The 144,179-nt window shown below is 44.9% G+C and overlaps 4 protein-coding genes across 5 annotated transcripts in view; 1 reads left to right on the top strand and 3 right to left on the bottom strand.

Annotated features, from left to right (window-relative positions):
• fgf13a (fibroblast growth factor 13a) overlaps nt 1–7,260 on the bottom strand; it is a 119,753-nt gene extending 112,493 nt beyond the window's left edge. For both annotated transcript variants that reach the window (XM_080008318.1, XM_080008319.1), the window contains exons 1-2: nt 7,141–7,260; nt 5,700–5,868 (exon numbers count right to left, since the gene is read on the bottom strand). In XM_080008318.1, coding sequence (XP_079864444.1) covers nt 5,700–5,748 — 49 coding nt within the window. In that variant the 5' untranslated portion in view covers nt 5,749–5,868; nt 7,141–7,260. The remainder of the gene's footprint in view (nt 1–5,699; nt 5,869–7,140) is intronic.
• A 17,030-nt stretch (nt 7,261–24,290) lies between these two features.
• Nucleotides 24,291–32,675, top strand: f9a (coagulation factor IXa; the record flags this gene model as incomplete). The annotated part of the gene is made up of 10 exons (XM_080008219.1): nt 24,291–24,734; nt 26,901–27,017; nt 27,099–27,234; nt 28,916–29,097; nt 29,192–29,216; nt 30,493–30,606; nt 31,187–31,321; nt 31,422–31,735; nt 31,854–31,977; nt 32,083–32,675. 10 exons carry the CDS (start codon nt 24,291–24,293, stop codon nt 32,673–32,675), a joined length of 2,184 nt encoding a protein of 727 aa, XP_079864345.1.
• Nucleotides 32,676–35,252: 2,577 nt separating this feature from the next.
• Nucleotides 35,253–64,283, bottom strand: mcf2a (MCF.2 cell line derived transforming sequence a; the record flags this gene model as incomplete). Its single annotated transcript, XM_080008557.1, has 30 exons — nt 35,253–35,293; nt 35,388–35,491; nt 35,744–35,856; nt 36,157–36,272; nt 36,734–36,834; nt 38,590–38,653; nt 38,759–38,837; nt 39,199–39,291; nt 39,669–39,890; nt 40,585–40,710; nt 41,035–41,127; nt 41,409–41,501; nt 41,617–41,686; nt 42,198–42,313; nt 42,875–42,941; nt 43,118–43,203; nt 43,321–43,397; nt 45,284–45,455; nt 45,647–45,838; nt 45,940–46,131; nt 46,476–46,595; nt 46,687–46,801; nt 47,563–47,678; nt 47,796–47,945; nt 50,785–50,901; nt 51,222–51,341; nt 54,988–55,078; nt 55,759–55,873; nt 55,973–56,041; nt 64,169–64,283. 30 exons carry the CDS (start codon nt 64,281–64,283, stop codon nt 35,253–35,255), a joined length of 3,345 nt encoding a protein of 1,114 aa, XP_079864683.1.
• Nucleotides 64,284–71,877: 7,594 nt separating this feature from the next.
• atp11c (ATPase phospholipid transporting 11C (ATP11C blood group)) lies at nt 71,878–117,514 on the bottom strand (the record flags this gene model as incomplete). Its single annotated transcript, XM_080008556.1, has 29 exons — nt 71,878–71,967; nt 72,735–72,891; nt 72,986–73,089; nt 73,238–73,303; nt 73,396–73,531; nt 73,925–74,052; nt 74,474–74,533; nt 74,820–74,965; nt 75,077–75,175; nt 75,254–75,435; nt 75,633–75,899; nt 75,980–76,161; nt 76,342–76,445; nt 76,540–76,613; nt 76,715–76,786; nt 77,297–77,505; nt 79,737–79,907; nt 80,360–80,557; nt 80,917–81,067; nt 81,176–81,257; nt 81,366–81,430; nt 81,820–81,870; nt 83,393–83,481; nt 83,807–83,935; nt 84,426–84,533; nt 85,451–85,531; nt 94,198–94,287; nt 97,374–97,493; nt 117,488–117,514. 29 exons carry the CDS (start codon nt 117,512–117,514, stop codon nt 71,878–71,880), a joined length of 3,438 nt encoding a protein of 1,145 aa, XP_079864682.1.
• Nucleotides 117,515–144,179: the final 26,665 nt, after the last annotated feature.

Below are 144,179 nucleotides of genomic sequence, written 5' to 3'. Positions count from 1 at the left end.
GTGTATGAATATGAAGGTCTGTCCGTGAGTCAAATTTGTACGTAAGTCGGAACAGTTCTGTATGGTTCAGAGTAGTGCCAATTAGACAAAATTTTGTCTAATTGGCACTAGATGGATTTAATAAATAATTTAATAAATACATTTTAATAAATTTAATAATACAGCAATGAAAATAAATGTAACTATAGCACAGTATTTATAATTGAGAGCAAGCGCGAGAGACGAGGGCGTGGCCGGCGAGCCGCTGAAATTGCGTGGCGTTTTGAGCGTCGCGCAAAGTGGTCGGCCCGTTCCTTCATAAAAACTAGATTTATTTTTTTTTAAACAATAGTCTTGACGGAGGTGGGTAGGCAAATAACCCGGGCACTGCCTGTATTATGACGGCGGCGCTCAAGAAGAAGCCCAGTATCGTTCTCGGAAAGACGTGCATACATGCGGGCAGCCTGACCGCCGGTGGTCCATGCCGCTGACTAAAACTGGAACCGCTCGGCTGCCGCTCAGATCGACACTGTTCTCCTGCCCTACATTGCCTCCGCATACAAGTACGCACCGCGCAGGAGTGCCTCGGCGGCGAAACGGCCGCGGCCGCGCACCTGCGGTACAAATCCATCCCCACGCCGGCTGAGCCAGAACTAAGTAGTAAAAACATTGGCAAACAAGTCAATTTTTTGTGTGTGTGTGTGTGTGAGTGTGTGTGTGTCTGGCGGGAGCTAGAATGAACCCAGTTCACTCCGCCGACCGCCTTGTTTGTTCCTCGGTCTTCTCTTTGTCAATAGCCTGTGAGCGCGCCGCATGACAATGCCGCAGAAAAGTGACCGTGAAAGCCCGGCCGCTCACTCCAAACGCTGGCGCCAGCCAACGGGAGGGAGATGCAAAATACGCCCTAATGATATGGATCACCCTGGCGGAAACAGACTGAGCTACAAAGCCATCCCCCCGCCGCACACTCCCAACCTCAAATACTCATAGATGGAGGTAGGTAAATGAGTGAAGTTTCCCTTTAATGAAGCGCTTCCAAAACCTCCCTGGGAAGCTGTTGATCCAGCTCTACGGCCGACTCCGTGTCCGTGTTCATCCGCAACCCGCCAGACGGATGATCTCCGGCTCCGCTCGGTGCTGCCACTGCGGGCGATCATGAATCCACATGACGGTCACTCAGCTCCCCCGGAAGGCCGGGCACCTCATCCATCCGACGGGAAGAAGGGTGAAGTCGGAGTGGAGACTCGTAGAGGCGCTTTTAAGACGAGCTTCATTCCGTTATGTCGCGTCCGGGCGTACGTCCCAAAGGTGGAGCCCGGCAGGTGGAGGCGGGGGAAGGTGAAGTGACGACCGGGTGGGTTTGGCTGCTTAAACGAGCCGGCCTGGCGTCAGGCCGCGGAAGCGCGCAGCGCCGCCGCCGCCCGGGTTGCCCCGCGCCAAACCAACTACGTCAGCTACGCGTCGTTAAAGCATCAGACAAGAGAACTGGATCCGGGCTTATATTTCACACCCGGGCGTATTTGGGGCGAGGGGTTTCGTCTGGTGGAGTTCGGATGTTCTAGGCTTGCCGCGCGGCCGGAAGGGAGAGGATGTCACGCTCTGATGCGTCACTTAGTCTGGACGGCTCAGCCTCACGAGGACAAGGGCAAACTTACGCAAACTGATTCGCTGGCGTTGATGTTGAAGCACCGCGCTCTCTCTCTCTCTCTCTCTCTCTCTCTCTCTCTCTCCATCCATCCATCCATCCCATTATTGGGCTTTCTCATGCTCACACACATTGTTTGTTCTCGTGTACAGCTGCAGGATGAACATATATCAGTCGGAGGAGCAACCCACGGACACACACCCGAGAACATGTTTCCATCGAGGGCTTCCGCGGTCATCGCGCTCACCTCCGCGGCTCGGCAGGGAAAGCCGCTTTTACATCGGCGGAGGTTTTGTCGCGGTAATCCACAGGGATGCGTAGATTAAAGATTAAAAAATATGCATCGAAAATAATTTCAGTACAAACAGTGAGGGCTTTGTCAGGGCTTTATGCGAACTGTACGCTTTCATTGTGAATTTGATGCGACATAATCTGCAGAACACTAATTTGGGCCTAGGGCGTGGATGTTTTTTCCGGGGGAGGGGAGAGGGTGGCGGTGGTGGAAGGTATATAAAATAAAAATAAACTCGAAAATCGAATGAAGAATAACTGTCAGTGTGTCAGGTGAATCTGGCGTTAATTTGACTGGACGCTCCCTAAAAGCAATTTGGGGAACAGGTGGTTTTCCTGCGTTGACGGCGTCAGCGGCGCTTTCCCCGCTCGCGTTTCCGCTCCGGCGCCATTTGAATCCTTGACAGAGGACGTCTGGCAGCCAGAAAGTACATTGCCGACGCTACACCAAGTGACACGACGGGCGGCACTTTCCACGACTTACTTGAAGCACTTTAACGACTTAAATGCACAATTATCCGAAATGACACAATGTCATCCCTGGACGGAGTGAGCGACGCAGAGTGTTCAGATCTTTAGCGGAGACATAAACTTTGCCTTCGCTCAAGATGTCTGCCAAGTGCATCGTTTAACGTGCCATCGACGTGCGCCATTAAGGCTCCTGACTTTGCCGCAAAGAAACACCGGAACATCGAACGCCAAAGAGTCCGACAAGATCCATGCACATGAATCGAACAGAAAACTAGACTCTGTTACTGTAGAACAGGCTCCATACATTTGTGGCATCTCATTTAAGCCGCAGCCTGCGTACGTCAGGGCTCGGTTACGCTCCAGACCTGACAGCCAACGTGTCCCACCGTGATCGGATCACAAAAGACGCCCTGTCCGGGGGCATTTCAAGTTTTTTCCAATGGACATTTTGACAAAACACTGTAGTCATAATCCCTCGCATTCGTTAGCCTCTAATGCCCTTAAAGGGAAAGAAAAGAGCTGGTTTGGTAGACCAGTGAGTTCGGGGGAGTAATGTTGGGAAAATGAGGCTTCTGCTGGGCAGCATTGTACAGCATAAATATAAATATTATGTACTGTACAATGAAGTACGTTGGTGAGTATTTCAGTTTCCCACCATATGTCTGTTGCTCTGAAATTTGCTTTTAAAATAACCTTGCGTGGCACATGACTGATCATGCCAGCTCTGGAGGACAACGGGAATGCCTTCATGACGCCATGCAGCCATGCAAGATGATGACGCGCCCCTCCGGCTCCAGAGTGAGTGTGACAAGTCTAAATATAATGGAATTTCATTATTTCGTTGAATAAATTGCCGAGCCCATTGAGCATTTAATTTATCTGTTAAAGATTGTTCATTTCACTGACCAATACAGCCCATCCACGTTTGACCTCGAGGTTAGCGATTTTGGCAAAAACCTCATTGCTGTCCGGCTCGAAAGGGGAATTCCACCCTAAAATGTTTAAGCATTATCCTTACATGTGTATCTCTGATGTTCAGTACTCACAACGTTGTCTGATTTTGCTTCAGTTTGTGACCCTATATTACCCATAAGCACGTTCTACACCTCACATTAACCCCAAACTTTTTGTAAAAAAATAGCTTGACGGTGTTTTTTGCACGTGTCTGTGGTTTAAATTCATCAATTGAAAACTAGAGTTACTTTAACCCAAGACAGAGAGAAAAAGAAATGTCAACGGAGCTTGTTCCGCTTACGGGAGGGCGGCTATAGAAGGGGGAAGATATTTGACTCTCACTGAAGTCTGATCCCCAAATATGTGATACGTGTCTAGTTGGGATGAAAAAAAAAAGAAATGTACTGTGACAATAGAACAGTTGTGAGTAGTCGGCACTTTGGCCCCGAGGATTATTATCCGTATGAAAGCAGGTCTCACTGGTGAACGTCCGCAGAGGGAACGGTCTGGCTAACAGCGAACAATAGAGAGCAATGGCTCAGGAGGTACAGCGGGTCGTCTAGTAATTGGAAGATTGCCGGTTTGATCCCCGGCTCCTCCCGGTAGCGTGCTGATGTGTCCTTGAGCAAGACACTTAACCCCCTAACTGCTCCCCGGGCGCCGCTACATGGCAGCCCGCTGCTCCTAGATACGTCACTTACTAGGATGGTGAAACGCAGAGAAATGCATTCCTTTGCCTCAGTACTTGTACTCATAACATGTTTTATTCCATATAATTTAAGAAAGGATCAGCAGTCACCACAGAAAATCTGATAATTGAATGATCCATTTTTCTCTTCCTCATCGTTGTGTCCAGGTACAAGACAAATAATCTATAACAACAAGCCCTTAGTCTTTAATCCTGAGAGACTTTCACAGAAACATTTCCATGTGAAAGCTTGCATATATAGATATATATATCTATATATATTTATATATATTTATTTATTTGTTTGTTTGTTTATTTGTTTGTTTGTTTATTTATTTATTTATTTATTTATTTTCATGTAAAATCCCAGCGTAGCTACACCTGGAATACGCCACGATGACATCACTGATAGTTTGGCTATACCTGTCCACTACAACCATGCAGATCACGAGACAAAAATACAATTTGGGCCTGCTATTGACCTTACATCTCCAATGAGCATGGATGAACGGCTGACTGCTCTCGTGGAAATAAAGAACTGTGGATCCAAGAGGAATATCCTTTGTGCGCAGTTGCATGAAAGTGAAACCATGCATACTGGGAAAAGAATCAAGAATTAACCACGTGTCCGTTTTCTCTGAAGCAATAAATATTATTAGAGTGGTTACCATAACAATCATTGCAGAACAAAATTGGGGATTGTAGTGTGCAGTGACAGGATATGTGCCATACTGTTGACAACTGACAGAAAAACAAAAATAGCGTGTGTGTGTGTGTGCGCGTGTGTGTGTGTGTGTGTGTATAATGTAATAACATAATAGGGCCTGTGTAAATAATAATACAAAAAACTATTAATGTGGTTTAAACGGCCCATTCAAATATATATTTATAAAAAGTGCAAAACGAATGAATTGATATAAGATTTTATGACATTCCTTGCGCATGCCGTCGGAATATTTCTGATTTCACGTCTGGGATGGAACGTGCCGCCGAACAAAGACGCAGTAAAGTGCCAGCGTCGTGCGCATCCCTGTTTCGGTGGAGCGACCCGCCACGTTCCTCTGGCAACCGTCTGCGCTCTGTCTCCATGGCGACGGAGAGGCGCTTTGCATCCCGCGCGGCCTCCCTCCGAGGAGGAAGCCGAGGCTCATTTTACGCAACGCATCATCGTGAGATCGAGACGCGCTCGGATAATAAACGGCGGCCACGACACGTCACGACGCCAGGAGAGAAAGAGAAAAACAAACAAACAAAAAAAAAAAACCACATCAATATGATTAAAGTAATTTGATATAAATATTCCACTCGCTGCCTCTCGGATTTTTTTTTTTTTTTTTTTTTTTTAAAGAGACAGAACGACTCCACCAATACATAAAATCACATTTTCCTCCACAGACAAATATTTCCACCGCGTTTGTTTTTCGTTTTCCTGAATGAATAGGCCCCGATATGATCTGGTCCATGGAGACCGAACAAAGAAACGCCTGAGGAACGTCCACTGTTATTCCCAACATCTGGGATTTTCCAATGGGAACATCAGCCTCTGGTGTCGGGCATGCATGGTGGTGGTGGTGGTGGCGGCGGCGGTGGAGGTGGGGGTGGATGGATGGGTGCAGGTCGCTGTAAACCAGTGTGCATATGGGGGGGGGGCGGCAGGCTCCGAGCTCTTACCCTTGGAAGCATCCTTTTCTTCTTTAGGCTTCGCCACTTTTCCGCTCATAGATCCCAGTTTGGATGTGTAATTCCCGATTGAGACACGGATGGAAGCCCCTTCAGCCGCGCGCGGTCCTCGACGCGATCCTCATCCAATTCTCCAGGTGCCGATCGGGAGATAAGGGTTCTGGGGGGGGGGGGATCCGGGAGAAGGGACTTACATTTTCTATACAGTTGTGAGGATAGTGTGCGTGTGTGCGTGCGTGCGTGTGTGGTCCGGACACGGCAGCAAAACGAGACAATAGAAGGTGATTGTGTGTGTGTGTGTGTGTGTGTGTGTGTGTGTGGGGGGGGGGGGGGGGACACAAGAAAACACGCAACTAGAGAGGCGCTCTTCTTTGCGCCGCGACCACCGGGCCATCACAAAGCGTACGACTTCACGTGGGGCTGCAACAACAACAACTAAAAAAAACAAACAAAACACACACACACACACACACACACACACACACCACCGGTGAAATGGAAGCACAACACCGTGCTCTCCGATGGATCAACCCACCTTATCTCTCCCGCGTCTTCCGCCACATCAATGCACATTGATGAAATAAGACGCTCCCTCCGCGAATATCCCGTTGTGTTGCGCGAGCGCAAAAAAAAAAACCAAAAAAAACCAAAAAAAAAAAAAAACCCAAAACAAACGAACAAACAAATAAATAAACCACGACCTGCTCTGCGGCGACAAAGGAGCGAAAGAGCCGCCAAACCAAACGGAGCGCCGGGTTGTTGTTTTTTTTTTTTTCCCTCTCTCCCCCAGCGGTTCCAGCGGAGGAGGAAAAAGGAGGGGGGTTAAAAAATGGAGGGGGGGTTTTTTTTTGGGGGGGGGGGGGGGTTGGAGGGGTGTAAATAAATGAAAGATACGCAAGCCCTCCGATGCAGAATTTTTTTTTTGTTTTTGTTTTTTTGTTGTTGTTTTTTTTGTTAAAAGGGGAGCCGACACGAGGAGACGCGGACGGAGGAGCAGCCGCTCTTGCCCGCTCGCAGGTTCCCACTGTGTGAGCGCAGGATCAACAGATTGAAAGTGAGGCAGAGCTCCACCGGCGGCGGCGGGGAGGGGGGGGGGGTTTCATAGGGTTTTGGAGAGCGGTCCCTGCTCTGCACAGATGTGCGACGGATCTCTCCGTTCCACGTCACGATTCGGTCGAGGCCGTGCGCGCATAATTGAACAGATAAATCACACTATCGCGGTGTTGCTGTGGATTTTTATTGCGCGGTGCAGCCGATGCCCGGGTGCTGCATGGACCGTTATCTAATACACGCGTTTAAGTGGCGGACATAATAAACTGTGTCGGCTGTATAATGCTGCGTTTGAAAATAATTTCCGTTTATGAAAAACAAAACCACAAAGCCAGAGTGTGTCTGCGAGTGTGATCTGAACGTGCTGCAGGATTGGACTCACCTTGATGAGGCACAACTAAGTGTCGAGGTTAGAAAATAAAAAAAATAAAAAAAAGTGTGTCTGTCAGGGTTACGGTGTTTGAAATAGTCCATCCAGTCACCATCGTCCTCTCTCTCGCTCTCCCTCGCTCCCTCTCTCCCTCCCTCCCTCCCTCTCTCCCTCTCTCTCTCTCTCTCTCCCTCTCCCCTCGTGATGTGACACTTCTTGCAAAGTTTCCTCCTCCTCTCTGTTGTTTCGAGGTCTGCACTTTGACCGGCAGCTGTCCGCTCGAACAACAGATGCACCATTGCAGACATTGCATCCGTGCAAGACCGCCGTGCAGTTATACCCTCTTTGCCGGGGTGGGGGGCCATCGTCCCTGCGACGGCGGCCCTTCATATCACGCAATAGCTCTCACCTCCAAACACTCCGGCAGTGGGATGAGCACTAACCATTGCGCCGACCAGGCCTCGGTCTGAAAACACGACCCCGCGCCTGTCGCACCTTCGTCCTGGGGTACTCCGGGACTTACCTTTTTGCGTTCTGAGGGAATTGCTTCACGGGGGCGGTGGCAGGGGGGGGGGGGGGGGGTGACCAAACTAATCCCTGCGGGAGAAAAAATACAATTCGGTCTTAAAACCCTCGCCGCCGGACCCTCGATGTTAAACGAGCAACATCAAGGTCGAAGATCCAAAAGCGCGAGGAGGGTTCGGGGGGGGGATTTCAGGGTGTCTCCGGTTGCCCCCTGTGTCATGTCCCTTGACCGCGGCAGGACTGGAGAGCTCGGTGGCAGCGGAGGTGCGAGACCTCTGGCTGGGGGGGGGGGGGGGGAGGCGGGTTACAAGATCCCTGGCCGCTATTTTTAGAGGAAACTGGACTCTGGAGCTTTTCAAGCTTTTTTTTTCCACATGCTCAAGTTTTCCCGAGACGTCTCGGAAACCGACTGCGTCCCGTTTCGACGAGGGCTCAGCTTTGAGGCTGTGGGGAGTGGGGAAGAACGATCGACTTGAATATTATTATTTACTCTACGGAAACCAATAGTTACGTTTAACCCCCCCCACACACACACACACACACACACACAGTGGGATGTTTACTTGCTAAACTTAATACTTCTACATACGCGTCAATACAAATGGAAATGGATACATGAAAATGTTGTACACGCGTTGTTTTTCAAAGTATTGAAAACGAGATGTGATCGGGTTTTCACAGCTGCACGGTTGCCAGAACGCGATTCCAAGTGGGCCGCGGCGATCAGCCCCAAAAGTCACTTCCACCTTTCATTCATCATACTCCCAGCTCTGGGTATCTTTGACAAGGGAGGATTATAATATAATACAATTTATTTTAAAAAATCCACACTGGAAACCTCCGCTCTTCCATTGTCGTCCGTGCATAACATTGCAAAGCTGTGTCAGCGGGCCTTTCCCCCGCCAAGGAGGGAGAATGTCCCTGATTCTAACAAAACGTACGCCTCCCCTTCCTCGCTCGCCATGAATACTGGTGAGCGAGGAAGGTGCCTTGTTGCTCTCCCGGCGTGGGGGGTGGGGGGTTGTCTTAGCATCATCACCGACTGGAGGAGACTGAGGATCAATACAAGGTGACCCACAGGAGCTACGGGTCGCAGAGGTTACAACGTCCACGATCAATGAGAGATGAGGTCAGCGAGTACTGGACACACCCCACATATCTGTTTTCTTGACCTCCCAAAATGGGGGGGGTGGTATTTAAAGACATTCCAGACTCATCGCGGTAAGAGCTTGAATCCACCCGCCGTGCGCACCTGTGTACGTTGTTATGCATTTTATATTGACGTGATCTTCAGGGGGATGGAGCGATTTAAAGGTGTTGTCCAGGAGTCAAGGTTAATTGACTCATTTATTGCTTTGTGGGGTCCAGTTAATTAAGTGTATGTCAAATTACCAAAACAGCTCAATCTTTTGAGATCACATTTTTAACCAGTTACGAGTCTTCTTACCTTGAGCACATGGGTTTTGACAAAATATTTTATACCGAAGTGATCTTATGGATGACTATAGGTGATGTCCAATGTCTATCACGTCAAGGGGGATAATTGGGATTATTATATGTGAAATTATCCATTATATAATCCTTTATCACAAGCATGTCTCAAATCAGCGTTCCATCCCACTTCACCAACCCACACTCATGAGATTGGCTTCAAAATATACTGCACATGCAAAAAATTATTTATTTGTCGACAATTGGAGGAATGGATCATTTCCGCTTCTACGCTGATGTAACTGACGAGAAGGACTTGACAAGTTATTCATGGGTTTTGTTGAAAACGGTTTGACTGTACTAAATGGAAATTCATTATCAGTGTTGTTATAATGCAATGCATCCACGAGTGACGCGCCAAAATTTATATTATTGGCCAAGGTCACGACTCGACGACTCGGGATACACTGGTCTGAGTAAGAAATACACATATTTTTAATTTATTCGTTTTTATGTTCGACCTCCTCATGGCAGCAGGTCTAGAACAAGAAAACATAATAATAATAAGACTAATCACCTGGGACTGGGTTACTCAGGGTAATCCTGGTCCAGATTTGTAGCTTTTTAGGTATGGTCGGTACATGCTACTGCTGTGTGTGTATGTGTGTAAAAATCTATAATATTGCATATTTCCCACCGGACACTGGTGTTATCATAGTGGAGCCCATGTGATTAGGCGACCGGGCCGGAGATCTTTTGAATGAATAATAATGTCATAATATTAGGATATAAAATATGTATTTTGAAACAGCTCTTATTTCTATTTTGCGTGCGATCCCGAAAAATCGAGCATGATGAATTGCTGCTGTGAATTGCTCGCTAGGCCGAAAGCCCGACGCTGTAAAACAATAAAGGGTTGACATTTTTAAATAAAAGGCTAGTCGTCGCACCGAAAGCAACCGTGGCACGGGAGTCACTGCGTCTACAGTTTGTGGCGTTTGCGCTGAAACGTGGGAGTCGTAGAACGGAGGGAGAGAAAGGGGAGTGAGAAGAAAAGAGGGAAAACAACCGAGTGTCGTTCGTTTTGCACTTGAACGGCCGGGGGAATATTGTACGCAGAACCACGATGCCGATAGAGCTCGTTGGAATGAACCGTACGTGAGCGAGAGAGAGCGAGAGAGAGAGAGAGAGAGAGAGAGAGAGAGAGAGAGAGAATGCCAGCTGGTTGTGCCCCTGCGGCGCTCGCGGCCTGTAGCTTCCACTGACCTTTCCGACAGGGAACCATAGAATAGAGATGAGAGTCCCCCCCCCGTTCCCCCACTCCTCTGCGACCGGAGCCGGGGCTCCGCCGGGAAGCCCGATTAGCGCCGATCACAGAATCTCCTGACTCGCCATTATACCCCGGGTCATCTTGGTGTCATATCAGAGGCTTTATCCATCAACAGCACGGTGTAATCCCTAAAAAGCTTTTGTAGGTACTCGGGCAAATCGGTCGATTTTTTTTTTTTCCCGCTTTTTAGAAATTGCGCACACGGCCGTCCGTTGAAAACACAGACGGCTTAGCACAATGTGAAGTCACTTTTAAGTTCTAGCAGACATTTGATTTAGGGTAGAATGGAATGGTAAACCATGACATTCTTCACAATTTAAGAGAGGAGAGGCTCTCTGTGTAATAAACAAGAAACCATAAAATAATTTAATGAGGAAACAATCTTAAATGACTTGATATTTGTTATTTTTTGACATTTATTTCAAACAGTAGTGTCAGATGAAGTGTCAAACTCGGTCTAGTCTTAGATACATATCCAGAATATATATACCTAGATCGATTTCTGCATGGTTTTCGGGGCTTTCCAGCATTTTCCAGGGAACAAAGACAGAATACACAACAGCGATGAGGGAAACTGCGTTTTTCTATCCTTCAACCAACCACAGACTAATCTTTGTTACATCACACTTCACGTACGTACCCCAAGTATCACTCGCTGTTTTGCCGAAATATTTAGAGCATTACAGTTTTTGAGTACATTACATTATGTCCTTTAAGAGACGCTTCTGTCCAAAGCGACTTACAATAAGAACATGTGTCGCAGTATCAAACCAACTGTACGTCACAGTCACTGCCAGCTAAACATTCTCTGGAAACAAGCAGTGCTCCTAGAGTTAGGGTCTGTTTTTTTTGTTTTTTTGTAACAAAAGTTTGTTGAAACAGTAAAGGGAAAAGAGGTGCTCATGGGGAGGACAGGTCAGTGCGAACAGGGTCCAGGTGTGGTCCGAAGCGACGGCTCTTTAGTCGGCGTCGGAAGACGGGGAGTGATTCTGCCGCCGGGGGAAGAGAAGGGTGGCGGCCGAGATGAGCGACCCCCGAGACCACGAGGCGGCCCGGCGAGGGCGGAGGCGTGAAGCAAGACGAGCCGGCGTCCGGAGCCCGACGAGCCATTGGCAATACGGAGGAGCGGTTCGATGGCCGGCCTCGTAACTTTAACAAGACGCAGTAGTTTGAGTATTTGGGCAAAAAGATGCTTCGTAAAAATACGTAATTCAACACACAGGTTGGAACACAGCAACGCGTCAGATTTAAGGGTCACAGAGTCACAGCTTTACAGTTTTGGAGCAGATTATCTCTATCGTCTATGGGGAGTGGAGCCCCAGCTCCTCCTGCCCGAAAGCACTTATTCAGCACGGCGATCAATTCCAAATCGATTCCAGCACCTTATGGACGATGGCTCCGCAGCTCGTTTGTTCATGGCTCTGGGTCGTAAATCAGGTAGATTGGACCCCTAGCGGATGGGAGGCCGGACGCCTTGATTTGCAACTTGGCTGAACTGGAAATCACACAAGATGATGTTTTGGGTGCACTCGAGCAGGCTCGGCGGAGGATTAGGTCCTAAAATATTTTTTTTCCGGGACAGACATACCCTCAGAAAAGCTGCGGACGGTGATTTATGCTCGGATATTGTTCTGGAGGTTTTAATCCTCTTGCCTTTGAATGTTGGTGACCTGAGCTCTGGGAGAGGCTGATGAGGGACAAAAAAAAAAAAACTACCAACTGAGGGCTTGTGATGGTGTACTAGTATATATTTGTACGCGCTGGACAAATGATTTGGGGTTCATATCGCTATCGCTTACTTTTCCGAAATACGCAGAATCCATATTTCAGGACATCTAGTGATATTTTCTGAGTTTGAGGTTCTTGACCTGATTTTAATTGTAAACTGATTTTGTTTGTGATACTGAAATATATTATTTACCTTCATATAATTTGTGGGCTACAATGTTAAATGGAGCCAAAATTAAGTTATTAGGATGAAAATCTTATTTTTTTATTAATCAAAAGAGTAGAGCCTGGACAAATATGATCCAAGAAATTAAACACCGTAGAGGCACCAGCATGACAAATATAGGCCATTTTGAAGATGTTAGCACAAAACCTAAATGGGTTTTTGTCCCATTAGGCCCCTTATTTATGTGTATGGCGCGGTAATGTTTGCATGCACTGACCTGACGGGGTCACATCCACCACCGTCAGGCCGGTTCCACCTGCCCATTTATCTCCGAGCCTCTGGCCCCGAAACAGGACTTCAGTCCCCGAGGTCAGTGGCGGGCCAGCTAGCTGCTTCCATAGCGGAGTTAGGGGTCATGGGGCATGGCGTGATTTGGTATTTCTGCCACTTGGGCCTATCGCATGCCGTATAATTGACTTGGCAGGCCACCGCCGTTGATTGCATTTTCATACCTCCCGTGTCAGAGGCGGGGGGTGTAGTTTATCCGAGTGATATACGACCTACAAGCACCGCTGCAGAGAAATCACAGCGCCCCGAAGCTCACTCTTTGGCTTTGGTTATGATGCGTATATCAGCCCGTTGACAGCGCGGCAGAGTTATGGCCACCTGTGCCGCACTTCTTTTACTTGACAAGGCGGCCTCACGGGCTTTGGATTTGAGAGCATTCACTGCAGCCCCTGCTGTTCGGTCCGCACCCTCAATGTCACCTCTGTGGTACAACCATCATAGGCCGCAACATTTGAAGAGAGGTCATTGAAATAGCCCCCGCTGGTGAAGCGGGGGCTATTTATAAGTCTCTTAAAAGTAAAGTAAACGGCAAAAAAAAAAAAGAAAAAAGAAAACGTGAGAACAAAATGTGCCCTAATCCTCAGAGGTTTCGGATAAATCTGGCTGAATTTCAAAGTGACACCTCAACAACAACAGCACAAATAAATGTTATCCACTTCACAGGCGTTCTCTCTCTCTCTCTCTCTCTCTCTCTCTCTCCCTCCCTCTCTGGTGGAAGCTCGGAATCGACTCCAGTTTGACATTCAAAAGGCAAACAGCGAGTTCTGCGGGTACTTCTGCCCAGGAGGTAGTGGAGCTGCACTTTCAGTCCATCAGTCCGGCTGCATCACGGGCACCAGAGAAAAGAGCAAACCATCCCGGTTTGATGCGGGTTTCACAGGGGGCATTTTGACGACAGAAAAAAATAAACAGAGGGAAGTTGCACTACCTTTCCCGGAGTCGAATTTTGATTAAACTTTTACTTGTGATAGATTTATGAAAGAAGTGATTTTCTATCAAGAGTTGTTGCGTTGAACCTTGTTTAAATTTTTGATGCAGCGTTTCATGAAGAAGGCGCTTATAGGGAGGGGTCGCGTTTCGCCAGGTTATATTTCTAAAACCTTCAGTGCTGTTCTACGTATGAATAAAAAGTGATATTGGACGGTCTGACAGATGCAAAGGAGCACACATTCCTTTTTGGCTCCAGCAAAATTTCAGTCTGATTGTTGAAATGTAAGAGCGGCAGCATGTAGGCTGCGGGGGCAAATCGTTAGGCTTTCCGAGTACAGGAATGATTGGATTAATTAGCAGAGGCAGAGCTCAAATATCACATTAATGTCAGTGACTGCATCTTGGGGGTAGGGTGGTGGGAGTGGCCTGCGGCCTGCGGCCTGCCTGTGACATTAGGGAAGATCCCTTTGGATATTATTGGATGCGGGAAGAGGAACTCGGTGACATCAGCCTGAACTCAGTTTGCATAAATGCTTATTTACCACCACGTTGACTGTCCAAACCCAATAAAATCCAGTCACAACAGACCAATTATGACCAATGCAGTAAAAGAGTTTCCCATATGTCGATGACCAATTGGTGGATTCCCAAGAGGCAACATCAGGCTCACACAAAACGGTGTATATTTCCATTTTGTTTCAGAAAGATGAGTCACTTTTTGTCAGAAAAAAAAAAAAAAGACTGTGCATCAGTCTATCCTCCTTCCAAGGTCGTTCCAAGGTTACTTCCTGGATTGGTTAGTAAAATCGGTTTGTTCTAGTAAGTTTCATGTATTTCACTTGGAAAAGTCACTTTAAACTACCTTAAATTAATGGTTAATGGTGTAGGGTGAAGCATGTAATTATGTATAGGGTCTCCTCACATCTTTTTTTTTTTATTTTTTATTTTTTCCCCCCTTCTGCTGGTTTAAAAGACAGTAGCACTCACTGGATTGGTGGCATTGCAGGACGGACTATAAATGAATAGAGAAGCTGCTCTTTCAGAACTCATTCTGCTTAATGTACAGTGACATCATCATTATCATCATCACCATCATCTTCGTTGTCGTCAGACGGCCATCAGGTTGATTATGTAAAATCTGGCTTAGAGGGCAAAGGTAAGCCCCGGCTAACCTAGATACTCAGAGTACTGAGGGGTTAACCCGAGGAAGGGTGGTGCGAGGAGCTACTTCATGCATGTGCTTCTCCGTGGTGTTTAGGGATGGGAAGAAAGAGGGCGGAGTTTGTGATTGAAGTGCTAAAGGTTCAGTGCAACTAGAGCTGTAACAATTATTACATAACCGCCTGATCGACATTAACTGAGTTGACTGAGACCATTTTGCTAAATCGCTTGATTCCATAATTCATAATTAAGAAATTATTTTTATTCAATTAGGCATGGGAATTTTAGGGCGAATTTAAGAAAAGCTGCAATAAATGCAATGTGAATTAAGATATTGTGTTTAGTTAAGTTGAGTTGTGGAAGATTAACTGTCATCCCAAAAGTTATGTTTAGATCCCTAGTGCAAATAAATGGCTAAGTTGGATGTGAATTATCTCACTATCATAGGCCTTCAATGTATTGGCATCAAACGGATAAAAACAACTAAAAAATAAATCCAAGTTGGGAATTATAAAGTGTAAAAATCACAATCACAATTCACTGTCTTTCGAGTGAAAAATGAGCTATTAATAAATTTGCATTAATAATTTGTGATTCTATTTTGAGGATCAGTGCACAATGCTTTCAACCAAGGTGCAGTCAGAAGGTGTGACAAAACCAAGCGAAAGGAATATTAATGTCATTCTCAAATCTGTCAATCAGCTGAGATGTTTGAAAAACTAGAATATTAGGTTCAGCTTTTGTCTGGTATGGAGGTATGCGATCACCATTGAATCTTGATGGTCTATATTTATTGGGTCTTATATTTATTAATTTTAACTTTAATTGGATTCTTTAACATGGGGTGGGCTATATACCATATATTGATATTGTAATTCTCTATGATTATTATGATAATCTTTTCCGAATCATGCAGCACTAGTCCAATGAAGTGACTGACCGGGACTTGTAACTCACACGGTCCGTAAATAAACTGCTATATAAAGTGCTTGGTAAGTGGCTAGATGTCATTTTATTTATGTTCATACAGTGTGATTGCACAACAGAGCACCTGATAGAGCACAAGCACGTGTACTCCCCCAATGGAGTACTTTCAGTAATAACAAAAATCCAATTGATATCGATTTTTAACAAGAAAGTCTGCAATACAGAAATTAAAAATTGCAATGCGGAAACATAAACTTTGCTCTTTTTCTATTTTCCCTTTCCTTGTGCTGTATAACTTTTGAATACCCGAGAGCACTTTCATATTTTGTTTATTTTTTCTCAAAGTTGGCCTTGTGTTAACATGCGCAACAGTCAATGACGCAGCGAGGAGCGAGCTGCTTAATCAATATTCATTTTCAGTAAACTAAGTGCAAAATGTTTAACACTCTATGGTCATAAATATGTAATTTAAATAAAAACATAAAAGAGAGGTCCCCATTAAAGTTCTGAGGAACTGGTGAACTGGCGACAGGGCCATGGGTGCCCAAGGCTCATTGATGTGCGTGGGGAGCGAAGTCTAGCCCGCCTGGGGAAGATGGGAACCAGGATGCACTATGAGAAGAAGGCAAGCTGGCGGAGGCAGTGTGATGCTCTGGGCAATGTTCTGCTGGAAACCCTTGGGTACTGCCATTCATGTGGATGTTACTTTGACACGTACCACCTACCTAAACATGTTGCAGACCAAGTACACACCTTCATGGCAACGGTATTCCCTGATGGCAGTGGCCTCTTTCAGCAGGATAATACACCCTGCCACACTGCAAAGTTTGTTCAGGAATGGTTTGAGGAACATAAGAAAGCATTCAAGGTGTTGACTTGGCCTCCAAACTCCCCAGATCTCAATCCGATCGAGCATCTGTGGGATGTGCTGGAATAACAAGCCTGATCCATCCGGGCCTCACAACTTCCAGGACTTAAAGGATCTGCTGCTTATGTCTGTCCACAGGACACCTTCGGAGGTCTTGTGGAGTCCATGCCTCGGCGGGTCAGAGCTGTTTTGGCAGCAGAAGAGGGACCTACATAATATTAAGCAGGTGGTTTTAATGTTGTGGCTGATCTGTGTAGACCGTAACCGAATAACTTTTCAGGCTCACAACAGGATTTTGTACATATGGGTCATGCAGATCATTTCCACAAGGTGGCAGGCAATGCATATATGCCTCATGAGTTTTAAACCCTCACATTTTCAGTTCTAGAACTGCAACTGAATGGCTCCACATCCAAGGAAATGTAATTTATTTAGTGAGAGTCAAATAAGAGGAGAAGTATATTTAATATACTTGCATTAATATTTTTAATAAAAAGAAAAACTGGGCTTCCATAGTTTTTGTGGTAACAACATGCTGCAGATGGCACATGAGGTGACATCATTTGTAAGACAGTCTGTGATCTAGTAAGGAGTCAAATCATTTAGTTGGCTTAAAAACATCCAGAGTGACTTGTGAAAAAATATTCTTTAAGACACAGGGAACTAGTGTAATTTACAGAAAACATTGCATTGCAGTGGTACAGACAGCAATGTATGAAAGCGTACACAAGCTTAATTAAATGTCTTAAAGCAGTGTTGTGAAATGTTTGTTTGGTCAGATTCAAATTAACTTTGGGTGGTGCAGTGGGTAACCTTGCAGCATCCTCGAATCTCATATAGGGTTCTGCATGTCTGCATGGAGTTTGCTTGCTCCCTCTGTGTATGCCTTCAAACTAACTACTATTCAGTTCAGTAGAATTACATTCCGCATGCAAAGTAATGAAAGCTCACACAGTGTTTGCATGTATCAGGGAGTGAAATCCAATAATTGACATTTACGATTTTTGACAAATCAAATATCTTGTTCAATTAAGTATAAAGGTAAGCATAAAGGTAAGTACCGCATACTTGGTACAGGGCAGAGGTAAGTATTGGGTAGAAACCAGCTTGGCTATGAAATAGATGACTAGAAATAAAACGGTTTCCTTTAGGTTCAGATATAAACGTCAAAATAATTAATTAAATAAGTAATTAACCATTTATTTTTTCCCCCCAACCAAACTTCGGACGGGTAAAAAGATAAAATCTAAAAGAAAAAGGAGACAAAATGTTTGTGAAATCAAGACCCCATGATTTAAAATTTTATATTAAATGTTAATTCTACTTAATCATTTAATGACTTCTAGGCATAATATGTCAAACGGAATTCAAGACATTTTAAGACTTTCAGCAGCTGCAGACACCTTGGTACTAAAATAATATACTGCCCCCACCCCCCAGAAAGAAGAAATGGTTGTAGGCCTGAGTTGTTTTAGTGGCCTTGAAAGTGATGTAGTTACTTAAGGTAAATGTAAAAAATAAAGTAAACAAATAAGTAAACAAGTAAAAAAACATGTGTGCACAGGGGCGTTCTTAGAATTTGAAAACATCTGTGGCTCAGCTCAAAACATCTGGGGCTCTCCTCAGACCTCGCAGAGCAGTCCGGGGGTATCCTCCCCTGGCAGAATTATTTTTACACTTAAACATCTCAAAGCACCACTTTGAAGCATTTGGAAACACACGCTGGGAACCGAGATCAAGTCTTCTTCATTTACAAATAACACGGTCTTATTCATCAGTACCTCTCCCACCTCGCAACCCTTCGCCGTCCTCTCTTCTCTCTGTGTGGTCCAGCCCCGTCAGTGAAAAGTGGAAGAGGAAAGAGTAGACGTCAGTCCGTCTCGGACACAGACACACCCAGTTCTGACACAGGCTCGATTGACGCTGGTCCGTGTCTGAAGCAAGACGCGTCGCTGTGTGTCGCGTGTATCTCGTTTTCTCTGGTGTGTCTCTTTATCTACTTTTAACTCCTTTTTTTGTTTCGTCCTTGTTATGTCCTCTCTTGTTGCTGTCATTTTGATGTGTCTGTCCTCCTCAATTTTAGCTTTTTGTGCCTTGTCCACATTCTCTTTTCTGCCTCTCGCCTCCTTTCTGTTTAAATCGAATATTTCTGACAGTCTCCTCCTTTTGTCTACGTGTTTTTTTTTATTTTTATACTTCGCTCGTCTCTCCCTGCGACCCATTGACTCGCTCCTCTACTGGCCCACTGCTTGACGTTTCTCTATTTCTTTGAAGGCGGAAGAGGGTCGTTGGGGTGTACCTGCTTAACTTGGCTGTAGCGAACCGGTCGATGACCATGTTAGAAGCTATACCAGAGAATCTCTTTTTCTTTTGACGGATGATTTGAGTCTGTCCTGACCCATTGTTCGCTGTAGTCATTGGTGTAGAGACGCAGTGCGCAAAAGGATTGCTCATCATTTACGGATTAATGGGTAGATCAACAAGTCTCTCCCTCTCTCTCTCTCTCTCCCGCCCTCTCTCGTCTCCGCCCCTCTCTCCGTGTACCCTCTGAAATAACGCTTAAATAAATACGCCACAGCGTGCGATTTTAATGACAGTGGTTATTTTTAGAAGCGTCAAAATAACCACCATTCATGAGGAGCTGTGCTAGCTTGCTAACATTAATGCACCCGCGTTGTCCGCCACGTGGGGAAAACAGAACGTCTTTCTCGTGGCTTTTGGGATATAGTTTCACAAACTGTTGTTCTGTATCTTGGTTACCTTTTGCCCTCCTCTGGAAAAACACCAGCGGACCTTTTGGACTCGCCACGCCGCTGTACCACACCCGCTCGCGCTCTTGTCAACAACACAGGTCGTTTCTCAATACCAAGTATGCAAAGTCCGGACTTGCGGACTTGGTAGTTCAGACTTGGCAAGTTCGACTCGGGAGTGCAGACTCCCGGGGACCGTTGCCATTACCACCGCTTGGTGCGAAATGCATTCTGGGGTACTTGGCTGTCCCAAGTCCACACAAGTCACCACCGACGCATCCTCCATAAAATGGGCAGAGCAAGTCCACATCCGGGCATTTGGACTGGACTTGCCTTGATGCGGACTTTGAATTGGAACAGTGCTTGGGCTGCGACTGATGACGTTCCACAAGAGCACAAGAACACAAGTACAGACAAGAACGCAGATTGAGAAAGGCCTACAGAGCGGGCGGGGTGTGTGCAGCGCTTTATTACGTCCCTTGAGATCAGAATCTCCAACTAAAGTTCCGCTCTGCAACAGTTCTGAGCAACGGCTGTGCAGAGAAACGCACTTGTCTGACGAAAAACATTCCGGGCTGAAGGCTGCATTTTGTGTGCGTGTGTGTGTGTGTGTGTGTGTGTGTGTGTGTGTGTGTGTGTGTGTGTGTGTGTGTGAATGTGTGTGTGTGTGTGTGTGTGTGTGTGTGTGTGTGTGTGTGTGTGTGTGTTTTCAGTACAGTACTCACAAATGGATGACTGTAGTCATAAAAGTTCGATGTGCAAAAGGATGAGACGAACCGGTCGCCTCCTCACATCCGGCGCCAGCAGACGTTGACGTTCGAAAACCCAAAGTTCAATGACGTTGGCCTTGTGTTTATACAATAATGTATGTACCTCCAGAGTTATCACCAAGTCATTAAATGAACACAATGCAAACCGACAGAGAGAATGGTTAATTGAAAAAAAAGTGAGTAACAAAGGCAAGTGCTGTATGCCAGTTAGTTTGTTATGGCAAAAAAAATTAATTTATGAGGGAAAAATCCCCCAAAACGCATTGTACCTGAACATTTTTCAAACAAGTCCATAAAAATTGGCACGTGTCCTTGCACTACAGTGGGGTTTTTTCTGATGCAAACAAACCAATTCAGTTTTGGACACTTATCTATTTATAAGCTTTTGGGTGGACGAAAAAATAAAAATAAAACGGTCAACCCCTGCACCCCTTCAAAAAAACCAAATCACTCAAACTGAAATGATTAAATCAATAAATAATTAATGAAAAAGTTCCAATTATTACTTTAGATATTTCATGAAAGCCATTCACTTAATTCATTTAATTAGTTAGGGTTTTTTTTTCTAATATATAAATCTCAGAATTTCCAGCATAATTAAGACACGTTTCACAAATGTCCATCAACAGCAATGGGGCAGTATTTGGCACTGAATGGCTAAGTGGCCTACTATACTGTCATGTGCCTACTTGTTGGTAATCTTTGGTCATGTATAGTTTGCATTTATTTTACAACAATTATATTGCTGTAAATAAATTGCCCTTAACAAAATACAATCTAAGGGAGCTGTGGAGTCTATAAAGGCCTCAGAGTGCCTAATGGCTCTTCAAGACTGTGCAGATCCTGTATCAATCGATAGCACGAAGTGGAGATCAGAGTATAACACCCGTCTTGATCGCGTCTTGCGGTCACTCGTTTCATTTGAGCCAAGAATGATGTCATCTGTGTATTGCTGCCAGAGGGTGGGAGGAAGAGAGAGGGCGGTGTGATATTGTGAATGATATTCGTTCACAAATGTGTGCGTCCATCCATAACTGTTTTGACAGCGGTCGTCCAAGACATTTTGCTCTGCTGCCAGGGAGATGCATGGATCAATATGAGCCGATACGCAGTGTTTGATTCTATCTAGTTACATGTAGCCCACAGCAGTGTTTTATCGAGGGGAGTTTAGAAGTAAGTCCAAACAGTTTAAATATAGGTAACAGACAGCCTTGGATTAAGAAATCTGACTTTTGATTAATGCTTGTGAAAATAACGTACAATTCAGTACAGGCAGTTTTTAAGCCAGGCTTTTATTACAATATCTGCAAAGATGGTTAAAATGAGGAAAGCATCTCTGTGACTAATAATAGCCCGGTAAGGGAAATGATTGAGAGGCTCTTGTATTGAGCAGGTAGTGTTATTTATCCATGTATGAATTATTTAGTATTTTAATGACCCAATGAAATATAAATGCCCCCGGTCGATGGTTGCCTCCATCCGAGCAGCCTGGCGACTCCCCTCGGAATCAGCGAAGGCTTGAATTCTTTGGGCCCCAAAGTGACACTGCAGTTTAGCCGTAGACACTGATCTTTCAAGAGCAACACGCTGACACAACCCCACTCTCCAAAATCAAATCAAATATTCAAAGACACAACATATTTTTCTTCCAAAATTGTGAAGGGAGTAAATGTATACAGTATATCTGTTCAAAGGACTTAGGTTGATGATAATGGACACCGTAAACTCATTCGATTTGAAATGGAGAGGAGTCACAGAGAATCTTGCCTTAAGGCTGACCCACACTAACAGATTTTAGATGTTGACATTGTGAGAGACCCCACACATGACGACATGAACAGTTTTGTTCCTACAGTATAGTGTGTGGAGAGCAACAATTTGGCCCAAACAGCACACCACACATTAACAGATCTCACAAAACAGGATAATCTGGCAGGATAATCTTTAGAACCATCAGAAAATCGTGACTTTGCTCACGATTGCCCCAAAATCGGCTTGATTATCTTTTAGCTTGTACCCCGCTTCAGATGAAAGGGAAAGTTTCGCCCAAAAGAAGGAGAAAATATTGTGTGAATAGACAATGCCTTCTTGAAAGCCATTTCTGCAGCCTCGACATCTAATTAAGATGTCAATTAAAAATGTATATTGTGTCACATTCTGCCTCGTTTGTTTTTTTTTTATAAATAATCCGAAATTTCACAAAATAAAGAATTAACACATTTTAATTTAACTCCGGGAAATCTTCTCACTCTCACTAGGTTCTTCCAGTCTTTTCAAGGTTAAACTCAATTTTCTTTTGGGGATCAACAGAGAAGATTTGGGCAGAACTTTGTGGGTTTGTGATGGATGCTACCATTGAAAAACACCAAGCAAGTTATTTTTCCCAATGTGGTTTTCATTTCCGCACACATTCTTTGACTCAGGCTTTTCGTACATCAGGAAGGGTATTGCTGGAGCAAAGCCTGTCATCTCCTCCTGCATGTGTCTGCTGTTAGGGTCGCCATCAACCTTAACTCACTGACCAGGGAATATGTCATGAGAAAACGGAGGGCGTTTAGAATTAAGCAGATTTATTTTGGATCCATCTGCCAGCAGATCCTTTGGCCAATTCTGTGCTGTGGGTCTGTAGATGTTTTGAAGTGATTGACAGATCCAGTGACCCCATTTATTGCCTGTTTGGCTTAACTCCCAATACGGTCTTTCTGACTTGGAAGTTTGTTAAAAGTTTGCCAAGTTTTCCATGTCTGAATGCTCTAGTTATTTTCATCCATTTTCAACTATCCCTTTCTGTAAGGTTTCAAAATACTCTGCCACTGTCCTGATTGACACAACGGTGGTACCGATTGCTGTGGTTTATGAATACAGGTGGTTTGGTGGCGTATGGTTAGAACAGTCGGCTCACAGCAAGATGGCTGGGGGCCGGCTGGGAGCCGGCTGGGGGCCGGCTGGGGGCCGGCTGGGGGCTTTTTGACAAAAAATTGCATGGTATCTTGGTGGGATTCCCACCACACCTAAAAGACAATCCTGCATTTGCTCTTCACCAAGGCAATGGCTCTAGAACTGGAGTTTGGACCTTGATCACTAGGCTGAACCTCCTGTTTTTGAATAGCAGATTTCCCTGCATTTAAGCATGATTGGAAGCTATAATTATTGTTATTATTATTACTAGTACATGCCCATTCAAAATGTAAGACTTTCTAAGACATTTTAATGTCACAGTTCAACAAATTACCGATGATTCAGTCCTGTGTCCTGCATGGCCGTTTAAAATGGCACCGTTAAACAAAACGGCGCTCCGCTCTCGCTCCTCGCGTTGGAGGTCACGCCGCGTACCCGGCACTGAGCTCTGATCTCCAGCACCTCCTCTCGTGCGTCACATATTGGATGATGATGTCACAAATTTTCTCCGCTTAGTGGAATTGGATGATGTCACAAAGCGCCCGGGCTGCACAGAGTGGCTTGCTGTTTGCTTGTTTATTCAACGTTTATTAATATCGGACGGGTCACGTGTCCAAATTGCATCGTATCCAACACTGCATGTCATCAGGGATACACGCACCAAGTGGGAAGTAGATCGGCTGAACGGTTGTAGAGATAATCTAAGGACATTCATACATACAGACAGACAGAGAGATTCCTAGAATTATAGATTGTATTTTTGTTAATCATTTTGAAATGATAATATTAGGAAAATACCACTTCCCTTAGTTTATTTATGTAAAGCCTTTATTTAACCAGGTACTAATTAGGTTGTATGAAAATCAATCGAGCCACGTGCTGATGTTGAGATTGAGATTGAGACTCTGATTCTGAAAAGGACAAACTTCAGATTCACAGCAAACTCAGCCCTCAGTAATCACTGATCACCTGTTTTCAATTAACAGTGGATGGAACAACTGCTCAAAAGGAAACTTCCTTGCTAATTGAGGGTTTTTTTTGTATTAAGACTGTAGTGAGGTATATGCTTAACGGTTTTGCGGCTTCAGTTGCTCAGCTATAGCTGAAGCCATGGCTCTTTGGCTGAAGTGAGTTATGTTCACCTGCTTGATTGTGACAGCCATTTAACAGTAACAAATATAATTTCTAAAATGTTCTAATTCTTAATTTATTTTCTAGAGTGCTGCTTTTGTCTCTACTTTTGGTTGGAGGACATCGAGTTAATTGTAGGTGGTCTATTGGCCAACTCCAGCAGAAGCTGCAGTGGCCTCAAGTGCAGGAGCATACTCGGATGGTCCAGCAACTTGGTCAACCACCTCAGGTGCTGCAGCACCAGGTGCCCCAAAGGCCTACCAACTCACCCCAGCAGCAGCACCAGATGTTCCAGCAGCGCCTGGTGTCTGAGTGGCCTAGCCAGCAGCTTCAGGTGCCCCTGGGAACGCAGCATCAGATGTTCCGGCGGCGCCTGATGTCTGAGTGGCCTAGCCAGCAGCTTCAGGTGTCTGGGCAGTCTAGTGACCAGCACCAGGGTCCCGTGCAGCACCAGGGTCCCGTGCAGCACCAGGGTCCCGAGAAGCCTTATAACTCACCCCAGCAGCAGCAGCAGCAGCAGCGCCGGCTGCCCCAGGTGTTCCAGCAGCGCCGGCTGCCCCAGGTGTTCCAGCAGCGCCGGCTGCCCCAGGTGTTCCAGCAGCGCCGGCTGCCCCAGGTGTTCCAGCAGCGCCGGCTGCCCCAGGTGTTCCAGCAGCAGCAGCGGCCCGCCGATCCGCAGCAGCGGCCCGCCGATCCGCAGCAGCAGCAGCTGCTGCAGCAGCGGCCCGCCGATCCGCAGCAGCTGCTGCAGCAGCGGCCCGCCGATCCGCAGCAGCGGCCCGCCGATCCGCAGCAGCGGCCCGCCGATCCGCAGCAGCGGCCTGCCGATCCGCAGCAGCAGCTGCTGCAGCAGCGGCCCGCCGATCCGCAGCAGCAGCAGCAGCGGCCCGCCGATCCGCAGCAGCAGCAGCGGCCCGCCGATCCGCAGCAGCAGCTGCAGTGGCTGCAGTGGCTGCTGCAGCAGCAGCTGCAGCGGCCCGCCGATCCGCAGCTGCAGCGGCCCGCCGATCCGCAGCTGCAGCGGCCCGCCGATCCGCAGCTGCAGCGGCCCGCCGATCCGCAGCTGCAGCGGCCCGCCGATCCGCAGCTGCAGCGGCCCGCCGATCCGCAGCTGCAGCGGCCCGCCGATCCGCAGCTGCAGCGGCCCGCCGATCCGCAGCTGCAGCAGCTCGCCGATCCGCAGCAGCAGCTGCTGCAGCAGCGGCCCGCCGATCCGCAGCAGCGGCCCGCCGATCCACAGCAGCAGCTGCAGTGGCTGCAGCAGCAGCAGCGGCCCGCCGATCCGCAGCAGCAGCTGCAGTGGCTGCAGTGGCTGCAGCAGCAGCAGCGGCCCGCCGATCCGCAGCAGCAGCAGCGGCCCGCCGATCCGCAGCAGCAGCGGCCCGGCGATCCGCAGCTGCAGTGGCTCGCCGATCCGCAGCGGCCCGCCAATCCGCAGCAGCAGCGGCCCGCCGATCCACCGCAGCAGCTGCAGTGGCAGCAGCAGCAGCAGCGGCCCGCCGATCCGCAGCGGCCCGCCGATCCACCCCAGCAGCAGCGGCTGCAGCGGCCCGCCGATCCACCCCAGCAGCAGCGGCTGCAGCGGCCCGCCGATCCACCCCAGCAGCAGCGGCTGCAGCGGCCCGCCGATCCACCGCAGCAGCAGCAGCAGCGGCCCGCCGATCCACCCCAGCAGCAGCAGCAGCGGCTGCAGCGGCCCGCCGATCCACCCCAGCAGCAGCAGCAGCAGCAGCTGCAGCAGCGGCCCGCCGATCCACCCCAGCAGCAGCAGCAGCAGCAGCTGCAGCAGCGGCCCGCCGATCCACCCCAGCAGCAGCAGCAGCAGCAGCTGCAGCAGCGGCCCGCCGATCCACCCCAGCAGCAGCAGCAGCAGCTGCAGCAGCGGCCCGCCGATCCACCCCAGCAGCAGCAGCAGCAGCTGCAGCAGCGGCCCGCCGATCCACCCCAGCAGCAGCAGCAGCAGCTGCAGCAGCGGCCCACCGATCCACCCCAGCAGCAGCAGCAGCTGCAGCAGCGGCCCGCCGATCCACCCCAGCAGCAGCAGCAGCAGCAGCTGCAGCAGCGGCCCGCCGATCCACCCCAGCAGCTGCAGCAGCGGCCCGCCGATCCACCGCAGCAGCAGCGGCCCGCCGATCCACCCCAGCAGCAGCAGCAGCAGCAGCTGCAGCAGCGGCCCGCCGATCCACCCCAGCAGCAGCAGCAGCAGCAGCAGCTGCAGCAGCGGCCCGCCGATCCACCCCAGCAGCAGCAGCAGCAGCAGCAGCTGCAGCAGCGGCCCGCCGATCCACCCCAGCAGCAGCAGCAGCGGCTGCAGCGGCCCGCCGATCCACCCCAGCAGCAGCAGCGGCTGCAGCGGCCCGCCGATCCACCCCAGCAGCAGCAGCAGCTGCAGCAGCGGCCCGCCGATCCACCCCAGCAGCAGCAGCAGCAGCTGCAGCAGCGGCCCGCCGATCCACCCCAGCAGCAGCAGCAGCAGCTGCAGCAGCGGCCCGCCGATCCACCCCAGCAGCAGCAGCAGCGGCTGCAGCGGCCCGCCGATCCACCCCAGCAGCAGCAGCTGCAGCAACGGCCCGCCGATCCACCCCAGCAGCTGCAGCAGCGGCCCGCCGATCCGCCCCAGCAGCACCAGTGGGTTCAGGTGTTACAATGGCCAGGCTACCTGCTGCAGCAGCCTGGTGGCCCTACAGCAGAGAAGCAGCATAGTGACCCACCCAAAACCCCACCACAGGTGGACCACCTGGTGCCACAAGCGCGCCCTGTCTTTGACTATGAAAGTGACATAGTCTATCTTGTGCCCCAATGGCTTCAGGGGCTTGAATGGCCCATCTACACACTTCACCGGCCTGGTGGCCCCATGGAGGAGGAGCAGCCTGGTGGCCCCATGGAGGAGGAACGGCCTAGTGACCCACCCAAAACCCTACCACAGGTAGAGCACCTGCTGCCACAAGTGCTCCCTGTCTTTGACCATGAAAGTGGCATAGTCTATCATGTGCCCCAGTGGTTTCAGGGGCTCGACTGGCCTGTCTACACACTTCACCAGCCCGGCGGCCCCACGGAGGAGGAGCAGCCTAGTGACCCACCCAAAATCCTGCCACAAGTGGACCACCAGCTGCCGCAAGTGCTCCCTGTCTTTGACCATGAAAGTGGCATAGTCTATCATGTGCCTTTAAATTGGTAAGATCTTTTTCCTGAACCTTTGACAAATATCTTTGTGGCTTTAAAAGTTATGTGACTGTCAATTTTTTTTCCTTCAACGATTACCATGCTTAAAGAAACTTAGTGTACAACCCATGGACCAAGTGATAATGAGATTCAGATACATCAGAGGGTATGACAGTTGAGTGTGCTAACCTCATTTGTTTTTCCTTAGGCCATATGTTGCAGATCCCTCAACCTGAACTGACTTAAAACAATGTACAACTGAAAATAAATCCTTCAGTTTTACCCTCCGACTTTCATTATCCAACCTCCTTTTAGTGCTGTGAATTGACAAGGATCTAATTCACTAAGATTGGTACACAACCCTGGTCGCTCAATCTCCAGGAAGGAATAACGCCGCTGCAGTGATGTTGATACACTGATTAGTCACCTACAGCAGTGTTGCCAGGTGCCAAAAACAAATAATAGTGTACAAAGCATTAAATCACCATATAATTATATTTTACATCTGGCAACACTGGTCACCCGTCTCTGAAGTTTATAACCGTTGTATTTGGGGTTTTAGTTGCGTAGTCCTACAAACCTCATGCAGTTTATCAAAGGCTCCCATGTGTCTGCATGTTCCTGTTACTCAAAGTACAAGGAAACCTCTCTTGTCTTAATAAGTAAGGCTTTTATCCTTCTGTATTGTAACAGCTGGGTAAAGGATGCACTGTATGTAGCGCCAATGTGCTACATACATTATTGCTTTATTTAAAATGATCTGACAAGGCAACACACAAATTGTTTAAATGGCAAAGTAAAAATGAGCTGCTGAGGCGAAGGCCTTGGGCTGGTCCCTCTTCTCAACTGCCCGTACTGGTCGGCAAAAAACCCTGCAGGTTTTACTTCAGGTCTCTTATGAAATTACTCAGTTCGTCTCTGACTTGGATGACTCGGAAGGCGGTCTCAAGATTCAAGCACTTGATTCCGAAAATAACGTTTCTCAAAAGAAACCATATGCTACAGTGAAGCCACTTAATGAGTCCCTCTAATGCAAAATACATGCAGACAAACCATCACTGTAATGGAAAAATGAACTTCCATCTGGAGATGGAATCCAGTCACGTGTTTAAATTTGTTTTAAGTGAACAGCAATCTGAGTAGTTCTACTGAACATCCGCTCCATGATTTTGGCACAAAGATGTAAATAAGGGCCCACTATCAGTCTCAGAGGATCAATCCACAGAGAAGAGCTTTGAGGTGCAGGTCTGCCATCATGTGGTGAACATCACAAGGTGCACATTTTGTTGCTCTTTTGGCCTTGCCTCAATATTTAGCTGTTTGTGAAGTTGCAGTGGACATACAGCTGCTGTTTGTGAAGCTAAGCTGTACTCTCAAACCAAAGAAAATACACTTCAAATACTCTTGATTTTAAAGATGCTGCCATACTAGCTTAGTGGGGACCTTTGTGCACATTTACTTCTTTGGAGCAGTGGTCCAAAGTGTAGGATGGCTCCAGTCTTTCTGTCTTTATGCTGGTTGCTGCTGTTGGACCATCAGCTGGGCTCTGGAGGTATAGTATTATCCAGTTTATTCTTGATTCTGCCGTTTATTGGCATCAAATGTCCCGTACCAGCTATTTGAACATAGAGCTGGTGACTGTTTCCCATGGGTCATTTCTAGCCCCGACCCCAGGCCCGGTGTTCCTGTCTGGCCAGGCAGCGGACAGTGTCCTGCGGAGACAGAAACGCCACAACTCCGGAGTGTTTGAGGAGTTCATGGAAGGAAACCTGGAGAGAGAGTGTCTGGAGGAGATGTGCGACCTGGAGGAGGCCAGGGAGGTGTTTGAGAATGACGACAAGACTGTGCGTTAGTGTTTATTCTTTGTGTATAAACGCACGGTGTTGTGATCGCCGTTCACATCGCAGAAATGTGAGGCTTTTACTCTTTGTATTTCAGATGGAGTTCTGGGCACGGTATGTAGGTAAGAGTGAGTTTAATCATTCACTTGTGGTAAAACAAATGGAAAATGGCACAAGTGAGTCAGTGTGTGTGTGTGTGTGTGTGTGGGGCATTAGTGGAAAGTAACAGTACAAGTACTTTGCTGCTCTACTTAAGTGCAATTTTCAAGTATCTGTACTTATATATTATTATATTCAGTTTACATTTCTAACACCTACCTTACTTTTTATCTGGATTAATACTTATGTAACTGATGATTTAGGATTACTCATCAATGATTCATTATGTCCAGATTTCTGTGAATTACTATAATAGCGAGAACAGAGAGACTGAGACTGAGTTTTTTCCCGCAAGCCATTAGAATTGTCAATGCTGACCTCATCAGGGGTCCTCACTGAGCCACACACACAGGCTCCACTACCTTACTGTACTATATGTAGCATACTGTACCGCATACTGTCACTGTTCAGGGTTGTTCGTGATGTATTGCTGCGCCGTACTGTTGTATACTGTGCTGTATTATCCCAAACACTACCTCACTTTATTCACATGCACCTTTAATTCACATGCCACTTTAATGCACATATCTGTATATACATAATTGCTTATTCCATATACATAAGCATATTCCCTCTATCTATTCCATTTTATTTTATTGTATTTTATTTTATTCTATATAGTTTTATTCTATAAGTATTCAACTTACTGTATTACGTTTTAGGAGTCGGTTAGTTGGTCTATTAGAAAGAAATTTTTCCTAGGACATATTGTGTGTTATCACCGGGTGCGTTGCATTACATTTCACTGCATATATGTTTGAAAGTGTGTGACGAATAAACCTCTTGAATCTAATTGCGGCGCCGCCCCTTGCGGCCGCCTGCGCGAGCGCCTCATGTCGGTTACGCACGTTTTGGTATCTTTAGAGCTTATTGTGCGTAATCACCGGGTGTCATGACATTTCACTGCATATATTTATGTCCGTATGTACTGTATATGTATGTGACAAATAACCTCTTGAATGTTGAACTACCATTTATTTGAAAAATGTATTCAGGATCTGCAGATAAAAAGCTACAGTCGCACTCCATACCATATTATAGGCTCTGTTTTACAGGGCACTTAATGACAAGTACCTTTACTTTAAGTACATTAAAGTGCACTCCTTTTTTAACACTTAGTACTTAAAAGTACACTTTTCTTCGTCTGAGTATTTCTTCTCCACTGCGCTTCCTGACATATCGTGTGTGTGTGTGTGTGTGTGTGTGTGTGTGTGTGTGTGTGTGTGTGTGTGTCTTCAGATGGGGACCAGTGTATCTCAAACCCATGTCAGAACCAGGGGACGTGTAAAGATCACCACGGATCATACACCTGCACGTGTGTCCCCGGCTCCACCGGCAGGAACTGTGAGATCGGTGAGAGGAATGGGCAAATCTGGTGAAACATGGAGGATTTAAACTATGACATTTACTGTATACAGTCTCCAGCAATGAGGGAGGTCTTGGATATTTTCGGCCTTTTCTGGCAACTAAGATGATTGAAAATACTCCAGCCAATTGGGGACCGTTTGTGACTTGGTTATTTCGGAGGAAACGTTACGTAGAAACCGAATAGCCCATTTTTTTGTTGTTTTTGACACAATTTATAAAGACTTCGGGATATTTTTAATCCTCTGCAGAATAGCGGATTAATTGTACACACTCAGTGATAAGCCATCCCAAAAATTTGAAAATTAAGTCAAATGGTGTGTGCAGTGGAAGCAGATCTGCCTGCATTTTCACTTAGAAACACATGCACAAATATGAGGATTTGTTTGGACACCGCTGAGTGTTCGACATGGTATACACAACACACCACATAACATGGTGAACTGGTATGGCAGATAAAGCAAAAAGCATGTAATAGATAGGGTGACCTTGTTTTTTTTTTTTTTTTTTTCCCCTATTATGCAGTAAATGATATACAATTTAGATAAGAATGGATTTCCTTCCTCAGTGACGTCCAGACGGTGTGATTTAAACAACGGAGGCTGCACACACTTCTGTGAACCGCTGGCAACCTTCGGGGCGACGTGCTCCTGCGCTGACGGATACAGGCTTGCGCCGGACGGGATGGACTGCGAGCCAAGTTGTAGGAAATCCAGTTTATGGCATTAGCAGGGTACCACTTATTCATCTACTGGGGCTAAAATAAGTATCTGTATGTCATTACGTGCCTCTCACTTTTACAGCTGAATTCGCTTGCGGCAGAGACATATTGACGCCGGTGATCAGCGGACTGTCCACGAGGTCTCTACTTGCCAATGAAACTACAATCGCGGAAAACGAGACCTCACCGAGGGACAACAGCACCGCGGCCTCTCCCGTCACATCTCCAGCCGGCACCACAGCGCCGCCTCTGCGCCAAAACGACCTCTTAGCAGCCAGTTTACAGACGCGCCTGTGGGCGCGCGGGGACATCGACGGCCTGACAAAGCACAACATCAAAGATCTAAAACGTATCGTTGGAGGGCAAGATGTCATTCCTGGAGAGATCCCGTGGCAGGTAAAGAACACAGTGAAAGTATCGTATTCTCGGTCCTGTAAGTTTCTTCATATGAGTGAGTTTTTTTTTTTTTGCTCCTTCCTTCCACTGCACACATCTATCCTCTTCCTTTGACCAGGTCGCTTTGATCGCCCGTCCCAGCGGCCATTTTTTCTGTGGAGGTTCGATTCTCAGCCCGCTGTGGGTCATCACCGCCGCCCACTGCCTGGTGGAAGGACAGGGCTCCTTCTTCATCAGAGTAGGTGAGAATCAATGAGACTCATGTAAATGACCCCAAACCTCACTTAAGGCAGCCTGGGTACAAATGAGGTGTAGATCAGTGACGACAGTGCTCCATTCACCCACAGGGGACTACAACATCAACACTAGAGAGGACACTGAGCAGAACCTGGAGGTGCTGACGGAGTACGTCCACCCTCGCTACGACGCCGCCCTCAGCCTGTACAACCACGACATCGCCCTCCTGCGTCTCCAGAACCCCATCAACTTCTCCTCCACGGCGCGCCCCATCTGCCTGGGCCCCAAGGCCTTCATCGAGGCCCTGGTGAAGGAGGCCTCCCCGGCCACGGTCAGCGGCTGGGGCCGGACGCGCTTCCAGGGCGCCACCGCGAGCACCTTGCAGAAGGTGGAGGTGCCCTTCACGGAGCGCACAGAGTGCAAGGACAGCAGCAGCGCCCGGATCACGCGCTACATGTTCTGCGCCGGGTACAGCGACGTGGCCAAGGACTCGTGCCAGGGGGACAGCGGGGGTCCCCACACAAACCGTTTCCACGGCACCTGGTTCCTGACGGGCATCGTGAGCTGGGGGGAGGAATGTGCCAAGGAAGGGAAGTATGGGGTTTACACCCGGCTGTCCCACTACAACCGATGGATACGCCACGTGTTGGGGACGACCCATCACAAGGCGGAAGAACCCAACGTGGATGAACCCGATGCTTAACAAAGGATATTAAAAGTATTCAAATCAAATATATGAAGATAAAACCACAGTGGAAATCTGCAGCCTGGGAAAAAAAATCATTCCTTACCAGCTGTTGTTTGACAATTAGAACACTTAAATAAAACCAATGGTATACATGCATTTCTCATTTGTTTTAAATTATAACTCGATATGTCACGGTTGAGTTGGGGTGTTTCCTATAGGGCTAGGAGAACTGGAAATTGCCAAACTCCAAAATGCACCAAAAAAACCCTCTCTCCCTCTGAGGCATGTAATGTAAGAGGGATTCAAGAAACACAACACGGGGAAAAAAACATCACTGCCACCTGCTGGCATAGAACTAGACAGACCTGTAATAATTAATAATACGGATATGAAGACCATGTAGATAAAAGCTAGTTGATGCTGGACAGAACCAACTAAAAAGGAAAACAGCATATTTTATCACACATTTTAGGCTCAATGGGAAATATTTCAGCCACAGGAAATCCAGCATCCAGGCAACGTGACTTTCATTGCATTCAAATTTTAATGATACTAGCTCTTGTGCTTAGTCAAGTATTAGTTTTAAATGTTAAATTAAAATATTCAAGAATGGAAAACACTTTCATGTGATGAAATCAAACCCTGTAACTATTTCAATAAATACTTTATTTATACATGATATGCTGGACAAACATGAGCCACCCGAGAACAGAGCTTCAACTTAAACTTTCGGAACGTGCCCGATTTCATGTTTCCATGCTTTTTTTTTAATTTATTTTTTTTAATGCAGAAACATTCGGCAACAAGCAAACAAGGTTTGTCAGGGTACACACACACACACGTTTCAAGCAATCATTTCTCTGCATAAAGGTAAATTCAGTGCAAAATCTGCAGCATTTTTTGGGGGGTTGAAGTTTACCCCTAACAAAAACATCCAACCGTGTCATATAAATCCCTCTCCACACCCCCCAAAACCCCCTTTGAGCGAGTCGGGGGAGCCGATGCATCACGGTGCAGTTAAGCGCAGTGCCTGTAACTGCATGGAAACATCATTTCGGCGGGCCTCGGCAGATACCTCACACTGTGAAGAGACATGACAGCAAAAGAAATAAATAGACAACAACCGGGTGTGCGGTGCAGTGCGGCTCCCAGTAGTTCGCAGGCTCATTTCCACTTCAAACGCCGAATATCAAAGACGGGCCGCCGACTGGGGGCTTGATTTGATGTGGTAAATCCAGTAAGTCCGTAATCAATATTTAATTAAGCGTTCGACACACTGGGTATATTTCATGTTTGCAGTATGATCCCTTTTAGTGTGTGTGTGTGTGTGGGGGGGGGGGGGGGGGGTATGATGCTGACTATGGCCCTCTTTAGATTGTTTCCTCTTCTCCTTTACACCACGGTTAACCCCCCCCACACGCACACACACACACACACAGTATAGCTGTGACTGACAGCCAGAACCCAAAAGGGAGCAGCTGGGTTCCTGCCTGGTGCTCTGAGCCTCCCAAAATCCCTTCAAGACGCGCACAGACAAACACACGCACAGTCCTAAAAAATCTCCATCATCATCTGAGACCGCGGCTAAGATTACAATCGCTGACACGTCAACCAGGGGGACCACGTCTCACCTCGTCTTCACCGCTGACACAGAACATATCCGAGTGGGGGCGCCACCAAAACGCCCAAACAAACGGCAACAAACCCCGACGGCGCAGGGGGCGGTACAGTACGGTGCGCTCTTGGGTCTGCAACCGGAGAGGAGCTCGGCATGAGTGAGGACAAGTCCCCAACCCACGTCCTACACCAGGAGACCACACGCTGGTATAAAAAGGCATTATGGCACGGCACGATTTGGCATTCAAACTCTCAGAGTACGGAGGAAAAAGTAGATGCCATGAGGAAAAACTTGTAAGAGAACAATGGAAAACACCAACCAACCACACGAATGAACGAATACAAATGTTTAAAAAAAGAATGTTACTGCGTATGTACGTCATGTACATATTTCAGGTTAAGCCTTGGTTGTAACCATATGACACATGTACACATGCCCCGCCCACACGCCCACGTACGCACACACACACACACACACACACACACACACACACACACACACACACGTCTCAATTGGAAGAATAATTGATTGCATTTGTCTTCTGTCTCAGACTCTACAATGAGTAGGGTCCAACATCAACATTCATTTTAGCGTCACAACAGATGACGTACGAATCCAGATGAAGCTGCTGATTGTCCACGAGGGCTATTAGCCTTCAGTTCACAAAGTTCAGTCTGTGCCATTATGTGCTGGTGCCACGTTCCACTGTCCGTACATTGTCCAAACACATTCGATGAGAACGTGAGGGCGAAAAAAATAATAATACTTTTCATCCTGAAGATTGTCAACTTAAGTGAGTTGAAGGAAAGTTGATCCCTGGACTCTTTACGTCGCCAAATGGTTCAACAGATTTGAGGAGAGCCGACATCAGAAGCACAAATCTCGTCGCTTTTTCCATTCACGGGATGGCGAATGGCTCCATGTGCGCTCCGTGGGATGATTATCAGCTCCACGCTCTGTGCTTTATCCTTCTCCTACGGTGAGCTGAGCTTCCTCGCCTTGAGGTTGCCGGGGCCTACGAGGGGGAATAGAGGCACTTTACAAACGTAAACATGAGCGATAATGCGCCAGCCGCTGAAACGCGTTCGTGTGTGTGACGCTTCTTTTACCCCCGAGTCTGGAGGAGCTCCCTTGACTGCTCCCACCCAAAACCAAGTGGAGGCTGGCGGACGGAACCAGACCCTCCTGGCGCCAGCTCAAGTTTTTCACCAGCCTCAAGGGTTAGGAATCGTAGTGGAAAAGGATAACATTTTAATAGAAAAACATATTCTACATACGATTCAATCCTCTCAATTTTGTTTGTCAATCAACAGGAAAATCTTTTATTTAATTTTTTACTCCCATTTTGAACAAAAAACTGAATTTCTGATCGACCAATTGTGGAGTGGGTCAAGGCTCGGTTTCTTGACATTTGGATCAGGTTATGTCTGCTGAAGCAATGTTTGCTCACAGGCCGGGGACTCACCACAGGCCTTGGCCGTTGCCATGCTGCAGCTGGATGATGTCCCCGCATCTAATAGAAATGGAGTCTGGTCCGTTCCTGGGACAGTCAGCCAGAGCCCTGTATCTGCCAGGAGACTGGCATGAATTTAAGAAGCCCAGTAAATCGACAATTATAAAAAAAAAATAAGCATAAACTGGATCAAGCACCCTTGAGCCCTTGAGACATACAAAACACATCCACATCATGCCTTTTTTTCTACACTTGCTATATGTGACCTTTAATCTATGGGGTAGTACAAATAATACATTCTGTTTATCACTATAAGCAAAAATACATAGTGTGAACTGATAAGATTTTTTTTTTCAAAATTTTTATATAATTTCCAGCTCTTCTAAATATCTGGTGTTTCTCAGGTTAACGAACTCTTATCTCACCGGCTGTGTGAGGACTCCCTCTTCGGTGTCTGACAGGTTGGCGTGGTCCAGGCCTGCAGACCAACACTCCTCCAAACCCTCACAGAGGTCGACCGAGTGAGGGGCGCCGGGCCAGCCTGCCAGACACAACACACACACACACACACACACACACACACACACACACACACACACACACACACACACACACACACACACACACACACACACACACACACACACACACACACACAAAATAAAATTCCAACTCTTAAAGTGTATGGAACGGTGTTAAAAAGGGTATTTTCAGAAAGACTGTGGAAGAATGACACAGATGAAAGAGCAAAATTAAACACTTCTATTATACATACACAACGACGTAATACATTAAGGTGTAAACGCACACATGCTGCTCCGTGACAAGATACATCTGAACTGCTGAGGGAGACAGTTTTATTTTGCAACAACTGTGCGTGTCAGGAACAATTATTAAATGAACTCATCTTCATTAATCTTCACAAGCCATGAGGCAGGCTCAAAGTATCTGGTTATGGATGAATTTAGAATAACAGACTGTCTGCATATATGTTGTACTCACTCCTACGGTTCAGCTGGTGTTGATGGGAGCGCGGCTGGGGGTCTGGACTGCTCCGCCCCGACTCCGTGTCCTCGGAGCTCACTGACGCCCTCTGCTGTTTGCTAACGGAATGAAAAAACACAACAAAAAACACAAACGAGGCTCGGTGCACAGCTCCAGACACTCAACGCACTGTACAAACCCCCCCACACACACTCAGGACGGAGCTCGACCACAGCCACACAGATGGGGATCAGCCGAGAAATTACACCAATTCAAGGATGGAACACACAATGCTGATCCCAGATCTGTGTTCATGAGCAGCTCTGACCCACAGCATCCAACATCCACCAGCCAGACAGGCTGGGTGGAGCACGGAGCAGCCGCGCGCACGCTCCTCTGCAGCAGCTGGACAGTGGTGTTGACGGCTGGTCGACAGAATATTGGTAGATGTCAGCGGACGGCAAGATCCGGCCTCGGTTTGTCAAGATCCACATTTAAAGAGAATATTAAGCTTCTTTCCAAAAGGTTTGGATGAAATATTACATTATTTGAAGGACCATATCGGTGTAAAATTGAGTTTTATCCAATTAAGTTTTTTATTTTTCATGACATCATATTGATCATTTTCCTGATGACAGCTTTTTTTAAAACGTTGATATTCTCTCCATTTTCTGCAAAATTCTAATGACATGCTGAGAAAGCCACCTTAATTTAATTTCCAGGCCCCATAGAAAATCACTGTTACTTACCAACTTACTAACTTACTAACTTGTTAATTACTAACATGTTTTTTTTTTCTTTTGTAAATTAAGTTACGTAATTTGGCCATATTTTGTTTTTTGCATAAAACAAAATTAAGTAACTTTGACAAAAAATGTCATTGGCAGGTCATTAGCAGTGGGGCCAGATGCTAACTTTAAGGCAGGTTTCTCACCATATTGTTCGAATTTTTCCAAAACCCAAAAACTAGAGACAATTTGACACCGGTACGGTCCTTAAGAACTTCTTAGCGTTTAATTAGATCTTAAAAAAGCGAGCCCCATCCCAAAAAACAAATGGATATGAAAAAAAGAAATAGAGAATACCATGGAATCAAACCGTGTCATTGCATCATAGTATTTTGTTCTGGCATTGATATTGCATCACATGACAAATAACAAACGTCAGATGCAGAGATGACTGCATTCACTCATGATACCGTGTCAGAGTATCAAGAGCTGCAGAAACACGTTCCTCTTGATGTGACTGATGAAGGGTGTGTGACTGACAACATTGGAGTCGGTGCGGCGCCAGAATGGAGATTATAAAAACGGGGGTGCAGATGACGGTCAGTACGCAAACACAGCAGCCCAGGTTTTTTTTTTTTGGGGGGGGGGGCTCCCAAGCCAGGCCAAGATGGGGCCATGCCGGGGAGAGGCGGGCTGAGTTTACCACTGAGCATCGGGGCGGGGGTCAGTGGCGCTGGGGGAGGCGGCTGGGGCATGGCTGGGGCCGGTGCCGGGGACTTCGGGGGCAGGGGCTCCGGGACCGGAGGCACACAAAGACGTCGGCCGACAGCGAGACAAAGTCCAGCCCCGGCAGACAGCCCCGAGGCAGGACTCTGGAGGGCCGCACGCCCCTGCAGGGGAGGGACGAGGGACGAGGGGAGATAGGCAACCAGACACCAGAGGAGGGGGAGGAGCCCGGGACCTCACTACCGGCATGCACACATCCGCTATCAAGGCTCCTTCGGGTGATGAAGCGAATCTACCGGAAATTACACAAATAACAGCTGTACCGGTCAAGATGTGTCTGTGTTGGTAAGTGCGCGCGCGTTCGCGTGTTTTTATCTAACCACGGACGCCGTAACCAGCTTCGCGTCTGCAGGCACTGACCTCTCGGGAAGCGGGGGAGAAAGCTGCATGGGTTCCATCAGTTGGCCGTGTTGATACGCCTCGTCTATAAGTCGGAGGGGGGAAAAAAAGAAAAAATTGTTTTTGTCAAATTCATGTTATCGTCTCAGTTTGTTCAAAATCTGATTTGGGCGGCAGTGAAAGTCAAGACCTTTCAGCAGTTTCTGTTGGTTGGTGAGGATTCTACGCAGCTCATTAAGCCAGGTCATCTTCACTTCCACGGTAGGAGCCTGGGAAAGGATGGGAAGAGCACAAAAACAGATGGTGAATTGTTGGCTTTTGAGCTTGCAAATTGTCTTTTTGTTTGTTTCTCATTCCAAAGGCATCTTTTTGCTTCATTATGAATATAATGGCACATTTAATGGTCCAACCATAGATTGGTGGACAGACCTAGCAGTACAATAGTCACTGAATCAGGACCATAAATACTACCAATCCGAAGATCCAAAATAATGCTATAAATGTTATAAAATCATTCGGTGGGTCTTTGCACTGCGACCTTCAGACCTTCAAGTACAGCATTTGCGGTATAAAGAGATGAGTGATCTAAATGAACGAAAGGAAAATGTTGTGCTATGGATGTGACCTCACCTGAATAACGTACACCTCCTCTCTGCCGCTGTACCAGATTTCAAATTTCTTCACATCCCCCTTCACATTTTCTGTGATTCCCACTGCAGTCATCTGCCGAGACGTACCGTGGTGACGCGCGCGCGCACGCACGCACGCACGCACGCACGCACGCACGCACACACACACACACACACACACAGCATTAAGAAAACAATAAACACAGAGGAAAACAAATACGCACATCAAACAATACTCTCTTGCATCACGAAAAAATAAACATCTGTCTTGTCAGAACACACGCTTGTAAACACACGCACACACACCTCCTCTGCGCGCCTGTTTCCTCCCCAAAACCTCAATAATAAATCAAGCGTCTGCAACGCCCCCGCCGACACGGGACACAACAAAGCCCGTCATTTTTTGCGCATCCAGACGCGGACGCAGACCCAAGCCCCCCCCGCCCCCCACTTTGGGACCCGGACCCCCACCTTGAGACAGTGCTTGAAGCTGTAGCACGGCGCCTTGTCGCCGCCCTCCGCGCTCTCCTCCCTGCGCTTGCAGAACAGCAGCGCCCTCTCGTAGAGGAACAGGTGCCGCTGCATGGGCTTGAAGCGGGCCAGCTCCTTCATGCGCGTGGGGCCTCGCTTGTGGCTGATCCACACGCTGAAGGAGCCCTGCATCAGCACGCGGCCCAGATCGCACAGCTCCCCCTGGGGAACAGCACGAGGACACACCCCAGGACCAGCTTATCCTTTTTGAATATTGTTTTAGATCATGACTTGATAGAGGGAATATGTTTTCCTTCATGAATTATGCATTAGAAAAATTTGGAAGCGTTCACAGGATTGACCAGCAAGGGGGAAAATGGTTGTACGGGGCTGGGACATGCTGGACACGAGGCAAACTAGGAAAACACATCTTAAAATAAAAACAAAAAGACCAGTTCTGCTTTTACCAATTCTATCATATATATATATTTTTTATGAGTTAATAAAGTGGAAAATGGGTAAAAAAAAGTGAGCCTAACGAGGCTTTGTGAGCTAATATTCTGAAATGTCATGAAATGTCACTTTGCTGAACGTTTTGGGGGTGTGAATAATCTGGAAATACAGAAACAAATTTAACAATGTCAAGATGTGGACTTTTGGAATTATTTTCATCAACGGTAGTAAACCACGGTGTCCTACAACTGGGCATAATTTCAAATATTAAAGGTGTTTTTACCTCATTAAGCTACATTCAATTTCTACTAATATGACATAAATAACCATATCTGCTCAAAATCCAATCTTTATCAAATTACACACCACAAAATGAAGTTGTCTAATTTCATCATGATATGATATCCCAGCAAGATAACACCTCAAATGATCATCCGGTGATGGCAAACAGGGTCTACTGTACCTCGTAGCCTGTGATTGCGATCTGATGCATGGAGTCGTTTACTGATTTGAGGAGATCCAGCATGGCCGCCAGCGCCCCCTCCAGGTCAGACGTACCTTCACAGCCTGCACTGTATTTGAGTAACTCCTTGATTTGAAAAAGTAAAAATAAACAAACTATATTTTTCATGGATCATTCATTTAGATTCCTATTGCGAGTTACAAAGGCAAAGCATATTATGAATTTACAGTATGTATATGTACTTGTGTGTGTGTGTGTGTGTGTGTGTGTGTGTGTGTGTGTGTGTGTGTGTGTGTGTGTGTGTGTGTGTGTGTGTGTGTGTGTGTGTGTGTGTGTGTGTGTGCGTGCGTGCGTGGGTGTGTAGGTGCGTGCGTGCGTGTGTGTGTAACATGTAGGTTTGGATGGAAGTCTTGGGGTTTCTTGTAGCGTTGGTGCATGCCCATATCACACCTTCAGAAGGAGCTGGTATTTGGTGAGGCGTTGGACGGGTTTCAACAGATATGAGTCCAAGCGCAGTTTGTGCTCCAGCTTCTTTTGACACTCCTAGCCAAGAGAGGGAGGGAAAACGCCAAAAACCAACCATCACAGCTTGCAAATGGAAAATTAATTGCAAAGGACATCCCTTAAATTCACTACATGTGTGAAAAAAGGCCTTTATCATTAAAAGATCTGCCATCTTTGTGAGGGTATATCATTTACTATAGAAAAAACACAAAGGAATGAAAATCAGCTGTTTTAAAATACTTAATGATGGAGGTACAATCGTGACAAACAATAGTGAAATGTGAAAATGTGAAAGTAAAGCAATAGCAAAAAAAACCAACCTGGAAGAAGTCGCAGTCTGAGAACTGTCGCCATAGAGCCTCAGATCGGGGCTTATTTTGACAGTAGCATTCATACATCTGTAAACTCTCTTTCTAACAAGATAAAAGATAGTACGTATGTTATGTACTAAACGTCTAAATGATCTGAGAAAAAAAACAAACAAAAACAAAAAACATACTTTATCAAAATCAAAAGGCACCATCTCACCCGCTCCAGAAAACAAGCTCCCACCCCCTCCGGAGTTTCCAGGCAGCCTTCAAGGTCCTGGAGAAACACCCTGGATTCACCACAAAAAAATAAATAAATAAATAAATAAAAGGTCAAAGGCCAAGATTCAAGTTAAATAGACAAATCAATGAAACGCTGTCTTGCCACGGCGGGGCGGGCCCCGTGCCGCCGATTTCCTGGCTCAGCCTGTTACTCAGACTCGTGTTACCGTAACTGGCACTCAGCTCCCGTTAGGAGCGTGTTGTCGTCTCGACTCATCAGACTGAGCAGTTTAGCTCAGCGGGAAGTCAGGCGGGCGAGAACACAAACACGAGTAAACTCTACCAGACAAAGTGGGATTGCTGTGAGAAATAGTAGTAGTACACAGAGAACAGAAGTCGGCGACGGCAGGGAGGGAATGGTGGTTTTGTCATTTCCACGGCAGTAGAGCGGCTTACACGTCCATAAAAAGGTTCATAAAGCGATAAAAAAGTGGCAGGAACGTGGTGAGAAATCACAATAACCGATTGTGTTCATTATCGCAATGTGGGTTTCGGTGTGCGACTCCAGTGCGTCCTTGCCTGCTGTGGAAGTTGTAGATCTCGGGCATGTTTCCGAAGAGGATGTCCTTCTTGCTCCGGAGCAGCGGGGGCAGCAGGCCCGACAGGGACGGGTTGTCCATCTCCGCTCGGTAACCCTGTCATGTTCAGCCACGACAGGATATAGTCATTTATTAGAGCTGCAGGCGGGACAGGGAGGGCACCCACACTCACACTGGTGTTGGATATGGGTCCCATAGCAAAGAAAAGGTTCATCAGTTCTAATGACCTCAAAGTTAAACTGTCCAAATTCACGCTTGTTTGGTAAAAGTAATTAATCAGACCGGCACTTTGTCCTTGGCTGAACCTAAAATGATTATGGCCCATAATCATGGGCAGTGGCTCAGGAGGTAGAGCGGGTCGCCTATTAATCGCAACATTTCCGGTTCGATCACGGCTCCTCCCGGTAGCGGGCTGATGTGTCCTTGAGCAACGCACTTCACCCCCTAATTGCTCCCCGGGCGCCGCTACATGGCAGCCCACTGCTCCTAGATACGTCACTTACTAGGATGGTAAAATGCAAAGAGAAATGCATTTCGTTGCCTCAGTACTTGTACTCTGTGCAATGACAATTAGATGAAACTAATTTAATGGAATCGCTACCGGCAGTGAAAAAGTGACATTGGTGGAAAAAAAAGGGAAAAAGGAAAATTTCTCACCAGTAGCACAGACAACATCTCTTCCACATAGATCCTCTCCGTCTCTATGAGCTCCCTCATGACATGACTGTAACACACACACACACACACACACACACACACACACACACACACACACACACACACACAGAGTTTAAATGACGGGCAGCCAGGGGGCGTCATTAGAACCGAACAAAGGGAATCAGAAAGTGAACGGTATCCGTGAGGAGTGACAGATGGGGGATAAACACGGCGGCTCCTCACCGCTTGAGGAGGTGGGGGCTGTCCTCGCCCTCCAGGCTGTAGGACACGCAGCTCCGGTTCTCATGGTAGTCGTGCATCACCTCGATCTGCGCCCAAAACACAACGCCGATTCCCCGTTTGGAGGAAAAACCCGCACGGTTAATGACAATATCCCCAGGTGACTATGACATTCCAACCGTCGATACAGTATTCGTAGGCCCCACCTTTCGAGAGTTGGGACTTTTCCGGGACGTCCTCTTCCCGGGCAGCGACAGGTCAAAGGTGAACTTCAATCCATCACCTGTAGAGAAGCGGAGCCGTCCGCAGGAGATCAGATCGGATGAGGCACGGTAGAAACAGTGAGACGAGCTTTGATGGGGCGACCTTCAGCTCCATCTCAGGGGCGGAGGCTCATTCATAAACCAGACCCCCGCACATAAAAGAGAATTTTCTCCTCCCAGGTTACGTGCACAGATGAAAGGCCGACGGCCTCGACAGGATTAATTTGCACCCACCACTGCACTGTTTGGATCTGGTTCCAGGTGATAAATTGTGCGTTTATGTCGTCTTTCGGAATTGAAGATGGCGCTGCCCCAGCGTCTGTTCCACCACACAGTGCATACATGGTCTACTGTATGTGTGTGAATGTATAAGAATCATCTCAATCAAAGCTCAAATGTTTCCCTTCATCTCCACCACCCGCCTTGGATGGCCATTCCCCCGTGCATTGGGGGGCATGACGATTAGTTGGGGGGGTCTGGGGAAAGTTCGTAATCAATTGCACTCATTATTACTCTCATTTCCCCAGTGTCTAATCACAGAACATTGCACGCTGGCAGAGAACCAAACAAAAGAACAGACGACTATCATTTCCTTTAAATAGGAAGGTTATTGTACACACCGACAGGCAAAATGATGAAGGCCTCAAACACAGGGCGGAACACACAGATGCGCACCCCATAATACACACAGCGGGTCCCACATATCACACTCGCGTTAATTGAATACAGCACAGCCCGCTTTCTGTGGCCTCCCCCAGGGTCCGGAGGGGATGAAAGCTCCTTTAATGTATATGAATCACATATGGCTGGAGCACAGCAAGCGCTAATAGGCGGTGGGACGGAGGGACGGGGGGACGGGGAGGGGTGTCCCAGTGGACTGATTAAAGCAGCTCCTCGGCCTCCTTTGCAAAGGTAAGCAGATAAGCACAGGTTCGATAACGGGAACACCTTGGGCCATTCCACTGGAACGCTGTGATGTGGAAATGTGGCCGCGGAGCCGGTGGGGGTCTTCGGGGGACGGCGACGTGACGAGTATGCCGGGTCTCAGAAACGGCGGACCCAGATGGAGGTGTGCCGTCGGACGCGGAATTCTGGCCGAGCGATGCAAGAAAGGCGTGCCGGCCACTAACTAGGCCGTCTAATTAAAGGCTCACAGAGGCTCACGGCTTGTGATACTGTAAAAAGAGATGACTGTGTGGAATGGTTTTGGTTTTTTTTCTCTCTGGGTGCCTGTTCGGGTCATGCCATGATTAAGTGTTAAGGCCTGTTTTGAATCACACTTCGACGTCTATCTGTTTTTAGCTTTTTATATCTATGCCTTTATTCGTCTTTGGTTCAATCTGGTGTCTTATGCCTTATGTAAAGGACTTTGAATTGTCCTCGTGTGGGAAATGTATGCTTTGCGGGACATTTGTGTTATTTGCATCTCTTATTCTGTTATTTGTTAAACTGTTGGGCTGACATGTCCTTTCTGCTGTCTTTTAAGGAAAGGAGCTGAAAGAGGAATTGAACCAACGAAAAGGAGACAAGGAGCCTGAAAAGCTGGAAACTGCAAATTCCCTCTCCCTATTCTGATAGACATAGTGCTACGAAGAACACAAAGGGGCATCTCTTACCTATTCAGCAAACTTCCCACAAGAACCTCAAAGACTTTATTATTATGATTATCATCATCATCATCATTATTATTATTTATATTATTATTATTATTTATTATTATTAATATTATAGACTTGTTATTTTTTTGTCATCATTGGTCTTCAACTGACTTTTGAAGAAATAACTCAAAACAATAACATAATGTGAAAAATGGCAAGTTGTTAGAGTCTTCCGAACTTTTCCGAACTAAATATTGTCGCTTGAGCTGTGTGTGTGTCCGCTATTCCGCTATAGATGTGTGTTTTACCGTGTTTCGGGGAGAAGAGGGGGGACTTGGAGCGTGGGGGGTTCTCGGGTCTGGGAGCCACCAGTTGGACCGGACGGACGTGTTTATCCGCCAGCTTCCTCAGACACGCCTGTCTGTTCTGGATCATCTGCTGCACCGCTCCATGCTTTTCAAATGTCTTCCCCATCTGAGCCTGATTACCAGAAAAAAATATAATAATAGGAGGTGGGGGGGGTTTATTAAGATTCTCAGCTTGCTATTACATTAATTTTGATCAAAGCCCTCTGAGGCTGAATCACCGGCGATCCCACGTTTAATCCGACAGTTACGCTTCTGCTTCTCGTTTTTTGTTTTTTTTTCCCCGTGTTCTTCCTGGTAGCTGACCTGTAGTTGTGGCGTGATGATGGCCTCGTACTCCATCACCAGGAGGTCCAGCCCCGAGCTCAGCATGGACGGCGCCCCCTCAAGGAACTTCTCAATGTCCCTCAAAGAGGCCTGCGCCCCCTCCTTGGACTGGAACCTATCCACCAGCTGGTTGGCCAACAGGTAGGCCCCGTCATCACACCAAGCTTGGGCCTGGAGGCACACAATATACACTAAGTGAATCTTGAATGGGTGTTTTTATAACTTTTTTCACTGTGTGTGTGTGTGTGTGTGTGCGTGTGTGTTGCTATTACCTGTCCGAGACACAGGAGCAGCTGGTGTGTGTGTGCCAGGCGCGCTTGCTTGGCTTTCAGAGCGGCGCTGAGCGTGTCACAGTGGTGGCGCAGTTCGTTGCAGCGCTGCACGATGAGCGCCATGGCGTAATGGTGACTCGCTGCGAGCTGATGCCCGTGGAGGATGACGATCTGAGCACGAGCCATCACCTCCTGAAGGCGAGGAAAACATTTGTTCATCAGGAGTCCGTGTGTGGTGGAGACCTCAGGGAGAACAGTTCCTTTCTTACAAAAAGCCATCTTGACATCTGCTTACTACTGTATAGTTGGGGAGATAACAGAAACTAGGATCGAAAAAGTCATTATTGGACATTACAGTATCTAACGGTGCTAACATCTTGATGGTTAAATTTGATAATTAACCTCTTGATGGACCCCTGGGGGTCCCCGGACCCCAAGGGGAGAGCCGCGCAATTTAGAGAGCCACCGATCTTTCACAAATTCATCTCATGTCATGTGAGTTCCAGTGATATTTGAGTCTACCAGGAAGCGCTGACCTGTGCGTGTGAATCCAGACTCTCCAGGTCTCTGAGAGCCTGTTCGGCCTGAGCCACGGTGTCTGGTGAGCCGGACACATCCCTCTCCTGAGCCAGCAAGCGGCCCAGGCACGACTCCAACTATCGCACAGTCACATACAAACACACAAATATATACACAGGTGAGCATGGAAACAGACGGGGGAAAGCTGAATGTCAAAGAGGCTCTCACCTCTCGGAAGCTCTGCTCGTATTTGAGTAGCTGTAGATACTGAAGGAGTTTGAGATGATGCTTCTCAAAGAAGCCGTCGAAGGCAGACTCCATGTCTCTCAGCTGAGCAAGGAGCCTAAAGAGCCACAGGAATATTCTAGTGATGTGGGGCGTAGAGCTGGGAAGTCTTAGCTCCTTTTGTTCCTATTGGTTGGTGCCATGTTTTTATGGTGATACTTTAAAAGCAATGCACCACAGGGCTTAATTCCTGAAACAGTAATCTACCTCCTACATCCCCCCAGGGGGGTACATGGCGGTCCGAAATAGGATGCACAAAAACATCTGTAATATTAAACATTGTTCGTTTTACATAGCATAGGAGGTCATATATTTTACTGTTGATATAATGTGCAATATGACAGGCATGACATGAAAACAGGCACAACTGACCTATATTACAAATGTAATCTATTTTATTTTTATTTTTTTTATGTTTTAAACTGCAATCAATATACAGTACATATTTGATATGTCCATTGAGTGTTTCGTTTGTTTGTTGTTTTCATTACTTATATTGTAATATCTGATCATCATCTGATCACACTGATTGCTGATTCAGTGTGACAACAGTGCAATGCCCTGAAGAAGGTTGTTTTTGCTGCTCGGCCTGGACTATAGTCTTGTCTTTCTTCATGTGTCATTATGAATCAGCCTTTAGTTGGACTTCTGTTCTTTTTTCATTTGTTTTTGTTCACGATACAATTTTTTTTAACTTCCTGAGTGCCCTCGGCCTTTCCTCTTTTTATTTAAACAACGATAATTTATTGAATGACAAAATTAGAACCGAGACACCATTCAAACGCATTAAACTAAAAGCCAGGAGTTTTGTTATCTTGCCTCTGCACTGTCTCCCAGTCCAGCTTCACGTCCCAGTGACAGTCCTCCTCCTTCCCAGACGTCTCCAGGCTAGCGAGGAGGTGTCGACCTTCCTTGGACACTGACCTGATGGCCTCCTGCAAAAAAAAAGTAAAGTTTCTGTCTGTCTGTCAATCATACAGGTGGTCCTGCACATCAAGCAAAGAAAAAAGACCCAAAACTACAAGCACAAGGGACCAAATTGATGTTGTTACCTTGAGCTTTCTGTACTTGTCCGTGTGGGACTTGAGAAGGCACTCAATGGCGCTGCCATCATCAGGCAGCTCTGCTTCCGCCAGCTCTGTACCAAAGGCCTGCAGCATCTGAGCGATGTCTTTCACCGTTACAGCAAAACTTTCTATCGCCTGCAGGGACAGCAGAAGCAGAAACAGAACAATGACCCACACCCAGTTTTTTTACACCGGTGAAGACACAGAGAACATGGGAAGCTGCCAAAGATTATTACATTATTCAGCAAGACTATAGCTAGTTAATAATACGTTGAGCAGGTTTTACAAAGTAAAGAACAAATAAAGACCACACAAAAAGTGTCCTTATGTAGACCAAGTAACACAGGTCTGATTCTAAACAACTATTAATATTTGCTTATTAAATATAAATAAGGTAAAAATAATTTACATTTTGGTCAATCTTAAAAAGTAGCCATAGTAATGATTTTTTAGTTAATTTTTCATAACCTATTTATGGTTTCTTGCCTTCATTGTAATATAATATGTGTGTTTTATTATTGTAGTAGCCTACAGAGGTCTATTATTATTATTTATTTATTTATTATTATTATTATTATTATTATTAATATCATGATTATCATCATTATTATTATTATTATATTTGGGCGAAAAGTGTCTTGAACTGCTGGACATGGTTGAGGTGTCATTAGAACCGGGACATCACAGACATCTTGTGGTTCAAGTCCCATCCCTACATTCGGAGAAGAAATTGGTGAAAAACGGATTAAATTTGACCGGAAGAAGCCGAACATTCGTGCATCGCCGTACGCCAAGGTTCTAAACCTTCCAGTCGGGTGGTGGAGCTAGATGAGTTTGTTGAGTAAGATGCTTTGTGACATCATCATCCCATTCCTTATATATGTGCAGGTTGTGACTCCGAACGTCCATTCGCATCATGCCAGATGCATGGCGTAACCCCATCGCTCTGAAGTGGTTACAAACTGCATGTGTGTGTGTGTGTGTGTGTGTGTGTGTGTGTGTGTGTGTGTGTGTGTGTGTGTGTGTGTGTGTGTGTGTGTGTGTGTGTGTGTTTGTACCATCTTACCTGCTTGACGTTGGCAGGGCCGTTTGATTGATATTTTATCCTTTTTTTGTAAATGAAGGCATTGTGTTCCCATCTAACCCCATGTTGGATGCGTCAGGATTCAAGGAAGTCGTAACTTACAAAACTGTGGTAGTCCATGATGCGCCTCATGTACTCGGTACGCATGGGAAAACTAGTACCCGGAAATTGAGACATAATCACAGAAAGACAGAAAAACCCTTTTCGTGTATGGAAGAAGTCGTAACATACAAATAGTCCATAATGCGTTTCTTGGAATCGTAACACATCAGTAAACCTGCACACGGAAAACTATAAATAATCCACAGAAAGTCGTCACCGCGTCATTATGTCACTCCATCATTGTTGCCCCACACGGCATCAAGCGGTCACCTGTCCATCTCTGAGAGTGCAACTCTAGTTCCACCGACACCACGATGAGTTATAACAATGAGAAGTTCTGGTTCACAGGCAAAGATAGATGGTTGTTTTGGACATTTAAAGTCATTTCATCTGCATGCAGCTTCATTCAGCTAGACGTAGCGGGCTTCAAATGAAGAAGGAGAAGGTGCTAAATAGTGACAAGTCCTTCCATAATAAGTCAAATTCCAAATGAATTTTTATGTCCAATAAATGTTGTCTGTATTACATTACATGCAATTAATCTATTAACTGGGTTCTTGTATTGTAGGTTGTTAGCACAAGAAGTGCAATAAAATACAAATTTAAAGTAATATGTATGTATTATGTTTGAAAAAATAATTGAAAAAGCGCCAGAAATAACCACAAAAACAAATATATATATATTGAAACTATATCTATGAAAAAAGTTAATGTAGATGATACGCCTTAAAATATAACTGTTGATTCCCCATACAGTGTTAAAAGGCTCATTTCATCAGGATGATCCACGGTTTAAAGACTCCAGGGAACAGGCAGTGTGCAGCTATCAGTTTATCAGCAGTTCTTAAAAACAAGATCCACACTGTTTGCCTATGAACACAGAATGACCTAGATTATGTTTTGAAAAAAGGAACTAATCTTTATCTGGATATGAAAAAGCCTGGTATAATAAAAGATAATGTTCCAGGAAGAGATTATATTGCAATAGTAGAATTTACAAGACAAGCTAGGTTTAATACAACATTGAAAATAACATATGCTGAGCCGTTTACTGGCTGTATTGGTGTAGACCACTTTGACTCTGCATTATATAATATTGGTTAGCTATGCCAAATGATAAAGCAATTCAGAAATCACTGTTAAATGATGATTATGCATGCATATTAACCATTTCTGGTAATACATGTGCAATTATCAAGCAGGGATCGTGGAATGCAGTTGTTGATTCACATGCAAGGAGCAAAGTTGGACACCATCAGTATGACTCACTCAGTAGCTCTGTGGATTACAGGTAGTAAATAGATAGCCACGTTTTTAGGATTAAGTAATAACACACAACAAGTGAATCGCCTTGTAGTAGTAATGCGTGTCACCAGGGCTCAGAAAACTTGCGTCACCGCATCATTACGACATTGGAAACTCTGAGAATTGTAACTAGTTTAAAGAGCAGAGCACAAACTGATGCTACATTCCATGGGAACACGAAAATTTGTAATTAGTGTCGATCCTGGACCCTGTGTATTGCCACCTGCAGCTATATTAATTATTAATTATTATTATTAAGTATAATTTGATACCTCAACTAAATATATTAGCATTCGGGAACTGCATTTCAGAAAACTGTCTGGATTAGTTGTTTAAAAATATGGTAATAAGGTCCATACTACTACAGAGTATATGTTTCCTTCTTAACCCTTCGCGATAGTCAGCCATTCACTGCTTCCTCTGGAAGCGCCAGCCTGCTTGACAGGAAAGGTCATTTTGTCAGTTTGTTGTTCTGTGTCCCACCGTTCGTAGGACAATCCAGTCGCTGTGGCAGTAGTCCAAAGTGCCACCGAACTCGGAGGTGAGCTGGTTCTCATCGATGTAGTGTAGCAGGTCGGTGACCGAGCTTAACATGACCACCTAGAGGGACCGGGAGACACAACGCTGAGGACTCAGAAAACAAAAAGTACATTTGAAATTGCTTATGTTCATTTATAGTTGTTAGAGAACCCTTCTGTAAAAAAATTCTCATATAATATTTTGACCCTTCAGTCTATTTTTTTGCGGCATTTTCAGTGTCATGTCAGTTCGAATAGTATCTACGCGCGTTGTGGGCTGGGTCCACTGTCCGCCACATTGCCTCTGATAAATGGACTTCATGGTTAAGGTGCGTAAAGAGAATGACATATACCTTGTGGTGAGGTGGGACATGTTTGGTAACTGAGGAGGAGCTGCCTTACTGGCATCTTGAGCATGAAGTCCTCTTGGCTGAAGCGAAAGCCTATATCAGTGACCGTGCGCTGGAAGAAGCTGGTGGGCCGCAGCACCAGGACCAGGTGGAGGTTCCCAGGAAAGGAAGCCTAGAACAGACCAAAAGAGATATTTTTATATTGTCGAGCTCCCTTGTGATCTGGAGGTCACACGCTCTTGTCCTTGACGGAGGCAAGTCATCCGCCAGCGCATTTCCAAGTGGTCATCCACTCTGTCTGACAGGACAGCGTGGGAAAGGGCTAAACCTCTCAGTCCCTCATCAGATTACTGTCAGCTCCGAGCTGAGTCACTGCACAGATGTCATACAGCATGTGCCAGTTCATTTTAAGATACTTTGATAGAACGAGCATGACTATGTAGAAATGTGAGCTCTGGGATAAATTACATAATGTTCCAGAGGCACAGTCTATATTGCAGTGTAGGACATCTGCAGGTAAATGCAGGTGGTAAGTATGCATGAGCTGGAAATAAGCATTCTGGCATGCAGCAGTGTAACAGAGAAGTATATACAAGTATATTTAGTATTCACAACCAGTTCACTTGTATTTAAATCACTGTATCCATCAAAGCAAATATGTATGTGAGAAACAACAGCTTAACTTGCTATAACCTTAAGGTATGCATTATGCACGAATAGTAAAGGCATCATACATATGTCATAGACCATGCAGATTTTATGTTTCCAAATGCATTCTAATCTTATAGGATACACATATCTTTTGTGATGCAAGCGATGGCATTGATTTGCCTTCACTCTTGAACATCACTGCACTCTAATAAATCCCAATACTGACACGAAAATTGATTTAAATTGCATAGACTACTATGCAATTGCTGCAGAAGCGCACCGTCCTCTGCACCGCAGTGCTGCGCTCCCATGCAGCTGCGGCCGATGCCGATGCCGCAGTCCCCCTGCCCTCCCAAACTTGCTCTTAACTCCTTCGGCCTGAGTAACACTCTTTACCGGGCTCCTCCGCATCCTAGGCGCTCCTCGCTGCGCAAAGCCCTCAAACATGGTGCTGGAAGCCATTGCGGCGCTGCGAGCGCAAGGTCTATCCGTCTCCGTTGATCAATACCCGGGGATTCATCAGATCCTCCCAGGCTCCCTGACCGGAGTCTTGCTGTGCGGTGCTGATGCAGCGCGCCCTCCCTCCCCTCCTCTCCCTTCCCTTGTTTTTCCCTGACGTCACGCGATATGACACGTCATCGCGACGACTTTTGCTGACTCATGCCGTTTCTTCAGAGTTTCAGAGTGAAAGGCGATAGTCTATGAATCTTCACTTGAATCTACTTTAAATCTAACTTTGAAAAAGCCTCTGAAGATTAATGAAATGGTGTCCTCTTGCACGCATTTATTTTCTTTTAAATTTTCGATATAATTATTTTTTTTATTTCTACCTTTTTTTATTCTACGCTTTATTAATTACTGTTGTAATGTTATGGCTATCAATAGAAAAAAAGGTTAAAATGGTTTATTGGGATTGTTGAAGGAACGTATCTGTTCGCTTCGCTGTTGATTATGGTGTCATTCATAAATTTAAAGTATAGGTGTAAAAAAAAGCAAAGAATAAATAAAACTCTGAATTACTCACTTTATATATTTATAATATTAAATATCATAGTATTATTATTATTATAATTATTTAAAAAAATAAATACAATTACATATATGTATATGTGTATATATATATACACACAGATTTATATATATATACAGTATATACACATATACACACATATATACACATGGGTCTCATGTGGGCTGGGTCTCAGGAGGTTATACATATACATATACACATATATATATATATACATATACATTTATTTATTTTTGAATAATAATAGTAATACAATGCAATTTAATGTTTTTTAATTCATTTTGTGGAAGGACCAGTGTGTAAGATTTAGTGGCATCTAGCGGTGAGGTTGGAGATTGCAACTAACTGTTACCTCTCCCCCACCTTCCGAAACGTGTAGGAAGACCTACGGTGGCCGCGGAATCGCGAAAAAAATGAAAGGCCCGCTGTAGTGTTTGAATTGACCCCTCTGGGCTACCGTAGAAACATGGCGGTGCAAGATGGCGCACGCCATGGACGAGGACCCGCTTCCCTTGTAGGTATAAACAGCTCATTCTAAAGTCACGAAAACACAATCATTCTTATTTTCATGGGATTATAGACTAAATAGAACATACTTATGAATATTATATTCCACTTCTATATTCCAAGTCCCTTCTGCTAGATCAGGGGTGGGGAACCTATGGCTCGCGAGCCAATTATGGCTCTTTCCATGACGGTATATGGCTCGCTGACAATTTTGAAATTTTCCATCACAATTAACAAGTAATAAATAATTATTCGGTGTCATTTTAAAGTAAAACAGGAGAGAGAAATTACAATTTTGAAAATAAAATTCAAAATATAAATGTGGCAGACAAAGGGGCGTAGTCAAGCACCGGCTGCGGACGACATAAAGACTCCGGGGCGCCTTTTACTCGGCGCCCTGCCCCTCCCGGGTCTCTGCTCAGGCGCAGATTGTGGGAGTCTCTGCCCACAGGTCAGGGCTTTGGGAGGGAGACGGAGTCTTTCAGGCCGTGGTGCGCGAAAATTTAGAGATGCGTGCCTAGCAAGTGACCCCACTCGACATTTTGATCTCCAGCAGCTGGCTGGCTTTACGTCCAATCTCCTGTAGTCATTCAAAGCGCGTTTTAGAAAATTTTGTGAGCGCTCTATTCTTTTTAAATTCATCACTCATCCACACGAGTGTGCGGTAGACAAAGCCGACCTGACATGCATCCCCGGGTTCTGCATCAGAGACTTTGAGCTGGAAGTTGCTGACCTGAAGGCTTCAGACATGTAGGTGAGTAAGTTCTTGAAACTTGGAAGAGCTTCCCGTCACATGCCACACAATGCAGCGTGTGAGTATTGCCGTATTGACCATGTTTGTCTCTACATACGCATGTGAGCAGTCTTTCTTGCATCTGAGAAACATTAAGAGCAACCGACGCTCACGTTGAACTGATGGAAGCCTCAACAACAGCAGCAGCAACATGAAGCTTAACCTCACTACGTATGAAGCGGACTACAAGGCCATCAGCAAAACCATGCAGCACCAGAAGTCCCATTAATGGTAAAAAGTATTTCATTTATTATTGGTAAGCTACAGTATAACAACAATATTATTAAGAACAATAAAGAGAAATGTATTATATATAGCGTTTTTTTTAAGTACTCAGAGATGTGTTATATGTTAAAAATGTATGCTTTACTTGAAAAATGCACGCATTAAGTTGCATTCAATTTTATTAAATATTATATGGCTCACAAGGAAATACGTTTTGAAATATTTGGCTTTTATGGCTCTCCCAGCCAAAAAGGTTCCTGACCCCTGTGCTGGATGCTGCTAAATCTTACATACTGCTCCTTTAATTCAATTCCCGCTGTAATGTGAGGATGTATGGTGATAACAATTGGGATTTGTAAGTGGAACCTCCCTATTTTCTGCTGATTTTCTGCTCTATCATTTTGATCAATAAAGGGAAAAAATGCTGTTTCAGCGTCATAAAACCGAACTGCACAGTGCACACAAGTCTCTATGTCAGACTGTGCATAGTTAAACGTGCATTTAGCCTTGTGTACAATGCTTGGCAGGCATTTTAAATACCAAGACTTTTCGGGCAACAACATAGGAAGTGAAACGGCCCAGAATTCAGACGAGTAGGAAACGTGTGCTCACCGCAATTCTGGCTAGCGCTGTTTTGATGGAGGCCCAGGTGTCCAGTCTTCTGTCTAAAATGATGATGAACTTTACGCCTGGCTGCCTGGTTCTGGAAATGAAGACAGTGCATTTATAGTCGGTACATTTTTCAAAATTGACACGCCAAGTGATAATGATAGAGTGCTCAAATCAGGAATGGGTGCAAACATTTATTTTTGTAAATAGATAGGCTAGGCCTTTATTATTCACCCGGGCAACAAGGAAGCGTGCCAGCTGGCGGCATTAATTTGTTTTCACACTTCCTGTTGACAGTTCGCTACCAAGATAAGGGTAGTTTCACAATTAGCCGCTGGCAATGGGAAGTTGAATGACAAAGACAAAAACAAAGTGGACAGGCTGAATAAGGTGAAGACCATAGATAAAGATGCTTGAATGCACAGCGCAGTAGCCATCTTGGCCCCGAACACCGCACACTGAAATCACTGATCAAAATAATATTTTAACATCTTTGAAATCCTAGTTTTGTGCCGAATATGGGTGCACAAATCATTGTCAAAAACAAGGGCAAAGGGGGATGGGAGATTATGGGGCGGGGGGTATAACTGTGTAAAATAGTAATAATACCACTATTCATCAGTTTCCTAGTAATTTTCACTGCGTTTTTAGTCATGTGAAAAAATGTAGCCCAGGAAGGCTGGATGTGCTCAGAATATAAAGTCAGGACTCGGATGTGCTGCATTGCAGGAAGGAGGAGGAAGAGGAGAATAAGAATGGCTTCAGGAGCCGCACCGGGGGATGAGAGCCAGGTATGTCAGGACTTTGGATAAAGCTTCCTCTGGGATGTCAGTAAACGCAGAGCATTCTGGGAGGGTGATGATCACACTGGAGTCTTCCCCACGACCCCCTGGCAAAAAAAGGCACAATAAATGTAATTCAATATCTCTATTTATCAGACAAAGCAACAGATTCAAATAGTTTCACATGGAAAATGTAGAGACCTTACCGGACAGGTATGCCACCTGCTTTTCTATGTAGCCCCCCACCTCCTTCATGCTCACAGGGACTGTCACCTCTGAAAGAACAGATTTACAATTGAAATACATTATATAAACTAGAAAGAATAAATAAGACAATTTCTGTACTGTACAAGGAAAGATTCACAATTGATTATACATTTAAAAATATACTTAATACACAATAAACATTACATTTCATTCAAACAAACATTACATTACATTATTACATTTCACTGCATATATGTATGTATATGTATGTATGTATATTTGTCACATATATGTATGTGACAAATAAAAATCTTGAATCTTGAATCTTGAATCTTGAATAAACACAAGGTCAATTGTTTTTTTTGTTGTTGTAGAAATGCTGCCACCCTATGGTAGATGTGTAGTACTGCATAAAAATGTGAACCAGTGCTCAATTTGTCAATACACGATTGAGTTGTTCACATGTTTCATCAACATAAATGTGGTTAAATTATGTAATATGATGTGATAATCTTTAGATCCCAGAGCACTTTATTAATACCACGTCTTTGAATTCCTGTGAACAATGAAATTCCTTGACATCAGTGTTGCAGGGATCATCCAACCAGATAGATGAGGCACACACATTGGCATGGTGACTCACTGACACTGTAAAAGCGGTTCGATGATCAGCTAAATTTTTTATTTTTATTTTTTTTACACGTTCCCCATCATCATCAAATGTTTTGCAATACAACATTATCAATTTATATTAATGATTAAGAAGTACATTATTTTAAAGAAAGAATTGCAGGGGTATTGCATAATAGACTTAAAAAAACATTCTCTTACACTGATCCATGTTGGATAGTTTATGCAACAGATCAAAAGAGCAGCTGACTCGCACAAAACTAATCATCTCCTCATCCATAATAGATGGAGGCATTAAATATGAATTGCATCTGAAAGAGAGAAATAGCTTGTAAAAGACAGAGAGAGAGGAAGGGAGAGCGAGCAAGGTGTCCTTTTCCCGGGATGGCTGCTACAGGTAACGTATAATGAGCTCCACTGGTCTGGGTTGAATATTTCATGTGTGTCTGTTACAGAGATGAGACGGAGTAAGCCAGGGCGCAAAAGCACCGCGGCGGGGCCAGTTTACCAGTAGCTGCGGGGTAAAGTTACTGTTTCAGGTTGAAGAGAGCACTGGAAGAGTTGCGTAACTATCTTTGAATGACAATTTCTCATAGACGTCGTCGAGAAGTAATTGCTGTAATTGCAGTGTTGAAGGTGAACATCAGTGTAAGTCAAATATGCATATGGACATTGGCTTAATTATTTATTTTTTTCTAATAATCCTTGTCACCTTAGTAAAGGTGTCCATTACTATGAAGTAGTCTTCTGCACAATGAACTTGGAACTAAACACAACAGATTGCTTTTACTTAACCTTGGACCTCAATTTTAGACCAAGAGAATGGAGGACCGTGCTCTCTGCACTAACCACGCGCCATCTTTGGTCCCATGAACAAACCCTCCATGAGCTATGGTCCCATTATCTTATCACATGGTAGAGGGCTGCTCGGTATCGGTGCTTTAAATCATGACTGGTGCTTGAGGCTGCAAATCTAAGTAGTGACCTAAGTATAAAAAAAATCTCTTTGGAATTACAAGATTTATTTCTGCAATTTCAATTCCCAAAGTATGTCTTTAAGATAAGAAAAGATAAAGATAAAGATAAAGATACTGTTTATTTGTCTCACCTGTGGTGATTCTCCCCCTCCTGGAGTAGTGATCAGTTGTTTATAGACCCAAACATGATAAATAGTTCTCCAAAGAGGGGGGTTGGTGGTGGCTCTCCATAACCAAAACGGTGTTGAGAATTTGAACTCCACTTGCAGACTAACTCTGTCCTAGATTCAATGGCGTACAAATACTCCTTGTTGTATGCCCAGCATGCTGACGCACAGGTAAAAAAAAAAAAAAAAAAGATAAAGATACTTTATTAATCCCCAAAGGGAAATTCCAGTGTTGCAGCAGCAATGACATACATGTCAAAACACATATCATTTACAAAAACGCACGTTGTTTTTGAATCAATTACTATATATATATATATATATATATATATATATATATATATATATATATATATATATATATATATATATACACACACACACACACACACACACAAATACATATGTGTATATACATATAAAAGAACTGCTGTACTGTATAAAAATAAATAAAATAAAATAGAATTGATATTAGTTAAAGGTAAAGCTTAAATGTGGACGTTAAATGTGAAGTAGATATGTGCCTTGTGCATTGCCATTCATTGCCATTGCGGGCGTTTGTCTTATAGCTCCTCTGGGCCATCTTTTAAACTGCAAGAAAATGAAATATTTATTAGATTGCACTGCGCTAAAGAATAAAAGGTTGGGATTACCAAAAAAAAGGGCAGTATGGGTCCATGTTGTAAATAAAGAATGCATTTAAATACATTTTTATGGGGAGGGCAGGCAGTTTTTGGCTGAAATGTCTTGTTATGTTCCCTCCTCAGTTGGATGTTTATTTTTTGTCCTTTACATGTGCAAACCAGATCTAGTCACAAATACAAAAATAAGATTAAAAAAATATAGCCGCAGGCAGCAATACCAGGGTATTTGGCCCTTCGTTAAAGTTCAATGAAGGAGTGTGCTCTGGCTCTCTGTTCCGGTGTGTTTTGTGACTGCAGAAGTTAATTAGTTCCAGCCTGGTTACAGTGTCATTCTATGATGGGGCGGTGTTGGCGGCTGTGGGTGGTTTTCAAATGCTGCAACTAACTGCGGTTATCATTCCGAAGTAGGATGCAGCCCTACTTCAGAATGATATTTGCCGCTAGTTGCAGCTTATGGCTAAAATTATATTGTGATAATTTTAGTCAATGTGGTGATTACAATTATTTATCATGATTATTAATCCATTCTGGAGAACATAATTATTTCATGGCACTTTGTAAATCAACAGAAAACTGCCTTCACAATAATAATCTATTTTATAAACCTATAACTTGGTTTATAAACTAAGCTGACTTAGTTATTGTAGCTTGTAGAAGATAAATAATGAAATCAATTGTGAGTGTAGTGGGTTACACCAAAAACACAAAAATAATTTTTCAAAACACATACACAATAAATACATGTTCCTTGTATTATGTTATTGCTTATGGACGATCTCTTTGAGGCAAATGTGACAGAATTAAGATTTTCAAAGTACTTTTCTATAAATCTTGTGTCAGGAAGTCTACAAGTAAAGAATTCCCAGTCAATTTATGACATTCTTTTTTCGGTGAATGGCCTTGAATTTGTGGATGGTGGGACATCAACTTTAGCGCTCAGTGGGTCATTGCACTTCCACATACTAGGTGTGGTTTTCCATCATTTGTTAGTTCTAAATCTGATACTCCAAAGTGAGCGATCACAATTCACAAGTGTGCTGGTCTTGATTCCTCACTTCAAATTTAGTCTTTCAAGACGATCTCTTTGAGGCAAATGTGACAGAATTAAGATTTTTAAAGTACTTTCTCGAAATCTTGTGTCAGGAAGTCTACAAGTAAAGAATTCGCAGTCAATTTATGACATTCTTTTTTCGGTGAATGGCCTTGAATTTGTGGATGGTGGGACATCAACATTAGCGCTCAGTGGGTCATTGCACTTCCACATACTAGGTGTGGTTTTCCATCATTTGTTGGTTCTAAATCTGATATTCCAAAGTGTGCTTTCACAATACACTAGTGTGCTGGTCTTGACTCATCACTGCAAATGTAGTCTTTTTTTTTCTTCAAAATTAATATAGGTTAATAATAAAATAATACCTGTCACTTTGTAACTTTGTGTGGTTCAGAGTTTGTACCTTATATCCTTTAGTTAAAGTCCAATCGCGACGATATCTGTCACGTGATCTGTGTACTCTGTCAACTTGCACATGCGTAAAAGGATTTCTCCATTGCAGCACAAGTCTGCGCGTGGCTCCATCTTGGTGAGGTGGCAATTGTTGATCACAAACTCCATCCACGATACTGAACCACTGATCCGGATGAAACTCGAACCACAGCGTGTTGGAACTGCCCGGATACAAATCTTCCTCAGATTATCTGCTGGTTCGTCAGATCCCAGACATCCATAATGATCTGATGTCACTTACATCTGCATGTGCCGCCATCTTGGTGAGGTCCCAATCGTTGACAAATCACTAGGCTGCTATGCTATGCGTTTTTTACAGCGTTTTTTAGAAAATTATTCCACAGTAATGGAGCGATGGAACAACGGCATGTCATGGAACTGCCCCAAATACACATTTTATTCATCTTGCCTGTGAGTGCGGCGGATCCATGAGATCCACACACCACTGACACCAGTTTTTTGGTTTTTTTTATCAACAAAACCTAATAGCAGTATCCATATCATTTTCCCTACTGAACAATTAAAGTTACACAACTGTTACAAGACTGAAAAAACAATTCATACAAGTTACAATATATGGGCTTAAAGCGCATTACTTTTGGTAAGCATTTCCCAGCGCCATTCACCAGTCTGTTCAGTCTGCGACCTCTGTCCGGGGCCTTCACCGGGGACCTGGCACAACAGTGTGAGCTTGCAAAGTCAAACAACCTTTGTTTGTTCTTCAGTCCCTGCCCAGTGCGGAGCTTTTACCAGCAAGCATGGCTGGAGACAGCGGTTTTCAGGTCAAGGAGCAGGTCTTCAGCCAGCACTCGTACTGATGCCACACCAGCGAGGCAGACAGCTTATCTGTGTTGACTGGAAGGAGATAGGCATCAACGCCGACTGGAATTTCAGGGCTCCACAGGCGGGAGCGGAATATCTTCTGTTCTTTCCTGTAACTTGGATTCGGCTGGGTGTGAAAAGTCAAGTACAGTGGTACCTCGACTTACGACTGCATCTACTTATGACAAATCCAAGATGCGAGTAGCGATAGTCGCGAAAATCTGTATTGACTTGCGACCGACTGCTCCAAGATACGACCGTGGAAATTTGCAGTTGGCCAGTCAGCAGTCAGTCAGCAGTCAGTCAGCGGGCGACCTACATCGTGTGTGCACGTAGTTTGTGGCTTATCGATATTTTTTTCATATTTACTGTGTTTGTGCTGTGTATTTTGTTTATTTTCAACCTTCATGATTTCATAATTCATATGGGAAAAACTGCTTCGCCATACGACTGTTTTAACATACGACCGCTCTTATAGAACAAATTACAGATGTAAGTCGAGGTACCACTGTATTTGCTGCGCGAGCTGAGCAGTAACTCAGACTCTGCCCAAGTTAATACTTGGGGAGAGTCGTCCCTACTTAGCTACACCTGTTATGTACTGAATGTTGTTTTCAGGTTATAGAACAACTAAAGGCGCAGCCATTTGAGGGTAGAATTACTTATGAACACCCACACACATACGCTCTCTGGACATGTGCTTAGTCCTCTGCATATTCTGTGTAGATTTATAATAACAAAGGCAAAAGCATGAAATCCATTGCTGAGCAGGAAATCCCCTCTTACAGCACACACAGACATGTTCATAGTGCACAATGCCTGAGCTGCAGTGGAGGTCAGGAGATATTTTTACTAAACAAGGCTTCCAACGCTAAAGGGATTACAGCGCAGGTTTGCTCCGCGTGCTGGTACTGAGGAATTGGGGGAAAATGCCACATTCCGCTGTCTGGTTCCCTTGGAAAACATTGTCTTCATCGGTGAAGGCATGAGTGTTGGTGTTCAATCAATGCACAGAAGCATTAATAATCCTCACACCTCAATTTGACTGTAAATATATATATTTTTTTGTTTCATCTAGAGAATTCTGTGTAGAGATAATTTTATAAATATCTTCTTTTTGTTTTTGTTTTATTTTTGAGATTTCTGTGTAGTATTGTGTTCAACACAAGTCACACACATAATGGTAAAATAATTCAAAATGTTAAAAGTTAACCATCTATATGCTTATTATTATTATTATTATTATTATTATTGTTATTAATAATTGATAATCAAATAAATCTTCAAGTATCTGCTTAAAGTGCAATAGAGTGAGCTTTTGGCCTTCTTAGCCTAATTAGGTGCTGTCATGTGGTTCTTGTATTAAGACTGCAGATTGATTAATACCAGTTTGTACTCTACAGCCTTTTTAAATAGTTTTTATTATAAAGCACAACACCAATCGTGATTGTGATGAGGAAGGCTGTAAAACGGCCCTGACAACAATCTCTCTCTCTTATCTGAAAAGAAAAACCTGCATCATCTTTTGACCGTTCTAGTTGTAAGAAATATGCCAGGTTAAGATGATATTTTACCATTTTAAATGAGTACTAGATATGTAGAGGTGATATTAGTCAAATGTCATAAATATACATAAATACACAGTTTTATATATTTTTCTGAAATTAAGTCATGCATCATGACTACGCGGCAATACCTCAAAAATAACTGAATGATTTGGATTACTCACCTGCAAATCAAATTAAAAGTCTTGAGATTTCATTGTAAGGGGGGGTTGTAAATATGTACTGCAGGTAAAGGTTGAAATCAGTTATTAACCGCTGTCAGGGAACATTCAGCAGTCAAATGAGTCACATTCTTAGACCTACTGGGTCAAAAGCTTATGGTATTCGACTTGAAATAACAAGAGCTTAGCACACCAAAAGCCTTCAAATCACACAAACAAAAACCTTAGTATGAGGTCATGTCCCAGACATTTCAGCTTTACCGCTTCCATTTAGTTGGTTTGCATGTGTCGCATGTTACTTCAGATGGATGATCAAAAGCAGAAAGAAGAAATGAATTGAACCTGCAATTTGTCCACTGCAATTAAGCCATCTTAACTAGTAGGAGCCGCTCGTACCCATTGTACCGAAATACGATGCCATGATTTCAAGCAAATAATTTTACTTTTGATATTTGAGTACATTTATTATCAACGCTCCATAATTGTACTTGATTAGAATGTTTAACAGAGGCAGAACACATTCATGACTCTAGTATCGGACGTGAGTTCTTCTTACGTCCCTGTGTTTAGCCAACACATCCGAGTCTTCATCAGAAGTTCATGACTCCTGTGTTAAATCATGAATTTAACTGGTTTGTGAAGTTACCAACCCGACAATTGCCCCCAGTATTGGCATTTGACTTAATTTGCTGACGTGCACAGTTTAGTGCAATATGCAACTGTTCATTTAAGATAGGGCTAGTGACCCGCTCGCTGTCTACAGTCGCAAAAAGAGGAAACACACAGTGGGATGAGATTGTTGGTGCGTGTAAACCACTCAGTGTCAGTAGATCAAGCCAAGTCTCTGGAGCAGCTATCACATTTCACACACTCCACCCGGTATGCTTTTCTGCCAAATGCCGCCATTTACTTTTCCTCCCAACCTCATATATACGGCCTCCCCGGGGAGCATGAAACAGTGCATCAGTGAAACAATGTCAGTCGCCGCCCAAACACCACTTTACGCAACCACATTTGGCTCTGCAGGAAACTCTTTAACGGCAGGCGCATCTACAGCCTACCTCGTCCAACTGTTCAGTTTTTGTATTTCATCCAGAATGCTGTGTGGAAACACACCCTGTGTAGACACATTAAGCTTTACAGTAGCTACTGATTTTTTACACCAGGGCATGTTGAAAGATACGTTCCTTGACACTGCAATGCATCCTCTCTTAACCATGATGATTTCATCAATGACTTTCTTGAAATAGTTTTATTTAAATTAATTATATTTATTTCTTGTGATATTTGCCCCCCCGCCGGCCAAACCAAACCCGGCTTTCGGGATGCCTCCTCTACAAATGATTACTATGGATAAATATTGGTTCATCCATGATGGCTTAAAATAGCTGACATAATCCCTGCAAGGCTGCACGGTGGCTGACTCCAAGAGCTAAGCTGCAGTAACCAGACCACCAAAAAGACATCAATTTAATCGTGAACGTGCTGAAAGTACTCATAACCTATCAGAAGTAACCTACATTAGTAATATATATTAGATCGCAAATTAACTCAAACGAAGGGCACTGCGTTGCATTGCAGTTCTATTACTGCCCAACGGCGCTTCATCCACGGTGGGACGAGCCGAGGAAACAAGGAGCGCAGACGGAGGCTCGTCTCAAAAACGCCACAGTAACCGGTGGAGACGGTCGACGTGAGGACGGCGTCGGCATCGTGCGTACTCACGCTGCAAGGTGCTCTCCAGCTGCTCTCCAGCCTGCAGGAGGCTGTGGTAGCTCTCCATCTCTCCCTCCGACCCTTGCTCCAGCTCACTCTTCTCCGGCATAGAGGCCGGGCCCATCCCCCCGCCCCCCGCCCCCGGCTGCCGCTCCGCTCCCGCTGCCCCCACTGGACCCGGGGACCGGCCTCAGCTGACTTGGCAGATGAGCCGGAGGTAGTGAGAGCTGCCCCGGGCCTCACATCTTCATCGCCGTCCCGCAGGACAGCATCGGCCCCGGTCCCCACCTGCCCTCCACCACCGTCCGTCCGAAGACCCCGTCGGCACGTCTCCTCGGGAGTTGGTCCGAATATTCCTGAGTCACCTTGAGCTGCATAGAGTTGGCCCAGCAGAGCAGCACAGTGTGTTTACGGTCCACAGGAGGAATCGCCGTCCACATAAGCGGGATATGTCGTCTGCTGTCCGCCGTAGAGGATTGATGCTCTGCAATTTAATACCGCTGAACAGCCTCGAACACTACCGACAGTTTCCTGTTTTAAACCGCAGTCACTCGCGCTTAATGAACAGCGGCGGGGCCACTTCAAAATAAACATGCTCCATCTGTCCAGTGCTGTCTCTCTCCCTCGCCCCTCCCTGTCCTCTCTCTCGCTCTCTCTCTCTCTCTCTCTCCCTCTCTGGGCTATAGCGCGTCAGCTCTGCACCGTGCAGGAGTAAAGACTTGATACCCTGCCAAATCCCTCCCAACTTTTCCTCCCTCGCTTCAAACTCCTCCACTTTTAACGTGTCGTTTGCTGACCTAAAGCAAACAGCAGTGCCAGTTTTCTGACCAGCAAGCAGATATGCATGCATAAATACAGACATGCCATCTGAATGGACCTATTGTATACAGTTAGTGTTCTATCATGCCCTCGGCCAACAAGCTGGGTCCATGCAATAGCAGACCCAGTGCCACACAAAAACACATTCAAATAGAGACTAAAATGAAAGGCTGTCATTGTGCAGATATTAATAGAAGGAACCATTCTCAACTCTACTATCCCACTGGTCATCCTACTACTGTGTTGAAAGGATCAGAACTCATTGACAAAGGGACTACAGTGGTGAACCATGCATACATATTTTACATTTCTGTACTTCACATAGCGTTTGATGCCATGACTGGATGGCCTGCCACCCGCTAAGCAGCAAATCTGAACAGCACATACAGCTCACCTTCTGCTGATCCTTCTTAGCCTTTCAGCCATCTCATTACTGCACAGCATCTGCTTCGTGTGGCAAAGCAGGCATGCACACACGTGTACACACACACACGCACGCTACTCGCCCGTGCAGCACAGACGAGGGATTTTCATTTGGCCCCAAAACAAAAGAGACGGCCATTTGTTTATCTTCAAAACATTCTGTTTTATTACAGAAAATCATCAGGTTTTGAACATACTGGTCTTAAAGAGGTACATTCAGCTTGGAGGTTCGGTGTTGAGACCGGGCAACAGGAGGGCCCGAGGTGAGGAGGTGCCCCGCCTGTACGGTGCGGGGGTGAGATGCTAATTTGTGCCTGCCTCCACTGCTAACACCTCACCCCCGCACGGACACGTCCCTTCCAAGAGCTGGCCGGTCCCAACAACCACAGAGCCTCTCGTGCTTTTTTTTGGACGTTTTGGTTTTATTACAAAAATGGCTGGAAAAAGGTTGCATTACAAATACAATCCATACTTTACGATCTCTCTTTTTTTTTCCCCATTTAGTCAGGCAAAACGTTAGAATCCAAGAATTTATTTAGGCTTTGAAAATAGCATCTCTGATGTCATTTAAAGGTTTATTTTTCATCTTCATCAAAGCAGGCAGCCCCTCTCGACTCTCAACTCTGGCACAATGCAGTCTGCAGGTGGCATGCTTGTGTCAGAGTGTAGAACAGTGTAACATCTCTGATCATTTGTGTAAGAACCCCTTGCATCTCCGGTTAATAAGCTTTCAGAAAACACCAATTTAGTAGAAACTAGGTTCGTAAAAGATGAAAGGTTTTTAATCCCTCAAGAACCCCAAATGAAATTCATTGTATTTTTTAAATCTCCACTCGGCATTCTATCTCTATTGCATGTGCCTGGCTGGAGAAGTGTATGATACAAGTTAAATATATCCATACAGACCAAACGAGTAGCAGAGTTAAAGGTGGAGTCATGGTTCAACAGGGATCCAGCACTGAGGAAGTAAACAACGAGATCACCTCATTGACAGAAATAGTTTAGCTCAAATGACTCAAATCAAAGTCAACTGTTTAACTTCAACGCAAAACATGGGTGGTTTATGAGGAATGGTCGCCGATTAAATTGCTTGTACGGACATGAGGGTATGTTGAGTAGTGAATGGGGGCTGCCAGCCGTTGAATGTACAACACACAGAGAAAAATGAGTTGGCACAGGCTCAAGTCCAGGCTGGAAGAACAAAAGAACTCAACTGATAATTCTCCACAATAAAAAAGATTTATGTAATAAAAATATAACATTTGTGAGTAAAATTACACTTAATATTCCAAATAGATATTTCATGTTTGGGGGAAAAAAAAAACAATCTTCCCGAGATCATATCTAAAAGTGATGCAGAGGCATGTGGAAATGGAATGTAAAGAAGCATGACGCGCTACGAGTTTGAATGAAGGAGACGGGGCGGAACAAAGGCCGCTCGTCTCCTCTTAAAAGATGGCTGAACGTGAACGGCGGAGGGCGGGGGAGGCCGTGCCTCATGACGGCTTCGACGAGCGATCCGGACGGGTGGAGGTCCCGCAACGCTTCTCTTTACCCTCCGACCTCCGCCCCAAAGCGAGACAAACAATGACAAACTATACAGCTGATGGAGCATGGGACAAAAATAACCTCATTTAGCCTTCAGTGCATGTGTGCATTTATGTGCGTGTGTGTCGAAGGGGCGTGAGGTCATTGCGTGTGCGTGGGATGTTCCTATCTATGGGACTCGTGTGCTCAGGTCAGTGTGTGCCTCTGTGACTACCTATACGCAGGATATGTCACCGTCCTCTATAGTGCAGATATAATGGAGACCCTACGACGTCTACGAGGTTCAAGTATCCTATTGCCCACGTGCGTACACACATGCACGCGGGCGCTCTTATCTACAGCCGTGCACTTTTGTGGCAGACTGACACATACACGCCTAAAAGTTCACATACTCATACTCGTTTGGATAGTGGGCGTTTGCATTTACACATTCTCTATCTCAGACATATTTTTTGGCTTTGAGTTACAGGCTAACATATAGATTTACGATATATACAGTGCAGCATATATATATATATATATATATTAATCATCTCATCTAAAATTGGGATTCTCTTAAATTATCGCTGAGACTGAAAGATTTAGGTCAAGCTCAAAAGACCTAAGCTCATCAAGTAAGGTAGAAATGTTGGCACACACGATTCATTGCCGGAATACGATTAAGATCTCTATTCTTGTGCCCACTTAGGGAGCCACACATTTTTGGAGTGGCGGGGATGGGAAAAGGGTGTCTAATGCAACTTCTTTTCCACTTCAGTGTTGCACTGCAGTCAATGCACTTAAGTTCCATGATGAAAAAATAATTTGGGAACAGTTAAATCACAACATCAGGCTGGCGGAGATCGACCGCGACAAAACTCTCTTCCTTTTTTGGCTCTGAGCGGCACTCAAATCAAATACAGTAACGTTTCATTATGTACTACATTTTTGGACCTTGAAAATGAAAAAAACAAGAAAACTCATAGTGCAGTAACCATTAAAAGTGAACAAAGCATTAAAAGTAGAAATAACCACAGAATGTGGAAGAACTTGTGGAGAGAATAGAAAAGATCATGTCTTGTTACAAAACAATCCTTTCAGAATCTGACAAGAACAATGGCGGAATGTGGCGTTTGACCGAGCCTCCTTTCATGCAGGTGAACCATTCCAGGGCCGTGGATCTTCCACTGCACGTTAAAAACACAGCAGTCCGCGGGACTGCTGTCAAGGCAGCCGTGTATGCATTCATTTTAAGCTAGTATATTAAAAACTTTTTTTTTTCAAAAGTAAAGAAAATAAAGAAAAACGCAGAAACTCATGCCCTCATCTGAGTATTTTGTTTTAGAAAAAAAAAAAAAAAAAGTGGTACACAGGGGGCCCGTGCTGCATGGGGCCAGCGATGCGGGACCCCGCTGTGCAGGCATGCTGGGGGGGAGGGGGATTAGAGGGGGGGCGGGGCGCGGAGGGACGGAGCATGGAGACAGCACCAGCAGGTTGACAAACCGCTAGTCTCCTTTTTTGCCGCTTTCCCCTCCGGGGTCAGTACTTCTTTTACTGGTCATTTTTACTCTTGCCTTCTCCCCTCTTCTCTTCTCTTCTCTTGGCGTCGGGCGAGACGGCAGGCAGTTGGCGGGAATCCTGAAAGAGGCAAATGGAGGCGCTGTTGGTTCTCGACCCATCAGTTGCACTCCTTCAGATGCTTGTAGGACAGTGGCAAAACAGCTGTATTCTGTAGACGAGAAAACAAGTAGATACTAATTCACTGCTCGGCGAGGAGTCCTAACAACCCCCCCAGTGCAGAACCGCAGAAGGGAATCGACCCGTCGGAGCCGACCAAACTCAAAGAGAAATCAAATCGTCAGTGATCGGTCAGGCTCCTTCCTTCATTTAAGAAAGCCCCTGAGCACTGCTCAAATCATGGAGAGGCCCCTTTACACCCAAATAAGGTTTATCTATCGATTAATATCAACTCCCTCCTTTTGCTTTACCTGGATGTCTGTAGGACGCAGTCCGCTGGTTGCTAAAGAGAATATAAAAGCAGGTTAGATAGTGAAAGCAATGAGCACCGTGCCTGGTGTTATCAAGCTTTAGTCTACTTTTCCCCTACAATGCAATGCCATCAGCAAGCGCGGAGGTGAGACGAGGCATTTTGGACCTTTTGAGATGCAGCAGCATTCGGCATCATGTTAAGGTAAGTACACACCATGCAGTGAGTTAAAGGGGACCTATGATGCTCTTTTTCTTTTTTTCAAAACATGTTTTTGAAGGTTTTGTTTTTTTTGCAGATTATGCATTTGAACCATTGTGACATGCCTCTAAACCAGGACTGTTCCAAAACGGGCTGTTTCAGTGTGTGTAGCTTTAATTGTGAACAAGCAGCCAAGCCCCTAGTTCTGAGCCAACGGGGTTGGAGCACAAGTTCCGGGTTCTGTGAGCCAATGCGGTTTGAGCTTTACTCCAGGCTCCGTTTTATTTACTCTGTAAACTTTCACCGATTTCACCTTATCAGTGCACTAAAATCTGTTTCTGAACAAACTGGAGGCAAGAAATAAGCAACCGAGTCGCTGAATCTTCCCTCCTTTTAGATCTACAAGGCCTCATTTCAAAGTCAGTTCCCACTTGGGGGAGACACGGACATCGCACCGCAATGCACCGGGACTCGCGCGCGGGGATGTTTTGTTTTATGTAAACGTCGGAAAATAAAATGGAAAAAATACATCAATACATAAAAACACTATTTTTGTTGGTTTTGTTTGGAGAAACCGATGGAGCAGATGACCATATAAAGAAATCCGGCACGAGATGACGTCAGGCCGTGCAGAGAGTAGAAAAAACCCTTTGAAAGCAGAACGGAAGCCTGAATGTTTTACACACTGCGATTACTCTGTCATTAGTTGACCTCATTATTCGACACTTTGGCCACGTCGAATGTGAGTATCCGACACTGTGACATTATATATATGACGGAAAATAAGGAAAAGCACAATAGGTCCCCAAACCTCTCAAATGCACATACTAAAAGAAAGTAAAAAGGACAGAGACCAACTCCTCCGGTCTGGACATGCACCAAGTGGACGACGGCGAAACCACAACCACCAACATTGATTTCAACGGCACTACAAAGAATCCGTGAAAGACAACCACGTTGATCTATGACAATCCCAACAAGGAAACCAAAACAAACACGACTACCACACCCAGCGAACACTTAAGCTGATGGCACATGAATCCTCGATCTTAAAACGAGGTTCAAATTGTCTGAAGCACATGCAAAGGGCACGATGCGCTGTACACTTTAAGGTAGGCTGTAGAAGCATCCGCCATTCTGTGGACATTTACTTTTTCTCCCCAAAATGAGTCAATTATTTTAGTGATTTAAGGGCACATTCCTGTGCATTTCCATTATAAAGGTAATTGATAAAACTTGACTGTCTATAACACATGTGATAACACCGCATTTTGTAATAATTTACTAAAATGTAATAAATTTCCCCTATTATGCAATTACACCCACATTTTGATATAAATATCTTGAATGCAAATGTTATATGTTTTGCCAGTTTCATAATACGCTATTTTTACACAATGCAGAGATTATTATGTGTGGTTGGAATTACAACTTTATATGTAATAATTGAAGGCATTGTAATAACACACCGACGTTGCTATCTTCATTTATATTAAGTGTCCCACTTAACCACTTGAGAAAATGTCACTTTGTTGTAACTCCACAATAGGTAATGATCACCACCATTATGTAATAGGTCATAACAAAATGAGGGTGTTATTACATAACAAAGGTCAACTCCATTTTTGGAGGTCATACATTTTGGCCAGCTACTACAAAATGCAGTGTTTATTACTTGCTGCATTGTTCCACTGCAGTCAGTGGGATGCATCTCTTCAGCAGCAGCACCGTACACAGCACATGAGAACACAGAGGCTCCGCCTTGCCGCAGGACGATCCACTGGATCTCTACTCTGCGTTCCCCAAACCCTCGGCTTCCTGAGCCTCTGATTAGCTTAGAAGGTCTGGAGGTGGGCTGGTACCTGTTCATATGACAGTATTGGACTCATCTGAAAAGGTTCTCACGAGCAGAGGCCTGGCTGAAGACTGGGGAGACCGCGCCCCACCCAAGCTCGATTCAACCGGCTTCTTCTGGAAGGGTGAGGCAAGAGACACCAATGACATCACTACACTAGCACAAAGGCACGCGCACACGCACGCACGCACACACACACACACACACACACAAACGCACGCAGGTGTGACGGTGAAACACTTGCGTTCAGAACTTCCTTTTTCCACCATATTGTACTTTGCCTAAGAATCCCAGCATAGGAGGATACACACAAACACGGACACTTTGGGGACCCCGCAGAGGTTGTGGTGGGGGACCAGGAGCCTCATGCTCTGCATGCTACATTCACCTGACTGGACATGCAGAGGCAGCAGGCAGCAATGATCATGGAAGACGTCAGCAGGTTAAACTGTTCCTTAAAGCTGTGCTGAGAAACTGGCCCAGCCCAGTTGATTAGAGACCACACACAACACACACACACACACACACACACACACACACACACACACACACACACACACACACACACACACACACACACACACACACACACACACACACACACACACACACACACACACACCCCTACACTTCTTCTCTGTTGAATACAGCTACTGGGAAACTGAAAATCATTTCATTGTTTGAAGGATGGAATCACCTGAAAGTGCCAATTAATTTGTGAGTTGTTTTTTTTCCTTTTCCTTCCATTAAAAGACGGCTCTGGTCTTATATTGGACATAAAACGCTACAAGGAAGTAGGGATAGAGTTGCATGGTGCAGCTTTTCAGTAACATGGGAGAGGAGGGGCAGCGGGCCAAGGTAAGAAACAAGCAAGAAGACGAGAGAGCTTGTGAAGCAGAGGAGACCTCAGTCACTCCAGGAGAAGCTGTGAGTGCTGGCGGTCTGGGACAGCATGAAGATAGTGGACGTCCCAGAGGAAGGAAGGCGATGCTTCATCTGAGGACGGAACCGAGGGAGGAAGGAAGCAAAAAAAGAATGAAATAGAAAGGTAATACAAGGGTGGGACGGGGGAGGAGGAGAGAGCGCAAGTGGGTGAAGTTTGTCAGAAACATTAAATATAAAGCAGAGGACTTTGACAACACGGCAAAGAGGTGACGTAGGCTTAAAGAGGTTGTTGTAGTTAAGAGGTTAACATGTCTGTTTAATTGTTATGGCATTATATTATAATGACATTATTTACTCGCAAGCAGCAAAACTGTCATAAATTAAAGTAAAATACAAATTTTGAAAAATGTCTGTCCTATCAAAGTCCCCTGTAAGTTAACAAAGGCCCCGACCTCAGAAGTCCATTCTGACCCAAGAAGTCCAGTCAGTATATTGTTGAACAGAAAGTATCAAAGCATTCCAAACATATTAGCCTTCATGACTGCTAAATGGAATGATCAAGATTGTTCAAGAAAGCTGACAGGGGCAAATCAAATTAATTCTGATATTCGGCCATACAAGAAAATCCTCCACAGCATGATGTGGATTTTAGCTCCTGGTTTGCAATGTGTGTTGATGGAATAAAGTCATCCTGATGGTTGAATTTATTCCATCAACACACACCGCTGAGGAGACAAATGGACTTTAACGACTAAGCACCAGGAAGAATCTGGGTCAAGAATTACCAGTGGACAGTGATCTCAGTTTGGCCAGAAAACATTGTACATTTCTTCATGAGGCGAAAAATAATCGATAGGGCGTCCATTTTCTAGTCCTACCTTCCGTCCCTGGGGGCCGCGGGGCTTGCGGAGGAGCGCCAGCAGGATGTCCGGCAGCAGACTGAGCAGGATGAGCAGGATGATGACCAGCCAGGAAGACACAGAGCTCAGCATGTTAGCGAAGACAAAGTAGAGACGCTGCTGCTTCAGGAAGGGCCTGGAGGAGAGAGCGAGATCGAGAGAGGGCATCGCAGAGTTAATTAGAGTTTAAGCGTGTCGGGGAAACGGCTGAAACCGAGCTGCACCCCCACCATATGATCCCTCCCCAGAAGAAGCTGAAGAACACGTAGAAGGCCAGCGAGCCCCAGATGACAAAGTGGTTGATCCAAGTCCAGTGCCGCGTGTCCAGAGCCAGCTGGAGTGACAATGAGAGCTTCTGATTAATTCAAATATCTAAAAAGACTCTATCCAAAGCTAATTTGTTACGAGACGGGTTTTGACCAAGAAACAAAACATTTGGCTGCATGTCATTTTGAAGCTAGGCAAAGGCAAGCATCGGTTACCTTCAGCGTAACGGCGAAGACGAGCACGGTGAACACCGTCGTTCCGTAAGACCAATTTCCAAACACCTTAAAAATGAACAGCACAAACGGGGCAGTGTGTTTACAGGGCCCAGCAGCAGGTGTCAGAGGGGACTCCAGAGTGAAAGCACTGCACCCACCTGGCCATTATCCTGCAATGCCGGGTTGCTGAACAGAAAGCGAACGCCAAAGAAGAAGAGCAGACCATGGAACACGCCCAGTAGAGTCCAGTGGAGGAAGGGAACCCAGCGCAACATGGCATTTTTAGCAATTCCCCTGATAGCAGAGGAAAGAGAAAAGAGAATGAAATTCAGCTTTTATTCAACGCAAAGTGCTAAGTTTCTTGCTTGCATATGAAAACTCAGTTAATTTTAGAGACAGCAAAAATGACTCTACTATTAACTGTGCTTTGAACAGTTCCAGCACCAGTTTACATTTGATTCGATTTTAAGTATGTGTTAATTCTCCAGTCTGGGGATACTAAAATAGCTTCTAGTGTCTCAAATTTGGTATTAGGTGAGGCCTTAATATTATGGGGAAAAAAACAGAGGAAATCTTAAATGTAGCTGTTTCTCCGTCAAGACAGGAGAATTGGTAGGCGGCGCGGGAAACTATGCCAGAGAGACGTCCTAAAATTGGGTTAAAACAAATGAACTTCCCAATACATACCTGTAGAGGACAGCGTTGTCCATCAGAACCTCAATGCAGGTTCGCTGCTCCAAGAGGCTGTAGGCCAGGATGGGCATAGAGGTGAAGCAGATGTTGTACATCGTGAGATACGCGGCGTCGTACAGGGGCTGGGGAGCACGGGAGCAGGAGGAGGAGGAGGGGGGCATGAGGAAGGCCGAGGAATAGGGCAACCAGGGGTTAATTTCACAGAGGATGAGGCGTGGACACTAGTGCTAATACAGACTGGTACCAAGACACAGACCCAAAGAAGTATGGGATGTGGGGACATATTTACAAGATGACATATTTGTGAGTGCGTATACATGCACTCCTGCAATGTTTGTGAGTGCGTACACATGAGAGAGAGGTGCATCATCAAACATATGTACGCACAAATGAGTTTGACAGGAAGAGGGGGCAAGTAAAGGGAAAGGGGCATGGGGGTCCGAGGAGGGAGAGCGGGGAGGCGGTGTGGGTTCAAAAGAACGCTCTGCTCCTTTTCTTGTTCAGCGCGTCTTTGAACCTCGGCAGCCTCCAGGATATACTTACTTGTTGCGAATAGCCACAGAAAAACTGGTACAAGAACTGAGGTAAGATGAAGCAAAGGTTCTGCAAGTAAAAGGGGGGGGGGGGGGGGGGGGCAAAAATGACGTCAAATGCACTCGGAGGTTGACATGTACTTCAAACGCAGTATTTTTCACTTTGGTATTTTATTCATGAATGTATATACACATTACTGTTAAACCATAGTGGTTTGGACTTCATGAGAAGACATAAGCTCTGACATATAAAACTGTCAAAACCGCAACCCCAAAAACCTCTATCAAGTATGTAGGTTGTTTGGTGTAAAACATACAGACTTTGCAGACATGCAGTCACTGCAGAGATTCTCTACCTTGTAAAAGAAGTATTGCACCAGGTGGGCGATGCGGACGTAGTAGAGATGCCCATGTGCCAACAGCAGCTTCTTGAGGTGCTTGAGTTTTGGGATGGCGTAGTCACTGTTCCTCACTGCCTGTCGGCCTTCTTTACCTTTGATACCTGGGACACACAACACGGTGGCACAGAGCGCCTCGTCAGAAAAATTACCTTTTCGTGGATTGGAGACTTATTCTCTCAGAGAGCATTCAGTTCTGCTGTGGCGCATCTTACCGATGCCAACGTGAGCTTCCAAAATCATGCTGACATCGTTGGCCCCATCTCCTATGGAGAGCGTGATGGGATTCCCCTTAGAATTCTTCACCATCTTCACTATCTAAAGAGAGAAAACAATGACATCCAACACGCCGCTAACCTCCACAAACTAAAACATGTTGACGCCAATTCCACTGACCTGCGCCTTTTGCAGCGGCGCCATTCGACAGCAGAGCACAGATGTGCAGTTTTGGCAAATCTGAATGAATAAGCTTGTGTAGCGGTTGGAATTGGAGCCTGGTGAAGAATTAAACACCAAGGACAAAGTGGCTCCGTCTATGATGAAACCGTAGTCCTCGTTGGCTGTGGACCAACTCCTTTCAGACAGAAATAAGGGATGGGTTCAGGCTTATTATGTGACCAAACCGGTATGAACCAACACAATGCTGAGCAAAATTTTTTTTGTTTACAACATTAGGATGTATATTTGGCCAGTAGAGGAGAGATGATACACTGCAGGAAATCTATTAAGTACAGAATAGATACACAAAATTGAGAAAATTCCTGCGCTGACCTTGTGACCCCTGCCTTGACAGGCGGGGCGTCCTGCACGGCCTTCTTGTGGTACTCCAGCAGCAGCTCAAGCAGGCGCTCCTCCCGCTTCTTGCTCTTGTCCTCCAGGGTGCGCACGGTCAGCTCCAGCAGCTCCGTGTTCCTCTGGAACAGTCCGCTTGCATAGCAGGTGGACTTCGCGGTCTCCATCTTGTCACCGGTCAGCACCCACACCTGGATGCCGGCACCCTGCAGGGCCTCCATGGTCTCTGCTGCTTCCTCCTGGAGCCTGGAACAGGAATAGCCTGTGATCAAACTGAACCATGCTTAGATAATCTGACAAGGGTGGGTGTGGGAGCGTCCGCCCACCTATCTTCCACAGCAGTGGCACCGATGAGACTCATGCCCATCTCCAGCTGGTTGTAAACAGCCATGAGCTTCTCCTCTCGATCCTGCAGGGCCAGCATTGCGTCCCTCAGTCCTGTGTCCGCCTCCGCATACTCCTCTGCACTCAGCTGCTTGTAGGCCAAACACAGCGTCCGGTAGCCTTCCTGCACAGGAGGCACCATCACCATACGGTAGACGTACACAGTAGAAAATAATATAAAAATGTATTCCACCACTCTTAATCGCCACGGTAATCTCAAGTTAAATCCTGTATGAACAGAATTCGGTGCAGGGTGGTGCAGAAGCAACGTTCTTTACAGCAGTCGGTGGCTTGCGTCACCCACCTTCGCGTTACGTTCCACATGCACTCGTATCCTTTCCACCTCTTCCTGTCTGACGCGAGGGAAGATGGACGAGTCCGCCCCCTTGCAGAACAGCATCGCATCTCCTGAGGCATGGAAGCAGAGATATAAACAAGGCAGAAAAGGGTCCTCGCTAGACAGCAATCAATGCGGAAAACTACAGTGTCACCTCAATCTCACCTGAGTTGGATCTGACAATTACACTCATCCGCCGTCGCACTGGGTCAAAGTTCAACACGTGGAGGAGCTCATACCTACGAACAGAGGATCATGAGGCCAACACTGAAACTAAATATTTGCGTGTTAAATAGGTGCGCGTGGGGAAGAGGAAGAATTTGCTCCGAAAATGACTTACGCTTCAACCATCTTGTCCCTGTTGAGTATTTTCATATATTTGTTTTCTAGACCCAGAAAGGTGAAGCCATACCTGCAGGGGGAGACAGAGGACCAGGAATGAGCAACTCAAAGACCATCCAAGCCACGAGAGGCACGTTCAACTCCTACGCAAAGCTTTGCAGAGAGCTGTACACATTTGATCTTCACACCAGTTATCTATGTACGGTTAAAATATACAGTGTCAGCATGGTTTAGAGATGTATAAATTGATTGGGTTTTTGTCCCATATTACTAATCTACTCAGTTCCATATTAAGTAACTGTGTTAAAAAGGTCAGAGAGGAAGGTGACCTAGATACAGCTGCAGAGATTTCAAAAATGACGACGTGGTATGACTCATGTGTCACATCCTCCACACTGGTTCGGGATGGTAATATTTTTAGCAAAGAGCCAGAATAATGCACAACAGACGCGTCAAGACAAATTCTCCAATTTACCGGAATTGTTCGGTACCTCTTATGTAAATGATTGATGTTATTTGGGGGAATGTGTATCATGTTAAACAGTTTTATTTTTTGTGACCCCAATCCCGTCCGACTCACCTCATGGCACCTTTGACCAGAGCCACCTCATCGGGAGAGGAGGCTATGAAGCCCTTCTGCTCCTGAGGCTGAACACGGTCTCCACACAGCGGCGAGTCGTCCACCTGGTCCATCAGCCCGTCGCACTGACTGCGACCCGGGCACGTGGACTCCTTCACCTGCACCGTGTGGCACAGGCACAAGGCCCGCAGGAACAGCTCCTCTTTCTCCTAACCAACAAGATGCATGGGGGCTTGGGTCAGAAATATTCAATAACCAAAACAAACGTCACAGACCCAAATTGACATACTTACTGTAATTTGAATTCCCAAGGAAATTGACAAGTGAATATTTCATCAGGCAAGCATCTGTTATTTTTTTTTATATTTTTAGTATGTATCAAGGGACAAGTGGAAAAAAGAGCCTTCACCTTTATTATTATTCGTCACTTAGATTTGACAACTATCTTAATGGGTGCAGTTAATAATACCCAGCAGTCAGAAAATATATGTGTACCTCGCATCAAGATCCCTTTGCATCGTCGGTGGATGATTCGACCCTTACGAACGCCCCAGATCACTTTACTATATAGAGTACTAGTACTGCGGAGCCAGGGCTGTTTACAACCATTTCAGAAACATGTTTTGCGTCCACCTCGCCCCGGCTAAGAAGCAGGCAAAGTGCCAAAACCGAACCAGCCACAAAGTATCCCCACTTCCGACAATTATGAGCTAAGGAGAGAGAGTGGACATTTCTTCCCAAATTTTGAGTTTGAGTGGGTCCGGCAGGACACGACAGCTGGGGAGATGAACCACCGTGTCTGCTACAAGTTCCCTACCAGAGCAGACAAGTGAGTACCACATTCGGGGCACCCATGCTAACGTTGTATTGTTACGTAATGTTACATGAATCATAAATAATATACCTAGTAATAAGAACACATAAATCGCTTTTGACATTAAACAGTTTCTCCGAAGCCTTTTTTTAGAGCCTGAAATTGAGCTCTAAGCTAACACCACTGTTCTACCGAATGCATCAGTGAAATTATGCCCTGTAACAGTTAACCCATTTGTTACAATTAACGCCATCCATCAAAACAGTTAAGCTCTAGTTAATGTGAAGCACTGCTACTGCTAAATCTAACAAACCAACAATTTGGGAGTGATTTGTGCATTTAGACACGTAGAAAATATGTCTTATAGACAAATGACTGCAAAAGCTTTTTGTCAAGCCCTGCTGCATATTAGAAAACACAAAAAAAAGTGTAAAAAAAGTAAAAAAATATATATGCAATATATTGGGGTGGTATGCATTGTGTGCTGGGGGATGCCGGGCACTCCGGAGTCGACTGCCGCTCGCCCCGCTCCGCACCGACTTGGAGTTGGGCGAGCTGCGGTCGGCTCCGGAGGGGTCTGCTGCGCCGCATCCCTCAATGCACACTGCACCCGCTCACCTGGCACTAGGGCCGCAGGTTAACAATAACATTCAGTAAAAGTTCATCCTGTGTGTCGGCGAAGACACACGACGCACCGGCGCATTTCTCTCTCCTACGGCGTTCCACTGTGTGTTCAAGGGAGAGTCAACCTTTGACCAGAATGTCCAGTAATTCCACAGACGTGGCGATGAAGGTGAAAAATAAAGCTAACCACCAACGACGGAATGTCCTCTAGCGCAAAGGCTCCCAACCACCGGACCGTGAGAATACGAGCGGGTTTTTTCCGGGAGGGATCTGCGATCTGCTCCACAGCAGGGCAGCAGCAGGAAAAGGTGTAAATTAAATACATCAGGATTTTTTATTTGCTTTGTTTGGAGAAAAGATCGCTCTGATCGGAGCTGCAAAGCTGTGGGTAGTAATTTGCCTTTATATGACCAGCGCCCCACTCTGGCAAAAATAGCATCGGTTTTTCTGTGCTTATTTTGGTAAGTAGCTCAAAAGTAGTGGAATAAGTATTTTATTGTTTATTATTCTGAAGTCTAGTTATGGTAAAGCTCTTTACCGTTTAGGTGTGTTGTTTAAATATTCTCGTATTTTTCCTCATTATTTATCATTTTTAATATTCAAATAAAAGTTACGTTTCGAGAAACAAGTGTTTTTCTTTACAAATGAAGACTCGATAGTCAAACAATGGCATAGCCGTCAGTGCTGAAAAAAATACATATGCTGAAATCGAAAATCGAATTGTGACCTTAAAAAGTCTAATTGACTCGTGGATTTGGAAAATTGTGACACCCCTACCATTAAGAGTTTGTAAAATGTTATCAGGCGTTAAATGATATCAGTATTAATGTCACATGGATGGCCACTGCTCCTTCTCCCTCAGAATTCGGCGCAGACGGAAGCAAGAAGCGCATGTGGGTGGTCTCTCAAGGGTCTTCCCGAGCAATGAGTTATGCAATGTCCGGGTACTGGTGTGTGTGTAACTGGTCTTTACGACAGATGGAGGGGAACCACAGCACTCACTATGTCAGCCTTCCGTTGCAGTTTGTTCATGGGCCCATCTGTGACAGAGAAGCCGTCCAACTGTGTGCCTACGTCCTGGCACTTGTACTGAAATCCGTCAATGCAGCACTCTATGAACTCCATGTTGTTCTGGGTGAGGGTGCCCGTCTTGTCCGTGAAGACGTACTCCACCTGCAGGCAAGATGAGAAAACTACATCACAGCTTCTTCAAAGGCCGCCAAAAGAAAACACTTGCAGAGTTAACAGGCTTCAGCAATAACATTAGGCAATTACTCCCCGACAGAATTGGACTACATAAATCAGTTAAACGAAGCGTCACCTTTCAGTTAAAAAAATAATAATCTGGCAAACCAGGTGTGGTTGATCTGCGACTGCAGAGTCTGAAGTGCAGTAAGAGTCTGAGAAGTCAGGACGGTGCAGCCAATCAGGCCCAATTAAGCTGTTCATGCTTAAGAGTCACTGATGTTTTCTTCATTTAGACAGAGGTCATATGACAGGCAACAAAAGAACCAGCATTTTCTATTTAGGCTTAGCGACCGTACAGTACATACTGTAAGCACTGGTTAAGTGGCTAGTACAGTACATGATGTTATGCGACGCTCTACCTTTTCTGGCCGACTCACCTGTCCGAGCTCCTCATTGAGGTCCGAGGTATTAACGAGTGCCCCCTCCTGGATCTCAGGGTCAAAGAAGTCCTTGTCCCAAGTGATGAAGAAGGAGCCAAGGAACTTCTGCATCTCCACTGTCACGTACATGGAAACTGGGATGATGAAGTTGAAAAGCACCATGAAGGACAGGAAGTCCGTGAACATTTTCAGGTACTGTTGGAGGAGGAGTCAGAGAGAGAGGGAGAGAGAGTGAGTAAGCATATTTACACAAATTGTTGCACAAAAGCACAGAATTTAGGAACTCAGACACTTTCATTTGAAAGCTCACTGCAATGGCAAAATCATTTATTACTGTTGTTGTGCTTGCACAACATTACAGGTCCCCTGATACACACACAAAGACACTCACCCACCCTCCACAATCAACATCCATCCCCATAATCCAACCCTTGGCAGTAGATTGAGGTGTTCAACTTGGTAAGTAGGACTTCATTTTTGAAGGGCCCTCCTCTAGTTCAGGGACCCCCCTTTTGGCATTTTCCCTGAGCAAGTTACTTTAGTGCGTCCCTCACCTGGTTGGTGTCCTTCTCCTTTTGGGTCTTCTGGTTGTACCATGGTTCATCCTGCCCGGGCTTACTCTGCCAAACATACTTAAGTGTAGTGCATATCAAGGCCTTGCTCACCAAGATACAAAGATAAACCAGAAGAAAGGCGTTGATGGACCTAGGAACAATTCATAAAAGAAACTTAACACATTCCATAGAGAACATGACTTTCTTTTTTTTTTGTTTTACTTCTGAGTATACACTCATTTTCCCCGACCCAACATACTTCTCTACTGCTGAGCGTTTCTGTGATTTGCCCTGGTAATTAAGAGCCATTTTGGTCTCCATGCCGGTGTAAACTGCCACACCTAGTTGAGAGGGGGGGCAGAAGTTTTGAGGTTGGATAAGGTACCATTCTTTAGACCCAAAATGGCATTAAACAATGTTTTCACATTTAAGTGAATCCTGTGACTCACCACAGATTTTCTGAGTGTTCTTTAACGTGGCCCCCTTCAAGAGCAGGTTCTCTGGACCCAAAGACCTAACAATCACACCAACAGACACAACTCGGCAACTTGGTAATGGTGCTAGCTTCAAGTGCCATATGGCAGCTAAATTGGCATCATGTTTCAAATACCCAATTGCAACAGACACAGCTTGTGTTTTGCTCTAGTCTGAGGTCTGGGTTTTACACTGGTCTCCATGTTCTTGAGAAGGACACATTGACATTTATATTTGGCCATTACAAAGCAGTCGATGGCAAATGCCTGCAACAGAACTTTGAAGGGCTGGTTAATTCTGTGGCAGTGTGGTTTTAATGAAATGTTTTGTTTGGAGTTATGGATCAATGAAATAAAGATTTCATGGCAATGCCAAGAAAAATAAGTGCTTGGGCCAATTGATTTGTGCCAAGATTGGGAAAGCGCTCACCTCACTGCAGGCTCCTGATCAGTCCTGTATATGTGCATACGCCCAACAAACCTGCAAGACCACAATTCATCAACTAATCAATAAAAATATTTATTAACACAGGATGTGTGAGAGGTTAAACAGTCTCTTCACGATATATAATGATACGGTTTGAGTATATAGACTGGAGAAATGTTAAAACACCTTGTCAATAGTTTCATTGTTATGACCCTACACTACAGCCTTCTTCATGAGTCACCACTGTGATCTGAGCCAGGTACCCCTATAACCTTAAACCAGGTACCCATATACCCATCTTAATCCAGGTATTCATATACCCATCTTAACCCAGGTACCCAGTTACTGTACCCATCTTAACCCAGGTACCCATACACCCACCTTAAACCAGGTACCCATCTTAACCCAGGTACCCATACACCCATCTTAAACCAAGTACCCATCTTAAACCAGGTACCCATATACCCATCTTAACCCAGGTACCCATATACTCATCTTAACCCAGGTACCCATATACTGTAACCATCTTAAACCAGGTACCCATATATAGTACCCATCTTGAGTGAGGTACTGTACCAATATACCCCAAATCTTAGTAAGTGGCATCTTGTGCTGGCTGGAAGCTTTTCTGGGACAGGAATAGGAGAGTTGGCAGGCCCTCTCATCCTGGTTTACTGTTCATTGGCTGATTGTTGGATTTCAATAGACTATGATCTGTCAGTGGTTCTGGTTGCTTGCACAGATGGATATATTTGCATTTGTCTAGCCTATCATGCGGCTCTTTGCTCAACTGAGCCAACTACTGATTTTAAAATTGGAAAAAAAAACAAAAAACGTATAGAAGCCTATAGACAAACACGTTGAAACTGTTGACAAGGTATTTAATTACTCTCTTGTACCCATTCACAAATACCCAATTGTGTCATTAATTAATCACTTTGATACTTAAAATAGTCTTGACTCTTTTTTCCTTACTTCAATGGGATAAAAAAAACCAAAAAAAAACAAATAGAAGACAACATTGTGCCTGCTTCCAATGTAAGGCAATCACATTACCATCTTCCCATCACAGCAAAGTCACTAACTGGTGCAGAAATTAGGGAGCCACCTAATTACTGGTGGTTTGCCAGTGACATTCTGGCACTGACACTGTTGGTTTTATTGACTCTGAAAAGTCAGCATCTGGCTCAAAACTCTGTGTACGTCTTAAATACCATTCTGATGTCCTGCTAAACGGATTAAGGTCCCACTGTTTATCGATAGAGGGAGCCAGAAGTTCCCATAAATGAATTACTAAAGATGTGAAGATACGAACTGGGTGATTGCGTGTTCTTCATTTCCTGGTAAGCGTCCCAGGCATACCAGACCTAACGCAACAAGTCATAATATTTCCACGGCCTAAAATAAATACACTATGGTCCCGGGACAACCCTGTTACTTTACAATCTCTATGTTACCACTACAGTCAATCAGTACATTTTAAATTGGCCTTTGATTTGATCCCAATGGAAACATCACAGGCGGGTAACGCAAGCTTTTAGTGTAAACCTCTGAGGACCACGCGGCGAGGGCCTACTTGTAGAGGTCAGGCTGAGGCTGCTCGCACTCGATGGTGGCGTTGAGAGATTCCAGATCCTTCTCTGTGTCTGGCACTGTGTAGTGTGTCTGGAGATGGGTGAGAGGCAGAATTACGGAGTGCGTGTGTGAGTGCCGACTGGCTGAGGTCAGGTGGCCTTTGTCGACTTATCACTCTTAGTGGAACACAGGATTACAGAAACTGTGAGTCACAAGTAAGTGTGAAAAAAAACATGTGAATGTGCATACACATACACAAACCTCTCTAGTGCACTGCGGAAGCGAAATGGGGAGTGTTAAAATTGTTATATTTAACCACACAGCCAGTACACGCTTTAGGCCACTACACATGAAGTAAAAAGTGGAGAAAAAGAAAGGTTGACTAAGCTCCAACCACTGGTGCTCCTGGTGTTACCTTATGATTTGATTCTCCATCCAGACTGGCTGTGGTGACGAAGCAGGTGGCGTCGTCCCTGCTGGACTGCAGCAGGATCAGGTCACAGGGAAATGTCTCGTCCTCCTCTACCTCTACCACGTCTCCAACCTGGTTCAATACCGTTTGTTAATATTCGCTACCAAGTATTTAGTAACCAAGTGTTTAACAAAGTATCCAAAAGCATTCATTTTATATACTTGATCATTTATTCTGTGACCCGAGATTTACCACCGTTGAAAGCTATTTAAATTGTCACACTCGAATGTGTAAGTACTGGCAACAATATAATATAACACTACAAAGGCAATTCCATCTACGCCAAGAGCAAGGTCATGTAACTGCTAAATATGTCTGCACACATGCGAGATAAACACACTCCATAAAGAATGGGACTAAATAAAATAGATATGTTCACACTACATCCTGACTAACTTGTTGGTACCATTGATTCAAATTATGGCGACATATGGCATGAATTAAGGTCTCAACCTATTTAGTAGGTTGAGACCAGCTCTACTATTCAGTCTAGCTTCTAGCTTGCCACATCCATATATCTATACCAGAAGATTTTGGCAAAGATAGAGGTGGTGAAATGTACCTTGAGCTTCTCGCTCTCTTTGCATGTTCTTCGCCCGTTTTCAAGCACCGTCACCCGGTACTTATTCACCTCATTGTCTGCTTTGTGGCGCAGCCAGTCCTCATAGCCCTTGCAATAGATAGTACTTATTTATACAAAACATTTACAAGTACGTGTCTATTTGACATTGATGCAGGGACAAATGGTAAGATAGATATGCTGGCACACAGCAATTAAAATATTTGCAATGAGTCAATACAGGATATGAAACCATATCGTAAAAAACCTTTTCAGATACAGAAACATTCTGGCAATGTGGCATACAGAGGTGCATTATTAGGGAAGGTAACTTTGACCCAACTGTGAATACACGTAGACTGTTGGTAAAAACTAAATGCAGAGGCTAAAATTGCATGAGGTACAACATTTTGATTCGGGATGCGGTGCCATAGGAGGGAATGGCTGGAAGCTGGTGCATAGTGTGGGGTTACAGGGAAAAGTGATGGGCAGGTGGATAGTCTGTGGGAGTGACGCTGTGAGAGTGTGGGGTAGGTGAAAAAGTCATTCCACAGATAGACAGTGCTCAATATAGCTCAACTAAATAGAGCCAAGACAATGGCACTGTTTCCCCACTTCAAAGCCAGCCCCACACTATCAGCGCGCCCCATATATTTTTGGAAGGAGACCACCCTCTATTGTGCATTTCAAAGGCCCAGCGGTGGGCTAACCAAAAAGGCAATCCTCAAACAATACATCTAAAGCTGGGACTCGGGGTAAGAGAAAGAGACACTCCCCTTGATAATTTGTTTCTGCATAATAGACTCCCTCTTGTGACTGGCTCATGTTCCCAGAGAGTGTACTCGCCATTTCTCCCCAATCAAAATGCACCAGCAGAGCACATTAATCCAACACTTCAGAGAGTGTTAGTCACGTACGAAAACGGCGGAGAATGTGAGAGAAGGAGAGAGAGCACGGTAAATCGGCAATGCATGTTTGTTTGTCTGTCTGCTATCAGCGACCATCTGCCACACAGAGTAGTGTCTCACCTGCTTGACAGCTGTGACTGTGATGACAAAAAATAAAGGTAGGCCACTGGTGACTGGGCTTGTGGGGGTATCCACTATGACCTAATGGGAACATAAGAACAACAAGAGTGTATAAGTGTCCTGTAAACAGCCACAACAAATATAGACAAGAAGTTAAAGTGAAATTACACTATACATGGAACAAATTAGAGAGTCCAACTGCAGTGCATGCCAGGGCAGGCTCAGAGGGAGGCTTGTCAGTTAAGGGCAACAGGCAGGGCTCCGCTTAACTGCAGGGTGTAGTCGTTGTGTGTGTGGGGGACTTCTCTTTTTTCCCTTTTTCCCCCAAATAGTTTTATTGGTGAGTGAAAGGGATGTGTGTATCTCTGTATGAAGGGATCCAGGAGCAGGGACTTTCATCCGTACAACCACCGTGATTGTCAGTTCTGAACAGAGGTGGAAAATTCCAGCTTGAGAGAGTAAAAGTGCTGCCATTTTTTGTTATCCACACATGCACTGATCCAGCTGATTTCACTCATTAGTTGGACCTCTGGGTTGTTGCTAGTTAGCAAATCCACATCGTGGAGGGGAATTTTACTTTCTGAACCCATATTTTCTACCTCTGGGTCTGAGCATGGCTGGAGAAGAATCTGGTGTGTGTGTGTGTGTGTGTGTGTGTGTGTGTGTGTGTGTGTGTGTGTGTGTGTGTGTGTGTGTGTGTGTGTGTGTGAAAATTAAGAAGCAGTCAGTTCATAGACCAGGTAGACCATCACAAACAACCAACACAGAATTACCACCTGACCTGAACACCTAGGCTAAAAATAAACAAAAAAAACACAACATGCACAGGCTTGAAGGGGACCTATAAAAACTTCTCCTTTTCAGTATTTGCGCACATAAATGTGGGTCTCTAGTGGGCATACTAACACACAAACTGTGAAGTAAAACTCAGTCACTCATGTTTTATTTCAGAAAACATGTCATGAAACATGCCGTTCAGATTTTTACAGTCCTTAGCTACATAATTTAGGGCCTCAGTAGAATTAGAACCGCCCTCCATCTGAGTAACTCCACCCACGGCTGGAGAATAACAAGTGCCGCTGGGAACTGCTCTGTTGGCTTACAGACCAGCACAAATGTTTTACAAGAAAGGAATTAATACCAAGTCCTAGTCCATGAACAAACTACAGATAATGGAAATTTAAGTGTTTAAAAAATAATTCTGCTGTGTTTCTTTCTTAAAAAAAAAGTATGCAGTAGATAGACTAAAGTGTAATCCCCTGTGCGTATCTCCAACAAAACGAATAAAAAATATGTATTTTTTTGAAGCACGGCAACCAAAATCAGATCAGAATTTAAAATTAGGCCTGTAGATATAATAAGAGTGAAGATTCAGCAACTGGCTCACAGAACCCGGAACTTGTGATCAAACCCCCATTGGCTCACAGAACTAAGGGCCTTGGGAGGGAGGCTCTAAACAGACCGTCCTGGAACAGGGTGGATTAGATCAGCGGTTCCCAACCTTTTCTGACTCACGGCCCACTTGAAAATCTCGGGGCCCACATCCAACCAGAAGTCATACGGGAGCCAAAAAGTGCGTTTTCAGAGGACGTATATTTTAACAATCATATGCATTCTCATACATAGAGTGCAGTAGTGGTAAAACAAAAAAAAAAAGAGGTGGGTTTAAAATAACCTTATATATATGGAACTTTCGCATAATGTTAGTAACGGTATCTAGTAAGCGCTGTCTGAAGGGCACAGTGTTTTGAATGTAGCCTAAAGACTCACGCCAGCGCTGATAAAACTGATAATAACTGGAGCGCATTAATATTAACTCACCTAATGAGAAGGCTGATGTTGCATGGCAGACACCAAATGCTTGATGTCCGGCTTAAGGTACAACAGTTTTCAGTTTATTCCTGTATTTCGTCTTCAATGCCACAAACACTGAAAAGCCAGTCTCACAGAGATACGTCGTCAGGAAAGGCATCAGAAATTGCACAGCTGTGTCGGACAGATCGGGGTACTCAGAAGCAACAGGAAGCCCAAAGTTTGTCAGGTACTTGTACCTAGGTACAGCTGCTTTTACATTTACATTTACATTTAGTCATTTAGCAGACGCTTTTATCCAAAGCGACTTACAATTGTTTGTAACAATTGTTACAATTGCCATCAGGAGCAATTAGGGGTTAAGTGTCGTGCTCAGGACACTACAGCATGCTAGCAGGAGGAGCCTGGGATCGAACCAGCAACCTTTAGATCACTAGACCACCAGCTCTACCGCCTGAGCTACCATCCCCTTTTCCCTGGAAACTGAGGTTGAGTCCATTTAAGCGGCTGAAAATGTCAGCCAGGTATCCCAATTTAGCGAGCCACTCAAAATCACTGAAGCGATGTGTGAGTGTGAGTTCAAACTATGTGTCGAGAAAAAACACCTTCACCTCACCACACAATTCAAAAAGTTGCATCAGTACCTTCCCCCTTGAGAGCCACTGGACTTCGGTGTGTAACAGTAGCTGCTTATGGTCACTGCCTATCTCATCACATAAAACGGGAAATAAAAGTGATTGCAGTGGGCGGTTTTTGATGAAGTTGACCCTGACAGCCTCATCTAGAACAGTCTTTAGATCTGCAGCATTTTCTTTACAGCCAGTCCTGCTTTGTGTATACTGCAGTGGCCTAGCATTGCACGGGCCCCATCAGTGCTCACTCCCACACATTTGGATCGATCAATGAACTATAAACGCGTTCAGAATGTCAAAAGCAGTTTAACGCGTCAGTAAAGATTTGCAAAACAGGAACTCTTCGTTTATCTCTCCATTGTTTTCATACCTTACATAGGCAAGCAGGTTTAACATATTTGTGATGTCTGTTGATTCATCCCGTTGGAGGGCATAAAAACGACTCTCATACGCTCGTTATCAGCTGTTCTGACACATTCTCTGCCATCTCGTCAATCCTGCGTCTGACTGAGTTAACAGACAATGAGATGAGGTTGATTGGCTTGCACGCCTTCTCTCCAAACATCACCCCCACGATCACTTTTGTGACAGGAAGAATGAAATTCTCCCCGACTGTATGAGGCTTACCAGGCTTGGCCATGAGTCGGGCGACCCGACTGCCTTTGTGTTCTCAGTGCCCATACATGACGTTTCGATGACTTTCTTCTTGCCCTGGTACTCCTTGAGTTTATTATCGAAAAATTCAAGCAACTCGGACATGTTAGGTTGGTGTTTTGTCTCGAGGTGACGGCGCAGTTTACATGGCTTCAGAGCTTTGTTTGATATATAAATATAGATAAATATTCAGCGCTGTACTTTCTCCAAACCGTTCTTTTTTGTTTGACAGGCGTGACTGTCCTACCTGTCCAATGTCCTGCCGGGAGTTCGCTTCTGGATGATGTACCAGTGGCTTCTTTCCTTTTCAGTGTGCCTAATGCTAGTCAACCATCCATTTTGATTATCACCTCAAGTTCCAAAAATGTACAGGTGCACGTTGATCATGGTCCAGCTTGGACGTAGTACGCCCTACCATAAGTTCTTATCTATATGTGATGATGCATTTTTGAAGGTTTTAAAGAAAAAATACCATGAATGATTATTATTTTTTTACATTTAAAAACATTTTTGGAATGATTCATTTTGTATTCATTTTTCAATAAAAATCAATGTGTTTTGCCCATGATTTGGCGGCCCACTTGCAATACCCCCGGCCCATAGGTTGGGAATCGCTGGATTAGATGCATGTTAGAATTGCTAGAATGAATAATCTGGTATTTTCAGCAAAAAACTTCAAAAACGTGTTTTGGGGACCTCAGAGACCTATATTAACTTGTTGAAAAGGACCATAATAGGTCCCCTTTAAGAATGAGTTTTGTTTATTGTAAAACCATCAAGGAGTCAGGGTGGCATTTTCTGGCTCATCAGCATAAAGCCTGGCTGCCCATAGAGACAGAATGCATACTACAGCATGTATCTGCACCCCTACGCTACAGACACGCAGCAGCAGACTTGTTTGTATTCTGGCCGGCAGTCTTACAAGCTGTCAGATAGACATCAACTCAAGCAAGAGCAGGGGACGTGTTGCGAAACAGTCTCTGGTGCTTTCCCCTCACCTGTGACTTGACTGAGAATGAGACACAGACGTTACTTTCTTGGCAATCTACATGCACCTACCAACACACACACACACACACACACACACACACACACACACACACACACACACACACACACACACACACACACACACACACACACACACACACACACACACACACACACACACACACACACACACACACAGCTATCCAAGCTTTGCTGTGATTACAATTAACGAAGGATAAATCAATTACAAGGCAGGGATGGACTAGTGCACACTGAACCATTAGGAGGACTGCAGAATCAGGGGAAAGGGGAAAAGTAAAGGCTGCATTATATCTGTAGGAGCAGGCTATTCCTGTCAGGACAGAGATGAAATAATAGCTTCGCTGCAGCAGCCCCAAGTGTAGGGAGCGAAAGGTGAGGCAAATTAATGTTTCAATAGGAGAGTGAGTGTACACAGGGATTTGAGATGGGGCTGTGTTAAAAAGTCATTACACCGGGCACTTTCCCCATGGGCTGTGTAGTCTTTGGATTATTGAGTGCCTCCCAAGGTAAAGTGAAGTTAAAGCTGTCTTGGGTCCCTGCTTGTACCTAGGCCCGGATTAAAATGTCCAGCTCGACAACGGGGGTGATGAAGGTCAGATTATTGTGTTGGAACGCCTTTGGATCTCATAAGTAGCTAACAGCCCGCCCCCACCATCTGTAGGTACCACTGCTGGATCACACGCTGGCCGATTACAGAAATATGGAGAGTGACTGCCGGCAAGTACGGGGCACAGTATGTCCCTGCGATACAGATCCCTGACCGCAGAGCACAGCCGGGGGAACGGCAATGCAGAGCGGCGAGGCTTCACTGTTGAGTGGGCCTTACGCAAACATTTTAAACTAATAGCAAATAGAAAAATGATGGTGCTGCTGTATCTCATAACCAGAAAGCCACTTTTCACAATCCCTTGGTCTTAATTATGTCACTTTTCTTCAAAGGCCTTTTTGTGGTGGGCACAACAAAGTATTTTTGCAATAGACATTTTCTTGACAATAACAGATTTCATACACAACACTGTCGTGAGAGCAGACAGAGCGTTTGGTACGTGTGGTACAGAGCATTTGGTATATCAGCCCAAAACCTGAGATGCGTCTTTTCCAAATACCGCAGAAGTAAAACGAAACTAACCTACACTCAACCTTTAGCTACCAATCACCTCCCCAACCCTGAACACTGCTCATACTTTTTTTTTTCTTCCTGTTTCACAACTACATCCTTTCAGAATAGCCCCCATTTTTATTTCAGAAAAGCCCTACTTCTACCAGTGTCCTTATGAGACCTCACCTCCTCTGCACCAAATACAAACCAACACAAAAAAAATATAGTAAAAAAAATATATATATATATATATATATATATATATATATATATATATATATATATATATATATATATATATATATATATATATATATATAGAGAGAGAGAGAGAGAGAGAGAGAGAGAGAGAGAGAGAGAGAGAGAGAGACAGAGAGAGAAAAAAAACAGAAAAGGATACAACTGTGCCACAGATGTGCTGTGATATCAGGCTGAGCGGTGCAGAGCCCATACATCCGAGCCAGGAATTATGATTATTATCAGAGTGAGCAACGGACAGTGGGTCCCCGGGGTCCGAGGGCAGCGTTACAGGCCTCTCTTTTCCACCTTTCCCAATAATGTCTCACACTCACTCCCACCCCGACTTTCTCCCTCACCCCTGCTCTGCTCCCATTTGATCAGGGCCCAGCAAAGGCAGTGCAGGGGCTATTTATAGGAGAGAGTGGTGCTTTTTTATCAGCCTGTGTCTATTTGTAGCCCTGAGAAGAACAGAGGGCTTCCTGGCTGCTGACGTCAGCGGTGCAGCGCTGCAGAGAGATGGAAGGCAGGGAAAGAGATGCAAAACAAAGTGAAGGAGTGAGAAAGAAAAGATAAGTGGGGGAGAGAGTAAGTGAAAAACCCAGCGAGAAAGGGAAATACACGAGGACAGGAAGGGAAAATTGTTGGGGGGGGTCCAGAATGAAGCCTTCCAGGGGAAATGTATCTAACCCCCACTCCCTCTCTCCTTCCCCCATGGATTAGTGGAGAAATGCCAACCACATGGAAGCTTGGGTAAACACTGTCAGCAAACACAGGACACCCACTGACTCACATGCTCACACACACACACACACACTTTACAGGACCGAAACAAACAAATACGCATACATCAATATAATACACCAAACAATAACCAAACAGATTCATGTTTTACCATTTTATTTTGTACTCATTTGCAGAAAAAATGGAGAGTAGGCACTTTATGCTGTGTTTTAGGCTCTGTGATATCAGGACACTGAATATGACAACTCATTTTACATGAAGAGACACTGAAGAGAAAGTACTTTTTACTTAAGAGACATTAATGTGGTGATTTCCCTTTCACTAGTCATTTTGTGTCAGGGTTATTGTACTTTAACTTAAGTAAAAAGTCTCTCTCTCTCTCTCTCTCTCTCTCTCCATCAATGGAGTCGATTCGATCGTGACGTTTGAATCGTAAATCGGCCCAAGCCTAGCATAGACATACTGTACTGGCATTAAAGGATATATAAAACAAAACATACACGGATAATAAGACAAGTCTATTCTAACGGTAACAAGGGAAGTGGGAAAATACCAAAAATTCTGAAGTGATCAATCCACTAATGACTTAAGGACTACCAAAATACTTGGTAACTGTATCTTTCAGTGCCTGATTTAGTACAGTACTGGGCTGTCACTCAGTGAGCCCATTCAGTGTGACTGGTAGCAGTGACTGCACATTGCTCCTCAGAGGGATCAACACCAGCACCTGTTTACACTGGACACTGCACTGTTTATCTTAAATGTCATCCCTGCGGGTCAGAGAAAACTAGAGGGGAGAGATTAAGGAGGGGGTGGAAAAGCAAGGACAGATGCGGGCCCGTCATGCTCCTCTCCCCAGCAACATCCCAGAAGACAGGAATAGAGGAAGAAGAGATGTTGGGAGTGGAGAGCAGAGCACTATTTAGTTGGCAGTCCGCAAAGTATCTCCATCTTGACAGGCTACTTGATGAATAAATTATTGACTCTTAAAAACAGGTTCAATAAATTCATAAAGACTAAACATTTGTATTTGTCAAGATGCGCGCATACAGGATGTGTACACCATTTTTACACCGGGTTTACTCTGGTTATTCCCATTGCCAGTAGAAATGATGTTCTTTTTTCTGTAAGTGATAAGGAATAAAACAGTAGAGGAGACTGTAAAACTTAGAGAAAAAAAGAAATTTTAGCCGTTCAAAAAAATCAGATCTTTCGTGAAGGACTCAACACTACTGTAGAAGTAGTGTGGAGTATCCATGCTGCACCAGTCCTTCAGCGGAGGGGAGGGGCTCGGTGCCCGGCGAGGAACATGGGGGTTCTCTGTTGTGCTGCCCACGGAGTGATCCCCACACTTACAACATTTCATGGTCCACCATGCGGGAAAAAAGGTCAATAAGTTCTGATTTTGGAAAATCAAATATGAAATGATGGAATGATACACGGATATTCCTGTCTATTTAAATGGCAGCGTCCGGAACTCCAACTCGCGTTGGCAGGTAAAGGGGACCAAAATAAGAAGGTCGACCCGGATGCCCTGTTTACATCAGAGCCGATGGGAGGTGGAGCCGATTAAAAGCCGTGTGTGGCAGGTTTGCCTACCACGCGCCACACAAGTGGCGTGTTCAGGGACCTCCGGGCCAGAGACACAGAAGATGGGGTTGTAGACACCAGTTTATTGTAGAGAGTGGGCCAGTTGGATTTAGCCAGGAGCAGATGGAACATGTCATGACAGGGCTCCTATCCTGAGTGCGTGTGGGGATGGGGGTTTGAACCTGTTGATCGTTAGACCAACCAACGAGCAACAGGTATGTAGCCACTCTGACCCAATCACCTAGATCCAGGTCATGTGTGGCTGCTCAAACCACACCCACCCCACACCGTGTCTCTTGCAGGGTCTTTTGACCTGGAACTGAAACGCGGGTTTTTCCTTTCCCACTGATGACAAATGTCGGATGTTAGTGGGTCTTACCAGGTTTTTGGTTCAGTGGGAAAAGGGTATTAGAGAGGGCTGGCCTCATAAATAAAGTGAAGCAATGAAGCAAAACAAATCAGGTAAAGTTTTAGAGGTGAAATATTCTCACTCATTCCAATGCAACTCTATTTCAAAATGTTCTTACTGCATCGTTTCATTCAATTCATTTAGATTATCAGTGCCAGATAATTAAGCCTCGTTTTCTAAATTGTTTTAGCGACTGAAATTCAACAGAAAGGTTTTACAGTAAGAATAGAGGTTTTGATTTAGTTAAAGAAAAGCATTGAAGTACCAATGTGTAAGCATGACTGGGAATTTTGCACACAAATGTCCCATGTGTAGAAATGCACATGACTCGAGGGGAAATAGATGGTAATTTCACACCTGCCACCGTACAAATGCAGATCTGCTTGTAAAGTACATCTTTCACGTACTTCCCATGACCAAATACCACTCAAATAAACTCGGAACAAACTGAGTTCCACAACTAGGCCCCTTTCAGGCCGGGGCACCTAAAAGTCCCTAACTTCACACGTCCTCTTCACTCACACACACCGGCCCTTACCTGCACCAGGAAGATGATGAGGAAGTAGAAATTTGCTATTCTTCTAAACTGTTCAAACAGGTTCTTTGGCAGAAAGTTCCACACTGTGTACTGTTGGGAGAGAAGAAAAGTATACAAATTAAGTGCAAAAGAAAAAGTGTGTTGATGGCACACTCTGCATATCAAATATCGTTTTCACACCAAAATGATGGGTTTACCCAGGTTTTTTTTTTTAATGCGGGTAAACCTGCTAAAATAGGCGATTGACACCTTTTCCATTGCCAGGAGAAATGGTGTTTTTTTCTGGGACGTCACGTTCGACGTCACAAACACGTGGGAAAAGTGGTGTGTCATGGTTCCAGCGTGATTGGGAACAAAACATGGATTGGATTGATATGAATAACAGATCTTTATTTAACTATTGAATTGTTAAAAGAAAAACCTTCAATCACAGTAGAAGATTCATTCATTTAACTTCAAGCTTTGTAATTGTTCAAATCGGAAAATGATCATGAGAAAAATATGAAGTGTTTCAGCAGAGATGTATTTTTTTTTATAAAAATGTTGCTCGTTAACGTCCACATACATGGAGTGCTGCTCCGTGTGCTAAGGGACAGCTTTATGCCCATTAAAGTAAAAAAAGGTAAAAAAAAATACAAACAGGCGCAGTGTTCTGGAAGAGCCTCAGTTCGGACTCTACAGGTGTTCTGGGCCCTGCCAGCAGCACATGCCACGCTGGGGTTCGCTTAAAACAATCTCTATTGGCCGGGGGGTAGGCTATTTAGGCCTATCTTGCCGATAGGAAGAGCCAGCCCTGGACAGTCCTATTGATTAGATTGTGTGACATAAGTAGAACACTTTCTATTTTTATTTTTAATAATCGCAGCCTTTGCGATTTGAAAACTGCGCTCTGTTAAATTGCAATGTCGGTTTGAATTCAGCCCCATGTCTAACACAAGATTTTCCCCACCTCATTTCAAGGTAGAAAAGGTTAGAGGAAGAAAGTGTGATGGGAAGGTGGATTTGCAATACACATTTTCTTGACAATAACAGATTTCATACACAACACTGTCATGAGGGTAGAGTATAGATTATTTGGTATATCAGCCCAAAACCTGGATGCGTCATTTCCAAATACCGCAGAGGTAAAATGGAACTAACCTTAACTCAACCTTGAGCTAGAAATCCCCTCCCAACTCCAACCTTGAACACAGCTCATACTTCCCCCACCCCCTTGTTCCACAACTAAATTCTTTCAGAACGGAGAAAAAAAAAAAGAAGAAGAAAAAAAGTGCTGATTGCACATCCTGCATATCATGGTGACCAACACAGGGTTTTCCCCGCCTCATTTCAAGGTAAAAAAGGTTAGAGGAAGAAAGTGCAGGGGAAGGTGGATTATCTACATTCAATATCCACCACAACTTGCATGTGGGTATTCTTCCTGAGCTGGGACTGGAGGTGGGGTGTTGAGAATGGGAGACAACTTCAATAGCTCACTGCCTATCTGATCTGTCCGGGGCCCAGGGCTCCAGCCCTTGGGGATCCGCAGGTATTCCATTGATTCGGATTAGCGACTTATCTCCCTAATTCGGCTAGCCCTGAATGGAGAGCCGATTACCTTATCAAGTTGGCAGCAGATCTGTTTCTGTTTTTTTTTTTCCCTGTCATCCTTTTTAAGTGGCCATGTCTGCCGATACTCTAGTAACTGTGGCGACACTTTTATCTGCCAAATCCATGGGAGACGGCTGAACAATGCCCTAGAGGGAAGACCCAACAAAAACAAACAGGCACACTGAGTAACACTCAAGACACACACGCACACACACAAACACACGAGGGGACGTCTTCACCTAACGAGGCACGGTGGAAATGCAATAATAGCAGAAAGGGCCATCTCATTTCGAAACAAAGAAGGGAGAGGGGGAGTAATGAGAAATGGTTGGTGGAGGGTGCGCTTGTGCGCCTGTGTGATATGATGGTGCGGCAGTGAGCAGAGGAGGAGATTGGTTGCTGGAGCGCGTGAGAGCAGGAGGGTGATGGAAGGCAGAAGCATGAGGAGCATAAACACCACGGCCGGGATAATTAAAGACTGTTTACACCGACACACTGGAGGAAGCAAATTGATTCAACCATCCTTACCGGGACCCTTTGCACCACGATAAATCCTGCTCCCTTCCTCTCCTCACAGTTACCCATCCCATCACCTTCAACCCTCACATCCATATCCTCCATCACAGGGCTCCTGCTCACAACTCTCTGCTGACAGGGGGCTTCTGGGACAGATTTAGGAGAATAAGGGGACTGTTGGAGCCAGGGGGGAAAGATTGAATCACCAAGCCCTACAGCTTATTAATAGCAGTCGCGTATTTCAACACTCTTCTGACAGACAGAGATAGTGGACTTCTTTCGGAGAGAACACAAATATGTCGACAAAAGAAACAAGGTCAGAGAAAGAGAGGGCTCAAAACAACAGAAGGGTTCAATTTGAAGATGGTCCGAATGCGACGAGGGGATAGAGGAGAACTGACAGGTCTAAACTGGGGAGTTGAGAAACAGGGACAGGCCCATGAAGCTCAACGTGCTTACGAAATTAGTGTTTTGGTGTCGGGCAGGAAACAGTTGATATGGATATCTTGACTTCAAAACTGTGTAAATGCCATGAATAGGGATGGGTTTTTTAGGATTTTAACGGTACTACTACTCTTACCGATACTGCTTATCAATCAGGTACTTTAATGCTCCTCTTATTGGTTATTTTATTTTACTTTTTAAGATAAAAAAAATAAAACCAATTAAGAACACAATTAACACTGCCTTATTTTCTCGTATAATTTGTTGTTTTACTCTTTAGGAACAATTATTTCGCCTATTCCCTGAATAGCGTTTTACCTTGTCAAGACGATATCCTAGCCCCGGAGAACCAGTCTGGAGATCTTATCTTTGTAAACATTTATTTAGCCCATTCCCTAAAAGGTGCAAGATAAGGTTTATATAGCCTTAATAAATAGAAAATCAATTTTCTCAATTTCTCCAATACAGTTAACAGAATCTGGAATGTCTGAGTTTATCAGTAGGACGGTCTTTAATAAGTTAGCCCTGGGGCCCGATTAATACCGGGTCTCGGTACCCATCCCCGGCCATGAATTGTGATAGGAAGTCCTGTGTGTGTGTGTGTGTGTGTGGGGGCATTTTCTTACCTTGGATGACACAATCCTGTTGGTACAGAACTTAGGTGGAATGAAGGCCTCAGTGGCCGGACATGGCCGATGACCAACATAGATTGTCCTGCTGTCTACTCTCATCTCATCGCCTCCAAGCTGGGTGAAAAAGAGAGAGAGAGAGAGAGAGAGAGAGAGAGAGAGAGAGAGAGAGAGAGAGAGAGAGAGAGAGAGAGAGAGAGATGTAATTAGATATATTTGTTCTTACATTAGAGAACTTTTTCATCTTAAGAGTAGAGATTCATTATCATGAACCAGCAGAATAAATTGCAATAGGTGAAAAAGTGCTTCACAAGCAAAAAAAATAAAAATAAAAAATGCAGCATTACTTCAATCTACCCACCCTACCCGACCCACAATCTGATGCATAAAGGAGCATGCTGGATAAAATCAATAAAAACAATAGAGACATTCTTTACATTTAAGGTACAGCAAACTGATCATGAAGGATTTCAGAGTCCTGGAAAAAATATCTTTAATGAGGCTTCAATTCTGCCACGGGAGGGGGAGGGCCAGTTGTGTGTGTGTCAAGAGCAGTTAAGAGCGTTCACACGGGTGGAGAAAATTAATAAGACTTCAAAGCTTCATTGCTCCACTGGAAAAGTGTTCAATGTGGGCCAACGTTTTCTGGAGGGGACAAAGACAAGTACAGTATGACAGGGGGGCCAGAGTGGTAAGCATGAGGGCCCGGTAATAACTTTCCCTTCTTCTCTCTGAGGTGGACAGTCGATGATTAGCCTGAAATAAATGTGCACTGCCAGGGAGGACACCGCTGCGTGAAGATTTATGGGGCCAGTTATCTAGCTTTGATTCAGATGGAATGAAGGCATGTGCACAGAAGTACAGGCACACACAAAGGTCTAACCCAACGCTTCAAACAGTGGAAAAACCTGGGTGGATGCCAGGGACACGGTGGGTTTCCACTCGACACAAGGTGGCCTGGGCATTCCACTCCCTTAAAAGGCAAGCAGGGTGAATCGCAGGGCAAGCAGAGGAGGAGCAACATTATATTTTACAAGTTGACTTTCCTGGGAACTCTCCTTGCTTCATTCTCAAGTACAAAACTGTAGTTGAGAGACCATAAAATGTGAGAAGGGTTTGGAAGCACAGTGAAGGAGCCCAGTAAAGATTCCTCAGGGAATCACTTGAAGAGCACGCTTTGAGGTGAATTTTAGTGAACTCGGTGCCTGGATGCAAATGCACGTGCAAAAAGAACTTGTCGTGTGTTTGTGTGTGTAATCCTTTGCTCGTCTTCACGTGGTGTGGTTGCAGTGCTGTAGTGGCCTCTGTGTCAGCGAGTAACCTTTCAGGTGATAACTAGGGCACCGGAGAAACCAACAGATTCCCTTTCTTGATGCGCGCACGCACACATGCACACATGCACACACACACACACACCTCTCTCTGAGAACACAAGGTTCACGCTTTCCCTTCAGAGGCCTTTTGGTTTCCTTCCTGATTTCAACCCACACACAAGGGATCTGTGTGTTTTGGCTGGACTGCGGCAGGGCAGGGCCCGTCATCATGAAAGCAACAAAGCCAATCTCTCTGATGTGCCTCAGCTGCTGCTGACTTCCCCTTCCGCCACCTCCTTCATCTCAGAAGAATACAAACAGTATATAGCTGAGACATGTGAAAAGGTACAACACCCTACCGTCTTTTGTATTGATGTATGCTACATCCTTTCAGCTTGTCTCTCCTCTACGAATCACTCCACTAAAGTGAGTCTCCCACTGCCACGCTCCTAAATGCAATGGTGTGCTTGAGCAAAGAACAAGTCGTGCAACTATTATTGAGCCAGTAAATTATTAAGGCTCTGCAGGCTGAGAATCTGCTATATCTGATAACCAAGTCAGCAACATTTGTATAGAGAACCCAATCCGTGTGAGGACTCCATAGACAGGTGAACTTGGATCAGTAGCAGGAAAGGTGTGAATCAAGGCCACCTGGACACACAGCCTTCCGACAACGGTTAGATCAAAGAAGGGCCTCAGACACTTGGGAGTCTCATTAACATAGGCATAGCCTACATAACTGTGACTTACGCAATCATTTGCTTCTAATTAACAGCTGACTGAACAAATTCCTGAGCTGAAATTAGAGTGTTTCCTGCCTTCTCTCCAAACCAGACTGAGGAAAGGGAGCCAACAGGCAGCTTAGCTTACATAATGCTCTGTCATGCATGAGTGCCGGTGTTCACACCTCAGTGTGGCTGTCAAACCGGCCATCCTCTACCCACTCGACATACACTAACACTTCAGCAGCACTGTCCGTATAGACCCACCTGCCAGGGGAATACAACAGCATTCAAGGACACCAACACCTCCATGAAACAGGAAGTGGGTACCACAACATAAACCTAGTACCAGGGATTCCCTTTGTTAGTCTTCTTGAATATGATGTTACTTTGGCAGGTACCCTCTTAAGGTGCAGTTTAACAATATAAACTACACATTCAGAAGCTGGGTTTTCAGACTAGATAATATGTCCCGCATACCTGCTAGAACATCGGAGAAAAAAATATAGCAAACAAGCGAAAAAGAAAAAAAAATACTCGAACACAAAGCCAACTTGCATGTGCAAATAAGGAACAATTTACAAAGCAAATTAGCCTTGAGTCAAAGGATGTGCCGCAGCTGTTGCTTCAACTTTAGAGAGAGAGAGAGAGAGAGAGAGAGAGAGAGAGAGAGAGAGAGAGAGAGAGAGAGAGAGAGAGAGAGAGAGAGAGAGAGAGAGAGAGAGAGAGAGAGAGAGAGAGAGAGAGAGAGAGAGAGAGAGAGAGAGAGAGAGAGAGAGAGAGAGAGAGAGAGAGAGAGAGAGAGAGAGAGAGGCTAGATCACTATATCAATTGAAGAATTTACACCAATACTTCATCTGTGCCCTCTCTCTTAATTACAGGAGCTATATCATAGCAAAGCAGCAACAAGGTGCAAGGCTGCGGACCTTCATATGGATGAATACACATTTACACACATACACATAAACTACAAAACCTTTGACCATCTAGGAAATCTAGTCCAGTACAGTAAAAGTGTCCCACAGTACCATGTAATCTTTCTCTGTACAATAAAGAATGCTTAAATGAACTTCTGTTTTAAAAGATGAAATAGTACTTGCCTTGAGAGTACTATAGATAAGAACAGCACTAGTGAAGTGCTATAAATGGAAAGCAGAATTCACTGTAAAATATAATGATGATCAGTCCAAAGGAACACAGTTCAATTGCGAATGCGACATGATTGCAATGCTCATCTCCAAATACAATGATCAAGGCCAGGAAATACAAAAGGCAAGGTAAGAAGAAGGATAGCTGATTGCATTATCTTTGACTCATTGTCAAAGGTTCGTCAATACAGCTTGAAGCCAATGATGTTAAATGGCAAAGCAAAATTGGCCTGCATTTAAGTGCCACTACAGCAATGCTTAACCGTAGATCTGTGCTGGAAAACGATGCATTAGCTACACCGGGTAGATGGAGATCAATAAAGCAAAAATCCTATGCTCAATTGAGCTGAAATGCAGCTCACTCAGGAATAAACAGTGCATTAGAGAAATGACTGAGCTCGAAACTTTACGTTAAATTACTCACTAAATTATGAACACGTTGTAAAATGAGGCCGGACTAAGGCAGGATGAAAATACTTTCCATTGAGAGCAGTGGCCGAATAAAGATGCATTCAGCCAGTGCCAATCTCTGGATGATGACTTTGGTCTGGTGGCATTGTGTCCTGTCACACCATCTCACCACTCACTGACCACTGGCACCTTGTCCCAAACACAATGCTGTCAGCTGAAATCATCTATGAAAGAACAGTCAGTCTTTAGGCCAAAGTCAAGAAAATAAATAAAGAAATAAAAGTACCTTTAATCGAGGGTTAGTCAATTATCCAATGTTACACTTTAGTATCTTTTAGTGGTATGACCGTATGTATATGTATGTGACAAATAGCCTCTTGAATCTTGGTACAATATGCATTTTTTAGACTAGGGATCATTGCACAAATATTTATCTAACCGATATCAAGATGTAACTGCTTGGGAGAACATCCCTAATACATAGTACATATACATAGACCCATACCAAAAGCCATATTAAATATTGACTTAGTTTTATTGTTTTTGGAGCCCCTTTGGCGATAAAAATTGCTATCTAATTACATGGTTTAGCTAGCTAGTTGTCAGTACCAAGCTGATGAACTGAGGCTCAAACATGCAGGGTTGTGTTCCAATCATGATGCCTCTTGCCATTGCATAATGAAGCACACACAGTTACTTGTCTAGGTTACCTCGGGGAAGGTGTTAGAGGCAAGATGGCATAAGAGCATGATGGAATTTACGAATTGCATATTCAGAGATTCTTGCATTCTCTATGTGGGTAATAGCGTAGAGCTACTGTTAACACTCTGGATATTCGAGTGGAAAAAAATTATTCAACCAATTATTCAATATGGGTTTTCAGATTTTTCACTGTGGAATGGGCAGTTGCTTTTTACAGCCTGAAAAAACTTTTCAAAAATCATTTTGCCACTAGACAATGTGATATACACTATATTTTGCAACTACTTGATAGTGTCCTCCATGTTAATGTACGTGTTAATGTGTTGTTAATGTAATGTTAATGTTAAAGAGCCTAGGTTACTGGTGGGGCATGTGCCATAGTTCACACAATAGGTCAACACCACCTACTGGAATACAATGCACACTACACTAAACAGTCTGGTGCATTCCCATTTTGAATTCCAACCGAACATTAGAGTTTGAATATTTGACTGATAGTTAAAATTTAAAGTGACAGCCCGAGTAGTTATAGGCCATAAGGTGAAGCAACTGCCTTCCTGCTCGTCCATCTCAAAATGGCAACCTGTCAGCGGCAGCTCAGCATAAGTAGTCAGTCTAAGTTGCTGGAAGCTGTGGCTCACTAGAGTTATTGTGCTTGAGCAAGACAGTGAACCCCAAAACTGCTCAGAATGAGCTTGTGGCGCTTTGCATGGCTGCCTGACTAGAAAGACCACTATATCAACACAGTCCATTTACGATGAACAGGTGGCTGTGCAGACCGACCACACTTCAACTTGTCAAACATAAGCCAAAACAACCTCCCAAAGGAACACAGTGCCTACTGCCAACATTTCAGCCTCACCTCTCTATGGATACTCAACAGGTCACATACTCTATACCCAACTCAACCAAGCAAAATCCAAGCTACTAAGCAATTAGCAATGTTCGGTGAATAAATGTAAATTATACAATAAATTCACCGACTGGATTGAATATGTTGCTAGTGTGCAATAACGATTTATATATATATATATATATATATATATATATATATATATATATATATATATATATATATATACACACACACTATATATATATATATACAAATATTTACAATATTTCACTCAGTGTGGAAACCAAGAAAAGTGTGTTGACCTCTCTGTTGAGCCAAATGGATTTTCTCTGCTTGGGAAAGAATTGGGCTGACGCTCAAGTGCAGCAGGGAGGAGCAAGTGTACACCTTGTAGATTATATTGACAGTTTTTATACCATTATTAGCATTTTCACTTCAGATCTATAGATGGAACAGTCTGTGGGAGCAATGCATGGGTTTCATGACAAAAACAGATTATGATCCGGATTCCTTGTACATTTGCTCCTCTCTCACCACGAAGCTGTGTTTACCAGAGAGGAAGGTAACAAAATTGAAACAACATAAACTTTAAGTATTACATTCCAATCTTGGTATCAATGGCTTCATGGCAGCGTACAGTTAAGCAGTCAAGACTATTTCTCTAATCTAGTTGCCTCTCCAAATCCAAGGGTTCTATTCCAGACATCCACACAGTAGAACCACTCCCCTGAGAGTATGAGGAGTCTCTTAATCATTTTCTAAGGAGAAAAGAAAAAAAAAAAAAAAAAAAAAAGGGGGGATTAGGCTTCAGATTTTCCCCAACTCCAGACACCTCTGTATTTCTTCAGAGCTCCCTGCCATGCTAACCCATTTTGAGCAAATCTCTGTCAACCTTGAAGAAGCCATCTCCCATTTGAAATCCTCTTCCTGTCTGTTAGACATCGTTACTAATAGGTTCCTGGAAGGGGCATTCCAAACTATTGAACAATAAATCCTCTGTTTTCAATGGCTCTCTGTCTGCTGGACTCCCTTCAGCCTCAAACATTCTATAGTTCACTGCCAAAGAGACATTCTCTGGATAAAAGTTCTAAATAATTTTAGATCCGTTGCAAAGCCGCCTTTACTATCCGAGATTTTGAAGAAGTTTGTCTGCTCACAACTCATATCCTTCATGAATAGCACCGCCATTTTTGAAGAATTCCAATCTGGCGCCCACGTACTGCATACCAACCAAAAAGCTCTTATAATTTACTAATTTATAATACTATTATTACTAATCTATATAATTGAAGTTACAAATTCACAGTAATTGTACACTGCTGACTCTGATGACTGTTTAATCTTAATTATTACTGATCAATACCTGGCAATGGACATGGATAACCACTATCTGTATTTATCACCTGGAAAACAATGGGTTGGCCTCAGCAATGCTTTAGTCTACTTTACGACAGAAGTATTTCTCCTGACGCTGGAGTCCCCCAGCATACATACGACCGTATGTGTATGTATGTGACAAATAATCTCTTCAACTTGAACATACAGTCTCTCTCTTGTGGTGTTCCTCAGAGATCAAGTTGAAGTCCTTCATTGATCACAATCACATCCAGTTCAACTATTACACAGATGATACCCAAAACATTGTCGCAAAGAAACTCAACGAAACAGCCATTTATCACCACAGATTTTTCATCTGTTTGTTATTTTGTCATTCATATTCATTAAAGTATATATTTTTATAATTCTAAATATGAGATGATTAGTTAAATATTGTATAAAATTAAACTGTATACTTTACAAGCTGGTGCCACGCCCATGTCGCTGCTGGCTCTGGTTGATTATGTGAAAACCCCATTTGTTTTATATAAAGAAATGATTCAGAGGCAAAGATCCTTTAGTTGTGCCTGGTTAGCATACTAATTTCCTTCAAACGAAGGTCAATCGAGCTATACACTTTGAGTGCTCATAGCTATTATGTTGGTATTTTTGACCCGCATTGTCTCTCAAAGGGCAAAGAATGACATGGCACTACAATATGTATAGAAAACAAATAGGCTTGTGGCACAGTGTGTATTATTTACACCGCAACAAATACATTGTGGTAAAACAAAACAATCTGTTTCTTACACCAGTGCAAGACAGGAGTAAATTGAAAAAAATATATATTGCAAAGGAATACGGTAGGTTAAGTCTTTATAACTGAATAGTTCTTTCTTTAGGTGTTGTAACACGAGCATAAAGGCCTATTTCAACGTGGAATGCATGAGCCTGTGCCATTAAGCTTCCGAAAAATCTACTCAGAAAAGCTGCTTAGACACATTGAATAAGATGTGAGGAGGCTGCCGGGAAGCAGAACACACTAGACTTACGGGCTCTCAAATCTGCACCAATAACACCTGCTCTTGACTACATGCAAAGCAAATGAAACTATTCCTTGTAAAAGGGTGTATCCCTATTTGGAGAAAATGAAAAGTGCTTTAGACGCGTATGCACGATTTTGACTGTGGTCCCTAAAAGCATAAAACAGATACATTTGTCTTTACTATGTTTGTTTGACTGCATGACTGTGTCAAAGTTTGTGTGGCACGTCCATCTGCTTGCAACTTGTCAATAACTAACTACTTAACTATGTTGTGTTTCACATGAAATGTATCTACCATCTTAACCTTCATAAAAGCTCTTCTCAGGACAGATTAACCTTTGCCTGGTGTTTTGCCTGGGCCCTCATTCTTGTTGGTTAACATCTCTTCTAATAAGGTACAGGTTTAAAACAGAGAAAAGGAAAGGGCATTCGTTAATAAAATTACATTAGGTGCATAAAACATGTGAAAACAAATGTCCACTGAACAAAATGTAGAAATTGTGTCAACAAAAGAATGCTGTAGTGAACAAAATACTAGTGGCTCTGGAGTGTAACAGAATGGATAAATAAGGGGGGGGGGGACTACAGCCAAGACCTTAACTCAAAGAAACTGCATCAAGAAGTGATGACAACGCTGAAAACTGACCCACTGCAGCCTAACATTATTAGAATGATATGGACCTGATGGAGTTGAGCGATGAATGCTTTAATGCAAGAGGCAAGCACAAACGTTGACTCAATGTAGTTTGTCACTGCAGCACTCCACCGGGCACTTATACCCCCCCAACCCCCACCAGCGCAGTACTGTAGGTCGATGTTTGCTTTGGTATGCTGGGCAACAGCAGGGAGTACCAAATCCATTTTGCTATACATTTTAAATTCTTAAATAGTTCTACTTTAACCATCCCATTAGGTTTGTGTGTCTATACCACAGTTCACTTCAGAATACATTAAGTACTGGGATATGCGATTAAATTGTCCTGTTTAAGTGTTTGTAGACTGTAAACACAGTCTCACACTTCGGTTAGACTCTGGTCCATTTGCTTCAGAAGCTCCTTGCTATTCAACTTTAGTAACACAATCTGTTTCATTATAAAACCTAACTAATCCAGTGTTTCTAGTTCTTAAAACAAATCTGTAAGGTCCCCTGTTACAAATGATTATTTTTGTGATAGAGTATTGCGTAAATTATTTTGACAATTTCTCTAGTTAATGACATGAAAAATATAGTCTAAGCTTTAACAAACTGCACTAATGCACACACTACATTTAAGACCAATATTTTCCGTGCAAGTTAACATGACAGTACATATTTAAATGTGAGAAGTGCTCAAAGTGGGTCGGTACTCACCGGTTTGCAATACTGGCACCTCTACATTTTGCTCTTTGCCATACTCTGACTTTTTCTTGCGCACCGGTACTTCTCACAAGCTCTGTTCTCTCCTCTTAAGTGGACATATGAAGTGAACTACTGTAAAATACATATCATATTGATATCAAGTTGGAGCGCACAATTTATTTTTATTATTAGAACCCACAAGTTGACAGGGGATTTCTTTAGATCACAGGCATCAGTGTTCATGTAAATGAACCCAACTATTATACATTTCTTTAGTATACAAAAAATTTAATTGTTCTTAACTGGGGCTAAGCAGATTTATAAAGGGGCTATATGTGAATATGTATTAAATGCAAAAGAAACACATAAGATGACATTAGATGACCGATTACATTTGTTATCCATTTTAAGCGATGACTACTTGAACCTAAACAAGTTCTTCTCCGAGGAAGTTACCGTCCTGCAAATGATTAAGCCTTTATAACTGTATAACTCATTGTGAGCTCTTGGTAACAAGTGCCAACACAGAATGTGAGATCTTCAACCTAAAACCATTATTTTTATCCCCCTGGCCTATTTTACATTCTGAGACTAGTTTGTAAACCAGCCACGCTGTTTCATAATATTAACCCAATAATTAATAAAGAAGTGAAGAAAAAAATAAGCACGACAAAACAGGTCTCAGAACAAACACTGCATCTTAAATTTGGAGACCAGTTTGCAGATCAGCCACATTACTTGGTGGTCTTCGTCTGTACATACATTCAAAAAATAATGTTACTAGCTGGATGGTCAGCTAAGTTTGGAAATATTTGATGACTTGCATTTCTGACCTTTCCAGTCGATTCTGTAACTCGTTATTGTATTCAGAGGTAATAGGATTACAGAAAAAGCAAACATCCAAGACTGCGATCAAAGAATTGGAATTATGTCCAAACACACAATGACTACAATATCAATTTCTTCAACCTCCCTTGGAGTGCACCTTTCACAACGGAAATCACTTTGATACAACAGAAGAGTGTGGCCAAACCCTATTGTTCAACAGTTAAAAATGCAACTCCAAAAAAGGATTAATAACAAGACAACATATAAATTAATAGAATGGTTAGAAAGAAAAGAATGGTTAAATTAATAATATAAATGCAGAATACAAAAATAATTATTCAGGCCAAATCACAAGCGCTTAACGGTTAGGGCTCTGCAATGAAACCATGACAAGTGTTACCTTCATAGCGAGTTCTGCCAGAAAGGCCGAGAACTGGAAGCCCACATCTGAGGATACCCTCTCTCCTCTAACTGCCGACTGCAACAGTGCAGAGTTTCCCAACGGAGCAACAATAGTCCAACTTGAATGGAGGACTGATCCTAAGGAGCTGTTGTTGAAAGGCAAAGGCTCATTGTTCTCGCAGCATCCCTGCAGCTGCACAGGACACAGAATGTACTGTACCATAGGATGGTACTGGCCTACATAAAACTGTGTCCCTTGGCACTGGGGAGGAGAAAAACTCATCTAGACCTCGCTCTGGGAGCTATTGGCTGCCTCAATCATCTGCTCTTCTCGAATAAGCCACTGACAGATGTTCTGACTGACAACTCTCGCAATATGGCCGTCAAACCACAGACAATCCTGTCTAAGTACAACAGGAAGACAGCTCCTTTCCTCTAAAGCAAACTGATTTCCTCGTAATTTTCTGTTTGTGTATCAATGAATATCAATGAATTTAGTTTGGAATTTTTCGCTGCACAAATTCTGCCTCGGGCATAGCTTCAGACAAAAGTGCATGATGAAAATGAATGAGGGACATGAAAATGTTTGTGGTACAAAAAACAACTGGCTGTGTGGACTAAACAAAAACAGGAAATGTCTAAGCAGTTTACACAATGCTGACCAAGGTCTGTGTTCCAGTTTACTGGGTTCATTGCTCAGTAAAATGAAACTCAGAAAAGACAGTAAATGTTATTACAAAACCTGGTAGTAGTAAAAAAATATATTCTCGTTCCTTTTTAAAAACGAGTTATGAATTTGTAGTACATTTACTGAGGGTTCAGATTTGGGTGTACTAGTAGGCCTCACTCAAACTTGCCTTACTTGTTATGAAGTGCACAGGCATTTGGCTCCCTGCCCATGATTTATTTTTTATGGTGTCTTAGGGAGAAAAGGGAGCCTATTTCAAGACACTGATACACTTATGTATCATTGTAGGGAAATTAAAGTAGCCTGGATTTTAAAAGAGTAAAGAGTTTTCCTGAATAAGTGCACACGTTCTGTGTACAAAAAGAGATAAGAGAAAGAGAAGGGATAAAGAATTGAGACGTGCGAAGATAAGGCAACAGATAACTAGCGCTGTATTCAAGACCACCCTAGGCGAGACCAAGACATTACAAAATAAAAAGTTCAATTCAAGTTTGTCAAGTACAAGACAGTGACAAGTCTAACTCAAGGCCAATGTGGCAGAAACTTTGGTAAGGACCAGAACAGTGGCACTGAATAATGACTGTCTAGCATCATAGTATCAAAATGTGACTTCACTCCATCGATCAATGGAGAAATTGTAAGTTTGCCGGCCCTGTGTGGCCCTCCGTGTATGTGTGTGTGTGTGTGTGTGTGTGTGTGTGTGTGTGTGTGTGTGTGTGTGTGTGTGTGTGTGTATATATATATATAACATAACATTAGGGGGTCACGATTCAATTTGACTTTCGATGTCACGATTCGATTCTCGGTGTAAACATTCTTATTTTTGTTTCCAGCACTGGTGGTTATGCCATCGTTTGACTTGTCTTTGTCAAGTTTTGATTTGTAAAGAAAAACACTTGTTTCCCAATAAGTATCTTTGAGTCCAGTCACGTTAAATCATCATAAATGTTGTTTTTTTTTGTAGTGGAATAAATATAAACAAAATGTTATTTTATTTCAATATAAACTTTAATAGTTAAAAGAAATTCTTAGGAGCCATTAGGGCCAGACCTTTTCGGTGAGCCGGATGATGCAGCTCACTTAAAAGAGACAAACTTTTCAAAACTACTGAAAAGACTCAGTTGGATCGATTTCTGATTTTGAATCGGAATCGGGACGTCACCTGGTCGACATGTGCACCAGCGACTGGATTTATTTGCCGAACCCTATTTGATAGTTGTGATATCACAAAGATTGGATTTCTTTGCCACTGCTGCTAAAAAGACGATCATTTCTATCAGGTACATTTTGCATTATGAGTGAGAGGGCATTATCATCTATGATTCGATAGATAATATGTGTGTGCTATTTTCCCATAAGAAACCTGTAAATCACTGACCGAAACCTTCCACAGTGATAGCACATCCACCGGGATCGAGACGGTCGTTTTGATGTATGTGTGATGCTCAAGTTAACGTAATAAATATTAAGAAAAAAGCGCAGTTTTCTGATAATGATGTGTCAAGGGTCCACTGTCAGAGACGGAGTCAAGTCCAAGTCAATACAGCGTCAAGTCCGAAACAAGACGGAGTCTTTTCAAATATGTACTTGGGAATGGGCTCCAGACAGAAGCAATACTCTGGTACCACATCCCTGCAGATTACAGACCGCCTCGATCAGGATGCTCTTCTCAGGTGGTTTTTTTTCCCACCCTCTCGTTTGCATTTATTGCATGGGCTGTGACTAATCTGCTCAACAGCACGATGTGGCTTTCATCCCACCACCCGTCTGGCGGAGAGAGCCACCCAATAGCACGAAAGAGGCATCTGCATCCTAATGTTCATGAGCATATGAAGAGAGGAAGAAAATAAATAAAAAAGTATGTGAGCAGCAGTCTCTTTTGATGACATTATCTTTACAATGCATCTAACTACACTGACTGTAACTGGAATTCAGTTAATTATCCTGAAACACTGCATGAAGGGGAACGACCCTAATGACTTAAATCAATGTGGCGCTCCTCCTCTCTCTGTGCTGAGGTCATGCTTGGTTCGGGCAGTTTCTCACCGTGCCTTTCCCTCCAGTCAATCGTGTCCAGTTAAAAGACTCATTTTTCTCCCCCTGGATGAGTGATGCCGCCTGCCTGGTAACCACATTTTCCATGGAGGTAATCATTGTATGCTGTTGTTTAACTGTTGGCGATAGGGGGCCGCTGGCAGGTGTGTGTAATTGAGAATGTTGATGTTTACTTGTCTGTTTGTGTGTAATCCATTGCTTGTCTTCACGTGGTGTGGTTGCAGTGCTGTAATGGCCTCTGTGTCAGCGAGTAACCTTTAAGGTGATAACGAGGGCACCAGAGAAACCAACAGAATAACGACACATCGGAGAGATTTCCTTTCCTGGCGCGCCCGCACATACACACACCCACGCACACGCTCTCTGGGTAATGCTGAAGCTGGAGCATGCCACCAGAGTTTCAAGCTGAGCCATTATAAATATATGGATGACGGGAATGCATTTTATGTGCCGCTACCCTAGCTAAGATAGGTGGGTCAGAAGAGGCGTGTTGTGAAGAGAATTCAAAATAAAATGAAGTCACCTCAATTATTTAGAGGTACAAACTGAGAATTCAACCTAGCTTTTAGACGGAAATGGAAAATTGCCATAAAAAGCAATGCCGCACCCCCCAGTTTACTTAGAAGTACCGAGTCTCCCTCCAACCGTGCCACTGGCACCCCCACACAGATGACCTCAAAGTGTCAACATGGAGAGCAGTGCAGAGGGGCTATACACTGGGCTGGCACAATTATTTTGAAATTTTAGTTGTGGTTAACAATTTTCTAGCCACTTTCATCGTTGGATTGCACAATTAATCGTTTCAGAAACATTTTTCTGAATTTATGTCTCTTTGCGATGTCATTCCTACAATAAACAATCTTGCTGCATTTGCACTGGGGAGATTAGTTGCATCAAAACAAGTGCTTCTCATTTCTCTCTCACATTAACCAATGCGCCACTTGACAAATTAGCACAGGAAGTCTGACGTCAAAAAACATTACGTTTGGTTTTGTTTAACAAACACCAGTTCACCATGGTAATCACAATTTTAGTTCTGCCAAATGTGATGCCTCCATTTACAACTGTACTCACAAAACAACACAGCTAGATGTTTTTAATAATGTGTTAACATGTTTTTAGCTATAATTGGCCCCAGTGGACAATAGCAGAGTCCACTGTGAGCTGGGTAACGTGCTAGATCCGAACAGGTTTACAAGAACGATAGCCAGGTACATTGTGATGATGGGCATCTAATGAAATAATTAATACAGATTAGTCTGACTCTGCTGTAGGTAGTTTCCCCATTTTGGAGCGCAGCTTGAAATAAATACACACACACACACACACACACACAACACTACACTACACTACACTCATACTGGGTAGGGCCACCCCTTGCTCTCAAAAAAGCCCAAATTCTCCTTGGCATGGATTCCATAAGATGTTGGAAACATTCCTCTGAGATTCTGGTCCATGTTGACATGATCGCGTCAAGCAATTCCTGCAGATTTGTCAGCTGCCGTTCTAGCACATCCCAAAAGGTGTTTGTTTTGGATTCAAATCCGGTGCCTGGGAAGACCACTGAAGAACATTGAGCTCATTGTCATGTTCATGAAACCAGTTTGAGACGACTTTTGCTTTGTGACACGGTGCATTATGATGCTGGAAGTAGCCGTTAGAAGATGGGTAAATTGTGGCCATGAAGGATGCACATGGTCAGTAACAATACTCAAATAGGCTGTGGCATTCAAGACATGATTGATTGGTATTAACACCATTACAGCACCGCCACCAGCCTGGACAGGTTGGGTCCATGGATTCATGCTGCTGGCGCCAGATTCTGACCCTACCGTCTGTGGGCCTCTGCAGAAATCAAGCCGCGTCAGACCAGGCTACATTACAACGGTCTTTAACTGTCCAGTTTTGGTGAGCCTGTGCCAGATGCAACAACAGTTTTCTCTTCCTGGCTGACAGAAGTGGAACCCGACATGGTCTTCTGCTGTTGTAGACCATCTGCCTCAAGGTTCCACGTGTTGTGCATTCTGAGATGTTTTTCTGCTCGCCACAATTGTGCAGTGGTTTTCTGAGTTACCCGAGCCTTTCTGTCAGCTCCACCCAGTCTGGCCAGTTTCCATTGATCGCTCTCATCGACAAGGTGTTCCCCATCCTGCCAACTGCCAACTGCTCAACTGGATGTATTTGAGGTTTTTTTACGCACGATTGTGAGTAAACTCTAGAGACGTGACTTGCACGTGAAAACCCCAGGAGATCAGCAGTTACAGAAATCCCCAAACCAGCCCGTCTGGCACCAGCCACATGCCACGGTTGAACACACTGTTTGATGTGCACAGTAACTGAAGCTGCTGACCCCTATCTGCATGATTTGATGCATTGCACTGCTGCCACATGATTGGCTGATTAGATTATTGCCTGAATACGTTGGTGTACAGGTGTTCCTAAGAAAGTGCTCAGTGTGTGTGTGTGTGTGTGTGTATATATATATATATATATATATATTTGAGGCTGTACGCTCTTTTCATTTACCATTTCCATTGGTAAACGCTCTCTCGGCCTTGAAGGATTGCTGATTGCGTGTGTAACAGAGCAAGAGTCTTGTTGGGAAATACTGGCGTTTGCCACAGTATGTCCATTAAAACATCTGTGTGTGTGTGCGTGTGTTTGTATGTGCCATCAAACACTGAAGTTAATAGGGGGAGAGGTGTGACATCACAAATACATCACATGATGATGCTCCCCAGTTACCACAGCTACCCGATAGTAATGGTGAATTCCATTTGAACTTTATTGCATTTCTATTATTTGTTTACAATTCCCATCACATTAGGATGTAAACATATGATTATGTTAAACGACTCATGATTTCACAAGACTATTAGCTCAAATAATTGTGATCAGGTGATTACATAACAAATTGTGACAGCTCTAATAAACATACACATATTGAGGTGTGTTGGCGCTACTCCTCCCACAGTTTTTGAGCTACATACATGCAAAATATATCAACACAACTGGCTCGAGAAAGAAGAGTAAGCACTTCTGTCAGCTGGCCAAATCACGGTGCAAGACTAATGGTCGCAAATCGCAACACAGCTCTAATCAATACACAGCTCTCCTGATGAAACAGGCCTGATAAATCAAACAGACGCACAGGCCTTGCATGACCTGTAGCCTCCAGATACAATCTCACCCACAGCCACTCCACGTGACGGCCCACTGGGGGAAGCTCCCTTCTACGGAATGTCACCTGATGACAGCCCTCATCACAATCCAACAGGTGGCATGGGACATTGGGCCAACAATGCCAATTGGAGGCCTCAAAATCCACCAACAGTATGTGGTAGTATCATTTTAATTGTCATGTGCAATTAGGAGGACATCTGCTGTATTCTAAAGTATATGTCACAGCAAGGCCACAACAGTTAGTAAGACATGGGCTGGAATACAGATTACTGTGTGCTTATTTATGCAGCAGAACAGACATTTATCAAAAGAAATGAAGTACGAGGGCATAAAAACACGCCAAATATCACCACACTGAACTTCCTTTTCTATTCACAGTATCTCTATATTGAAGAGTCATACCAAAATAGGTATGCAAAGACATGGGTTGTTTTTTTTATCCATGAAAAGTGCGCGCTTAAAAAAGGCCCCACATTTGTTTAGTCTTTAACTTGTGTGTGCACAACCAACCTGAGTAACAAGCTCTTGGTGTGAGAACCCTGAGGGCTGACGCATTCTCTTTGACATGCGAGTCTGCAAAGATAGGACAACACAAAACAATGCCACCTGCCTATAAGGTGATGTTTATTAGCACTTAGGTCTCAGTAGACCAAGAACAGCTGGACCGAGCCAGATGAGCCCCAATACAGGCATTGTCCTGCTCCAGGTTGACACACCATGTAGGGCCTTGACAAGCCATAGAGATGGGCAGAGAGGCAGAACGTGTCAGATACAAGGCGGACAGCAGTTTACAGAAGTAAAATTACATAAAATTACATTTAGCAGACGCTTTTATCCAAAGCGACTTACAATTATTCAAACACCGACGCACGCAGCCATCAGGAGCAATTAGGGGTTAAGTGTCTTGCTCAAGGACACTACAGCATGCTAGCAGGAGGAGCCTGGGATCGAACCAGCAACCTTTAGATTACTAGACGACCAGCTCTACCTCCTGAGCCACCATCCCAAGGACACTACTAAATATTGCAGAAATTACCTGCTTCGCTCCCAAGAAAGTGTCTAAAATTGATCAAACCCAAAACCACTATGATATCACCATGCTTTAACATACGTAATGGACACAGAAGAGATTTTGGACAAAGTTGTGTTATTTCATATTTAGAAAAAACATGGAGAACAGCAAGAATGTGGTTCCATATTGGGTGTACAGCATGAAGTAAGAATCTAAACAAGGGCATAAATAAATAAAAGCTACACTCAACATTGCAATTCATGTTAGCTCCACCTTAGTCGATTAACTTTATTCTCCTGCAAAACATGCAATACTATTTCTTCTGATTGCACTTTGGCAAATATATAAAATGTGGCCATCAAGAGCTTTGTAAACCTCATTTAACAAAGTGCTGAAAAAATTGTTAAAAATGAACGTTGAATATGTTTAATACAGTTGGCACCTTTTGATCCAAATCTAATTCTAAATGTTCAGCATTAACTGTGTTCAGGTCACTAGAGGCATGGAAGTTTTACCTTCGTCTCATGGTCTAAATAAAATCTGCACTGTTAAACACACTTGTCGCCATTTGATCAAGAGGGTCGAACTGCCCTTGGTTATCTTAATTTACTACAGTAAATGCTAAACATTGAAAAGTTGGGAGTGGGTACAGCACTTTAAAGACAAATTTGATTCAGGCAAGAATTTTTTAATTCTTTATTTTATTACTATTATTTTTTTTACACATTCTTAACTTTCCTGTTCAATGTCAAAATAAGATTAAGATTGAATTTGGACTATGCTGTTTTAAACAACAGATTAATCAGAGTCTGTGATCCAAGTAGATAACCAATCATCTATTTAAACATCGGTTTAAAAATCAGCAAATGTTCATTTTTAAATCTCTTGAAACCATTCTTTCCAGGTATCAAAAGCTAGCTCGGTAATGTTCTGTACATACTGAAAAAAAAACAAAAGAAAAAAAACAACTCTTTAAAGATCACAATTTACTACCATGTATAGCCTACCTATCACAAATCCACTGAATCAAACCCATCTCGAATGTAATGTCTGTTTCAGAAACATGTTTATTTCATATATGCAAAACACCTGTGGCATTTTAATCCGTTAACTCTGTCATGAGCAGTGAAGAAGCAGACCAAGCTGTGGTCTAAAAAAAATTAAAAATAAAACCGGGAGCATCGCATTGTTTTGGTTACCCAGTGTATAAGGGTGGCCCTGCCAGTTACCATGGTGCTAGGAAGATACTAAAGAACTGCCTGCGCAACGGTGCGCACATGCACGCACGCACGACGGGGGCTTCCACGATGAATACTATCACATTTCCACCAGGCTCCACCTCTCACGGATCAAGCTGCTGCCTTCAAGGGCTCCAGAGAACATCAAAGGCCACTGTGATTTTGCATTCCTGTCAGAGCATTGCAATCTCTGGAGTGCCCCCACCCCCACCCCAAACTAAAAAAACGCCCAACCCCACTTATTCCCAACAGCCATCTTTAATGGCTTTCCAAAGAAACACTGGCATTAGCGCAACAGTGCATCGTAGTGGGAGAGCCAAGTGAGGCTCACAGAGCCTCCTCCTCTGAGCTGCTGGTGCTGCCTCTCTGTGACGCTCATACGTCCCCTTGGCTGGAGGGAACGCTGTGTGAATTGGGAGGCAAAGAGCCAGCACACAGATAACAGCACAATGTGCATTACTGACAGTGTGCCTGGCTGCTTCGCACAAATATTATTTACAGCTCACACCGACAAGAAATTGCAGGAGCAAACTGCTCCAGAGGCAGGAAAATCCGCTGACCTGGCAACGCTTAAAGAGGGGCCGGGAAGAGGGTCAAGCTTGATAATTATTATATTGCTTCTACTTATTCACTGTCGGTATCTATACTGCTCATATTGACTGCAGGGGATTCAACCCAACAGGTTACTGGAGCGTAGGAAGATAATAAAAGGTGGCGGCCTAGGTGGATGATAAAAGGACAATATAGATAGTTTCACATGCAGAACAAGGGACTCATTACTGCCGCTGGGGATCAGCTGCCCAACATTTCCTTACTAGAAAACCAAAGAAAAAGGTAAATGAAATAAAAAATAATAATAATGGGCAATATACTGACGAGTCATAAAATGTGATAGCAGGACAGTGTGTGGGCAAAACATCTTACGCTGAACGAAGCAATTTGGAAATCAAACAAAATGCAAGTGGCAGCAAATATTTTGTCCTTGCAATGTCATTTAATACCAGTAACGGAGTGGTAAGTGGGGAAAAAAATACATATATTTTAAGACAAATTAAGGATGTCATTGTCCAAAGCACCTTGATATAGTGATCTATAGCCATGGAGATGTTCGGTCATGCTCAACGTGTTTACAGGTGAGCTGTACAGTCTCAAATAAATTGGACTCTGCAATTAATCACACAAATCATGTTTTATGTATACATGTATATCCCTCCCCATTTAATAGGAAAGTGAACAAACGCTGTGCAAATCAGAGACTTAAGCATGGAAAACCCGCTCACGTACCTACAGGTTCAGCAAAGCCTCCCATTTGAACGCGCTTTATCTACCCCCGTGATTCTACAGCCTTTTCATATCGAGGACAGGATTTAAGAGCCAAATCGCAGAAGATCTTCATTCTGAGCCACGATTTAGACCAAACGTTTATACCTGCCTCTCATGTAGTTTCGGGAGACACCGAAGCCGGGATCAGAACAGTAGATTATCTCACAGCGCCGACACAATCACGAAATACCGGTTACTGTGACGTTTAACTATTCATCGTTTTGTTGGGGATCCCCTCGAAGGAAGGAAACGTGGTGCGGGGGGCGGAGGTCCCGGGGGGGGGGGTCCCGGACCATAGGTTGAGAACCACCGGTGTACTCGACGTGAGGCTGGTGGGAACCCGCTCTTATCCGGGAGCCGGTGAGGGACTAAATGGCAGCATGTTGACATGGCTGAAAACGACAGGTTGTTTGTGTTTGTGTGTGTGTGTGTGTGTGTGTGTGTGTGTGTGTGTGTGTGTGTGTGTGTGTGTGTGTGTGTGTGTGTGTGTGTGTGTGTGTGCGTGCGTGCGTGCGTGCGTGTTACATACCAGGCGGTTGAGTCTTCTCCGGAGCATCTTCTCGGTTTTCTTCCCGCCTGTGACGGCCGAAACCCGGACAAGTCCCCCCCGTGTCGACCAGACCCGCTAACTGGCTCTGCCGCAGCTCCTCCGCGGGGGAATAACTTTACATGTAGTTAGTTCCTCGGCGCTAGCTATCTATCCTCCGCTCTACTTCCAGCGGTGTGGCGGGGCGGTGCCGCAGCGACGCTACATCGCTTCCATTTTGTTGGATACCGGTTACGCTCCCCTCCGACCATTCGCATTCGCATTCTCTCTCTCCGTCTCTCTCCCCCTCCGCCGCCGCCGCCGCCGCCGCCGCCGGAGACCCTTCCGCGTAGCGGTGCGCTAGTCGCGCTTCTCCCCCTCCCTCTCCCTCCCTCCCCGCTGGGGGAGGCAGTCAGGCAGACACGCTCCGTGACATTTTGTCCGACGCCCTGTTGCTGCCGCTCGCAAGGACCATTTATCAAACCGGCCACGGCCGTTCAAACTGGGGCCGCCGGACTGAAAAGTAACTTCTATTCCGAATCGATGGACGCGGGTCTCTCCCTCCTACCTCCCCGTCACACAGCCTCCACTCTGTCAGCTTCCCACGTTCTCTGGCTCCACCCGTCGAAGGTGCGGCGGCTTCGCCGGCCGCGGTGCGTTGTGGGTGTCGTAGTCCGGTTGCGACAAACTTTCCCACCTGAAGGCGTCTCTGGGAGCAGGGCCTCTCCGCGGTGCACTGTGGGTGCTGTAGTCCAAACGCTCCCACCTGAAGGATCTCGTACGCTGCGTTCGACTGGCCCTCGGAGAATCGGTCGTTTCGATTCGCCAGGTCAAGCCCACCTGAGCTTAATGTGTTCTGGGAAAACACGGACGCCCAGCAGCCAGTCGGTGTTTTTTTGAAAGTCCTTTGTGTTTTACCTGCTAAAGAATATAATGAGATAACCTCGAGAGTATTTTAGATCGAGGTTAGACGTGTTTTCAAACGGAAAAACCGCTGCAAAGGGACCTTTGGCCTTTCCCTTGCACTTTCCAAGCGGGAGGTCGAGTTTTTCCGAGTTCCGAAGTCAATGGAATGCAGCATTAGATTGGGGATGGAGAGGGTCTCAATGGAGGAAAGTCTCTCAGACATTTTGACGTTTGGTTAAACACTGCTGACCTTATGTTATTACACTTCATGTAATATCAACTTCAGTTGTGTTTAACCAGCTATACGCGTCAAGATGTCTGCTGTCAAAAGTTTAAAGTTCAAAGTGTTTTATTTGTCAAGTGTACAGTACAACACAAGGTCATTCGGTACAATTAAATTCTTGAGGCATGACAGGCAACAACTGCATAGTGGGCATAAAAAGATAAAGTAACAAGGCAACTATGAGGAGGAAATAATCTTTTGGGCCCATTTTAAGTGTTCGGGAAAAAAAACATGTAAAAAATGTAACCAGTGTTAATCATTTGCATAGGTTTTACGGAAGCGGAAGTAGAAAGGCCCGCTTCAAAGTCTTTATTTATCACAGTATAACACAGGGTCATTCTGAACTTTGAAATTCAACATAAAAGACATTGAAAGAAGATATTCACTTGTTTTAAAAAAAAGTCAGCAAATGAGCGCCAAACTAGTGAAAATAAGGCAAGAATAGCAAAATATACAGAATAAAAATAATAATTAAACACTAGCAGCGGTTCCAGGGACTGTAAAAATGTGGAATATATAATATGTATCCTGATGGAGGACGGTAGAAATATTAGAAGATTACAATATAAAGTGGAGGTGTGCCGATGAATATGTACATTCAATTATTAATGTCATTCACATTTGTACACGTGACCATACAGAGCATATGTATAATTGTTCATTAGTCATCAACATGACTAGTAGCTTATTATTTCTGGTTGAGAAGCCTGATGGCCTGATGGGAGGATAAAAAACTGTGTCCAGTGCAGTGAATGCAACTCTTATCACCACTACGTCCTTCTGTGCGTCTTGTTCTCTTTGAACGCTGGAGGTACATTTCCTAACACGGCTGCTTTAACGTGCAGTTGCTCAACCCCAGAGGCGGTTGCATAGCATTTACAGCTGTTGCCCAAGAAACGGAAGGAACGTCTGTGTGTGTGTGTGTGGTGTGTGTTCGGTTATTTCTCCGCTTTGCTTCAAACCGGTCGCGTGGGCCAACATTGTGAGCGCAAATAGGTTGAATTCTACATAATTCTACGTAAATTTCCACCTAAAGGGAGGATGATTATCTGTTTTGTGCCAGAATTGCGTTGGTGTCAGTAACATGCAAAATCAAACCGCCGCCGGATGACGCCACGAATAGTTCAGGTTCAGGTTCAGGTCGGTTCAGTTTGGTCGGCCCCTTTAGGTCGGTGTTTCTCAAACCAGGGTTTCCAAATCTCCGGCGCCGCGTGCAAAACCTCCCGAATCATGTGATCAAACTTAAAACACTAGAGCAGAGTGGCTCTCCGACTCCTCTGCCATTTGTAGCCGGGGTCATTTCTCGTTACGTTCCTGTGTGTGCCGTAGACTGATGTCGTCCGGGGTGAAACGTTCTCTACAGTCTGTTTAATTTGTTTTATTTTCCTTCGCGTAGGGATGGCCGACGGGTTCTCTGTGCTAATTTGTTCAGCGCTATGCGGCCGTGTACATTTGTGTGTCTATTTCGGTGTAGTGTTGCTTAAAATGGCAATCCAAAAGATTTTAATTTTGTCGTTTTTGGCGGCACCTGTGGCTAAAAAGCGGCAGTTGCAGGTGTGTTTTTGGACCTCGCTTCCCGGGGATCCAAACAGCGTCGCCTGTGTGACGTCAGTCAGTTGGTTGTTAGCATCTAGGCCACGCCTCCATAACAATTTCAGGTTGGCAGTACACATGAAAGCGGGAATGCATGGCGGGAAAGTCGCCTCAGATACCCGGTTCGTAGTACTCAGAATACTGCAAACAAGGGCTTTCATCGGTGGGCCATAGGCTCAGTCGCCCTTGTGTTACCTCATTTTGCGATAGTGACTGAGCAGACATTCATTTAAATGGAAATCTTCAAGATTGGCACTTTAACCCGTTTGTATTAATGGGTAGTAACAGTGGGCATTTATTTGTGCTGTGTGCCCTGCATGAATGTTCAGTCATCGGTAGATTATACACAATGCATTGAGGCCGGAGAAGGCCGAGCACCCACGGGAAAAATGCACTTGATAGGCCTATTGTATATGCGTGCCGTTTCATGGTGTGTATCGTTAATGAAACTATTGATCTCAAATCCCTGTAAATATTCTGTATCTGTGTGTGTGTGTGTGTCTGTGTGTGTGTGTGTGTGTGTGTGTGTGTGTGTGTGTGTGTGTGCGTGCATCCCCGTAACCCATACCTTCCTCAAAAAAAAATTCCCGTTCCTCCAAATAAAAAAAATAAAAACATTGTGTTTTTATTTCTAGATGTTTTTTATTTTACTCCGTTTCCTTATTGAACAAAACAAAATAAAGGCCGGTGCGTAACAGGGACACTTTCTCAGTCACTCTCTTGATATGCCATACATCACAACACATTGCACCACAACTTTTTTCATATGTGTTTTTTAACGAATGTGTTTCTCTAATGTATTTGTCTGTATATTAAGTCATAGACTAACTCGGTCCAAATTCGACTTAACAATGCAGCACCCCTTCGCTCTGGACATATTTGTCTTGAAATTAGCATCCCTTGAGAAAACACATGGCCTAAGATTTGAAATGTCCGAAAAAAAAATGATAGCTCTTATTTATTTAAACATTATATTAGCTTCACTTGGATCGTGCTGCTTGCTTTGTAAGATGAGTCATTTGTTGCATATTAACATCAACATCAGCATCCGATGAACTGGGTTCTACTGCCACCATGTGGCATTATCGCGCAATTACCTTAAAACTGCTCTGCTGATGCCTGCCGCAAGATAGTAGAACATGTTTATATTCTAACAAATCTCCCGTGCCTTCAAAGTGTATGAGATATAGCATTTTTTTAAATTAAGATGTTAAATATTTGTCCATCTTTATTATGATAAATTAACCTTCATTATTGTTTGAAACAAAAAGTAAATCCAACTTTTGAGACTTTCTTTTGAGACATTCTAAACCGTATATGCAATGATAATGCTTGCCAATCAAAGGGAATATTGTAATTTAAGGTTCCTTTATTATTAATTTATTATATATATATATATATATATATATATATATATATATATATATATATATATATATATATATATATATATATATATAAATAAATTAATAATAAAGGAACCTTAAATTATATATATAAATAAATTAATAATAAAGGAACCTTAAATTACAATATTCTCCTATATATATATATATATATATATAAAACATAGGCCATGTAGACGACGGTCTCTCGACTTTTGAAAAAAAAAAACAAAAAAAAAAAAAACGAATCTTGAGTAACAAAATAACGAAAGCAAAACGGAATGAATTGATAGAATAATAAATAATAAAATTAAAATTAAATGAAATAAATTAACTTTGAATAAATAAACAAACAAATAAATACGTTGAGACATTTTTCGATGAGTAATTGGACGTATTGTGTAATTCAAGTAAACGCCCACTAGATGGCAGCCTGATGACGCACGCAGCATGTGGAGGACTTGTTGCACAGCGAGAAGGAACAGCGGCCTGAAAAGGAGTCAATTGGTGGTAAATTGGTGATAAATTCGTGGAAAAATTGGTGAATTATTTCTCTTTCGGGTTTGTGCAGGTCCGGGGTGGCCTTCAGGAGCCTCCTCGGTCATGATTTTTCCATATCGTCTCAACTGTAATGTATTCAGAATGACGGACTGATCAAGGCTGGTAAACGTTTCACATTCTATTCCCAAAGCTCAACATTTCATTTAAAAAACCAGACACATACACACTTTATATATATATTAAAAAAAAATAGAATAAAAAGACACGCGGAGATAAAAAAAAAAAAAAAAAAGATCAGCCATAAAAAATTAAGAAAACATTTAACAGGCTTGCTTGATAACTGTATTAAAATAGTGTTACACCATAACAGCGAGGGAATGCATAAAGATAATAATATTTAAGGCTCCATGGATGCTTATACTGCTGTAAGTGTCAGTGACACTTTATTTACTCTGATTTGTTTGCTTGATTTTGATTTGTTTTCATTGAAGGCCACGTTTCGACAATTATGTTTCGTCGTCGTTTCCACGCCTGGGATCACGTTTGAACCCGAGTCACTTGTGGAAAAAGAATAAAATAAAAATAAATAAAAGATCCTCGATTATCCGGCTAACCCTCCCGCTGCCGCTCCCGGCGTGGGGGCCAGGGGCGGTGCGGCAGTGGGCCGAGGCCTTCCTTCCGTGGTGCACGGGGCATTCCTTCACTGCCCCCCACCCCCCCTGCGTGTCTCGGTCGTACCGCTGAATCTAAACTGACAGTCCCCGCGGAGGAGCCGTGGAAGAGTTGGGAGCCTTCCCCAGCCATCTGTCCTCGAGCCCCCACCCGCCACCCCTCCTCTCGCTTGCTCTCTCTCTCCCCCCCCCCTCTCTCTCTCTCTCTCTCCCTCTCTCTGTCTCGCTCTCTCCCTTCCACACATCCCTCATTCCCACACTGGGTCTTTGTCAGCAGTTCCTGTCCCTGGACTAGGCGTGGCGTATGCAGAAGCTGGGGGCGACCGTGGGCGCTTTCAGAGGCACCTGCAGATGGGACAAAGGGCCAAGGGTGCTGGGGCTGAAGACAGATTGATGCTTTGTGCGTTGAGGCAAGAGAGAGAGAGAGAGGGAGAAGGAGAGAGGGAGAGAGAGGGAGAAGGAGAGAGAGAGAGGGGGAGAGAGAGCGAGAGAGAGAGAGAGAGAGGGAGAGGGTGGGCACAGGGGGTGGGGTAGTTAGCTGAGAAGTTTTCGGGGCGAGGATTTTTCGGGGGTGGTGGTGGTGGGGGTGGTGGTAACGGGGTGTGTGTGTGTGTGGGGTGGGGGGGGGGGTGGCCTGTGTAGATCTGTCACTCCAGTCTGTGTGAGTCCAAGCTTTGGAGGACCCGGGAGAGATTGACAGCTTTTGTGGGCCTTGCGTCTCCGCACAATGGCTCCCTGCTTTAATGGGCGGCCGAGCCGGAGCGGAGCTTTTTTTTCTTTTTTTCTCCTTCCCGGGGAGGGTTGGCGGGGAGCTGGGTTTGTTGGTAGCGGTTCTGATGGCGGCGGCGGCGGCGGCGGCGGTGGTGGTGGTGGTGGTGGTGGTGGTGATGCGGGGAGGCCGAGGGATGGGGAGTCGGGGGGACGGTGGGGGTGGTGGGGGTGGGGGTGGTGGGGGTGGTCTTTACTGCTTTGCTTGGTGGGGACCAATTCATGGGTATTCAGTCCAAGGCTCGTTATTCACTGAATGCATCCAGTGGAGGAATGCAGCGGCATCAATTAGAATGTGTTAGCAGATAGCAAGGCAGGGAAGAAAAACCTTTCTCTCCCTTTTGCTCATAGGACAACACAGTCCCACTATAGGAGGTGTCAGGGCCACAAAGCCTTTTTTGTGGCTCTCTCTCCATTACATTACTCGTGCAATATGTAAGGTGGGGACTCTTTTGATTTAAATTAAGTGGAAAAAACACTAAATCCTATTTTTATTCAGCGGGGATAATGGCGTTATACTCCATAAAGGTCTTTAACTACTTGTCGGTGGCTTAAAATCTTCCGCCGCTCCCTTTTCAGTCCACCTCAGTGTCTTACTTTCATTGGGGGGCTTTATATTTATTCAATGGCGAAGGGTCAAAGACAGACTGTTAAACAGAGTCGCTTGTAGCCTTAACTGCCGCATCACTTCTAATTGTGCATCGCCGGGTCAGCGGTTTGTCGTGTTGTCCCCGGCAAGAAAGGACGAGCGGATATGAATTTAAACAGTATCTTGTAAGGTATTGTTTGCGGCGGGGCTCAGGGCACCACTTCAGAGTCAGGGGACCTGTCGGATAAAGAGTTTTTTTTTGTTTTTTTTCCCTTCTTCCTCCAACTTTCACGACGCTCTCCACAAAAGCAAAGGAAGGAGTGGAAATCACTTTGACGGGGATCGCTTGTTGGTGTCGAAACACCACTCCGTTTTGTTTTCGCGAACAGCGGAGCCGGCCCCTTTATTTTGAACTAATTAGGCTGCGCTTAATTGAATGTGGGTTTTTTTTGGGTGGGGGGGGGGATGCGCAAATACAAATGTTATTTAAAAACAGTATTTGAATGTAGAAAGGTTCAATTTCCATTAGCGGCATGTCTATTAAAAATTAACTTTCATAGATGGTCCTAAATATCCGTGTCGCGCTGAACTTCAAATTAAAGCTACTTGTGCAAATGTTAGGCTTGGAAACGAGATTCTAAAGCTGCGAGAAATGGGGAAAAAGGTTTATTTTCCATTGCCTAAGTTGAGCAAATTAATTCTTGAGTTTTACACCAATGCACTCAGCGTCCATTTTGTTGCCAATTTCCTTTGCTTTTAACACAAGATGATACAGATGGCACGTGTGCGCAAAATGTAATTGGGATTTTTTTTATTTTTTTTTTTTTTTTTGTCCTCCGTAGGTTTAATGCGAACTAACTGGCAGGAACCTCTTGTAGAAAGGTGTAAATTTCAATATGAGCAATTATGTGTCATTTGAAGTCAAATGAGGCAAATTTGCATCCCCTGAAAAGGAAAGCAGAGTTAAACTGTGTGAAAAGTGCAGCAAATTGGGGAAAACATCGTAACATGCAGAAATGCATCTCCGCCGTAATTGTGTAATTGTAGAAGGGCCCTAAATGCACGGCCCAATTAAACTTGCTTCTTCTGCGCGGCAAAGAATTGGCAGGGAATTATGCAGGAAAGTATCGGCACATTTAAATAGATGCCTCCTTTATGGGTGGGGACGGGTTCCGAGGGATCATTTGCGGCAAAATGGAATATCGGATCAAATATGGACAGATGTCTTCATACATGTGGCTGTGAATTGGAATCGGAGGGGGCAAGACGGATTGATGGCCTCCTCCAAGAGACAGAGCTTCCTGCCCTGAGTGCCATGGGGGGCACGACAGGAAGACGGTGAGAGAGGGGGAAGGTTAGGCTCTCAGTAGGGGAAGACATTTTCCCTGAAACACCAGTTGATGGGTTTCTCCCACAAAGGGTGGAGTGGCGCAGTCTGCAGTCCTGCAGAACAGCCTGGTCTCTGTCTGGATTAGACCCTGCGGCACACAAAGGGGAGCTCAAGTAAACGGTTCATGAATGTTGATTAATTGATGCCATTTTTCTGCAGTGTGCCATGGAGATTTGGAAGGAATGGGTGCACACAGAGGGTGTGTGTGTGTGTGTGTGTGTGTGTGTGTGTGTGTGCGTGTGCGTGTGTGTGTGTGCGTGCATCTGCGTGTGCGTGTGTGTGTGTGCATGTGCTTGTGTGTGTGAGGATGAAGTACAAGCCCATGGTGTGGTCATGTGAGAGCATGTTTATGTAGTGTGTGTGTGTGTGTGTGCATGCGTGTGTGCGTGTGTGTGTGCGTGTGTGCGTGTGTGTGTGCGTGTGTGTGTGTGTGTGTGTATAGATATACAAATCTGAAATGGCGGATAGACCACAAGCATCCGAGGCAGATTTTAATGAAATTGAACGTTTTACAATTGGATTACTTTAGGCTTAAAAAAAAAAAAAAAAAAAAAAAATTATAACGCTGGCAACAAAAAAAAGTTCTCAGGAAACGCCGGCGCCCGGTGCCCACCTCCGGTCCGCTTGCCGTTTCTCTCTCCGGATAGCAGCCGTCAGATGTTGCCCAGCTGGCACGGCGGCTCGCTCAGGTGGCAGCGGCGGCGAGGTTCCCACGCCGGGGCTTAGGGGTACAGGTGTCCTGGGAGAATGAGGGTGGCCCGAGGCTCAGAGGGGCGACGCACTGGCCCATGGCCCACCTAAATGGAGGGATCCCAGGGGCCGGCTCAATGGGCCCGGGTTCCACTTGATGGAGAGAGAAAGGAGCGTTTCAGCCTCCGCCCAGCAGGAAAGATCTGGTTGTGGAAGACCTCTTTCAGGACTCACTGTTTGTCTGAAGGCTGTCACAGCAGATGAGTACTCAGCAAACAGCGTGAACAAGGATTTGAACCAGAAAACCAACAGAGCCTTGACAATATTGTGATTGGGCCTTGTCTCTTTACCGGGGGCTGAAAGGGCGAATTGAGAGCGGGAACAAGTGCACATTCAGAGCGGGATGCGGATTCCTTTGGGTTGTGTTTTATGGTTTTGAGGCCTGCGTGCGTTGGATAAAGTGAAATCATGTTAATCCCCCTTTTCTCCCGTCCAAAAAAGCAGAGAGGGTGTAAACCTGCGCCACTTTAATGGCTTTTAGGGAAGTGGCACAAAGTCGTTGTTAAATCTTGTAATGTCAAACTCTAATGAGATCCCCGCCATAGATTCCCCCCCCCCCCCCGAGACGTAAGTTTGACCGCTCTTTGAAATGCAAAATGATGCGTTGCCATAAACCATTAAATAGGATTTACTGACGATATCTTAACATTTTCCGGTCCTGGATTGACAAGGTTGTCTGATTTAAATCAGCGCTTCTGACAATCAGCTTACCGTTAGTACAACATAGTTGGCACCACACGCTAGGGTGGTATTACAGGAGCTATCACGGCAAACAATATCCTTAAACCTTCCGGACGTTTCCAAGCACTCCGTTTTTCCACTTGCCATTGTCGGACACATTATTGTTCACGTATTTCTCTGAGAAACTTTTTCCATTTTAACGCGAGTCTTGTCGATGACCTTTTTTTTTTTTTTTCAAACTGCCCTGCGATTGGGCAACACTCAGAAGACGATTTCAAACTTATTGCCGATAAAAATGTAACGACCGTTTCATTCAGTATAAAAGCCTCTTTGCACGCACAGGCTTCCTGGCACATCTCTGCCGTCGACGCCGTTCAGAATGAGCGGCATTCAGAGAAAAAAGTGGATTACACATAAAACAGTCTGATTATATGGCTGCATTTTGTCTCCCCCCTGACTTTGTATAAATTGATCTACCTATTTATTTATTTATTTATTTATTTAACGGTGAATGAGAGCGGTGCACAAAGAGCGATGTTGTCTGCTGAAGGAGCGCCACTAACTTTGAAGGTTTGTGCCGCGGCTTGTGATGGAATGGGCCGGGAAGGACTGTGACTTCTCCATTGAGAGCCGAGGGCCACGCTGGATTAGCTTGATTTGCCTGTGAATGGGCGCTTTCCATTATTCTTGTTAGGGAGCTGTCACATCGAATTGAGAAAGTGAAAACCTCCTTTTATCAACCTTTTTCCAAGTGAAACTGAACAGGCAATCAATAACTGAATTCAGGCTCTGGGGGAAAGTCAAGCAGAATGATATGGGGCTGTAATAAAGGGTGTGTTTGTCAAATTGCTAATGGGAAAAAGTGCTTTAACTAATGTAACTTTGGCTTCAGCTGAGGAAAACAGCAAAACAAAAATATAAAAATATCAATTTAAAACAACGGAATCATCCCAGGCAATAGAGAATTACCCTTTAAGATTATATTGCAAATAATATTAACATCAAATTCTGACCATAATAATAATAATAATAATAATAATAGTAATAATAATAATAATAATAATGATGATGATGATGGTGATGATGAGGATGATAATAATAATAATAATAATAATAATAATAATAATAATAATAATAATAATAATAATAATAATAAAAATAATAGTGGACAACTATTTCACATTCTTTGAAAACATTTTCCCATGATTAAAAGTACAAATAGTAAAATCAACTCAAAATAGCCTAGTAATTATTTTCTCTTTTTCTTCAAATTTTCAATACAGTAAGTAGACGCTATATATTTATTCTGTGATTAAGAGCAGAAGGGTCATTATAACACAACTATTATTCGAGAAACATACAATTGCGAGTGTCTCACTTTTTATTTAATGAATGACACCATACTGTTTTGGAATTTCATTATATTGACCTTATTGTGCCATTGTGCCTGTTCTGACACCGGGATAATGCCTGAATACAGAGGGAATTATGCCCTGTATAAATAGATCCCATAGTCAAGGATCACTTCAATTATTCCTCTACACATTGACAACATGGAGAGAATAAAAACTAAAACCATCGTCCAAGCTGGTCCCAGGACGTTTCTCCTACATTGTCCGACCTTTTGTTAAAGGGGCTGAGCAACATCATCAATGTCAATGGCACTCAGTGAATACAATTAGATTCCCTAAATACGTTAAGATTTTTAAACAGTTTTTCTTGCGTAATCAGCCCTTTGTAAACAATGAAAAATTATTTATGTATATTTCAAAAAGTCATTTTTTTTTTTTATTGTATGATCCGAATCCAAAATAGATCAAAATAATTGATTGCTCGTGACAAAACATGCAAAATAAAACAAAAAACAAACCTGTGTTAAAAATAGTTTTAGACGTCATATCATATTACTTTTTGTGGTTAAAACGTCAAGTAAATTAATAAGAAAAACTCTCCGAGCCCGAGCCATTCATTAGTGAAATCTCTCAGTTTTCTGCTCCCAATTTTTCCGCTGGATGAAGAAAATGAATTGGATCATTTGGCCTCATCAATCAATTTAGTAATTGATGTCTTAATTGATGACTGTGTTATACAGTTAATTGAGCAGCTTCATTGTTGCCTGTCATTGTTCAGAGTGCTGGGATACACTGCCCAGCAACTAGCCAGAAGCTTCTGGGAGAATTAAATCATATATAGTATTCTAACTAACTTTATAACTTTGCTGTTCTTCAGACTTCCCCTAATAGCAATAACTTTCACAAAGCAAATATTTCAATTTTTTTTTTTAGCTGTCCACAAATGCCAAATCTCATTCAAATTGAGACGTTTTAAACCCAAGTGTTTCGCACTCCAGTATGCTGTGTTGCTACCCGGGAGGGAATATGAGGTTTTCATCTGTGTAATTGTCAGCCATCCATCTTCTGCGCACGGTGAGTCGATAACGGCGCATGAAAAATGAGTTTAGGCCGCAATGACTGGCTCACCTCGGAGCGCCAGCCCGGGTTCACTGCACCGCCCTGCAGCTGCAATTCTCCATTTATTCCACTTCAGTGTCTTTCCCTCCACCCAGTTCGCCCTTTACCATCTCATTTTTACCGGGCGAATCCATTTTTTTCCCCAGCCCTACCCGGTGTTTCGGTTAAAACACTCAAAGGCCGCGTGGGTCTGGGTGACAGTGACCGCAGAAGGGTTTAGTCTAGTTTTGCAGGTTTTCGGTCGCCTTCAGTCTTGGGAGAGGTGTAGGGTGGCGACTGAGCTGGAGGGGTGGGGGGCGGGGGTCAGGATCCTTAATTGATTTACAGAACACTCCAATTATGGCTGTTTCTCACATTCCTGCTCCCGCACACATTATGAGCTTCTGAGGAGGAAATAAAAACCGCGCGCGCGCTCCTCCCGCTCCCGCTCCAGATCGCAGCTGCGAGACAATTGTCGCGGCGCACGCCTGCATCTGTGTACAAACAATCCCGCAGCTGCCGTCATTGATACTGTAGATGCGGAGCGAGGGGGGAGAAAGGCCGGCGCTGACCCCAGGGTCCCGGCGCTGCCGCCCCCCCCTCATTCATCCGGGCGCTGTTTGTCACACCTATGAACACTGAACCTGTTTACAATTTCAAATTAAGTGTCACGTCCTGGTTATGCCGCAGAGTGCGCTCTTTGTCGAGAGCGTTTGGATAAATGTTTGTATCATTATTCAAAAGCAGGAAGGTGTGTGTGTGTGTGTGTGTGTGTGTGTGTGTGTGTGTGTGTGTGTGTGTGTGTGTGTGTGTGGGTTGGGGGGGAGGATCTGAGACCACTAGGTGCTGAGTGTGGTACCTTTTATATCCGTGCACCCTGAATGTACCACGGCCTCACACCTTCTTATGGTGCACGGTGAAGGACCCTAAGTGCATAATTCCTCTGACCACTTCATATTTACCTGCTGTATACACTCAATGATACACTCTAAAACAATTAGCTGTACTTGTTTAGTTTGAGGTTGCTTTTGCACTTTGACTGTATTTTTCTCTAATATGTTACTTCGGTGTGAAGTTTATCTAAATTATATTTTATAGTCTGTGTATCACCCCGTGTCTGTGATTAGGCTGTGTGTATGTGTGTGTGTGTGCGTATGTGTGTCTGTGTGTGTGCGTGCGTGCGTGCGTGCGTGCGTGCGTGCGTGCGTGCGTGCGTGCGTGCGTGCGTGCGTGCGTGCGTGTGTGTGTGTGTGTGTGTGCGCGCACCTTTTATTTTAAGCAGCGTGACTGAGCGGACTAGTGTGGGAGAGGAGCGGGATGGTGTTTGACGGAGGCTTTATGACACGGAGGGGACAGGATCAGGGGAAGGGGCAGGGAGGGGTCTCCTTGTGGTGGTGGAGGTGGTGGTGTGAGAGCGGGGCTGCCCTGGCTGTCAGCTCTGAGGGGCTGCCGGAGCGCCCAGCGGGAGTCCAGCTTGGCCCCCGGGATGCCCCATCACCACGGCGAGGCCCTGGAATGCGGCGCCACACAATGGGCTCCCAGGGCTCAGAGAGCACTCCGATTTGATAACCACATTAATATCCTGGCAACATCTGTTGGGGTGCAGGAGAAAGGCCTAGTGGCAGGCTTTAACCCCCACCTCAACCTCCCAATGTGGGATCATTAACCCCCAGCCCTGTGAGAGAAGGCGGACAACAGCCCTCTATTTGTCAGTCGCCTAGCGCTGGGGCTACGGAGACTAATATTTTACCAAAAACAGCGTGAGAAGGGAAACAACCAGGGGCTACATGGAGAGTCGTTTTCACACATGCATTGGCATGTGTGAAAGCATTATGCCTGTTTATGGTTTATGGGATTTAGCATGTGCATCGCCCACAAACGTTTTGAAGTGTCTTAAAAATTGTGAATGAAATGGGTCAGAATGGTTGGGAGATCAATGATTACAGACTTGTTTCATTGGCCGTCAATGCAACGCTGGGTGTGAAAACCACAGACCATCACAGATCAAAGAAATGTGTTGGCCCTTCAATCCATGCTAATTAATGAGTATAAGGTAATAAGTAATAAGCAATATAAGTTATAATGAGTGTAAGGCAATGCAAGTGTATTGGTACAGTACATTTCATAAGTGCAAAGAAGAAAAAAAAGCTGAAAAACCTATTAAAAATATATAAAAATCACTGAGATAAAAGGTCAAAGTGCAATTTAAAACTGATCCGCACACTTAAACAGGGCAGGACTCGAACCCCCACCCGCTTGGGTCGTCCAGACTCAAAGCTTTACACTTTTATTAAAATTAATAGTCAAACCCAAATGGAAAATCACAAGGACTGTTCCCGATGCACTTAAACATGGCAGGACTCGAATCTGCACCCACTTGGGGTGCAGGGGTAAAAAGAAAAATATTTTTGCCCATGATTTGTTAATATATGGCTATAAATAAGGGGCAGAGATAATGGACGACGCAGAAATAACAGGTGTCCTGCCACAAAGACGAGCCTCCGGCTGGAGGCTGTCCCGGTGCATCGCGGGTCAGAGCCAAGCCTCATCCGCCTCCACAGGTTTCAAAGCGAAGGCCACCTCTCTCTCTGATGAATAATTACGCAAACAAAAGCTCAGGAGGGGTCGGGGGTGAGGGGGGGCGGCGGGGGTGTGTGTGTGTGTGTGGGGGGGGGGGGGGTGGTGGAATGGGGTGTAGCGGCGGGGGTGCTAATGCAACTCAACCAGATGCAGTGGGGAGAGCTGAGGTTTTTGCCCCCGTGCTTCATAGAAAACATCATCCTATTCCCTGGAGATGAGATGAGGGCCTGCAGGAGGTGCCCCCGATGCGCAAGCTTCTCAAGTGCCTCCACACAAGTAATCCCATTCATTGCAACTCATTACATGGGCAATTAAGTGCCGGGGTGGGGATGTGAGAGCGGCGCACGGTACGGGCAGAAAAAAAGAAGAGTGTGCGCGCGTGCGTGCGTTCCGCGTGTGCGGGCGGAGGTAGGTGACAGAACCTCCTTGCAGCGAAGGGGCGCACTTGCATTCTGAGGAGCGCGACCGCCAGCCAATACGAAACGGCCCCCTCGCGCGGCCCTCACTTTTCGCCAAGCCCGGCCCCTCCCCGCTCCTTCACCTGGGCCGGGTCCCCACGGACACCTGCCTCTCCTAATGAAGATCCATGGCTTAATTTCCATTTCTGGAGTCATATCAGAGACCGTCGAGCACAAAACAGGCCTGTTTCCTCTGAGGCCTGGAGGGCCGGATAGAATGACGTGACTAAGTGCCCTGGCAGCGTAGGACAGCTGCAGAGCCTGAAAATGGGATTGGGCTGGGGGTTCTGAAGTAGGGGGGCTCTGCTGGAGAGGACCTGATGTTTGGATTGTCCACAATGGCAGCCGTGTGCTACCTCAGCGGCTCCTCGGCGCTAATGAGGGTTTCTGCGGGGACTGGAAGAGGAGCGGAGAGGGTGTAAGGAGGTGGGGAAGGGGGCGCCGGGAGATGGAGCAGACCGCTGCGCACCTACCTCCCAAGCAGCTTGCACCTTCTCACCCGACGACAGCCAGGCCCGCTGGCAAACAATCACCAAGAACACACAATGGCGCACAACAGGTGTGAAGATGGACGTCTGAGCATTGCATCAAACAAATCAGTGTCCACTAGGAAATATGTCATATGGCTGTTATTTATTATTGTAAGAGGAACTAAAGTAACTGGAGTAATAAAAGGATTGTTAACTTGGGTAGCCTCGGCCTTAAAGGTTGTTCCTCACAAATCTGTCACCAAATTTGAAATATGGGACACTGGGTGTCCAGTGTCCAAGGGATGACATTGTTATTTTTTTTACCAAAATGATAATCTCCTATATTGCTGAATTCCTGAATTTCCCCTGGGGGATTGATAAAGTATTATCAATATATAGTATTATTAATCTTATCTTATCTTAACTCCAACGCCCACCAATCCACTCTTCTCACTCACCCCAATCCTCACTGTGTCTCCAACAAGTGTATGTCTTTCAGTACAGTGGTCGAAGCTTTGCTTGTTAACATGTTCTAGCTCATTGACCCCTTTCGGCACCTGGCGGGGGGTAGAGGGGGGTGGAAGGGGGACTCAGGGGTGGCTGGCGTGAGGAAGAGGAAGAGGGAAGCGAAAACAAACAAGGTGACACCGAAGCCGTGTCACAGCTGCCCCGATCAGGTGACGGAGCGGCAAGTTGTAGCGTCGGCCCCCTGTTTTCCCTCCGAAGGGAAATTGCATTGATGTTGTTGCCGTTTGGTTCGAGCTTCGTCGGTTGGAAGACAAAGTTTCTAGTACAACGATAAGTAGTCGTGATCAGTCGAGCCATTTAAGTCTCTTTCTAATCTTCTGAAGGATGACAAGACACTCAGCATGTCTCCTTTAGCACCCGTGTATGAAAAGCAGGTCAGAGCTTGACTCAGTTATACTGTGTGTGTGTGTGTGTGTGTGTGTGTGTGTGTGTGTGTGTGTGTGTGTGTGTGTGTGTGTGTGTGTGTGTGTGTGTGTGTGTGTGTGTGTGTGTGTGTAGAGGTAGAGGCGGAGTCCCGGGACAGGAGGGACTGGGGGTGGGGTGGAGCATAGTTGTGTACGGTGTCGTTTTGCGGGCCTCTCTGCAGTCACCTGGAACAGAGCACTTCCCTTCCCCGAGCCTTATCAGTTCCCAGAGGAAATACCTGCCGCAGGTAAACACGACCCCGGCGACCCCTCGACCATCCACTCTGCCCCATCCTCTTCGCCCCCGCCCCGTCCCTGTCTAAAGTCCCGGTTCACCCTAAGATCCTTCGGATTAGCCCCCAGAGTTGCTACAGTAGCCCCGTCACTCGACCGACACCCCAAAGTGCCGGTCCAGAGCCGAGCCGAGCCCCCCGCAGCGGACCCGGGTTTTAATAATCTCAATTTGTTCTCCGAGCCCCCACCAACCCCGGCCGCCCCCCTCATCCCTCTGTGTCGAATTTAATCTTATCTACATATCAGCATGTGTAACCGTATATCCTGCTTATCAACCGAGGTGTCTCTGGCTTGTGTTTTGCATTGTCACCGCTGTGATTTATGCCAGGTGGAGGGACGTGGAGTCCAAAAAACTATGACTAAAGAGTCCAAACGACGGTTTTGGAAGCGGAATGTCTGTTCCCTGTCGCCGCACGAGAAGTGCAACAACTTAAAAGTGGTCACATTTAAAAAATGATTGTAATTAAAATGCGGGGGTAGCCAACGTTTTAATGGCTTTCGGAGCGCAATTAATTATTCCATCGTATCTGTTTGAGTTTTCGAATAAATGGTGGAGGTGGTGATTTATATTTAATGACTTCCGAAATAATTTTTGAAATAAGAGGTTCTCTCAGGAATATGACATCGTCAATGATGGCAACATAACGCGTCGCACACCCCCGCACGTGCACGCACACATGCGCGCGCACAGACACAAATACATTTTGAACAGTCTGACCAGCTCAGCGTGTGAGTTTTATCATTTCTAAGTAGTTGGAAACACGCCGCATTGATCTATGGTGAGAATGCTTGGTGTGGGCGGGGTCGCGGGCATGATTCCCGTACTTAATGGGAAACACGTAAAATAATCACTTGGCTTCCCTCGGGGCCCTGATGAAATTGCCCTTCCCCTGAATCCATCAACATCAACCTGTTTATATACTTGAAAGACGATTAGATAAAATGGAAAGCATGCAACAGACCAACTCTACCACAACAGAGAGGCAACCTTCCCAGAGCCAGTGATGTGTGCGTGAACTGGTTCTTCCAGCTCTGGCAGTGGTAGGGATGAGGAGGAGGAGGAGGAGGAGGAGGAGGAGGAGGAGGAGGAGAGGGGGGAGAGGGAGAGGGAGAGGGAGGGGGAAGGTGCCGATACTCCCGGAAGGGAGACTGCTCCCCAGGGACAGCTGGCCCGGTTGTGGAGGCGATATTCCCACAGTCCTGTGTCTGCGGCAAAGACAGCGGGACGGGCCACAGGGCCCTGCCCAACCTGGTTGGAGGACTTTCTCTCTGCCCCCCCCAACACCCCCCACCCCACCCATCCCACCCACCCCCCCCCCCCCCCCCCCCCATCCCGCCCACCCCCACCCCCCATCGGCGCGGTCAGGGTTACTCTCTCACCCCTCGGCCACCGACATTCCCCCTCTCACGATCCCCCGGCCCCTCCTCTGCTGTCACCTGAGCCACGCAGGTAAATGCCTGACTTTATTTGATGGATGCGGTTTCCCACGGCGACAGTGATGTACGCAGGGACGGGCCACCCCCCACCCCCGCCCCCGCCCTGGCTGTAGAGTCTGGGGCCAGAGTGGTGATCCTAGTCTGATAACCCCCCTCACCCACCCACTCCTCCTCCTCGGATGGAGGGAGGTGAACCTGAGGAGGACGAGACATCCTGAGTGTCTGCCTCGTCGAGCTGAAACAAAGAGAGCGCCATCCTGGAGCGCACCATCGCCACATCTCCCCGTGCTAAAACAACATGGTGATAAGCTGCCTGACAGTGGAATGCATCAACAGAACGCGTGTGTTTGTAGAGCTACATACTACATTTTTCCCTCTCTTCAGTCCACATTTTAAGTACGTAAAATTGGCAAATGACTAAGTCGCCCACTAAACTTAGACACCGCAGCAATATTGTTGCGTCCCAAAATGTCGAAATGGAGCCTCTAATAAAACTGAAATCCATCAAAATAGGATACAACCAGAACATTTACTGTAGGCGTGGGTCATTTTTTTTGCGTTACCCAACGCCTCGCTGAGCAGGTCGGGAGGCGTGTGCTCACAGAGTCACTGGGTGGGTTGTGCATGTTTGTGGTGGTGTAATGATCTTCAGGGTTGTGATTCCCTGTGATACTATGAAAGATTTATTAGCCACTACAAGTGCAACCACGAGCGCCGACTTGAAAGACGGCAAATGATGTTGGTAAGAGGATTTATGTGGTAGTGACATGTCTGAGATGGAAGCCATTTTTGAAGGCAGATGCTTTACCTCCGGTGTCAGCCAGCCACATGGATTTGGAATTAACCAACAAACCCCACCAAACTGTTTTTTTGGCAAACTGGACATTTTTTTTTTTGCATCCAACCTAATTTGACCACCTAGACCATCTTTGCGATCTCGCTGGTGATTGTGTGTGTGTATGTGTGTGTGTGTGTGTGTGTGTGTGTGTGTGTGTGTGTGTGTGTGTGTGTGTGTGTGTGTGTGGGTGTGTGTGTGTCTGCACGCGCCTGCACGTTCAAATGCACACGCGCGTGTGTGTGTGTGGGTGCCTGCGTGTGTGTGCGTGTGTGTGTGTGTGTGTGTGTGTGTGTGTGTGTGTGTGTGTGTGTGTGTGAGTGTTGACTGTGGTTATTTAGGGCAAAGCGTCACAAAACACAGCTCCTCATTAACAACAAAGTGGCGCTTTTTCATCACCGGCGGCCCAAAAAGTATCCCACCTTTCTTTTCTTTTTTATATTCATCTCCTCCCCCCCTTCCCTCCTCGTTGCTAAAAGATAGCGCCGCAGCGGATAAGAGATAAGCAGGAGAACGACCGGAGCGAAGGCCTGAATCACAGTTGTTTCCTATCTGTCGCCTCATCTGCCGCCTCTGGTGTGCGTGTCGAGAGGATGTTGTTAAACCAAGTCAAACACTCAGAGCCCGTCCCGAGCGGCCCTCACCCGCCGCCCGCCGCTCCTTTATTGCTTTTCACACTGGGGTGGAGCCCGGCCATTGCGGACGGTTCACGGGGGCCCCGGGGGCCGACGTTTGCTCAGGGAAGGACGCGCGAGCCCCGAGGTTTGTTCAGTTTTCGCGGACGAGATAACGGCGGGAAACGCGGCAACATTGAACCAAGTCAGGACTGAGCTTTTACTTAAAAGTACAAATGCCACTGATGCAAAATTACTCCAGTGAAGGGTAGAAGTATCACTTTGACATTTCTACTCGAGTAAAAGTGCATTTGGTCTTGAATGCACTCAGGTATTAAAAGTAAAATAACTTTTAATACTATCCAGTGCCCTGATATAACAGAGACTATAATATATGACGTGAAGAGCAAGTACTATATCTTTTTTTCTGCAGATGAGTGATCATGCAGATCATGTTTACAATTTACAATAAAATAGTACAAGTGGTTATTTAAAAATGCAGATACAAATATAAATCTTCATTTTTTTAACAGTAAAGTTATGCACTGCTTTAGAAATGTAATTGAGTAGAGTAGAAAAGTAGAGATATTTGCATTTTAAGGTAATGGAGTGAAAGTCGAATCCGAAGTCTCCAAAACGGAATATCTTTACCTGAAAGAATTTCTTAAGTAAAGTAAAAAGAAAAAAAAAAAAGTACAAACATTTTGTGGTACTTACCACCCCTGTGGATATGAAAAGTTTGATATTAACGACGGCTCTAATTAGACCGTTAAGTCTGTTGGCCTCGTTGAAAGTAAAGAGTTTCTGACCAACCAACAGCAGCAAGAGCCACTCGCCCCCAAAATGCAAACACGAGCACACACACGCACACACACGCACACACACACACACACACACACACACACACATCCGCTCTGCAGAGAGAGGAGGAAGCCCCGGTGCCGGCAGGTTAATATCAGGACCACTTGACGACAATGGTGTGTTATGAGGCGCTGCAGCGGTAATAAGGTCTTTGTTGGGACTTTAGAGCACTGCCACATCACATCATTACTCATCCTGGGAGACCAGTTGCCAGTCGGCATGGCAACCGGGACTTGGCTGAAGCCATAGGCAAGACCAGAATCTCAATGCCCAGAGAGGGAACACACACACAAAGAATGTTCTAGAGGAAGGAAAAAAGTTTACAAGTGGCCGCAGTGACCCTGGAGCAATGTCTCTGAGATGAGAGCCAGAGCCGCGCTGCTTGATCTAAAACCCCGGTCTTAATTCTACCGGAAAAAAAAAAGCTTCATTACAAGACCTGATCATGACTTGTGTACCCAATTGGAAATTAAATTTCACAGGACATTCAAATATGTGCAGAAATGCCTCTTTGATATTTTGATGAAGCATTGGCCTAATATTCAAATTTATTTCAATTTCAGGGGGTTCAAGATGAACAAAAATCCACTGCATATTTTATCTTTAGCAGTTAATGGAGTAAATACAGTGAAGGTGTGTGTGTATGTGTGTGTGTGTGTGTGTGTGTGTGTATGTGTGTGTGTGTGTGTGTGTGTGTGTGTGTGCGTGTGCGTGTGTGCACACATGCACATATATGCATATATGGACAAAATATCTGAATACCAACCAGCATTGATAGATAAACACATTTAATGTTCTCATATTCTGAGGCGCATTTAATGCAGTTATTTGTTTATTTAGTTGTTGATCTATCTATCTATTTATTTATTTATTTATTTAAAGTCATTTTACAGTATTTAATACGCCCGATTACTCTCATAATTCCCGAACAATAGACCGTCCCTGCGGAGCAACAAGTCTACAGAGTCACAACTAACATCTTTGTAAAGGTTTTTCAATGACCCTTTAAACCAGCCACACCCGAAACTCTGTGTGTGTCTGTGTGTGTGTGTGTGTGTGTGTGTGTGTGTGTGGGCAGCGCCTCTATGTTTGTGTCAATATCCGTCTCTGCGTCTCCGTGTCTGTGTCTGTCTGTATGTTTGCCCGGGCATCCACGCAGGCCTCCGGACGTCCAGCCCCGGCCAGTGCCGGTGGCCAGTGCAGGTATGCAGCGGTGTGAGCAGGGGCGGGCCTCGCTGCTGCAGGTCGGAGGGCCGCCGCGCTGCACCGGGTCAGTTCGGAGCGGTCAGCAGCTGCTGCCTGGCCGAGGTCCCACAGTTCCCAGGCTGGGGGGATTGACAGGCCCGTAATAAAATCAGGCGCCCTGGTTGAGCTGTGTGCGGCCCATTGTTCCCTGGCCAGGCCTGCGGCTGCTGTTTACTTTCTCCCATATGCATTATTCAACGGCACAGGAGCTCCTGGAGAAAGGGGCCCCATTCAGGGATCCTCTTGCCCTTGTTTTGTTTTGCTAATTTTCAATTAAAATAAACCATCTCTCGCCAGTGCCACGGCTGAGTGGGGAGAGAGAGAGAGAGAGAGAGAGGGAGAGAGAGAGACAGAGAGAGAGGGGTGGGGGGGACATTCTCTCTCTCTCTCTCCCTCTCTCTCTCTCTCTCTGCCGTTTGGACTGTCTGAGGAGATTAGGCCGATGGTATAAATGGGAGTAAAGTGCGACATATCATTTATTCTGTCAGTGATATGTTTTTCTATAGAGGGATTTAAAAAGAGATAATGGCATGGGGATGCCGTTTCGGTTGAGAGCACACACTGGCCTCCTATTTGTTTTGTTGTTGTTATTGTTGTCAAACATGACCTCGTTTTTTTGTTCTGAATAAATATGTCAAATATATAAGTGATCCTGTCGTCTTTTTTTTTTTTTTTTTTTTGCACAGTGAATATCGTCGATGCCTTTCATTCGATATGTTTACACTTGGGCGGCGAAAGGAGGATTCCCATATGTCGTTAGAAAGTGTGAACTAATCACAGAGACAATGACCCTCCAATAATGACTCCCAGGGGTCGTTAAATGAAGCCGGGCCGGGGCAGACTGGACTAATCAATAAGTCCGCTGATCACTATCTTTTTGTTGCTTCTTTCACACAGGGAGGAGGAGGGCGGGGTTGGGGGTGGGTGGGTGTTTAGGGTGGGGGGGCAGGGGGCTTGGCCAACCTTGTGGGGGCCCAGGGACAGATGCGGTGACAGTGGGGAGTGAGCAGAGTTAAAGATTCACCACACATCTGTTACTTCATCCGGGACAGCGGCTTGGGCCCCGACGCCCGGCAGCCTGCATGCTGCCGCCCTGCCAGACTGACTCCGTGCCTACCTGTGGCTCCATCTTGGGCTGTCTCGAGATTCTCCATCTGCCTCTTCTCCGGGCCCTCGATCTGTTTGTACCCCCCCCACCCCCATTCTGCCCCTGAGTCCAAAACTTCAGATTTATTTTCCTGGCAGGTCCATCTGCTTCTACCTCTATTTAATGTGATGTTGCTCAAGTATCTAATGCCAATGACCCCTTAAAGGGGAATACCACCCATTTTCCCCATTTACAGTATTAGAATGGCAAAAAACTATACTCCCTGGATTGTTTGTGGTCCATATTCCTATGTTTCTCTGTTTCAGCTGTCTTTAACAACAGACAATTATTATTTGATATATTATTAAAACTTATTTGGAGTTCCGCCCTCCCTGTTCTCAGATACAGAGAAGTGGAATTAATTCTATGGATGGACCACATAACGCTGTAGTTACACTCTTGCGTATACTGTAGTTTTGGCCATTTCACTGTGGAAAATGGGCAGCATTCCCCTTTAAGATGACATAATGCTCCGTAAATGAGTCTTATTTGGCCGCCTCCCAACGTCCTGTCATGTTCTGAAATGCTATTTCAATCTCATTTTGGTTGTTACCAAGTGGAACAGCGACCTGTTGCACGCTACTGTTGTGTGGGATTTACAGCAGATGTCAACGTTGATTAAACAAACTCCCCCTTTTTTTTATTTTTTTATTTTAACACGGGTGCACGTTTAAAAAAATCAGCTACTCGATAAACACGGGGGTCTCCCAGCCGCCTGAAAGCAGGAATGGATCCTCTTTGGCGGCAGACCCGCGCGAACCCATTAGCGCCTCGTGAGTGGGGACGTGAATGAGGAGGGCCTCTTGGCTCGGCTGGATCCAGCCAGCTTCCTGCTGGGTGCAGGTGAGCGCTCAATGCCGCCTCCAGCACCTGCCCTCTTTGTTCCCTTGTTGACGGCTTTACGGCGCAAAGGGGATCCGTCTGCCCCCGGCCCTCGTAAAGCCAGCGGCGCGAGGCCTAGTAAAAAGCCACACCGCCGCCAGAACATTGTGTGGGGCCCCCGCGGCTCCTGGAGTGACCCCTGCCTCTGCCAGGATCCGCTGTTGTACCCAACCCAACAGCGCACGCACACACACACACACACACACACGCAAACACACACACATGCACATACACACACGCGCACACACAGACACACACACACACACACACATGCTGAAGAGCTAAAACCGATCAGTGTGATCAGTGTTTTATTTTACACTAAATCTGTTTTACTTAAAGTTTTGTATATTTTTGCACTTAATGTTATATATATTATATATATTATATACATATATTTTTTAGACTGTTAAGACTTTTTTTATGTTGCGTATGTCTGTATAACCGCACACCAACCCCTATTAAGATATATTCCTTTTATGTGGAAAAAATGTACTTAGCCAAATAAACAGATTCTGATTCATTTAGTCATTACTCTCATTTTCACATCACCCCTGAGCATTTTCCTGGTGATAGCTCACATTTTAAAGTAAGTAACTTTTGACGAAAAAAACCCCACTGTAATTGTCAGCGGGACCAGGAGATCCGTTTTAAGATCAGCTTCTCACCACATCGGTCGAATTTTCCAAAACCCAAGAAATGGAGACTGACAGATGTATTAAAAAATAAATCTAAAAATGAGACCTGGTTGAAAGTGAAACGGCACCTTTGACTTCGGTTGCATGTGCGAATATAGGACAACATATTCCGTACACCGAGCTATTTTTTTTTTTTTTTAAAGGCCCAGCCAACCGGTGTGGGGAACCTCGACACCGGTTTGAGCGACAAACACTTCAGCCTAAGAGGGCGACTCCATGGTCACCTGAAGCACTGAAATAAACCCCGGCATTAATGTTCAATTTATATGATTAGACTGGATATGAAATCTGACTGATAAGCCCAAGCAGATTTGGCGGCTGAAAGAAGGGCCACGAGCAGCTTGGCATTTCGGATCTGGGCTTTGACTGGGGGCATCTTAGAAACCAATTACCAGACAAGAAATAGATCATTATTTTTTTTGTGAGAAGATCAGGTTGTGGGGACGGGGAGCGGGGGCAAAGGTGGCTGCTAAAAGGAAGTGAGGGGTTTTATAGATTAGGGGCGGTGGGGGGAGGGCACAATAAAGACATAATCATCTCCCCTCAACTTTTCCTATCAAACTTTCAGATTTTAATTTGCCGTCTCTGAAGTGGTACCTAATTTACTTTCGCCTCATCCCTTCAATGCGCCATTGTTGGCGCTGCTGCGATTCGGAGCTTCCTCTCTTAGCTCACCTCGGCGTGAAATTGGTTTAATGAAGCTGAAAGGTATGGGGCTCTCACAACACTGTGGATTCCAGTGACACTGCTTCATCCACCCACCCCTCCTCTCAATCATCCCCCCCCCCCAACACACAACCCCCGCCGCCCATCGCCCGCCAACCCCACCCCACCCCCGCCGCCTCCACCCTCCTCCCCGCCTCCACCAACAACTCCCTCCAACTCCAATGCGCGCTCGCATTAGGGTGACAATTTATAACGCGCGGCACAAAAGATACCTATCTCACACATTACATCAGTGGATATTACTGTCCCCTTTGAGAGAAAGCCAACTCTCTCTCTCAGCCAAGGAGGAGGAGGAGGAGGAGGAGGAGGAGGAGGAGGAGGAGGAGAAAAAAAAAAATACCAGCGGCCAACTGGCTTGGATGTATGGCGCACGGGAGGCACTTCAAATTAGCAGCTGATTCTAATATTCAAATTGTTCCGACGATTCAAATATTCCCCACCGGCAGAAGCGAGAAGGTCCAGATACGGGAAGCGAAAGAGGGAGAGGGGAAGGGAGGGAGGGGGGAGGGGAGGTGAAACTAATGACGGTGAGCAACCTCGCCTTGTTTTTCCCACCTCCGCCAATCTGACCCTGTGAAAGGTGTTCTCCTGTTACCGCCGCTCCTGGGTGTGGTATCTCGTGGTAATGGGAAGGAAGTCCTGTGGGATTATCGTGTGTGTGTGCGTTACATTAACACGATCCCCTCCACTCATATCGCTTACTTCTTCTCGTCCCCTTTTAGGACAATCGAATGGAAATGCATCCGTAACCCAATGCCGCAAACATACCCGTAACCGTTCACTCCTTCGTCCGCCCGTTCCCGTCGGAGGCCCCGGTTCACGGGGCCTGGTATTTGGTGGAAAAATTACAAAAAAAAAAGAGGAAGAGAAAGTAGGCTACTCGAGTGTGTGGACACAGCGGGAGATGTGGGGTCGCCCATTGTGCGGCGGCTTCCCGTGCCAGAGGTTACGTAGCCCGATGAGCAGCTGTTTTGTCAGGAGCCAAGAGGAAGAAAATAAGGGAGATTGGGCGAGAGAGAGAGAGAGAGAGAGAGGGATTCACAAAGAAAATGAAAGGGAGAGATTGTGTGTATGCTTGATTGAGAAAGAGTGAGAGAGTGTGTGTGTGTGTGTGTGTGTGAGAGAGACAGAGAGAGTTCGAAGAAAGAGAGATTCACAAAGAAAGAGAGCGACAGAAATGTGTGTCTGTGTGTGTGTGTGTGTCTGTGTGTGTGTGTGTGTGTGTGTGTGTGTGTGTGTGTGTGTGTGTGTGTGTGTGTGTGTGGGATCGAGAAAGAGTGAGAGAGATATCAAGAAAACAGAGTGAGAGTGAGAGTTTCGAAAAAAGAGAGATTCACAAAGAAAGAAAGACGAAAGATTGTTTGTGTGTGTGTGTGTGTGTGTGTGTGTGTGTGTGCGCGCCTGTGTGCTTGCGTGAATATTTGCGTGTGTGATTGCAAGAGAGTGGGAGAGATATTGAGAAAACAGAGTGAGAGAGAGTGAGAGAGTTGGGAAAATAGAGACTCAGAGCAAAAAGAGAGATTGTGTGTGTTTGCGAAAGAGAGAGAGATTG

The sequence above is a fragment of the Zeus faber genome, assembly GCF_960531495.2.
Source record: "Zeus faber genome assembly, chromosome: 10".
Taxonomy (NCBI): domain Eukaryota; kingdom Metazoa; phylum Chordata; class Actinopteri; order Zeiformes; family Zeidae; genus Zeus; species Zeus faber.
This window is presented reverse-complemented; position numbering and strand designations above follow the sequence as displayed.